General features: G+C 48.1%; 2 protein-coding genes across 7 annotated transcripts; both read right to left on the reverse strand.

The window, feature by feature from the left end:
* Window positions 1-15,029: 15,029 nt before the first annotated feature.
* TOM1 (target of myb1 membrane trafficking protein) lies at window positions 15,030-60,589 on the reverse strand. Of its 2 annotated transcripts, XM_061204905.1 has the most exons (15): window positions 60,334-60,586; window positions 37,447-37,531; window positions 34,300-34,378; window positions 33,187-33,336; window positions 32,726-32,860; window positions 32,463-32,612; window positions 30,020-30,136; window positions 27,257-27,390; window positions 25,574-25,607; window positions 25,076-25,169; window positions 24,216-24,336; window positions 20,241-20,316; window positions 16,356-16,415; window positions 15,365-15,404; window positions 15,030-15,285 (listed from the first exon to the last, which is right to left on the reverse strand). In XM_061204905.1, exons 1-15 carry the CDS (start codon window positions 60,383-60,385, stop codon window positions 15,131-15,133), a joined length of 1,482 nt encoding a protein of 493 aa, XP_061060888.1. In that variant the 5' UTR covers window positions 60,386-60,586; the 3' UTR covers window positions 15,030-15,130. The 2 variants fall into 2 exon arrangements, with proteins under 2 accessions (XP_061060888.1, XP_061060887.1); XM_061204904.1 differs by lacking the exon at window positions 20,241-20,316 and having other exon boundaries at window positions 15,030-15,404; window positions 60,334-60,589.
* A 3,208-nt stretch (window positions 60,590-63,797) lies between these two features.
* Window positions 63,798-94,723, reverse strand: HMGXB4 (HMG-box containing 4). 5 transcript variants are annotated; one of them, XM_061205639.1, is made up of 11 exons: window positions 94,671-94,723; window positions 90,018-90,116; window positions 89,221-89,369; window positions 88,893-88,971; window positions 87,152-88,107; window positions 73,701-73,782; window positions 72,690-72,754; window positions 71,577-71,682; window positions 70,722-70,891; window positions 66,310-66,432; window positions 63,798-65,804 (listed from the first exon to the last, which is right to left on the reverse strand). In XM_061205639.1, the coding sequence occupies exons 2-11, from the start codon at window positions 90,046-90,048 to the stop codon at window positions 65,760-65,762; spliced, it is 1,806 nt and encodes a 601-aa protein (XP_061061622.1). In that variant the 5' UTR covers window positions 90,049-90,116; window positions 94,671-94,723; the 3' UTR covers window positions 63,798-65,759. The 5 variants fall into 5 exon arrangements, with proteins under 5 accessions (XP_061061622.1, XP_061061624.1, XP_061061626.1 ...); XM_061205640.1 differs by having other exon boundaries at window positions 65,724-65,804; window positions 66,310-66,460; XM_061205641.1 differs by lacking the exon at window positions 66,310-66,432.
* Between the last annotated feature and the right edge of the window lie 48,202 nt (window positions 94,724-142,925).

The raw sequence follows: 142,925 nt of genomic DNA on the forward strand, positions 1-142,925 counted from the left end.
TTTTTTTTTTTCAGTTTTAATATTTAAAAAATTGAAGTATAGTTGATTTACAATGTGTTAATTTCTGCTGTACAGCAAAGGGATTCAGTTATACATACATATAGACATTCTTTTTTTAAATATTCTTTTCCATTATGGTTTATCATATGATTTTTAAAAAATATTTATTTATTTTTGGCTGTGTTGGGTCTTAGTTGTGGCGTGCGGGCTCTTTGTCGCATTGCGCGGGCTTCTCTCTAGTTGTGGCTCATGGGCTCCAGAGCGTGTGGGCTCTGTAGTTGTGGTGTGCGGGCTCAGTAGGTGCAGCACGCAGGCTCATTTGCCCCGTGGCATGTGGGATCTTAGTTCCCTGACGAGAGATCGAACCTGTGTCCCCCACATTGGAAGGCGGATTCTTAACCACTGGACCACCAGGGAAGTCCCTATCATAGGATATTGAATATAGTTCCCTGTGCTATACAGTAGGACCTTGTTGTGTATGCATCCTGTATATAAAAGCTTACATCTGCTAACCCCAGCCTCCCACTCCATCCCTCCCCCAACCCCCTCCCCCTTGGCAACCACCGGTCTGTTCTCTATGTCGGTGACTCTGTTTCTGTTTCATAGGTAGGTTCATTTGTGTCATATTTTAGATTCCACATATAAGTGGTATCATATGGTATTTGTCTTTCTCTTTCTGACTTACTTCGCTTAGTATGACAATCTCTAGTTGCATGTGGATATGTTTTTATAATTATGACGATTGAGAAATAAGAGTGCCCTGGTCCTGCCCCCTTCCGCCTTCTCATCTCCCTGAAGTGAGTGAGCAGGAGGGAGGTAGAGGTGGGGAAGAGCTGGAACTTGAGCGAGCCCCGCACAGGAGGAAAGGCATGGCCTGAATCTGGAATGTCACAGGATTCTCTGCAGGGCACAGGACTGAGGACTTGGGGACGCTGGGGCGCAGTCCACGCTGTGGACCATGTGAATGACATCTGAGGAAGTTGCTGCTCTATGCCTGGAGTGATGATCTTCCCCCCGAGCCTCTGGGGGGTGGGCATTCATTGTACACCTGAAACTAATACCAACTTCTATGTCAATTATATCTCAATAAAATTGGGGAAAAAATGAGTAAAAGAGTGGAGTGGCTGAGAGGAGGGATTGTTTCTTACCTCAGCGTCAGCCGGCGCATCCTGACTGGCGCCCCCGTAAACATCACTGCTCTTTCCCAGGTCCCTCTTCTCGTGGCGGCTGCCTCGTCTCTCCTTCCTCTCTGTCCTCCTCAGCCCACTTCCTTCCCACGCTCCTCCCCAAGTGCCTTTCAACTTGCACACCTGCTGTTTCCTACACACGCGGGGGAGGGGACCTCAGTTCTGCCTGCCGCGATGAGGACCCCCACTTCACAGTTGAAGAACCAGGGCTCCCAGAGCTGGAGAGGAGACAGGGAGTCAAGGTTAGACCAGGGGAGACAGGAATTGTGGCGAGGGGTGAGGACCGCGCCCCATTCGTCTGTGTCCCCTTGGAGTGGGGCACGTCTGCAGCTGGACGGGGTGCCTGACTGGCCATCTCCTCAGTTTCCCAATGAGTCACCTGCTCGCCTCACCACACAGGCAAGCCCACTTGGCTGCCCATCAGCAGAGCCACTCCGGAGTCTCTTTGGAGGATTGCGGTGGATGCTGGGTGGGGCCCCTGAGATTCTAGATCTTTCTGGTCCCAGAAGAGTTACTTACTGGGAAAGTCACTTCCCCTCTGGGCTTCATCAGACTCCTCTGTGACATAGAGATGTTGGATTAGATCAGAAATCCTGACCTCAGAGGCCTCCAGGGGGCCCGGCAGGCAATGTGAGTAAGGGAAGTTAAGGCGTAGGGACTGTTGGGGCCTATGGGTCCCGTCCAAAGGGAGCAGTTAGAACTCAGCTCCAGCCAGCTCTTGCCATGAAAGACACCCTCTTTTATTGATTTATTTTAAAAAGAGAAATGAGAAATTTCACAGGTTTTTTTTGGACATTCACAATAAACTCAATCGAAAAAAAAAAATCCCCTTAGAAGACTTGACATGGCCCGCGAGCTGCCAGTGTTTGCCCGCTGGGTTAGCTGGGTCTTCCACTCCCTCCTGTTCTCCATCTGGTCCTCTGATTGTTTGGTGGGTCTGTGATTCCTGTGGGGGGTCAAGTGGGGTTGATCTGGGATGAGAGTTCAGAAATGGCAATTCCTGCCTCCTGTCCTTCCGCACATCCCCACGCTGTCATGTGTCACCCGACATTCCCAGGAGGCCACACATTGCACCAAACAAACATTCCCTGTGCTGAGTGCTCAGGGACCAGTGTCATCCTGTGCCACTGTCATCATTCTACCCAGGTGCGGTCTTCAAGGATGAATCATTGTGGGCCAGGCCAGCAGGTTTCACGGAGACTGGAGCCCTGTAGCTTTTTACTAAAAAAAAGAAAAAAAAATTCTGATTGTTCCCTGTGTGTCTGGGAGGACAAGGGCTCTGACTTATTCCTTGACGCATCCTCAGAGCCTCATAGCAGGGGAGGGTCACGGTGACTATAATCCCTGAGGGGGCAGAGGCAGGACTTGAAGGTGGAAATACTGAGCCCAGATTTCTGAGGCCTGAATGAAAGCAAATCAGGATCAAAGAGCATGGGGCGCACTAAGAGTTTGCCTTAACTATTTTTTTGTTTGTTTTTTTAAAAAATATTTATTTATTTATTTGGCTGCATTGGGTCTTAGTTGCGGCACTTGGGATCTTCGTCTCGGCGCGTGGGCTTCTCTCTTGTTGTGGCACGTGGGCTTAGTTGCCCCGCGGCATGTGGGATCTTAGTTCCCTGACCAGGGATCGAACCTGAGTCCCCTGTGCTGGAAGGCGGATTCTTAACCACTGGACCACCAGGGAAGTCCCTTAACTCTTAATTAGATGTTTTTTAGAGTAACCTTTAAATGGTTATTTTTAAAGTACTCAAAAAATGGTATAGATGATCTTATTTGCAAAGCAGAAATAGAGACACAGACATAGACAACAAATGTATTGATACCAAAGGGGAAAGGGGACCGTGGGATGAATTGGGAGTTGGGGCTGACATATATACACTACTATATATAAAACAGTTAACTAATGAGAACCTACTGTATAGCACAGGGAACTCTACTCAGTGCTCTGTGGTGACCTAAATGGGAAGGAAATCCAAAAAAGAGGGGATATATGTATACGTATAGCTGATTCACCTTGCTGTACAGTAGAAACTAACACAACATTGTAAAGCACTTATACTCCAATAAAATTAATTTAAAAAAATAAAAAATAAATAAAAGTACTCAAAGCCACACAAGCTTGTAAGTTTTGAAGCCCAGAGCACTTTTTTTTAAAATTATGGTAAAAATACATAACATAAAATTTACCATTTTAACCATTTTTAAGTGTACCTTTCAGTGGCACTAAGTACATTCACATTCTTGGGCAACCGTCACCACCATCCATCTCCAGAACTTTTTCATCATCCCAAACTGAAACTCTGTTCCCATTAAACAATATGCCAATTAGATTTTATGGCTTAATGATGGGTCGGTGGTGGGGGTCTGGTCAGGTGAAATGGGCTTCTATGGGAGTTGGTGGGTATCCCATTGCTGGAGGTGAGCGAGCAAAGACCGGTGTCAGATACAGGGATTAGCTGAATGGCACTAGTCTATGACTCTGTACTGGTCTTTACCAGGATTCTGTCGGAGGATGAGACAAAAAGCCTCACTTGTTGCTGAGGTGGGAGGTTTTGCTGTGTGGGTTTTTTGTGTGTCCCAGGGGACATGATTTGACATGCAGTTTACCTGTATTAAAAAAAGCTGTCCAATAATGAGGCTCCATCATACCTCACACAGCCCTCAATCTCATCAAGCCAGTCTGAGTCCAGACCTGAGACATGGCGAGTTCATTCATGCTTCTGCCCATTCCATCACCTTCCAGAATACATGATAGCCCCCCTCCACCCCTGCAAGAGGGTGCAGACACTGTTGGTTGTCTACTTAACAGCCATCCCCCCGCCCCCTCGATGACAGACCTTCACTTTGTTGGGGATTCAGATGTACTCAGGGAAGGTGTGCCCAGTGCCAGGGCATGAATCATGATTGTTCTAAGGTGTGGACTCTGAGCCGTGTTATGGTTACTCCATTCCTCTTTGCCACTGTAATCGCGGCGGTAAATTCCAAGATGGATGGATGACTTAGTCAGGAGCTCAGGAGTGGCTTGTCTGAGCTGAGCCCTGAAGGGTGAGTGAGTTAACCGGGGGTTGGGGTTGGGGTGGGGCAGTTCTAGAGAGAACAGCATGTACAAAGGCCCTGTGGTCAGTAGGGTATGAAACTTCTGAGGTGAGAAAGCCAGCCTATATGTCTAGAGTGCAGAGAATCTGGAGAGTGTGGCAGGGCCCAGACCCCAGAGGTCTTGCAGGCCAGGTCAAGAAGTGGGCCTTTAACTCAAGAACAAGTGAAGGGTTTTAGGTGTGTGTGTTGGGGTTCGGGGGTGCAGGTGTTATAAAACATGGTCAGATTCGCCTTTTGAAATTTATTCTGGCTGTGTGTGAGGAAATCACTGGAGGGAAGGCAGAGTTGATGCTTTAATCCTCTAACTTTATGTCTAGTAAAAGTCCAAAATCCTCCACAGTTTCAGAGATCCCTGGACACTTATGTTTTCACCACTTCCCCTGCCATTCTCGCTTCTTCCTGAGCGATTTCTGCTTGGTACTGTGCTGACTCAGACGTGAAACTTCACCCCTTCTCCATTTCCATAAAACCCTCCTCTTGACAAATACTGGTGAGTGGAACATAGATCTTGGGGTCATAGAGAGGGGTGATATCAGGTCCCACACAGAGGACACTTTACAGGGCATCTTAGATAAGTCTATTCTTCCAGACCTTTTGGGGATACTCTGTTCCCTCCCCTCCCCCAGTCCAGTAGTTCATCTCCAGATCTTCCCCCAACCCTTTGCCTGGTTACCCCGGCTCCTCTCTCCTCCTCCCCTTCGCTTGTCTCTGGGCTCCCCTCCCCTCTCCCAGGGGGCATTGGAACTGTAGGATTCATCTCCCGCTGACACACAGAGCAATTCCGCTCTCCCCAGCTCCCTCTCCAAGCTTGCAGATCCCAAGTCACAGTTCACAAACCTGACCATGACTTCTGTTCATTTTCTCCTACGCCTGCCTTTGATGGAGCCCAGCCTCCCATTTGCAGCCTTTTTGCAGCCTTTTTGACATCTCCGGCAGTTTTGTTAACTTTCTTGTTACTTTCAAGCATGAAAAAGTCCAAAGCTAAATCTCACATCTGATTGAACACCCACCTCCTCAGCTCCCAGGGCCTTACTGGAGGGACTTGGAGGGGGTGGGGTGGCCTGCTCCTTCACCCCCCTTCCCCCTGTCCCTTGGGGCCCTTTCTTCTCTGGTGGGCTATGGTGGGCACAAGAAACACAGAAAGGGCCTCATCTCTTATCAGGTGGTGGTGCCGTGGTCCTTTCTGTGTGATGTCTCTGCTTCTGTGGCCCTCATTGGTGGCTCTTGATGTCCCCTGTGTGGCAGGTGTCTATGCAGTCTGGATAGATGGGTGATGGAAGGAAGGAGGCTGTACTGGCATTTGTGTTGGATGAATGAATCGCGGAATGGTGGATGGATCGGTGGTGCGCAGATGGGGGGAAAGGGACACCGAGAGATGGAGGAGGGAATGGAAGGCATTGGGCATTCTCACCTGGAGGCCTCTGACTGCCCCTGTCTGGTCCTCAAGCTCCATGGCAACATCTAAGAAGGCTCAGCAGTATCTGCTCTTGATCCTCAGTGGGTGGGCAATGGGTAGAGAACCTGGTGGGAGAGTAACTGGGGAAGGGTGAGGGAGAGAGGGGATGGGTCTTCTCAGCGCAAGTCGGGGTCTAAAAGCCAAGATTCCAAGTGCCAGGGAGGGTGGGGCAAATGGGACTCAATTTGAGAGTCTGGGTTTGCAGGTGTCATAAGGAAGAACAAATCTGACTCCATATTGGATCTGTTTCCTTTAACCTGTGTATTCTGTTGCTTTTGCTACAAGTTAATCACTAAAAGAATGTTGCCTATAACCTGAAATATACAGGATAACCCATTCTCAAGGCTCTGACCTTTACAGGTATAACACTTTTCCATTCATATAGAGATAAAAAGTTGCAGAACGGAGAATAACATTTGTCTTGTTGGAGGTTTATAGGAACATCGACCAGATCTACAAGCTGCAAGAATAAAGGATTCTGGCACCAAGAAGTTTACAACAACCAGCCACGCCCCCTCCCCTTTCAGTATAAAAGCCGCCTGAATTCGAACCCGGGTAAGATGGTTCTTTGGGACACTAGTCAGCATCTTCTCGGGCTGCTGCCTTTCAGAATAAAGTCACTATTCTTTGCCCCAACAACTCACTTCTCGATTTACTGGCCTGTTGTGTGGTGAGCAGTATATGCTTGGACTCAGTAACACAGAGTTGAGGTGGGAAGCGGGGAGCAGACTGTGTCCACACGGGAGAGACCAGTGCAGAAGCCAGGGGTCAAGAATGGCCACGTGCGCAGTGGTTGAGAATCCGCCTGCCAATGCAGGGGACACGGGTTCGAGCCCTGGGCCGGGAAGATCCCACATGCTGCGGAGCAACTAAGCCCGTGCGCCACAACTACTGAGCCTGCGTTCTAGAGCCCGCGAGCCACAACTACTGAGCCCGAGTGCCACAACTACTGAAGCCCGCATGCCTAGAGCCCGTGCTCCGCAGCAAGAGAAGTCACCGCAAGGAGAAGCCTGTGCACTGCAACGAAGAGTAGCCCCCGCTCGCCACAACTAGAGAAAGCCCACACGCAGCAACGAAGACCCAACGTAGGCAAAAATAAATTAAAAAAAAAAAAAAAAAAAAAAAGAATGGCCACGTGTGGTGCAGGCAAAGGCCGAGGCCTGTGGGAGCCTGGCAGGTGCCCTGGCCGATGGTGAGCGCAGCTGTCCTCATCCCCTGCCCCTTTGGGTGGTGGGACTGCCCCAAACAGTGGGCAGGCCCAGTGGGGCTGGACAAACAGGCTGTACAGTTAGTTCCCAAGAACGAGCTGCTGGGGCACTTCTGGCTGGAATGAGAAACTGCCTGGGTAGGCGATGCAGTCTGATTATGATGCACAAAAGGTAAAGTATTCACTCCTCATTGCATTGCAAAGTGTTTTGTAGACAAAAAACCAAGACCAACGAAAAACGTGCAAATTCAGGTCCTGGGGAAACTGTGATAAAGGAGGTCCTTGGTGAGAGAAGGTTTATAACCTGCGGACCAGTTGGTCTCTGAGGTTTAACATTCTGGGGGAGCCAGGGGTGCGTACAGGGGGCCAGGAGGTGTTTCCACAGAGGGACTCCCATCTACTGTCCTCTCCCCTCTCCCTGCTGGGCAGGTTCCGTGGGGGACCTGGATTCTAGTCCTGATTCTGCCACAGATTTGCTGTGTGGCTTTGGCCAAGTCTCTACATCACTCTAGGCCTGAGAAGGGACCCTGCCCTGCTTCACCCTGGCAGCCCCCTTCCTGCAGGTGACCGGAAGCTCCTGCAGACTAAAGGGCACGTCCAGCCCACCAGGATTAGGGCCACACACACATCTAGCTGTGCGGGCGTGCACACGCAATGCACAGACACGCACACATGGTGGATTTTCTAGCCCCAAGCAGCCCTAGGCACAGCCCCAGTATCAGAATAAAATGTACCTCATCTGACCCCCACTAGGGCTCTTTATTCCCAGAAAAAGCAGACTCAGTGAGGCCAGTCCACTTCCCAGCTGTGTGACCTTGAGCAACTGACCTTTCTGAGCCTCACTTGTCTCCTCCATAAAATGGGAATTCCGGGTTGCCACCCCAGTGCAGCCCAAGGGCAGGAACACAGGCGTCCTCCTTGCCCTCTTCCTGGACCATCTGCTTCTCCTTCTCAGGTGCTATCCCGGCTGGGCTGGCGACGGGGGTGGGGGGGGTGGGGGGGTGGGGGGGGTGGGGGGGTGGGGGGTGGGGGGGTGGGGGGGTGGGGGGGTGGGGGGGTGGGGGGGGTGGGGGGGCGGGGCCAGGGTGGTTGTGCGGGGAGTGCAAGGACATTCCCAGCTTGGGTTTCACTTCCCTTCTGCCCTTGAGGTTGCCAGCTCCCCAGGGGTCAACCCGTGTGCTAGCAAGGAGGTGGCCCAGGGCCTTCCATGTCTGCTGACCTGGCCAGCAGGCATTTTCCCACTCCTGTGGCTCCTGCAGCGGGAGAAGAACCCTGGAACCCCATGTTGCCACCTCTGTTACTAGGATTTGTAGCCTCACATTTTTTTCCCAGAGGGAGGATTGTGGAATTTGGGGGTTGAGGGAGTGGAAGAGCAGAGTGGGAGGAAGCCTCAGGATCACTTAATCAATCTCCTTGGTTACTTGTTGGGGAAACTGAGGCCCAGGCAGGAAAGGGCTTGTCTCAAGTCAAACTGTAAATCAGTGGTGGTGTGGGCCAGAAGCTGTGTCTGCTGACTCCCCGCCAGGGCTTGGGGCCACACAGCCTCTGCAGGACAGATAAGGCCTCCGCCCTGGCCTCGCTGAGCTCTCAGGGTGGGCTGAGGGCTGCCTCTTCCTGGGCAGGGAGGCCCCTCCCCTCCCTGGGCCACTGTTTCCCTGTCTGTGATACCACAGTGGCCCAGCCTGGACCGTGGGGGGGGGGAAGAGGGGTGCAGGCTGCCCTAGGGCAGGGGCAGGGAGAGGCCACAAGAGTCCTGAGCCAGAGGCAAAGGGAGAAGATGGGGTCATGTGAGGCTGCTCCCCTAGCCTGGTCCTGCTGCCCAGGGCGGGCAGAAGAGAACCCTGCCAGCTCACTGCCTTGGATCTGCTCTAAAACACAGTAGGTGGCAGTGGGGACCAGGACAGCCCCTAGCCCAGGCTCTGGGTGCCTGTGGCCTCCTTGCCTCCACCTCCTTCCTTTTCTGCTCTGCTCCTGGCCCCAGTGGCTGGCCCTTCCTGGGCTCCCAAGGCCAGGTTGGCCCAAGGATGGATCAAACCACCCTCAAATCCCTAACAGGGGTGTGGAGGTGGGTGTTACATGTGGTCACTCCTCTGCAGAGCCAGCGTGGGTCAGGGGTGATGCTGTTCTAGGATGGGGTCCAGAGCAGAGTGGTTATGCCCTGGGAGGATGGCCAGAGGGGCCAGGACTTTGTATATCTGACCAACTGTGGACTGAATTGTGTCTCCCTCAACTTCAGCTGTTGAAGTCCTAACCCCTAAGACCTCTGCATGGGACTGTATTTGGAGATAGGGTCTTTAAAGAGGTAATTAAGGTAAAGTGAGGTCACTAGGATGGGCCCTAATCCAGTATGACTGTGTAAGAAGAGGAGATTAGGACACAGAAACACACAGAGGGAAGACCATGTGAAGACACAGGGAGAAAATGGCCATCTGCAAACCAAGGAGAGAGGTCTCGGGACAAACAGCCTGCTGGCACCGTAACCCCCATGCCCCAGAATTACGAGATAATACACTTCTGTTGTTTAAGCCCTCAGTCTGTGGAACTCTGCTATGGCAGCCCTAGCACACTAATACACTGGCCAAGGACTTTTGTGGTGTTTTCTGATGCAAGAGGTAGGCAAGGGTAGTTTGGAGGTGTCAATACTAGGTTTGCACAAACATTTGGATGGTTTGAGGAGACAGCGGGACTCAGACATCACTTTGGAGTCTCATCATTCTTCTTAAAGTGAAATCTCCTCTTCCTCTTTCACTCCTGTCCTGAATAATTGGTTTAAAGCCATTAGATGGGACCAGGCAAGGCAGGCAGCTGCCTTGAGGCGGGGCTGGGCTGCAGTGGCCCCGAGTGGGGTGTTGGAGCCTGCACTGGGTGAGGAAAAGTCTGAGCAGGGGCTCTGGTGGTCCATCCAGGGATGTCAGGACCCAAACAAGGTGAGGACACCTACAGGGCTGGGGCAGCGGGGGCAGTGGGAGACTGGCTACTGATGGGACTGAGCAAGTAAGTCTGTATACAAAGGGCAGCAGGAACCAGGCTTCTCACTGTTATCGAAGGGGGTCATAGGGAACGGGGAAAACTAGAAGGAATCTGTGATTTTGGGTTGTGATTGGAGTTGTTGGTGTAAACTTGTGCTTTTATGCCTATACAGGTAGAACTAGACATACACAGGGATCTGAACTCGGCGTCCGCTGAGCAGGCCCACAGGAACGAGTGCACCCCGGGCTTCGCAGGAGGCACTCAGAGCTCCCTTTTGCTGGCCCTCCCGGCTTGTCAACTCGGTGGTGCTGGCCCCACTGGCCCTGCTACATGCAGCGCTGCTGCCATCTCGTGGTCGCTCTGCGACACTGTCCTGAGCCAGGGTCACCCCTGGAGAAGGGGTTGGGGGGGCTTCCCAAAGCTCCCCACTATGCGTCAGCAGAGCCCGATCCAGGACCAGCAGGCAGATCCCGCCTCTCTCTCTTTGCTGGGATCAAAACACTACGGCCCCACTCAGGGGCAGCAGCTTAGACCCAAGAGAGGGGCACAAGGGCCCTGTTGTTGGAACTGCTGTCTGGGAGGCAGCGAGCACCCTTGAGAGCTGGGAGAGCAATACCGGAGGCTGAGCTGGGGTCTCTGAAATTACCCAGGAGTTGGCGGGGCAGTGCCCCTGGCTGGGTGTCAGATGCAGAGGCCGTTCTGGATGGAGGGGGTACCATCCATGACAACATGTTTGGAACATTTCCTTGACAGATGTTGTGGTACTGGTCCTCTCAGTTAACCCTCATAACAGCCCTATGAAGGAGCAACTGCTATTAGCCTATTTACAAGTGAGAAAGTTGAGGCACAGAGAGGTTAAGTAATTTGCCTAAGGTCACACAGCTCAGAAGGGTAGTATCATGATTTGCTGTTGTATGACAACTGGAGAGGCTGGATGTTGACACTGGGATTGGGGGGTGGGGTCAGCGTCCAGGCCCAGGGTTGGGTCTGGGGGGTGTCAGGGAAGCCAGGAGGGTGCAAAGGGGGTGGAGACCCTGCTAAGGGGCTTCTAGGCAGGTCTGGTCAGCACTTCCTCCAGGCTCCAGGGACTGCCTCCCAGGTGGCCCCTCCCTACCCACCTGCCTGCCTCCACTAAACCTCCCTACACCCCTGGCCAGGTGCCATTTCCAAGGCAGAGGGCCCTGCAGGAGCCACTGGCACCTGGTCAATCCTGATGCAGGGGCCGCAGCCCAAGGCTCCCGCCTGCATCTGGTCCTCTTTAGTTTTTTTTAAAAAATTTATTTATTTATTTATTTATGGCTGTGTTGGGTCTTCGTTTCTGTGCGAGGGCTTTCTCTAGTTGCGGCAAGCGGGGGCCACTCTTCATCGCGGTGCGCAGGCCTCTCACTATCGCGGCCTCTCTTGTTGCAGAGAATAGGCTCCAGACGCGCAGGCTCAGTAATTGTGGCTCACGGGCCTAGTTGCTCCGCGGCATGTGGGATCTTCCCAGACCAGGGCTCGAACCCTTGTCCCCTGCATTGGCAGGCAGATTCTCAACCACTGCGCCACCACGGAAGCCCAGCTGGTCCTCTTTTACGTGGGGCCACATGACTTTCCGCTGCTGTGATTGGCCCAGGACCTGTGGCCTCAGACACTGCCTGGTGCCAGGAAACCCAGCCTGGCCAGCACCGGTGCCTCCTGCCGGGGCTCCCTCGCCCAGCCCAGCCCAGCCCAGCCCCGGACGCCTTCTCTCTGGAGGGTCCCTCAAGGTGGGGCCGCACAGAGCTGTGCCCTCTGGGGAAGCCTGGACACCTTCACGGCCGGGCTCTTCGGGCAGGCCCCGCCTCACTAGCCTTGGGTCCTGGTCAGAGACCCTCCCTGGCCTCCTAGCCCCCGTCACTTGGCATTAGTCTCCCTTTCCTTCATTTCAGAGCAGGTGGCACGTTTGGAACTTACACCTGTCTATGTTGCCCCCTTCCCTCCACGTGACCCACCGGGCCCATTCACCTCTGTATTCTCAGCACCTAGAACCATGCCTGGTGTGCAGCCGGCGCTCCTACCCACACGCAGGAAAGAACAGGTCACTTGGCATCTTTAGCCATTCACAGGCCATGAGCCCCGGGAGCCACCGAGGGTTCCCTGGCTCGCAGTCGCTCACATGGAGGAGGGGCAAGCAGAGGGGAGAGGCAACGGTGCCGAGAGGAACAGGTCCCGCTCTTCTCTTACTTAGTGTGTGACTGGTCCTGGCGTCCCCCGGCCTCAGTTTCCCACTTGTAAGCAGTGGTCAAAACCATCAACCCCGCGGGACCGTTGTGAGGCATGGAAAGGCCCAGGCCAGGTAGGGCCCACAGCAGGCATGTGGTGGGGATGCAGGGGAGGACCTTGGAGAGCTGGGAGGCTGCAGGGAAAGGGGAGAGGCCCCCAGTCTCCCAGGGGTTCAGGTCAGGCCCCAGGACAGATGGCTGGAATGGCCGTGCGAGCAGGTGGGACACCTGTCTGAGCTCAGCGGCACAGCGCGCCCCACCGCGCGTGTGTGAGCACGAGTGGCAGCCGTCCAGCCTAGCCAGCAGCGGGGGTGGGTAACCCACCGAGTATCCCCCCAGTCCTCTCGTCTGACCGCCAGGTGCTGCCAGCCTCATGATACAGGTGCACACTGTGAAAAAGATGGTCACCAAACCCAGGCGCTTTAGGGACCTTCACAGGCTATGTGGAGTCAAGCACAGACTTCGGCTACCGGCTCCAGACGCTGGTGGTCCGGTGTGTGGTGGCTGGCCGTCGGCCAGAAGCGGCCAGGGAAGGGGCCTCTGGAAGCGACCTGCTGTCATGAGTGCTGACGGGAGGAGGTGGCCGGGCCAGCAAGATAAAGCAGCCTGGGGAGTCGCGCCGCGGTCCCCAGCACCCGGCCACCTCTGCGTGACCTAAAGCAGAAGACGGCGGGGGTGCTGGTGGCCGTGTGACAGCACGGTACACCAAGTTGGGCTTCTTCCCAATTTTGAGTCCCAGCAGCCTGGGCAGGGCTGGCAAGGCTCCACCACCTCGGCACAGGCGTCACCGCCGAGTAACTAGGCAAAGCTGGACCATGTCCAGGAGATGCTTAATACCTCGTTAAAACCACAGCCTTCCGGTTACCTGGGCGAACACAGCTAATTTACGCAGGATGTAGGCGGTAACCTTGAGTTTGGACCAGCTGAGCTTGGTATGACTGACGGGTGAGGGCCCAGGGCGCCTCCATCTCCTGAAAAGCTGCCCGACCAGGCCGATGGCTGGCTACCCAGGGGACAGTGATATGGCTGCTCCCCTTGGGCAGGGGTGGCGAGGAGAGGAAAAAAAGGTGGTTTAGGTTGGGGAAATGGGTCAGATGTCACATTCAGCCGCCTTCCTCCAGGCTGGCTCCTCTGCAAAGCTCTGAATCTCGGCCTAGACGATAAGGCCCCTCCTCCGTGCTTAGGGGATGGACAAGCCTGCCGTCCCGTTGTACCCGCCTCCCAGCTGCTTCCCTTGCCCCAGCTCCACCTGGAGGGCTGGCTGAGCCTGGTCTCCTGTGTGCCCGGCTCCAGGCCACGCCTCAGAACGCACGTTCAGCCCGCCCGCTGCTGATGGGAGCTGGGGGCTGCTCAGAGACCCGGGTGAGCCCCACTCCAGCTGCCTAGGCCCCCTGGACCCAGGCATTGAGACTTCTGCTCTCCTTCATGGGCTGACCTTTCAGGCAGACCAACTGTTTCAGCCCCCTTCCCTCCCACCACCGAGTGCTGGGCCAGGGGGCACCAATGTGCCTCAAGCAGTGACTCCCGGGGAGCCTGGTGTGAAGATCCCAGACCAGAAAAGGTGGTACCCCGAGACCTGGGGCACCTGAACTGCCACGGAGATAAGAACTGACACCCGCGCCAGAGCTGTGTGCCCAGGCATTCACACTGAGCCTCAGTGTTGTCATCTGAAAAATGGGGACGATGCACTGATGCGTGAGGAAGTGCCCGGCACCTGATAAACAGCTGTACCTGGGGCGGCTCACATGACCCACTGAGTCTGTAAAACAAGATGCAACTCTGCTCCGCCCAGGGTTGTCAAGACGATTCCACGAGCCCACGTACAGCCTGGTACAGCGCCTGGCACCTAGGCCTCAGACGGGATGGCCGTGTCCTCCCTGCAGGCTCACTGCCCCACTGTGCCCACACCTGCTCCGTCTCTGTGATCACACTGCTGCTGCTGCTGGGCAGGGGCTGGCCTCAGCGGGGACGGCAGTGTGAGGTGCTGAGGATGCAGGCACGTCACTTGGGAGAGCAACGGGGCCGCTTGGCAGGCAACTCGTGGCTGCAGCCTGTGCTGGTGTGAGCTGCGGCTGGGTGCCCAGTCCTGCTGCTGTACCTGCCTCGTCTGCAGATGCCCATCTCATGGGCGGCCCCCAGCCCAGCCCAAAGGAGTCCCTGCCTCTGGTGAGGCCAAGAAGTCACCTCCTCCTGGAGACTGAACACTGCTAGCAGGATGCTTTTCTACCTTTAATTGGGGGTACAAAAGGCACCTCTCCCAGTACAAGAGGATCAACCGACAGGTGCGGGGGCCCAGTGCCTGGTGGAGCCCTGCGTGGGAGGAACAGAGGAAGGACGGAGGGCAAGGAAGTGGAGGTCGTGGGGGCCACAGGTGCCCCAGGCATCCCTGGAAGCCTCCCCTGGCGGCCCGGGCCTGGTGAGGTCTCCCCCAACCATGTGCAGCTTCATATCTGGACAGTGTGCGCTCAGCAGAGGGCCACACGCCCTGCCCTCAACAGCTGGCCAAAGCTTTAGGGCTCCAAGGCAGGGCCTGGGGAATGGACCTGAGGCTGCGACAGAAACTTCTGTTGTCTCCGGCCCACGGCCAGGCCCCGACTGTCAGTGTGGGCTCGGAAGAGGGCTCCTCTGGGCATGGGTCCAGGGAGGGGCAAGGGGACTCACGCTGGGGCAACCAAGCAGCCGGCCTTGTCTGTTCCGGGGCCTCCGGGTTCTCAGCAAAGTCGTAGTGGTCAGTTGGGGCGGGAGGGGAGGCAGGGGTGTCCAGGGTCCCGAAGTGCAACTGACCTGTTCCCCCAATTCATCCGGCTGCCCCCCACACCCCCAGGCAGCACGGCCCCAACCTCAAGGGGGAGAGAAGGGCATACGTAACAAGCCACCCCCAAAGCAGCCTTAACACTGAAGGAGAGACAGGTCCCCGCCGCAGGGTGTGGGAGCAGCGGGGGCTCGGGCTGCAGGGTGCCAGACCCCACACTCATAAGGCAAACAGCATGTCGTCATCTTTCTCCTGGGTCTTCTTTCGAGGGGCACTGCCAGGCGGGGGACCCGGGGGCCCCTCGGCTGAGGGGCTGGAGAGGCTGGGCAAACGGTCGGCCACTTTGGCTCGTTCTTCCAGGAACTTGTCAAATTCTGGAGGGACGAGAGGGCGGCTGCAGATGGGCTCGGAGGCTGGAGCCGGGGAGGGGTGGGCAGGGCCAAGGTCTACTACCTTCACTGGTGACGCCCTTGGGCTCCTCCGCATCGTTCCCCTGAGAAAGCAGAAGGTGAGGTTAGCTGCGGGCACTGCGGAGCGGGCTGGGGCTCAGGCTGCTGACCCAGAGGGGTCCAGACCTCGGCTCCACCCCTTCCTGAGCCACAGGCCTTGGCCCGAGCCACTGGACTTCTCTGAGCCTTGGTTTTCTGCTTGGTGACACTCACAGGGTTGTCGGGAAGCTGTAACAGACGACTACTCGCAGAGGGCCAGGCGCAGGGTAGGGTGCCCGGTGGGCCCCTGACAATCGCTAGTTCCTTCCTTCCAGTGTCTAGAGGGATGGGCAGACTCGCCCCATGGTGGAAAGGCTGACACCCAAGCCTGAGGCCACGCATGCTCACGCTAGGGGCTGGGGAGCGGATAAGCCTTCACCCACCAGATGAAACGGATGGACCTTCTCCTGACCTTGGGCAGAAACATGGTCTTGGCCACTTGCAGAAGGCGGCCTCTGGGCCTGGAAGTGCCCAGGCACTTGGTCCTTGGCGTCAAGAATGGGGGGTGGGGTGGCAGATGCTGGGGAAGGAGCCCGGAGGGGGGCCAGGGCTGACTGCCCCTGCCGCTCACAGGGGGCAGCGGGGCTCTAGAGACTGCTGCCCCCCACTGCGGGCGTGGCACCCCTCGCAGCTGTCTATCAGCCTCCCGACCTGCACGAGGGGCTGCCGAGCTCAGTGCTCCCATGATCCCGGCTGCCCTCGGCCCACCTGTCCTGCCCACAGTGGGACCTCGATCGGCAGCAGGCTCGGGGAAGGGGAGGCCCCAGAGGCTGCGAGGGGTGCGGGGCCGGGCCCTCCTCTAAAGGGAAGAACCGGCGGGAGCGGCAGGGGAGGGGACACTAACCCCGCCAGCGCTCTCTCCTCACCAGCCGCTCATCCTGACCCCGCCCCCCGCCCCCTCCTCCTGAGACAACGGGAGCCCCGGGTCAGGTGGGCGAGGAGGGGGCCGGACTTACCACGTCCGTGGACAGCCACTGCTCGATGTCCTCCATGAGGCAGGCCTGGGTGACGGGGATCTGGGGGGAAGTGCAGGGGGTGAGGCAGGAGGGCAGTGCACCTCGCCGGTCTGGGGTCCACCGGCTGCGGCCTGGGGCAGTTGCCCACCCCTGAGCCTCCTCACTCATGCGATGGGGCCCGTCGGACCTGCCCTGCACCCCCGTCCCCGGCAGTCCCTCCAGGATGGCTCCTGCCCAGCTGCCTGGGACCCCGAGTTCTGCCCGCTGTGCCAGGCTGTGGGCAAGGGGGAGGCGGGGCCAGCAGGCTGAGCAGCGGATGGGGAAGGGCTCCTGACAGCTGGAGCAGGGAGCAGGGCCACGAGGAGAGAATGGACCCCCGGCTCCCACAGGCCAAGGGTGCGGGCTTGGTGCGCAGGCCCAGGGCCGGGACCAAGCACGGGTGTTCAGGGGCATCTGACACAAGAATATTCACAGCCCAGGGAGCGGCCAGCCAGCAAGGCTGGGGCAGGGGGCACGACTGCAGGCTGTCCCCCTACACCTCCGCAGACTCAGCGTTCGTGATGGAAGGGGGCAGAGGTGGGCTGGGACAGAGGGAGGGGCCGAGACGACCAGACGAGGCCAGGCCGGTGGATCCCGAGGGGCAGCGGCTATGCACGGGGACATGGCACTGTGGCTCCACCACACAGGCTCCTGCACAGAGGCCGGGGGCTGAGGGCCGGACTGGGGCAGGGCTGGGGCCTGGGGGCTTCCCACACGAAATGCGTCTACAGCGGGAGAATCCAGCTGGAGGTTAGGGGCGCAGACTCTGGGATCAGAGAGACCAGAGGCTGGCTGGACCCCTGCGACTCGGCGCAGGTTACTCAGCCCCTCTGACCCTCACTTCGCTCATGGTTAGAGAGGATGACAGGACCTACCGTCCAGGTCCAGATCGCTGTGAGGATTAAACGAGATGAGGGAGCGAAAGAGCTCAGCACAGCGCCCGGCACAGCGGAAGTGCTCGGGAAATGCCGTTACCACTTAGCTACTTCGGGAAACAGAGGGAGAGCGAGTCTCTCTCAACCAAAGCCAGGTCAGTCCCCAAGCTCCATCCTCAGCACCGAGGGCCCCAGGGGGCAGCAGGAGCCCCCAGAGAAGAGGCGGGAGCTGACTTCCCAGCAGCAGCGGCAGCGAATTCTCTGGGCTGCCCACCTCAGCCCCCTCTGCAGGCACTCGGCCCAAACCCAGGAGAGCCCCGGTCGCCTCCTGGCTGCCACAGGGGCTGCCCGGGCCTTGCTTCCAAGGCAGCACCGAGGGGCTGTGGAAGCGAGAGCAGAGGGGGCGGGACCGTGCTGGGTGGGCCCCGGCAGGCGCTCGGCTGCCCATCCTGCTCTCCTCTGGTTCTGACGGCCAGTACCACCTGGGTGGGCCCCCTGCGAGTGTGCCCGGCCCCTCCTCTCCGTGCCTGGTCTCACCATCCAGTCACTGAGGCTCTTCTCACCGCCGCCTCCCATCTGGGTGAGAGAGGGTCACGCTGAGGGTGGCGGGAAGGCCAGGGCCAGGGCCACTGGCGCGCTGGGGGCCTCCTCCAGCAGGGGCCTGCTACCGCCTCAGGAGCCTCTGTGCGCGCGTGTGCGTGCGCGCGCGCCCACGCTTGTGCTGGGCTGGTGGGCGGTAAAAGGGCACAGGAAGCAGCAGAGGGCGTCTCCCTGTGGGCACCCCGGAGTCCTGGACGGGCAGGGCAAAGCTTCTCCCCTAATTTTCACCCCAAGGGTCCCTGGGGGTGGGGAGCTGAGCAATCCTGGGATGGTGGAGTAGGCAGCCATTAGCCCCCCACTGGTTCTCAGGGGATTCTGATGGGCACCCAGGGTTAGGAGCATTGCTCTACCCGGTCCCCTGTTTACTGACGGGCAAAGAGGAGATCCCTAGGGCCCCAGAGCAGACCAACGATGGAGGAAGCCTAGGGTCCTGGCTCCCAGCCCATCACCCTGTGACTGCCTTTCCCGCCTGGACAGACCCAGCCCGGGGCCTGTCACATGCCATCCAGCATCCCCACCTCCCAGGACTCATTAACCCCGGGGGGGCAGCCACTGGCTGCCCACAGAGTTGGCACTTGATTCCATTCTGTACATTGCTGCCTGGGATCACGTGCTGACAACCGAGAGGGAGAAAGCCTTACCCCCAAGCCAGACGTAAGCACCTCGGAGCAGATGTTTATGACCTGGTTTTAAGGAAGTCATACCCTGATTTGGTGGAAGTCACTTAAATCTCTCAAGTCATCAGAGATGAACGAGCAGAACTTAACCAGCGTCTGCTTTTCTGCAGGCAGTGGTGTGTGTGTGTTTCTGCCCCGTGGCCACCTGCCGGGTGGGGCAGCACCTGCCGGGTGGGGCAGCAGTCAGGAGACCTGCATCTAGTGCTCCTCATGCCCTTGAGGTGCTGTGTGCCCCTGGGCAAGTGACACCCGTCCTGGGCTGCAGCGGTCAGCACAGCTGGGCTGTTCGGTCAGCCTCCGCCCATGGGAGGTCAGGTGGCGTGGGAGGGAAGGGCTTCCCGAGTGTCCTGATTCATATGGAGTCCTGGAGCCAGAATGATGGCCCCTGGGAAAGGAAGGGTGAGCAGCAGGGGAGCACCTCTGCTCTTTAGAGCTCCGCAGGCCATCTGGGGTTCTCGTTACCAGCACTGGCTTCCAAGTTGGACAGACCAACAGCTGTGAGATCATGGGCAAATGACCTCAATTCTAAGCCGTGGTGTCCTCCTGAGTGGGAATAACCACACTGCAGTGATGTAAAGGTTAAAAGCTTCACTGCGTGCCAGGCACTGTGCTAAGGACGTGACATCTGTGGTCTCACTTAACCCCCCTCTGTAATTAACCCCTCATCTGTAAAAGGGGATACCTTAAGGGTTTGTGTGATGATTCACTCGGTAAGCTGGGGACGCAGGGTGCTTAGCACAGGGCACAGGCTCAACAAATGACTGCTTACAAAGAAAAATGGTGGGAGGCTCTGAGACTGGGGCGTGAACGCGCTCTGCGTGGCAGCAGGTCCACAACGCACACAGGAGGCATCTGAGTCCTCGCTGGTCCCACCTCCACAGTGTTCCAGGTCTTGCCCTGTCTGACTTGGCAATGACTCCTGGGATGCTGGGGACGCCTCTGGGGAGTCGCTGGGGATCCCTCCTGCACCCCCTGCCCCGCGCCCGACTCCAAAAGACTAGGCAGCTTCCACGGCCTCCTGACCGCTCTCCCAGCTTCCAGGCTGGGTCCTTCTAAAACGGAAGCCAGATAAACGTTCCCCTCTGCTCAGGACTGCTCAGGGCTCCCACCTCACGTGGCATAAACCCAGTCCTCCCAGTTGCCCCTCGGGCTCCGAGCACCCAGTCCCACCTCGGCCTCTGAAGTCCTATGCTGTCACCAACCCTCTCCTCTGCCACGCTGCTCACTGCCCCTGCATCTCCAGCTCCCAGGTCCTGCACTTTCTAACCACCTCCCAAGGAGCTACTCGGCCCACTTACTGGGACAGAAATTCTCTCTTCCCTAAAGGCATCCAGAAACAAATTCAAAGGTGCGAGAACTGTACTTGGAGCTCTTGCAAGGGGGAGGGGTTGCCCACAGAGCCTGCTCAGTGTGGGCATGTGGCTGTCACTCCACAGAGTCCAGAAGTTAAATGGAACAAAAATGGCACCCTTGGATGCCTCCCTGTGGCCTTAGGGTCTGTTCTGCCGTCCACCTCTGTCCACACTCCTGCAGATAACAGGTCTCTGGAGGGGCAGTGAGGCCGAATACTGACTCAGCTCCCATCTGCCCTCTCACGCTGCCTATTATCAACCACCGTGGGCACCGCTGGGCAAGCATCCCCTGGCCCTCCTTCTGGACAGGCCCCAGGGTGGCAGCAGGGCCCCTCTGCTTACCGCTCCGGTGCTCTGCTGCCGGGCATCCAGGGCTCCAGCCAGGCCATCTGTTGCTTGAGGGGCTTCGTATTTTACCCTGAAACAGAGGCCACCGTGGCCATTACGTGTCGCCCTTGCCTTACCAGGCATGGCAGCTGACGTGAGGACAGAGGTGGCTGAGTGGGGATGAGCTGGACTCACAACCCGTGTGGACTTGGGACGTGCCTGGGCAGGGGCGGCTCAGACCCCAGGAAGGGCGCCAGCTCTGCAGGCCTGCCTGAGGATGGTAGGAAGGGTCTCATTTCCTGCCTTTGGGAACCGGGATCAGACGTGTGACCCGCATGACAGGCAGAGCAAGGCTGGAGAGGGGAGGGAAGGGGTTGGGGGCCAAAGACCAAGACCACCAACCTCCTGTGACCAGATCTGGATGAGAAATAGCGTCACTGACCCCACAGTCATAGAGAATTTGTATCTAGACCCTTTTCCGAGCTGCTCCCATTCCATAATTTCAGAAATCAAATTATGCAAGGCTGTTCTGTGCAAGGCTGCATTTGAATGGGGGAATCCCATTCTGCAGCTGAAAACAAACGTGCAGACTGCGGGTGAGGAGGATTCTGAATGTCCTCTGGGGGATGCCGGCCGGCGGGTACTGGGAGGAAATCAGAGCTGACACCACAGCTTCCGGGCAGAGGAGGACGGGGAAGGAGGTGTCTGCGGCGTCTGAGGTGAGGTTCCAGGGGGAGTGAGAGAATAAACCAGGAGTGGGAGGAAAACCTGTGCTAACGAGGGGGCTGGGTGTCTCTCTGACTGCTACAGAGGGGACGTCCAGGGGAGGCTTTGGGGACTCAGCCCTGGCACTGGGAAAGAGCAGGTATCCTCGCCCTGAGCTGCTGGCGGAGAGGAGGTGAGACTGGGTCAGTCACTGAGGCACAGACGAGGGCGCGGAATTCCAGCCTCAATGGGAAAGCCGCTACGGATAGAGATGAGGGCTCTTCTTCCAGGTGGGGCGGGTTGGGGAGCATCTCACCCTCTGCTGGAGCCAGGGCTGGTCCAGCTCGAGGCTTCAGGAGCCGAGACCATAGCACATGGGACTCTCGTAACGCCAATCTGCCCTCCTGGGGACTGGGTAGACTGGCACTTAAACAGGCCTCTCGAGTAAAAGCCCCCAATTCTCAGGCAGCCTCTCTGAAGAGCGGCCGTCTGCTTCTCCCACAGGACCCGGAGGCAGCCAGGAGAGTGCGCTCATCAGCGAGCTCACCCCCCCAACGACCGGCGCCCACGCAAGTGGGCTGCGGCCAAGCTGAAGGCCGGGCGGCGGGCGGGGCGCCAGCCCTTCTGGAGGGCAGCTTAGCACCCCTGGCTAATTGGGGCAACAAGAGCTGGCGAGGAGGAGGAGATGCCAAAGCCTGAGCAGCGCATCCTGACCCAGGGAGGCCCGCTCACTCTGGGGTGGGAGTGGCCGTGCACCTAAGATGCAGTGGGTGCGCTGGGGGGAAGGCAGGGATGAGGCATGTCCAGCCCCATGAACGTACAGAAAACGACGATGCCCTTCATTCAAAAGAACCATGTGTTCCTTCCTAATTACTCCCCACCACCTCGGCTTTTCCGTCTCTCTCCTGCTCTCATACAGCCCCCAAGGCCAAAGCCTGGCCATCCCTGGGGGCCATGCCTGCAGCGGTGGGGCCCACACGACGCACACGGGACTGCCGGCCCTGTGCCCGGCGCAGGAGGGAGGAGGGCCACCCCTCAGGTGGTCCCGGTGAGGCTGGGGGGCAGGGGCTGGACCCAGGGCCACTTGGGGTGACACTTGTCAGTGCTTGAAGAAGACACAGTGGCACTGGGGAGCAAGTGAGTGTGGAAGACGTTGAGGAAGAGAGTACCCTTGGGCTTCCGTGGTGGCGCAGCGGTTAAGAACCTGCCTGCCAATGCAGGGGACATGGGTTCGAGCCCTGGTCCGGGAAGATCCCACATGCCACGGAACGACTAAGCCTGCAAGCCACAACCACTGAGCCTGAGTGCCACAACTACTGAAGCCCACGCGCCTAGAGCCCGTGCTCTGCAACAAGAGAAGTCACCCAATGAGAAGCCTGGGCACTGCAACGAAGAGTAGCCCTCACTCGCCACTTAGCCTGCACACAGCAACAAAGACCCAACGCAGCCAAAAATAAAAATAAATAAATAATTAAAAAAAAAAAAAAAAGAGAGCACCCTTCCTTCAGCCAAACCTGGCTAAGGTGACCCTAACTCTGCTCACCCAGATGTCCCCATGGCTCTACTTGGCATCCTGAGTAGAAGAGCCTGGTCAGCTGGTGAGGCCATGATTGTGCCAGTTGTGGTCGGCACAGGCCAGAGGGAGGCATGGGCCAGACACTCGGTGGGAAGAAGAGGTCTTGGAGGGTTCAAGAGCCCCAGGGTACAGGGCAAGGTGGGGAGTCCAAAGGCCAGCCAGGTGACCAGGGCTAGAAGACCCAGCTGATGCACCAGAGAGGGACGGCCAGGCAGGCTGGCAAAGCAAAGAGGAGGCTCGGGCACACTCCCATCCCACAGGGCGCTTTCTGCTGGGGTGGAAACCCCTCCCCAGGGAGGGCCTGCAGGAGGACCCATGACCTGAGACGGTACGTGCTCCCCTTGCAGTACGTCTTCCCTGGCCCCGGCGTCTCACGTGCTCCCGTCTCTGACCCCTTGCACGTACTGTTCCATGGCCTGAAGTGGCCGCCTTGACCTCCCCACTGCGTGGTCCAGTCCTGAGTGCCCTCCTCCGAGTCCACAGTGCCGGCTACACCCCTCCAGGACGGCACCTGGCACTGCACAGCAGTGGTCCGCGTGCATGTCACTCCCCCCGTGAGGCTGCGGGCCCCAGAGGGCAAGCTCGGGGTGCGCTTTTCTCTGTTCTTCCGGACCCCGCTCCCCAGAGGAGTGACGGTGCAGCAGCAAACCTCAGCCAGGCTGGGGCTCTCAGGTAGGCTGCCCTCCAGGCTGCAAGTCCCACCAGACTCATTAGCCTGCAGCCACACAGCAGCCTCACTGTGCCCCTAACTCCAAGGCGACCGTGAGCCACTGGTCCTGGAGCACCTGGTCCTGCCCCAGACTAGAGGTGCGGCTCACAGCGCAGGGCTGGTTAGGCCGGTGGGCAGGGCTGCGAGCAGCCTGTCAGGTTCCATCTGGATTGGCCAGGGTGGAGAGGGGATCCCTGGGCCCTCTGGAGGCCCATCAACAGTTCCCCAAGACGCCAGAATGACCACTAGGGAGCCGGGGAGTCCGCTGGGAAGGTCCCTTAATCCAGAGCTTTCCTTGGCTGTACATCCTGGTTGCCCTGGGGTTATAAGCAAAGGGCTGACAACAACCCCAAGCAAACTACTTCCAGCCTGTATGGAGCCGGTCCTGGGAAGCTGGCCCCAGTGGACACTCGGCCGCGTGCCTCGGCTGCTGAAAGCATCTCCCTGATGGAGATGGACAGTCCCAGGGAAGGACAGAAGCCCAGCTCCAGTGCAGAGCAGGCAGACTTGGGTGGGGTAACAGGACTTCTCTGGCTGGTTACGGAACAGCAGAAATGACTGGACCAGCCCCCAAGGGCTTGGTACACAGCCTACAGTGCAGTGGAGAGCTGGGTTGGGCTGGAGACACTGTGTTTTGGAACCAGACGGCCCTGGGTTCCCAACCTAGTGCCTCCAAACGTTAGCTGCCTGACCTGGGGCAAATGACCCAGCCCCTCAGTGTCTTGGTTTCCTCATCTGAGCAGATCATGTAAGATCCTGGCACCTAGCTGGTCATCAACCTACGGGCATCCCTCCCCCCATCCATCCCTGCCTGTAGGGCACAGGGTTCCCCGGGCCTCGCAGGACTGGCTCGGGGGAAGGAACTCTGCTATCCTGAGGGCGTGCAGGCAGGGGCTGGTGTGCCCACCAACAAACTGGGCTCAGGGACCTGGAGAGAGGCCCTCCCCTGATAGGGGGTGACCCAAACTGCAGGGGCCCAGGGCGGGGCCCGGCCACTCACTCTTTGCGTTGGTCAGCCAGCGAGCTGCCCCGCGTCAGCGCAAACATGTCAAACTCATCTTCCAAGCGGCCAGAGGCCTCCAGAGACTGCAGGCCAGCCCTCATGCTGCTGGAGCCCAGGTCTGTGGGGACAGAAAGACCACGTGAAGGGTCTGCCCGGCTGCCCTTGGACACTGAGCCGTGGCTGAGCTGCTCCCTGCCAGGCCCAGGTCGGTTCTGGAGAAGCAGCGTGGCCTGGAGTGGCGGCGGGGTCGGGGGGCGTACGGACTGGGCAAGCCACCTGCTGGCTGAGGGACCAGGGGCAAGTCACTTCCTCTCTCTCAATTACTTCCAAGGGCTTGGCATGAAGCAGGCGGCCAATAACGCTAATCACAGCGACGACGGTGGCGATGGCTAACGCGTACCAGGAGTGCACTCTGGGCCTGGCCCTGGTCTAAGCCCGCTCTGTGCAGAAGCTTATCCAGGCCTCACGATGACCTGTGAGCGGGGCCCATTCCTGCCCCTGTTACAGAGGAGGAAAAGGGCCCAGGATGTCCAAGTGACGTGCCCAGGTTCACCAGATGATTCAGGCCGGGGAGAATTCACGGTGTTGATGGGAAATCACACAACAGTGGGATTTCTGAGATCTGAGGGGGCTCAGGAGTTGTGGGACTGCAAGGGGGGGGTCCCCTGTGTTTTGTCCCGGCCGCTCAGCCTTGCAGGAAGATTCAGCACTGGACCCTGGCGAGGAGGGGTCTAGGCCAAGATTCTGCTGTTGGCACTCCAGCTGCAACTGTGTAATGGCACGGCACCCCCAGAGCTGCAGGGGTGCCCGCGGTATGTAAGGTACCCTCAGCCCAGAAACCCGCACGCTGCACTTACTCATTCCCGCCAGCTGGGACGAGAGGCTGCTGGTGGCTGCAGGGTCAGGGCCCATGTCGATCAGGTCAGCAGCTGCCTCGGCCTCGCTTGGGGCCTGGGGGCAGGGGAGAGGCCACCGTCATCCTCCCAACCTGACCTGCAGCCTCATTCCCTTCTGTCCTGAAGCACTGGCGCCTTCATTCTTTGCCTGAGGATCTGTCACCAGCAATATCCCCCCGCCCCCACACCCCGTCCCTGCAGCAGTGATTGGGAGTCAGGGAGTCTTTCTTCCTCCCCTTGGCCTATCTAGCTCAGCTGGAAGCCTGGGAGGTCCGGAAGACCCCGGGGCATCAGCTGGTGGCAGAATGTTATTTACCCTAATGGCACAATGACATAAGAACTTAGAAGGGGCCCTCTTGGAGATTCTGGCTAAGAAGGCACATCCCAATCAGGATACCTGGGGAGGGAAGTGAGCCCAGCCCTCCTTCTTCCCGTTAACACGGAGAAGCAGCCTCTTACCTTGGCGTTCTGGCCTGTTCGGAAGCGTTCAAACCTGCGAGACAGAAAAGACCTGAGTCAAGGAGAAGGACTGGGTGGCCCCTTAGCACAGCCAGGCCAGAGCTCCTCCCACTGCGGGTCTCAAAACCAGCAGAGTGGGTCACCAACAGGGTGATGACACGGCCTGGTTTACCCTGGACGGATCCAGTTTATGCCTGCTGCCCCAGGGAAGTATTAGCAGGGCCCCTTTTTCACTTGCAAGTGTCCCAGTTAGATTATCAATTATCTGGTCACCTTAGTCACCATTAGCATTAAATAAACAATAGGCATAGACTAAAGCAGAAAAGGAAACGGAGGTGCGTGCACACAGCAAAGGTAAGTACTGTTTTTTGGAACTTGTTCGGTAACATACATTTGCGTGTGTGCGTGTGTGTGTGTGTGTGTGTCTCTAAAGCGGTGTAAGGAAGACACACCTCTTACACTGCTTTATGGAGCCACTTAAAACCACCCTAGACAGGTCAAGGGGCTGGTGGGTAGACTGAGGACTTCGGTCTGAGATCTGTTCCTGACCTGGCCCTGTCCCTCACTGTGTGACCTTGGGTAAATCACCTCACTTCTGAACGTCAGTCTCCTGTCTATTAATAAGCGGGTGACAGTGGAACCTGCCTCCCAGGTGTGAGGATCAAGTGAACCACCAAACAAATGTAAGGTCTGATCGACAGGTGTCAGTGGGGTCCCAGTCACCCCTAGATCGGGCCCTTGGGCCACCTCACGGCCCACACGGCAAATGGCGGGGGCTCTTAGTCCCACCAGGTCAGCAAGCAGGAGAGGCCGGGCAGCCGTGGCCTGCCACGGCCCCGCCCCCTCACCTGATTCAGAATCACTCAGCAAGTGTTTGCTGATAGATAAAAACACGAAATGAACCAGGGGCTGGAGGCGGCTGGCATAACTGGTACCCTGTGCCAGACAGCCTGACCACCGAGTGCTTTACAGGCATAACCGCATGGGCCCTCAGTTACCTATAAGGAATCATGAGTTCCGCTTTACAGATTCAGAGGAAGCGTGGGGGACATCGTTTCTGCAGGCCCAGCACCTCTCTCTGCCTTTGTAACAGCACCTAAGTGCTCCTCTGGGGAGCTGCTACCTCCCTTTCCTGTGATCCCGGCGGGACTGTGGTCAAGGGGGCCTGTCCCCTCCCACACCTGCGTCCACAAGGACGCTGAGCCAATCAGAGTTCCTCTTGGGGAGCTGATTCTTGGACAGAATGGTACAAGGTGGGCAAGCGTTTGGAGCCCATGTATTCATGATGACACCCTGGGGTCATGGTCCAGGAGTTTCTGCCCCGGAGGCCCCTGAACTGCCCTGGCATCTGTCCTTCCTGCCCCACTGGGAGGCCTTTTATTCTTCTTTGGATTCTGAAAGCTATCCATTCAATAAAGGCTGTTCTCCTAATGACTTCTTTTTCTGCTTAAGTTAGAAAGCTTAAGCTGTGATCCTGGATGCAGGGGCGCAGGTGGCAGGAAAGGAGGTGTGGGGAGGGCGGGCGCTCCTGCCTATGCTGGATGAAGATGGCTGAGGGCACGTGTGCTGGGCGGCTGACCCGGTGTTTGAGAGGGAGGTGAGAAGTCAGAGGGTGCGAACAGGGGAGATGGGAAGGGAGAAGGCGGGGCGGCTGGCCCGAGGCGGGGCGGCGAGTGGGGCTACCGTTCGTGGCGCAGGAAGACGTTGTTGAGGTCGTCGTTGACGGTGAGCAGCTCCTCGGTCAGCTGCTCACTGGCGACGCGGGGGATGAGCTCCAGGACCCGCTGCTGCATGGCCCGGCACGTCCGGTTGAGCTCCTGCCGGGGGAGGAAGTGAGACAACCACGGCTGCTGGACCCGGAGCGAGGCCGTCTCTACCGGACGCCCGGCCCCGGGCGCACCTTGGAGGTGGAGAGGTTTCCAGACTGGACTTGAGGTTGCACAGAACAGCTTTTGGGGTTCTACGGACGAGCACTGGCGTCTCATTTCTAAGTGTTTAGCACACAGGAGACGACCAACATGGGGGCCGTGCTGTGGGTTTAACCTGCCTGTGCGGACCTCAGGATTAAGCTCCTGCCCGCACCTCTGCTTCGGGGAAAAATCAAGACTGCGAGGTGGCTGGCGGAACACCTGCCACTTCTCTGGGTGCACTGAGGTTTTTTGTGACCAAAGCATAAAAAATAAACTGGATGATCCAACTATTATCCCGACTCTGAATGTCTGCCTCATTACTCTAATTTCTTTTTTTAAAATTTTAAAAATTTTTTAATTTATTTATGTATTTTACTAATTTCTTCTTTAATGCTTTTTATTTTGGAATAATTTTAAATTTACAGAAAAGTTGCCAAGATAAGACAGCACAGGGGTTCTTGTAAACTCTTCACCCAGCCTCTCCTGAGTTTGGCATTTGTCAAAACTATGACATTAATGTGGGTACAATGCTGTTAACTAACTACAGACTTTATTCAGGTTTTACCAGTTTTTCCACTAATGTCCTTTTTTTCTCTGTTCCCACATTGCATTTAGTCACCACGTCGCCAACTGACTTTTAATCAGTTAGTGTTATGTATTTAAACTTGTTTGGGAAAAATAAAAAAAAATTAGAAGCCGAAGCATTTACAGGCTTTTTATTTGTAGGACTGAGTGTTTCCGTCCTCAGGTGCCTGCCATCAGGTGGACGGGGGCCCGGGTCACGGTCCTGAGGTCCCAACAGATGGTCAGGCACTGCTGACTGTGGCCACGCGCCAGCACTTTTCTCCTGGCATCATGAAGACCACTGATTTTGGTTCTTTTCAGACCCTGCTGCCCCCGCCTCCCCCCAGGTCAGACCCTCTCCCGGGATTTCCTCTCTTGCCTGAGCGTGGGGCAGGGCAGGCCCAGGGGACTTCCAACATCCTGCGGGCCTCCCCTCTCCTCCCCCCATGACCAAGCACACCGCAGCTTTGTCCCTACTTCCTTTCCTGCCCCTCTCAAGAGCAGAAGAGCAGCTGGTGGAGCCAGGGTCCTGGGTTCATACCCCAGCTCTAAGGCTGACCAGCCCTGTGACCCTGGGGGCATCCCATGACCTCTCTTTGCCTCAGTTTGCTGCCCTGGGATGCGAGGATAACAAGAGTACCCACCTCATGGGGGGGAGGGTGAGGATTAAGTGAGTGAATGTATATCACGTGTCCACATCAGAGCCTGGCACACAGGACATGCTAAGTGCGCATTAGCTGTCCCTGTGTCACCCCTGCCTGCCAGCCAGCCTTCTGAGTCCCCCAGATCGCTCATACCCGCAAGGCCTTGGCTTGGGACACCCAAAATTAACTGCGCTACAGCAATCCTGCCGCTTCCCAACTCACTCAAGCTTCTGTCGTTTATTCTTTAAAAAAAAAAAAAAATTTTTTTTGTTGTTTATTTATTTTTGGCTGTGTTGGGTCTTCGTTGCTGCACGAGGGCTTTCTCTAGTTGCCGCGAGTGGGGGCTTCTCTTGTTGTGGAACACGGGCTCTAAGCACGCAGGCTTCAGTAGTTGTGGCACTTGGGCTCTAGAGCACAGGCTCAGTAGTTGTGGCGCACGGGCCTAGCTGCTCCGCGGCATGTGGGATCTTCCTGGACCAGGGATTGAACCCTTGTCCCCTTCACTGGCAGGCAGACTCCTATCCACTGCGCCACCAGGGAAGCCCTGTCATTTATTCTTCATATTCGTGTGTTTACTCAACTGTGAGACTCCGACTTCACTCCCCTCCACCCTGCCCCCTGCTCCTACCATAAGGTAAGGACCCCGGAGCAAGAACACTGTGTCAGCTTGGTCAGGCCCAGGGACAGAGAGATGAGTACAACCCAGCCTCGCCCTCCAGGAATGTGAGGCCCAGCAGGAATGACACAAAAGAGACAATCATACCAAGCCCTCTGTCCCCTCACAGGTTCAGGTGACTCCTGGGCCTCGGGGGTCCCTAGCTTTCTTGGCGTGTCTGGAACTGACCTCTGTGGGGAGGGTGCCTTTCCCCACACACAACCCCCTCACTCGAGTGGGGCCCCAGCTGGGGGTGGCACCCTGGGGATATCACGTGACATACGGGAGCCCCAGCCTGCAGATCCCAGCTCCGGCCTGCCTGCTAAGTTTCACATTCTGAAAGGTGGACACCTCACCTTCCAGCTTTTCCTCAAGACCACTGACGGGGAGCTATTTGGAACCAGGCACAGGGAGGGTGTTTCACGTGCAAAGCCTTACTTAATACTCATGTCAAACTTGTACCACAAAAGCAAACTTACCGATGAGGAAACTGAGACAAGAGGGGCTATTTCGTTCAAACCACCAAGTGGTAGAGCCCCGAGTTCCAATCTGATGGAGCCTGAAGTCCCCGGCTTTATCATCTCCCGTCGTGACCAAGGGGCTCAGAGTCCCCCACGGGAACCGCCGTGGCGGTGGCGGGGCAGGGAGGCTGAGCCGGGCGGCTGCTGCTCACCTGCAGCAGCTCCAGGTCTGCCGGCTCCGCCTGCGTGGGCACGAGCTCCGTCAGCATCTCCGACATCACCCTCACGTTCCCGCTCACCATCTCCAGCTCACTGCGCAGCTTCCCGATCTGGAACACACGGTCGGCCCCGCTGAGAGAGGCCGGGGTCTGGAGCCTCTGCCGCTCCTGCGACACAGCCTGGCACTACCAGCCCGACCTGCCGGCACCCTCTCTAGGCTCCCGGGCCACAGCCCTGTGCCAAGAGGCCCATGGTAGGCTTGCCCTCACCCCCGCTGACCCCCTTACAGAGATGTTAGCAACTGTTACAGGGCGCCCAGTGCAGGGAGAGGCCAGGAGGAAAGAAGCTGAGGGCGGAGGCGGCCCGGAGTGTGGCTGGAGGGCTCTGGCATCTCCTGGGTGCTTGGCGCCTAACAAGGCCCTGGAGGGGGGTTCCCCTGAGGGGGAGAGGAGGGAGGCCTCCCTCCTAGGAGGACCGGTTCTGTCTTGCTCCTGGTCCGCTTTGGTGCCCAGACTCTTCCAAGGATGAGCCCCAGTGCCGCCCCCACCCTGCGTATGAGGCTCAGACTGAGCACTCGTGAAAGGGACGTGAGCAGGTTTCAGCGATCCGGGGTCCCAGTCTTGGCTTGGGGAGCAGCTGTAAATCGAGTCGCACAGTCTCTGCACTCAGGTGAGGTGGTGAAAGGCCCCTGCTGCGGCCTCTCGTGCGGCGGGCTCTGCGGGGCGTTTCCCGTCCTCATGGACAACGTGGACACTGTGAACGTCCAGGAAGGGACCAGTGTGGACGTTCCCAAACCTGATCTGGTTGATGAACCCGTTGATCATGGGCTACCTCACGGGTCTAGGATTTAGCAGCCTACATTTTGGGAAATGCTGGTGCATTCTCAGTTGGCTGAACCAGGTGATTTCAGAATCAGTGTCACCATATAAATTCACGGCGCCTGCCTGTGAGGGCAGCTACCATTTTGATCACCTCTAAGGCCCAAGCACTTAATGTATGTTGCTACTTAACCTTGATCATAGTCTCGTGAGGAAGGTATCACTGCCCAACCCTTACAGATGAAGAAGTGGGAGTGCAGACACAGGCCCACTACAGTTTGCCAGCAGCTTCCAGACCCGTAAAACGTTTGGTACATTTGGCCTGTTTAACGAACGCTCCTGGCAGAAGCAAGGGAAAAACAACTGATCACAAACCCAGCATGTCCGGGTCAGATGGGACCTAATTACAAGGAGTCTGGGAGTTACATCAGTGCTGCCTGAAAGCCTTAACGTGTCCCAAGAGACAGAAGGGGACTCTGAAATTAAACAGACTACTCGGTCTTGTTTAGCAAGAACCTTCTTCCACTGGACATAATCAGAGTCTTAATCCACACAGGTGCCAGACTTCAGGCAAATTGGTTAAAATTATAACCAGGTTACATCAGTTTTGGATCACAGGGTGATTTTACCACTTTTATGCACTTTTAATTATTGGGCCTGTTAGGAAAACTTTTCTAGTAATGTTATTTGTAACTCTGGGGGTTGATTTCATAACTTGCCATAAGTACAGAGGTTTCTCTTTAAATAGGTTTGGGTATGAAAGGCTGTTGGTAAGCTTATTTGTTTGTTAAGACCAAACGATACCGTAGAAGTTTGTAAAACACATCAAAAGTGGGCACCCCCAGTGTGCAGGCCTCGAGCAACTCCGCCATGCACAACTAAAATGACCGCGCACCCAGGAATGCCAGTCATGGCTGTGGACGTCCCTCGTAGGGCAGCAGCTAAGGCCGCCACAAACTGCTCGAGGCCAATGAGCAGGGCGCTGGCCTCACTGGCAGGAGGGAGGGGCTGAGGGACAGGCGGCCTGGTCTGAGGAAGGCAGTCCTGCAAAACTACTCACGGGGCCCCAGAAAACGAGGCCCAGGCCCGGCCTCCAGGATCTTACACTATGCCTCAAACCTTCTTCTTGGGGCTTGGTGGGAAGCATCATGGTGCAAGGCAAGGGTTTAAATTCTTTTCTATACAGATGTTTTAGAACCGTTTTTAGCAAGAACCTCTGTCCAAATGAAATCTTACGTGAGACCCTGAGCAAACCCCAGCAAGGAAGTGGAGCTGCTGCGGCCGAAGGGCTGCCTGCTGGGTGCTTCCTCTCCCTGGAGCTGCCCGCAGGGCTACACGGAGGGCACAGTTTGGAGAAGGGCCCAGGTGCAGGACAGAGCCTGCCTGGAGTCAGATTTGCGCTTGAATCCCAGCTCTGTCTCTGCTGAACTGTGTGGCTCTGGGCAAGTGAACTGATCTCTCTGAGCCTCATCTCCCAACAGGAAGGATGACACACGCCCTGTGGGGCTGCCCTGAGGACTGGGCAGAGTAATTTCCACACTGACAGGGGCCCGCCCTGACTTGTGGGGAGGGGCAGGCCTACATCCTGACCTGTGTGGCTAGGCCCAGGCTTGTTTACCTGTTCAGCGGTTGGCATTATGGGTGTGTCACTGGGGAGTAGGGCCAAGGTGGGCAGCGGGGTGGTGTGCTGGCTGGAGTCCCCTTGATGACTGGCATCAGTGCCCACAGAAGAATTCTGTCCTGACGGTGTCTCTGAGTTGAACACGGTCTAGAAGGCAACAAGCTGAAATCAGTAAGGCTGGCAGGTCAGGGGCCACCAGGAAGCAGCCGCAGAACCCCCTCTGGGGATGACTCCCGCCGCCCCTGCCCACTGCTCCTCACCCTCTGGGGCGTGTGGATGGGGGACAGCATGTCCAGGTCGGTCATGGGGAACTCCAGGCCCTTCCTCCGCAGGTCCTCGTAGACAGCGACCACACCTGTCAAGTCGGGCGAGCTGCGGAACGCGTCAGCCCAGGACTGAGAGGGGACAAGGGGACACGGCCGGTAACCACTGCTCACCGGCTCCCCTGCGAGCCTGCCTGCCGGCCCCCAGGGAGCAGAAATTCCCTCCTGGACTCGCTGGTCCTTTGGCGGCATCACCTGGACAGCCCGCTCCTCAGCAAGGCCCTCAGCCAACAAGGCTCCCCCCGACCCCCGGCTCAGAGGTCCCGTCAGCAGAGGAGCAAGACAGGCCCAAGAGAGCAGACGAGAGAGTAGCACTGGCAGGGGGAGCAGCACTGGCAGGGGGAGTAGCACTGGCGGGGGCACCTTCCTCCCGGCCCAGCCCCGCTGCCCGTGCTCACCTGGATGAGGGTGAGCACCTTGTCGTGCACGATGGTGGGCGGGTTGTTCTTGGGCAGGATGGTCCTCACCAGCACGCCCTCCACAAAGTCCTGGCTGGCCACCAGCAAGTGGAAGCGGTGCCCGCAGTTCTTGACGCAGGTTTCCAAGACCTGGAGGCCGTGCGGTGCCCATGAGCACCCAGCAAAGGCGCGGGAGCGCCCGGGACCCCACCCTCACACCCCACCCATGTCCCAGTGGGGAGGCCCAGCAGAGGATGCGGCTTCCTGAAGTGAGACCCAGAACACGGAGGAGCGGGATGACACCAGATTTGGCAGCTGGTTGGCTGGGGTGGGGAGCGGGACTTGGGCGGGCAGAGGGCTGCGTGCTGGCTGGAGGCCCCTGGCTGAGTGGCTCTGGTGCCCACAGAACCCTGTCCTGAGGCCGTCTCTGAGCTGAACACAGTCTAGAGGGGAGGTGGCTCTCCAGGTGTAAACCAGAGAACTTTCAATCAAATGGTGACTTCGCGTGCTGGGAAGAAGGCGCCCAACCTCCCTCCCCACTCCTGTCCCCGCTCCTGTCTCTCTACTCCCGGGCAGGAGCTGCCTCTGATCTTCAGTTGAGTAGGTGGATCCAGATGTAAGTGCTGCCACGGGGGAGGCGGAGACAGAGCGCCCCCGTCCCCACTCCCCAGCCAAGCCCACCCTGACTGCCAGGCTGCCCGCTCATGCCTGTCCCGCCCTGCTGTGAGCAAGGACTGTCCTCAGCCTCTGGCATTTGCTTTACGTTCGTTTTTCAGGGCCAATTAGGCCAAGTGCCAACTGGAACCCAACTTGGGTACCGCCCCCCAGAGGCCTGGGTGCACTGAGCTTCTGTGTCACCGGCAGGTCCTCTGCCCACGCGTCCCATGACGGGCCCTTGAGGGATGTGGGCCTCAGTGTGTCTGCTCCCTGCACCGGTAGGTTAGAGAGAACTTTTCCAAATAGCCTCTCTTGCCACTCCTCGTTGGCCAGCCGTGTAGACAGGACAGTGCTTTGCCCACAGCCCTTGAAAGAGGAGCCCCAGGGTGGCTGGGAGTCCTGCTGGGCCCCCAGGGGACTGTGGTCCCGCCGTGGATGGAGGGACGGGGCACTCACCGTGAGAGCCAACATCACCTCGTGGAAGTTCTTATTCCCCACGATTCTCTTCTTCACTGCTCGGAAGGCATCTTTGGGACTGGGCAGAAGGACAGAGGAAGGATGGGCTGAGGCATGGAACCTCCTTGTCCAACAGAGGAGGCTGCGTGCCTAAGATCAGGAGGCACTGGAAGACGGACCGGCTCTTATTTACCAGTCTCCCTTGGTCCCGCCCTGTTTTGTGTGCCCAGGTTCTAATCACATCAGAATCTTCCTGTCCCACAAAAGTCCTCAGTAGATGACGACTGCTTGGCAGGGATTCTCAGTGTGCAGTCTCTGGACACCCTGCACTAGAATCCCTTAGTGGGGAGCTGTGAGCGCTTGTTAAACATGCGGAACCCCAGACCCGACCCTAGACCCCCTGAACCAAGCTCTCAGGGAATCTGCATGCCCACCGTGCCCCTGGGGCTTTATATGCCTAAGTGAAGGTCAAGCACCAACAAGCTGCAGGCACAGAGTTCTTGTGCCCCATCCTGGCCAGCTCCTCTACTCACCCCTGTTTCCACCCAGGCCTTATCAGGCACCAGATGTGCCCACACCAGGCTGGGTGCTGGGACGCACTGGTGAATAAGACCCCTCGGCCCTGCTTCAAGGATCACATGTTCCAGGGAGACCCACCTAAGGCAGGGAAGCAAACAGGTCCCGAGGTAAGAGCGAGTGTGAGTGTGTGAGTGTGTGAGTGTGGGGGGGTGGGTGGGTGCCGGAGGTCAGGGAAGTCTTCTCCGAGGAGGTGGCGCCACAGCTGAGCGTGAAGGATGGGATGCAGCCAGCTGCGGGGAGCAGGGGACGCGGTTCGGTGGAGGCAGGAGCCTGGACCAGGGCCCGGGTGGGGAGGAGATGAAAGGAGGCCGCGAGCGTTGGGGGAAGGTGGAGGGAGGGGCTGGGGAGGCCGCGTGGTCATGGCAGGGAGGGGAGCCGGCGGCAGCCTGCTCTCCCCGCCCCATCGGTAACTCCACTGCCGCCCCCAGGCCTGCCGCCTGCACCCTTGCCGCTCAGCCCTGTACAGGGGAAATCCTCGTTGCCCGGACTGCCCTGGCCTAGAAGTCTTCGCGGCCCCCCCCAACTTCCACATCTACTGGGTAGAAGCCCAACTAAAATCTGCCTCGCCCATGGCGCTTTCCCAGCCCTCCATCTCCTGGGTGCACTGACCCCGGGACTGCCCGGCTAGAGAGGATGCTCCCTAGAGGCCAGGAGTGGCGTCCTCTTCTGACACTTTGCCTCCCCAGAGCCCAGCGCGCCACAGGAGCTCAAGCAACGCTTCTTAGGCCGGGGAGGGCCTGTCCTGCTGTCTGCTGGGCATCTGTCAGACTGTCAGTGCCAAATCCATCAAGGGCAAGTCGACAGAGTCGGGAACCCTGACATGACATGGGCCCCCCGACAGGATTGAAGGCAGCAGGCAAGGCTTTCTGGAAGAGACCTGCATGGGGGTGGCTGTGACGGAGATGACACGAGGGGTGAAGGGCCATGGTCCCGGACGGGGTGGGATCCTGCCCCTGAAGTGTGAGGGCACTTTTCAACCCAATGCCCTGGGGCAGTTCCTCGCCCTCGGGGCTCCATCTCAGGGGAAGCTGGCTTCTGCTCCTGGCTTGGCCACTCCCCTGTGGCCACGTCAGCTCTCTAAAGGGACTTGTTTCCACTCCTTACAGAGTGACCCAGAAGTTCTGGCCTGTGTGCCACTACTGTGGGCCTACCGTGGGTCCAGTACTCTGCCAGGAGCACAGCACAAAGTGGGTGGCACGAGGCCACACACAACCCAAGGCGGGAGTGGACAAGAGACTAAAGATTAGATGACAAGCTCCGTGAGGTCAAGGGTCACGTCTGCCTTGCTCACTGCTGGGTCCCCTGGGCCTCGTGCAGAGCCTGGAACCCACGAGGTGCTCAAATCAATAGCACCTGAACAAGTCTGACCCCAGTTCTGCCGACGTTTACAAGGGAGATGGGGACTTGCTTCTCCAAGGACACAGCACTGACTTTCAGCCCCGACATTCAAGACGAGGCTCCGTGAGGTTTTCTGCCTCACTCTTCTCTCTTGGTGGCCCTGCCGCCTGCCCACCACTCTCACCCCCAACACTTATGAGTCCAGACGCGTGTCCCCTCCCAGCGCCTCGGCAAGCCCATGGCACACGGCTGGGGAGCTGGAAGGTTCTGGCAGCCCCCGTGCAGTCCTAATCGGCCTTGACCGTGTGCTGCAGACTCCCACAGCCTCCTCAGGCTCGGAGCTGGGTGCTCCCTGTCTGCTCCCTCCACACGCAAAGCACCACGTGGTCAGAGGACCCCTCGTAGGGCGAATGGACCGCCCCAGTGAAAAACGGGGAGAGAACTGAGATCCTGCTCCAACTCCTGAGCCTGCTTTTCTGGAACGGAGGCCTCACCTGGCGCCTCCTGCTGGCTGTGGTCATCACACCCCTCCCAACCCTTCCCTGGTTTCTCCTGAGAAGGACAGTGACCCTGCATCCATCCCCTCTCTGCTCCCCTCAGGGCCTTGGGCAGATTGCTGGAAGGATCGAAGAGCTCTGTCTCTGAGACAAAGACCCAGAGAGGTTAAGCGATTTGCCCAAGGTCACACTGCTGGTCAGTGATGCCGGTCAGAGCCCAGGAGCCAGGACCACGGTGCTGGCCCCACACCACGTCTTTGGCGGGGCTCCGTGACCCCAAGCAGGGTGCCGGGACCCGAGCACCAGAAATGCTCGGCCAGGGCTAACTTTGACCAGCCTCTCGGTTCCACTGAACGTTTACTCCCTTCCCTGTGACCACAACCCTCCCTGCTGGTCTCAGACCTTAAAGGAAACAAAAGTCTGTTCTTGCTCACTGGGGAAGCTAGGAGTCCCTGCTGCACAGTCTAGCCCACGGCATGCAGATGGGGCTTGGGGCTTCCTCCTAATTCTAAGAGCTGCCAGCTGGCCTTGTCCTAGGAAGATGCCATCCAGGTGACGTCCTAGGAAGGGCCAGTCGACTGCACTGCTGCTGCTGGGTGGGCCGCACACCCGATATCTCTGGGCTCCTCATCCATTTGATGAGACAGTCAGACTAGATCGTGGTTCTGAAACGTTTAAGACGCGCTGTTGTGGCCGCCCCGCCGGCGTCCCGCCTCTCCCCGGGGGTCCTCACCCTTCCTCGGTCTCATTGATGATGTCGCAGATCTCCATGTTGAGTGCCCAGTTCTCGCTCTGCAGGGAGCCATCTGTAGCTTTCTCTGAGGACAAGAAACCACAGGTCACACAGGTGTGTGGGGTTCCCAGACAAACTCAGCGGGAGTGGGGAGGACAATGGGTGCTTTCTGGGCACCGAGATGGGCCAGGCACCATGTAGACGGTGTCACCTTCATTGCCACATTTCGTTAGTTAATTCTTATAGTCGCCATGGGAGGCTGGGGAGGAAGCCATGGCTGAGTCTACCAGCTGGGTGAGCGGGACAGGGATTCAGGGGGCCTGGCCTCAGAGTGCTTGTTTTTGACATGACAATATAGAGACAGGGTTTTGTTTTAGATGTGTAAATAAATGTTCCCTCTTGACCCTTTTATTATCTTTTGACTTGGAAACCATTCACATGGTTCAAAATGTAAAAAGCTCCGAAGAGGCATCGAATGGAGAGTAAATCTACAGGCCTCCCCTGCCCCCAGCTCCCTCTTCCTGGAGGTCCCCAGTTTCCTCTCAAATCTCCCAGAGATATTCTTTACCTCCAAAGCCAAGGCCACGGGGTTTTAAATCCCGACTCTGTTACCAACAGGAGGCCTGGCCGTGGTCTTCCTCTACAAGCTAGCTTGTCTGTAGATGGGTAGAAGCGCCCTGGGGTGTCTGATGATGCAAACCAGGCATATGCATGGTACTTGGTGCAAAACAGGTACTCAGTGGGCGGTGGGTCTTTTTTTTTTTTTTTCAATTGAGGTGAAAGTCACACAACATAAAATTGACCATTTTAAAGTGAACAGTTCAGTGGCATTTAGTACATTCACAATGCTGTGCAACCATCCTGTCTTTCTGGCTCTTGGGGTGAGGTCTCCAGGCCAGGAGTCACTACGAGATTCTCCAGGCCTGTCGAGCCCACAGTCGGTGGCCCTTTGCTGTAAGACCTGCTCAGTGCTGGGACCCGGCCGCCTTTTGTGTGCTCTAGTGTGAGAGGAGGTGGGTGAACAGTGAACACGGGAACAGAACATACTATAGGACTTTCAAAAACGTTCTTTAAAATCGAAGTGCTGGGGCTTCCCTGGTGGCGCAGTGGTTAAGAATCCGTCTGTCAATGCAGGGGACACGGGTTCGAGCCCTGGTCCGGGAAGATCCCACATGCCGCGGAGCAACTAAGCCTGTGCACCACAACTACTGAGCCTGCGCTCCACAGCCCGCAAGCCACAACTCCTGAAGCCCGGGTGCCTTGTTGCTTTGCAACAAGAGAAGCCACTGCAATGAGAAGCCCGAGCACTGCAACAAAGAGTAGCCCCCGCTCGCTGCAACTAGAGAAAGCCCGCGCACAGCAACAAAGACCCAACGCAGCCAAAAAAAACCAAAAAACAAAAACCGAAGTGCTGTCCTTGCGTTCACATCACCCACTTTCCCTGCCCTCTCCATCTTCTAGATTCCATCCTCATGCAGACCTGACTTTAAAACGAGTTCCAATTGGACATAAGATGGCGTACGAGGAGGACGCAGAATCCCTGTCTCCTCACAACTAGGGCACTTACCAGGCACTGGTGGGGGACCACAGACACCTAAGGGGATGGGAAGAACCCCCAGTGACCGGCTTGCGGGATCTTGGTTCCCAGGCCGGAGGTTGGGCCCGAGCTCCTGTGGTGGGAGCTCCGAGTCCAAACCACTGGACTAACAGAGAACCTCAGACCCCAGGGAATATCTACTGGAGTAAGGCCTCCCAGAGGTCCTCATCTCAGCACCAAGACCTGGCTCTATCTAACTGCCTGCAAACTCCAGTGCTGGACGTCTCAGGCCAAACAACCAGTAAGACAGGAATACAGCACCACCTATCAAAAACGAAAAAAATGAAACGACAAAAAAATCTTTACAGACGAAGGAGCAAGGTAAAAACCTACAAGACCAAATAAATGAAGATGAAATAGGCAACATACCTGAAAAAGAATTCACAGTAATGATAGTAATAAGATGATCCAAAATCTCGGAAACAGAACGGAGAAAATACAAGAAACGTTTAACAAGGATCTAGAAGAACTAAAGAGCAAACAAATAGTGATGAACAACACAATTACTGAAATTAAAAATACTCTAGAAGGAATCAATAACAGAATAACTGAGACAGAAGAACGGATAAGTGAGCTGGAAGGTAAAAGGGTGGAAATAACTGCCAGCGAGCAGAATAAAGAAAAAAGAATGAAAAGAATTGAGGACAGACTCAGAGACCTCTGGGACAAACATTAAACACACCAACATTCGAATTATAGGGGTCCCAGAAGAAGAAGAGAAAAAGAAAGGGCCTGAGAAAATATTCAAAGAGATTATAGTCGAAAACTTCCCTAACTTGGGAAAGGAAATGGTCAATCAAGTCCAGGAAGCACAGAGAGTACCACACAGGATAAACCCAAAGAGAAACATGCTGAGACACATATTAATCAAACTATCAAAAATTAAATACAAAGAAAAAATATTAAAAGCAGCAAGGGAAAAATAACAAATAACATACAAAGGAATCCCCATAAGGTTAACAGCTGATCTTTCAGCAGAAACTCTGCAAGCCAGAAGGGAGTGGCAGGACATATTTAAAGTGATGAAAGGGAAAAACCTACAACCAAGATTACTCTACCCAGCATGGATCTCATTCAGATTCGACGGAGAAATTAAAACCTTTACAGACAAGCAAAAGCTAAGAGAATTCAGCACCACCAAACCAGCTCTACAACAAATGCTAAAGGAACTTCTCTAGGCAGGAAACACAAGAGAAGGAAAAGACCTACAAAAACAAACCCAAAACAATTAAGAAAATGGTAATAGGAACATACATATCGATAATTACCTTAAATGTAAATGGATTAAATGCTCCAACCAAAACACACAGACTGGCTGAATGGATACAAAAACAAGACCTGTACATATGCTGTCTACAAGAGACCCACTTCAGACCTAGGGACACCTACAGACTGAAAGTGAGGGGATGGAAAAAGATATTCCATGCAAATGTAAATCAAAAGAAAGCTGGAGTAGCAATTCTCATATCATACAAAATAGACTTTAAAATAAAGACTATTACAAGAGACAAAGAAGGACACTACATAATGATCAAGGGATCAATCCAAGAAGAAGATATAACAATTGTAAATATTCATGCACCCAACATAGGAGCACCTCAATACATAAGGCAAATGCTAACAGCCATAAAAGGGGAAATTGACAGTAACACAATCATAGTAGGGGACTTTAACACCCCACTTTCACCAATGGACAGATCATCCAAAATGAAAATAAATAAGGAAACACAAGCTTTAAATGATACATTAAACAAGATGGACTTAACTGATATTTATAGGACTTTCCATGCAAAAACAACAGAATACACTTTCTTCTTAAGTGCTCATGGAACATTCTCCAGGATAGATCATACCTTGGGTCACAAATCAAGCCTTGGTAAATTTAAAAAATTGAAATCGTATCAAGTACCTTTTCTGACCACAACCCTATGAGACTAGATATCAATTACAGGAAAAAAACTGTAAAAAATACAAACACATGGAGGCTAAACAATATGCTACTAAATAACCAATAGATCACTGAAGAAATCAAAGAGGACATCAAAAAATACCTAGAAACAAATGGCAATGAAAACATGACGACCCAAAACCTATGGGATGCAGCAAAATCAGTTCTAAGAGGGATGGCTACAGCACTACAATTCTACCTCAAGAAACAAGAAACAACTCAAATAAACAACCTAACCTTACACCTAAAGCAATTAGAGAAAGAAGAACAAAAAAACCCCAAAGTTAGCAGAAGGAAATAAATCATAAAGATCAGAGCAGAAATAAATGAAAAAGAAATGAAGGAAACAATAGCAAAGATCAATAAAACTAAAAGCCGGTTCTTTGAGAAGATAAACACAATTGATAAATCATTAGCCAGACTCATCAAGAAAAAAAGGGAGAAGACTCAAATCAATAGAATTAGAAATGAAAAAGGAGAAGTAACAACTGACACTGCAGAAATACAAAGGATCATGAGAGATTACTACAAGCAACCATATGCCAATGAAACGGACAACCTGGAAGAAACGGACAAATTCTTAGAAAAGCACAACCTTCCCGAGACTGAACCAGGAAGAAATAGAAAATATAAACAGACCGATCACAAGCACTGAAATTGAGACTGTGATTAAAAATCTTCCAAGAAACAAAAGCCTAGGACCAGATGGCTTCACAGGGGAGTTCTATCAAACATTTACAGAAGAGCTAACATTTGAGAAGAGTTTCCTTCTCAAACTCTTCCAAAATATAGCAGAGAAGGAACATTCCCAAACTCATTCTACAAGGCCACCACCACCCTGATACCAAAACCAGACAAAGATGTCACAAAAAAAGAAAACTACAGGCCAATATCTCTGATGAACATAGGTGCAAAAATCCTCAACAAAATACTAGCAAACAGAATCCAACAGCACATTAAAAGGATCATACACCATGATCAAGTGGGGTTTACCCCAGGAATGCAAGGATTCTTCAATATATGCAAATCAATCAATGTGATACACCATATTAACAAATTGAAGGATAAAAACCATAGGATAATCTCAATAGATGCAGAAAAAGCTTTGACAAAATTCAACACCCATTTATGATAAAAACCCTCCAGAAAGTAGGCATAGAGGGAATCTATCTCAACATAATAAAGGCCATATATGACAAACCCACAGCCAATGACATTCTCAATGGTGAAAAACTGAAACTATTTCCTCTAAGATCAGGAACAAGACGAGGTTGCCCACTCTCACCACTATTATTCAACATAGTTTTGGAAGTTTTAGCCACAGCAGTCAGAGAAGAAAAAGAAATAAAAGGTATCCAAATCGGAAAAGAAGAAGTAAAACTGTCACTGTTTGCAGATGACATGATACTATACATAGAGAATCCTAAAGATGCTACCAGAAAACTACTAGAGCTAATCAATGAATTTGGTAGAGTAGCAGGATACAAAATTAATGCACAGAAATCTCTTGCATTCCTATACACTAATGATGAAAAATCTGAAAGAGAAATTAAGGAAACACTTCCATTTACCACTGCAACAAAAAGAATAAAATACCTAGGAATAAACCTACCTAAGGAGACAAAAGACCTGTATGCAGAAAACTATAAGACACTGGTGAAAGAAACTAAAGATGATACAAACAGATGGAGAGATATACTATGTTCTTGGATTGGAAGAATCAACATTGTGAAAATGACTATACTACCCAAAGCAATCTACAGATTCAGTGCAATCCCTATGAAACTACCAATGGCATTTTTCACAGAACTAGAACAAAAAGTTGCACAATTTGTATGGAAACACAAAAGATCCCGAATAGCTAAAACAATCTTGAGAAAGAAAAATGGAGCTGGAGGAAACAGGCTCCCGGACTTCAAACTATAGTACAAAGCAGTAATCAGTAATCAAGACAGTATGGTACTGGCACAAAAACAGAAATATAGATCAATGGAACAGGATAGAAAGCCCAGAGATAAACCCACGCACATATGGTCACCTTATCTTTGAGAAAGGAGGCAAGAATATACAATGGAGAAAAGACAGCCTCTTCAATAAGTGGTGCTGGGAAAACTGGACAGCTACATGTAAACGAATGAAATTAGAACACTTCTAACACCATACACAAAAATAAACTCAAAATGGATTAAAGACCTAAATAGAAGGCCAGACACTATAAAACTCTTAGAGGAAAACATAGGCAGAACACTCTATGACATAAATCATAGCAAGGTCCTTTTACACCCACCTCCTAGAGGAATGGAAATAAAAACAAAAATAAACAAATGGGACCTAATGAAACTTAAAAGCTTTTGCACAGCAAAGGAAACCATAAACAAGACCAAAAGACAACCCTCAGAATGGGAGAAAATATTTGCAAATGAAGCAACTGACAAAGGATAAACCTCCAAAATATACAAGCAGCTCATGCAGCTCAGTATCAAAAAAACAAACAACCCAATCCAAAAATGGGCAGAAGACCTAAATAGACATTTCTCCAAAGAAGATATACAGATTGCCAACAAACACATGAAAAGATGCTCAACATCACTAATCATTGGAGAAATGCAAATCAAAACTACAATGAGGTATCACCTCACACCAGTCAGAATGGCCATCATCAAAATATCTACAAACAATAAATGCTGGAGAGGGTGCAGAGAAAAGGGAACCCTCTTGCACTGTTGGTGGGAATGTAAATTGATACAGCCACTATGGAGAACAGTATGGAGGGTCCTTAAAAAACTAAAAATAGAACTACCATATGACCCAGCAATCCCACTACTGGGCATATACCCTGAGAAAACCGTAATTCAAAAAGAGTCATATACCACAGTGTTCACTGCAGCACTATTTACAATAGCCAGGACATGGAAGCAACCTAAGTGTCCATCGACAGATGAATGGATAAAGAAGATGTGGCACATATATACAATGGAATATTACTCAGCCATAAAAAGAAAGGTAATTGAATTACTTGTAGTGAGGTGGATGGACCTAGAGTCTGTCATACAGAGTAAAGTAAGTCAGAAAGAGAAAAACAAATACCATATGCTAACACATATATATGGAATCTAAAAAAAAAAAAAAAAATTGGTTCTGATGAACCTAGGGGCAGGACAGGAATAAAGACACAGACATAGAGAATGGACTTGAGGACATGGAGAGAGGGGAAGCGTAAGCTGGGATGAAGTGAGAGAGTGACATGGACATATATCCACTACCAAATGTAAGATAAATGGCTAGTGGGAAGCAGCCGCAGAGCACAGGGAGATCAGCTCGGTGCTTTGTAGACCACCTAGAGGGGTGGGATAGGGAGGGTGGGAGGGAGACGCAAGAGGGAGGGGATATGAGGATATACGTATGCATATAGCTGATTCACTCTGTTATACAGCAGAAACTAACACAACACTGTAAAGCAAGTATACTCCAATAAAGATGTTAAAAAAAAAAAAAAAGAAAAAGACCAAGTTCCAGCAGCGTGTGCAGAGACAACTCCGTACTCTGCTTGTCTCAGGCAAGATTCTGCCCCGCACGTTACTCCTGCGGGTCTGTCAGGCCCACGCACGAGTTTTTAACCATCGGTTGGATCAGCGTTTAGGGCAGTAGCCAAGTTCCCCCATTACGGCTGTGTCTTTGGCTTCAGAGCCTGGCTCCAGGCTCAGAGCCCTCACACCCGCGGCCTCAGTGCACCCGCGAGCATAGCTCTGTGGGCTGTCTCCCAGGAGCCCCGATGGACCGGGCACACGGAGCTCTTATTCCATGCGATGGTGCAAGGGAGGCTCTCTCACCACCCTGCTCTTGGGTGAGACCCCTCACGCATCGCACAGCTACTGACGTGACAGGCCTGCTCTAGGCACTGGGGATGCAATGTGGACAGATGGACACGGTCCCTGCCCTGTGGTGCCCAGAGAAGCCGCACTCCGAGCCAGCCTCGTCAGGATAGACGGGGCAGACTCCGTGTGACTGGGCAGGGCCCTCTTCCAGCTGGGCAGGCAGTCCCATCCTGTGGGCAGAGCCTGGGCTGGGCTGGCACAGTCAGCTCCCTAGAACGGTGGCTTCCATGATCTTGGTTTTGAAATTGGCCTGACTTCAGTTCCACCCTGGGTCCCCCTTGGGTCCTGCGGGCTGGATGGATGCCGGGGTGGCCCAGGACACATGCCAGGCAGCTGAGGCATCCAGGTATGGACCCAGCAGCAGGGTGGGCTGCTTTGCTCCTGGGTTAGGGCTGCGAGAGGGGGTGAGAAAGGGTGCCCTTTAAACAGGTGAAGATGGACTCGCTCATCCCACAACTATGTCCTGGGTGTGGCTCCTTTGGGCCACACTCCCACCCCTGGGACTCACACACATACTGAACCACATAAGAAGAACCAAAGAGAGCTGGACAAGTGCCTCCTGAGCGGGGGGGCTGGGCCCTACTTTGGAGGGTCTGGGGGATGGTGGCTGATCAACCACGCACAACTGCTCCTCCTCCGGAAGCCACGTCTCAGTGACCTCCTGGCCCGTGGGATTCGCCAACCTGACGCCCGACCGCCTCTAATGGGCCCCTGAGTCCTGCCAGTTCCAGCCCCTGAGGCTCTCTCCATCCCGGCCGTTCCCTTCCCGCCCTGCCCTCGGCCACTGCCCCAGCTGGGCCACCTCCCCGCCCTCGTCAGCCACGGCCTCGGCTCCCCCTGCCTCCCTGCCCCCATCCGTTCTCCATGCTGACCCAGAGTGAACCTTCTGGAGCTTGAAAGTGACCGTGTCCCTCCCATGCCCCTTCAAAGGCTCCCTTGCCCCCGGCTGGGCCCTTCCACAACGGGAATATTTTAACTTCCCAAGTTAGATGCTAGGTAACACCAAGCACTGTTAGCTGTTTACGTAAAGAAGGTGATTCAACCCTCACACCTATAAGGTATACACTATTGCCCTTGTCTAACTAATGAGGAACCTGAGCCCTGGAGAGGTCACACATGGTGGAAAGAGAGGATGGCTGTTGATGCCACTGCCCCCGCCTCCCATCAGAAGTCAGGGAGCTCTGCTTTTCCAGAAGGCTCCGCCTGGACCACTCAGGCCATCTGCCCCCTCCTCCACTAGCAGCCCTCTCAGTGTTTCCTCCATTGGATCCCCTATGACCTCTCTCAGGGACCGCTGAAAACGATGGGCACCTCCCTTCTCCTGCGGGAGAGAAGGGCAAGGTTTCAGAAGGGATTATGATCATTTTGGAATGGCAAGCGGGCTGCTAAGGGGGCAGCTGGGACATTTATGAGTAAGAGGCAAGCCATCCCAAGGAACCAAGGTGGATGCATCAGGACCCCTGGAGCACCGTCTGATGCTAACCTGAGCACAGGTGCCAAGTTCTTTAGTCCTGAGTGCCAGTCGTGGGTAGAGCCATTAAGAGGATGGAGTTTTTTGGAGGGAGTGGGGGGAAAGGGGGAGCTTCAGTCAGTCTAAATAGGTTGGGGGGGTTGGAGAGGAAGAGGAGGAAGAGGCAGAAGAGAGACAAGAGCCATCTGAGCAATTCCAGAAGAGAGGTGTGCCCAGACCCCTCCCCTCAGATCTGGGGAGAGGTCTAAGACTTCCTTAATAAACATGTCCAAGGGGCAGGCATGCTCCATTAAGGGCAGAAATTTAAACCCACAGGAATCTGGGGATATGTGTTTTAGTTTTGGTTTTAACCGCAAAAGTAACTCAGCTGGCTATTTTAAGAAGGGGGGATAAAAACACTGACAATGGTTACCAGTTCTAAAAGACAGCCCGCTGACTTGCCCAGCTCTGGGCTGTTGGCAGTGACCTTCGGAGGCCCTGCCCTTGTCCCCAGCTCCTGAGGAAGCTGGGCCCTGCAAACCACCTGCTGTTGTCGGGGGCTGGCAGGCGGTGGATGGGATCCACTGGGCGTCTTTCTGTCTGCTCTGTCCTCTCCACGTGGGGCTGGTGCCTGCACAGCCGGGCTGGGCGGTGGCACAGCTTTGGAGTGGGACGAGCCTGGCCCCACCTCTGAACTCGGAGAGCACGGGCAAGGATCCGAGCCTCGGAGTCTCGGTTTCCTCATCTGTGAAACCGGGAGAAGACTGACTGCCTCCCTCACAGGTGCTGGGACTCTTCAGCCAGACAATGTACGTATGGTGTCAGCTAAAGGGCAGCGATGGGTCACTGCTAAGTCCCATGACTGTGACTTGGACCGAGAGCAACAGAGAGTGGCCACCAGACACTCTCCAGCTCCGGGGCCCTGGTGTCAGCCTGCGCGTCCTCGGGGGCACCCTGGCTATCTGGCGAGCCTGCCCTCTCAGCCATGGGGGAAGCCCTGCTTTGCAGGAAGCCATTTCTGCGGCGATCAGGGGACCCGTGGTCAGCACTGTGGATGTGAGTCACGCTGACCACCTCCTGCCAGGTCAGCCCGAGGGCAACAGCCTAGAGCCTTCTCCCCACCACCCTGCATGTTCACTCACCGGGGTTCTGGCTGAGGGTTCCAGCTGCTCAACGCCTCCATCATCACGGCCACGGCCCTGGCTCAGGCACTGTCTCCCACCCAGACCTGGACCGTCACCTCCACACTCTCCTCTTCCAACATAAATCCAACCAGTGCTTTTCTCTGTCCAAATGTCATCCATGACCCCCCACTGCCTGAGGGTCAAAAACCAGACCTTTTCAGGGGCTGAGCTCGCCCCGATCCACTGTGTTGTTCTCCCTCCCTTGGCAGGCCTTGTTATTTCAGGCGCTGGGGCTTTTGCCGGGGATGCCCGGCTCCCCTTCAGGCCGGCACTGGTTCACAGGTGATGACGAGACCACCCCCCCGCCAGCCCACCACACTGACTCGCTGGGCTGTCACCACACACCAAACACGGGGCTCTGCACTTCACCCCAGCTCCGCCAGCCCTCACCACAGCCCCTAAGGCAGAGGATGGGTACGCTGAGGGCACAGAGAGGCCAGTGGCTTGCCCATGGTCACACAGCTTGTATGTTGCAGAGCAGAGGTTTGAACCCAAAGAGGTCTGGTTCCCAAATCCGTACACTTAACCACCAGGTTACGTGGCTCTCGAACATACTCAGCACGTGTCACGCAGGCCTCGGGAGACATCAGAGAGCAAAATCAACGAGGTCCTGCCCTTGGGAAGTCTACAGTATGGCGGGCGGCCACAAGTGACATTACAGATGGCAAAAATGCCCCGACGGAAAAGAGCAGGCGCCGAGACAGTAGAGGGGCTGAGATTCAGACGTGCCGACGGGGACGGCTTTTAAGGCCCTACCCCAGTGTCGGCCCCGCAGTGTTGCCTCCAACTGGGCAAACCGTGCCAGGCCTCGTCCCGCACTGCGGCATAACACTGTGGACAACAGTGACCAAATGACCGGCCTTCGTTGCATGTCAGCCTGTGCAGGACGCGGCGCGGACCTCTTGTCACTGCCCTACAGCCCCCACCACGTGTGGGCACAGCTGATGCCCACACCCGGAAGTGGAGGACGGGGATGCAGAGCCGGGCCCGGGGGCCTCTGGACCCGTGTGCCCTCCCTCTGCTCTGCCCCCGCCTGCCTCGGCTGGACCCTGAGCTCCGGGGACATCTCTGTCTCACCGGGGCCTACCCTCTGGTGGGAAGGAGGGTAGAGGTTCGGCCAACGTCTGCGGAAGGAGCGGCCGAGCCTCCAGACCACCTCGCCGCCCCAGTTCAGTGCTGAGCACCCGTCCCACCCCCGTCCCGGGGAACATTCCTCATGTTTCACTGACCCTAAGCTCCCTTGTCCACTCTTTTTTTTTTGGCCACGCCACACGGCTTGCGTGATCTTAGTTCCCTGACCAGGGATCGAACCCGGGCCCCGGCAGTGAAAGTGCGGAGTCCTAACCACTGGACTGCCCCCCTCGTCCACTCTTGAGCCCCTCTGATATTGGGATGTTTCTTACAAACAGTGACCTGTCAGAGCTCAGTTGGTAGATTTTTCTTTCTAGATTCAATGAAATATGGTTTGTAAATAGTAAGGAACTGTCTTAAAGGCCAAGGCCGATAGCATCCCTAGTCCCACCTTGACTATGACCAGGTCTAGGGCAGGGCTCACACACCCGGGGGATAGGGAGAGAATGGGAGTTAGCTGACCGTGATCAAGCAAGCAGTGACACGGTGCGTCAGCTCTACCCAGAGCTCCCATGGGGGCCCTCTTTCGAGATCCTCCTCCTATGACCAGCACCCCTGCAAAGGTGCCCAAAGCCGTTTTGTTTTTAGTCCACATTCATGGAATGTCATCTTTACAGTGTAACGGGCACCTACTAACGTCACTCAAAGGAACCATGGTGAACCTCTGAGGAGATTTCCTTCTAGTCTTTACGGTTTTCAGGCTTTAAAAAACACATCTGCATAATTTTTTTTTAAAGTGTGTGATGGTATTGTGATTATGGCTTGTTTGTTGGTTTCTAAATGGGAATCCTATTCCATACTCTTAAGAGACACGCTGAAATATTTATGAACGAAATGATATGCTGTTTGGAATCTGCTGTAAGTAGTACCCACCCCTTTGTTCCCCTCCGCTCCCCCCACCCACCAGCTGCCTCCATCCCTTGCCCAGTGCCCCTTTATCCCATCTGCCCCCCAGCTGCCTTCTAGATGCCCTCTGCCCGCCCATCTATTCTCCGTCCTACGACACGCTCTGAGCAGCTACTGTTTGTCCGGCCCTGTGCCAGGTGCTAGAGAGGCAAAGATGGAGAAGAGAATCCCTGCCCTTAGGGAGGCCCTACAGCGGTCAGTGAGAACAGCGGGACAGGCGTGTTCAGTGCAAAATGACAGGTGATGTGACTGAGGTCAGTCTGGGGCGCTGGGGGAGCCGGGGGCAGGGGGTCAGCGTCTCAGGGGAACCGGGAAGGCTCCAGTGAGGAGGTGCCGACTGAGCTGAGCACAGAGCACAAGCTGCCAGGCTGGGGAAGGTGAGGAGGGACGCTCCTGGTAGAGGAAGAGCACGTGCTGAATGAATGAATCCGTGATGAAACCTCACGGATAACGGGAAGAAGAGCAGAGACGAGGGGTTTGAGGGTCAGTCTGAAGGACCTGAGGGAGGGAGAAAAGGCCGTGCTGAGACCGGGAAAGATCGAGGAGCCCAAGGGAGGCTGAGGGTCCAGGAGGGAGCAAGGCAGCCGGAGGAGAAAGGCAATGATGCCAATGGCTTGGCAGACCAGTCCTCAAAGCCAGACAGAGGGAATCAGGCACAGACACCCCCCAGCCTGCCCCACAGCCGTTCCTTCCTCTTCCCTGCCCAAAGCAGCAACCCCTCCCCCCTTCGCCAGAGCCCGGTCCAGGAGTGGGTGAGCCACCCAATCCCGATCCCTGCGGAGTACAGGGTGTCGGCGGGGCCTCGTCGGGGAGGGGAGAGCCTTGTCTACCCCCTCCCACTCCCCGGTCTCCTTCTGTCCTCTCTTCTGGGAGCCAGCATGGGAGCACGGCGCCTGGAGCTTGGGCCGAGGAGGTGACACGCTCAGGACACAAAGCCAACGTATTCAGGACAGAGAAAGAAAGAGCCTGGGCGTTGCAATACATCACGGATCTGTCAGACCAACCCTGGAACTGCCGACCTTCCGACTTCTTGCCAGGTAAGCCCAGCGCGTGGGGCCTGCTCCGCTGTGTCTCCTGTCATTGCAGCCAAGGTACCCCGAAGCCTGATGGCAGGCTGCGGCGTGCAGACCGGTCTTCTCCCCTCTTCGTCCTCCCATCGCCTGGGCCTTCTGCCCGCGCCTGCTCCCTGCGGGGCCTGCCCTGACCCCCAGAGGGCCTTCCCCTCCATGCTGGGCCAACGGCACCCTACGCACACAACTACAAGCTCTGCTTAGTGTTACAATAACCCTATAGCATTTACTTCTTTGTTTCTACGTCTCTCTCATTAGGCTGTGAGCTCAAGGATGGAGGTTACAGCTTGTGAGTCATTGAATTCTCTACACCACACAGGATGACAAGGCCTGTGAAAAACCTGCAGGATGTGTTTGATGAATGACTGAATGAAGGATGAGGCTATATTCACCACGACCATAAGCCCTTAGAGCACTTTAATTTAAATGAAGTACTCCTACCCTTTGGCCCTCATTGATCCCTGAGTAGCGGTTGTGCAGAAATCCTAATCTTTCTTCAGCTCAGCAGTCCTGTGAATATTTTTAAAAAGCACCATGTCCCTCCTTCATCTGACCTCCACGTTACCATCCTCAGTTCCTGTGACCACTCCACTCTGGAAGTGACTTCTAGAGCCTTCACCATTCCCACTGATCCCCCTGGGACACCGCCCAGCTGTGCTGTCCTCCTGGAAACAGTGTGGGAACCCACGTGGGATATGGTATTTGTGTTAATTCACCCTGTGACTACAGTGGATGTTTATCAACTCTACTGCATGGAACTGACTCCTGCAGAGCTTGTTGCTGTGAAAGACCCTCTCCACTGGCCCACATTCTTTAGCTTTTCTAGTCTCCCTTGCAGCCAGAAGAGGCCCTGTGTTCTGGCCACTGAGATGTAAGTGGAATTTTCTTCCCAGTGGCTCCTGGGGAAGGTTTTCCTCTCCTGATAACAGAGGCAGCGCCAGAGGGTGCCTTCACCTGTGCTCTCTGTTACGCGGGGACTAGCAGGAGGAGGAAACCAATATGCTAAAGGTTGGGGTGGTGGGTGGAGAAATACAGAAAGAACCATTAGGAACAAACTCATCCTAGATGGACCCTGAACCCAGACATTTGCACTCTAAAGGAAACCCACCAGGTCCCTTTCAATTCTAAGGGGAAGCAATGAGGTGGGAAAGTTAGGAGAGTGGGATCTGGACACAGACAAATCCCAGTGCAAGTCCTGACTGGAGCACTCACTAGCTGTGTGTCCCTGAGTGAATTCCTTAACCTCTCTGTGCCCTCGTTCCTCCCCTGCAAAATAGGGATAACTAAAGCACTCACCTTCCAGGGTTATGTGAGGAGGAAATGAGAGAATGCACTTCATGTGCTTTGCATCCCACCTAGCACAACAGCCAACACCAAAATAAACGTTGCCAACTACAAAAATATCAACCTAAAAATCATTGTTTGAAACTTTCAAGCATTCCCATAAAATAGATTTTTAAATCACATACATGCAGAAGCCATTCTTTTTTCCCCAGCCAGCAAACTGTCCTGAAGCCTATTTTCCAAACGAATAGCTCTTTCCAGACCTAGCATGGAAAGTTCCATCAGTCTCCTAAGTTGCTGAGCCATCCTTCCTCAAAGCCCTGGCTGCCTCTCCCCTGCCATTTTGTAACCACAGGCCACAAGAGGAACTCTAAAATACTTTACAGAGGCATAACTTTGGCAACCCACAATTTTAAAGTTGATATAACTAACTATAGTACCTAACTGAAGAAAATTTCAGTTAGATGAAGGACGGCTTTTAAAAAACTATCTAGGTAAGAAGGAGCAAGGCCATGAAAGTAGAGAGGCTTGAAGTGGCTGGCCAAGATGTATATGACATTCTTTTCTTGTTCCCCCAACTCACGAATGTAAAAGATGTTACTGACAAATGTATGTATGTAGGTATGTATGTACCTATCAAGAGATTTAAGGAATTGCTCGTGCTATTGTGGAGGCTTGGCAAGTTCAAAATCTGCCGGGTAGACCAGCAGGCTGAAGACCCAGAGGACAGATGCAGCTTAAGTCCAAAGGTCGTCTGCTGGCAGAATTCCCTCTTCTTGGGAAGCCAGTCTTTCTTCTATTCAACGGATTGGATGAGGCACACACACACTACAGAGAGTAATCTGCTTTTCTCAAAGTCTGACTTAAGTGTTAATTTCATCTAAAAAATACCTTCACATAAACATCTAGATTAACGTTTGGCTAAATATCTGGGTACCATGGCCTGGCCAAGTGGATACATGAAGTTAACCACCCCAGGGGTTCATCCTGCATCAATACAAACAAGTTCCACTGGAACAGGGGACACCTCTGTCTGTCCTTCAATTCTCCGGGTCCCAGCCTATGTGGCCTCGCTGGCTCCTCCCTCCCCTCCTCCCCGGCTCCCTCCTTCCTTTCTCTACCTTCCCTGTAGGAGCAAAGCCCAGTTCCTCCCCATGGGTCCTGCACAGCTGCTTGGCTCTCTGTGGCACTTTTTGGTGCTTTATCAATTGTCAAGTTTCCCACCTCCGTGGGGGAACAAGCCCCTCGGAGGTTTTGTCACTTGCCTGCGGGATACGACTGGGAAGGGCAGGAGCTGGCACTTGAACCCAGATCTTCTGATGCAGGGTCTAAGCTCTGACCCTATTCAGACTGCTTACGTCCGAGTGGTCAAAACGTGCCACCCGGGAACATGCTAGGTGGGCTCATGGGCAAACATAAAGACATTTTTAGAGTTACCTATTTACTTTAATGTCAAGTAGAAGGGAAAAAACACAAACTAGCTTATCAAAGTCATGATTTCAGGATATAATTACACAGGATAAGGTCAAATTTAAAAAGGTGAGTGAACAAAAGGAAAACACTCTGAAAATAAAACTAAAGGTGGTACATGAAGGGCAGACACATATCATAAAGGTGGTTCACGAAGGGCAGAAGTCTGGAGAGTGCTAGCCTAGACTGAGGCCTCCTTGGTAAGAAGGTAAAGAGTTAACTTGTCCTGAATCCTCCTGCTTCTCATGGGGTGATGGTCCCAAGCTAATTAGAAGACACTGAGGGTTTTTGTTTTTTTCTAAAACCAGAAGGACGGAACTCCAGGACTTTACTCTTGTTTCTTTGAGCTCAGGGAGGGAACAAAACCTATTCACCAGTTCCATCTGTAGGGTCAGGCAAAGGCTTTAATTCCCAAGTGAGAACCGGCTCCACCCCACAGCCTGAAACCTGACCTGTCTGTGACAGTGGCTGCCACCCAGCCTGCGACTGCTCATTCCCAGTGACACCAAGACCAGACAGAGGCTGTGCTGGAGCCAGGGCCCTGGGTGGGCACCTGGGCTCTGCCTCGAACTTAGACTACATCCCAGCAGTGATGATAAGACCGGGTAAAAAATCACAACAGCTAACAATTATGGACGATTACTGTCTGGCGGGCACCAGGCCAAGTGCTTCACAACGTGACAATACTACAATCTCCCAACACAGCAATGCAGCAATCCCAACTGATACGTGCTATTATTATCCTTATTTTTAGACAGGAAATTGGAGAACAGAGAAGTTAAGTAACTTGCTCCAGGTAACAAAGCAGGTGAAGGATAAACCAGGACTCAGACCACCTGGCCTGACTCAGGAGCACATCCTGGATGCCCTACTATGTACCATGCGGCTAGCTGACACAAAGCCCTTTCTAGACATTAGTCCCTGTTATCCTTAAGACAGAAATCTGGGGTTCTAACCTGGTGCCAGCACTTATGGATCAAGGAGTCGGAGCTTCAAGATGCAAGGGCTCCCCACGGCACAGAGTGGGAAGCGGTAGAGATTCTGACTCAGGGGGTCCAGGGCTGGAGCATCCTCAAACATCTCTGACGGGGGTGCTCTGGGACCCCAGTTTGAAGAACAAAGAACTTAACCATTCTGCCTCTGGCTAAGAGGTCAGCAAACTATAAACCCACGTGCCAAATGCAGTCTGCTTTTGCATGGCCCACAAGCTAAGGATGGTCTTTACATTTTTAAATGGTTGAAAAAAATCCAAAGAAGAATGAAATTTCATAACACGTGAAAATTACATGAAACTCACATTTCAGTGTCCATAAATAAAGTTTGACTGGATCACAGTCATGCCCTTTCATTGACTTATTGTCTGTCTGCTGTCGTGCTCTGATAGCAGAGTTGAGCAGTTTGCAGCAGAGGCCATATGGACCATAAAATCGAAAATATTTAGTATCTGGCCCTTTACAGAAAAAGTCTGCAAATCCTGGTCTAGTCTACCCTGCCAGCCATGCAGCATCCTCCTTACAGCCTCCCTCCCCTCCAACCTCTGCCTTCATACCTCCAGGGTTGGGAAGCTCACTACCAAACAAGGCAGCCAGGCCCACTGTGAAAGGTGCTGGCACTGAGCTCCTCTGGTAACCGGACACTCTACCCTCTAAGCCTGTGCAGTCGGTTCTATCGCCCCTCCGCAATGGCCATCCGTGTGCTTCTTCCCTCTAGCATCAATCCTTCCCTGTCCTCATCGTCCCCTCAGTTGTTCAATCCTCTGGGAAACAGAGGGAGAACGGTGGCACCTCTATGTTACAGGTAAGGGGAGGTGGTGGAGAAGGAGTGTGACATAGTCAGCAGTGGAGCTGCAGCTGGACCCAGGTCTCCTGCTGCCCAGCCTGGTGTCCCCTTGACAACCTTGCTTGAGTGTCCAGTTTGGTTTCCACTCATCACTCCCAAAATGGCAGCCCCGAGGGCCCGAGGTGTTCTCTTCCTGCCAATGCCTATGGTCTCTTACCTATGATGCCTTCTGGTGGTCCCCCTGGCTTGGCCTTTGTGGAGCTAAGGGTGGCTCTCCCCGACCTTTCACCTCTCCCGTCCACCCCAGGACTCAGTCTTAGGCTCTGGGCTCTCCGCCTGGTCCATCTTGCTCTCCCCACCCGCTACCAGGGGCTGGTCCCCAGGCACTGCCCATGTTTATAGTCTCTGCTGTTAGCAGCTTGCTCTCCTGAGTCACCTGCATCTCAAGTTCAAAGTGCCAGGGGTGAGTTGACAGCCTGAAGTGGAATATGGGGTTCTTGGGTTGCCTTCTGACGTCTCTCTATAAGACACAGCCAGTAAGGGCTGTCCTCAGCGAATACCTGGGACGGGTTTTTAAATCCTTGGAAGAAGAGGGCTGTGTCAACACCAGCTAGTACTCAACTATCTGGGATCCTTCAGCCCCAGGCTGCTGCCCACGGGAAATGGGAAGCTCTCCTGATAGATAAGGGTGTGTGGACAAAAAACGTCACCCGCCATTTCAGTAAACAAAGGCAGCTGTGGCCATTAAGCTGCTGGCCACTGCAGCACCCTCCCCTCACCAAAGGTGCACCTGAGTGGAATTCAGGATGGAGAAAAACAGGATATTGGCACTAGATACTGAAGATGCATGTCAAAGGACTGTTTTCAATAAGCCCAGACTCTTGCATCTCCCCACACAGAGGAAAAAGCCCTAAAATCATTAACTTGAGATGTCTGTATTTTGTGATTAGCAGTCATCTTTTGATGTTTGACTACTTTTTTTTTTTTCTTCCAGCAAAAACTCCTGTATATCCTGGCTCCTCCCTCACCTCTTTGGAACAGTCCCTCCGAGCTACCCGAGAGGCTGCCTCCCGGGCTGTAATCCTCAGTAAGGTCTCCAGATAAAACATAATTCTCAACTTTTAGGTGGTGCATATTTTTCTTTAGTGGACAGGTGAGTGACCTGGAAATGTGCACAGGTCCAGGTGTGCGTCGCAATCAGAAAAGCTAGTCTGTGGGTCAAACAATAACTGTATGTTGGAGGGCTGGGATGCTGCATATTCCAAACAGGTGTTGATCAGCCAGAGGCAGTGTGGTGAGGGTGCGAGAGAGGACCTGGGCTTTGCAGCCAGAGACTCTACTGAGCTGTGAAACCTTGGGGAGTGACACCTGCCTTCAGACTTACCTTTAGTGACATGAGAAAAAATAGCAAAACCCTGCAGGGGTGAAACTGAGTCCCCCTAAAACTGACTTCCTCTGCCGAGTTTCTGATTAACCTCTCCATCCAAAACTATTCCCTTTCTCGTCCCACACCTGTTCCCCTCAAGATTGATGAATATCAAAGAAAAGGGGGCTTTGAAACTGAGTGGGACCCTGTGGGGCCCTATCGGGCACAAAAGCTTTTCCGTGTCCCCCATTTCTTGTTTGTGGGAAAAAGGCTTCAGCCTCCTAAATCTTCCCAAGAGCCAAAGGGCAGATTCAAACAGTTACTAATTAGGGAAGGGAGGGAAGGCAGAAACAAAGGAAAAGCAGTCAAGAAACAATGGTGCAGTGATAAAGCAGAGTCCCAGCTCCTCCTCAAGGGATTTACTTAACAATCTGATACAAATCTCTGAGTTCTTCTGCGGCACCTGGGGGTCCCACCCAGGGGGAGGATGGTGACTTCAGGTCTGCACAAGGAGACCCCAGACTGGAGGGAACCAGAAGGCTGATGCCTGACATTCCTGGAGCACCATCGTGTTACCTCCCCACCAACCAATCAGAGGAAAGTTACAAACCCTGCACTCCCCCCCACCCCGCAACCAATTTTGCCTTTAAAAACTCCTCCCTGAAAACCATCAGGGAGTTTGGGTCTTTTGAGCACAAGCAGCCCATTCTCCTTGTTTGGCCCCTGCAATAAACCTTTCACTGCTCCAAACTGTTTGGTTTGTTTAGCCTCACTGTGCACTGGGCACACGAACTTGGGTTCGACAACAGGGTCGTGATACCAGCGTGGCACCTGGCATTTGCTCACAAACTGTTCTTTCCTTTTCTCCTTTCCTCCCTCCTACTATGTGCCAGGCCCCATGCTAAGAGCCAAGGGTCTGGATCAGTAAGGTACAGCACCTGCCCTCAGGAAGCCCAGGCTAGCCAGGGAGACACATGCACAACTACTAAGAGAATGGGACAGCGCTTTATTAGTGTGACGACGGTGAAAATAATAAAAATGATGATGATGTTTCCCCAGCACTGACAATGTGCCAGGCCCTCTCCACGGAGCATCTCACTTCACTCTCACAACCATCCTGAGAGGTGGATGCTGGTATAACCACCATTCCACCCAGGAAGAAGCAGAGGCTCAGAGCCCAAAGGCAGACAGTGAGGGAGCCTGCAGAGCTAGGGTGATGGGAGGGCACAAAAGCAATGGCTGGATCTGAAGGGGTGAGAGAAAGCCTCAGGGAGGAGGTGACGACGCCCGGGGCTTTGAAGGGTGCACCGGGAGCAGGCAGAGGGAGCGGCAGGCACAAAGGGGTGCGGGTGGGTGGCTGGGGACTTTGTGAGTTGAGAGACACTCACCCCTGATTAACACCATCAGGACCCCTGTGCTCAGGGCTGCCAACTGGACAGGGCTCTACTCTCAACAGAGAGATGGAGTTGGCAGGCTTGAGAAGAGATTATTTCACCCCTGCAGTTTACAGAAACGCAAGCAGCTAATACTAGGTCATTAGTAATAGTAATCACAGCCGATCAGGGCTGTTGCCGTCTCTTTATCAAAAAAAGAAAAGAAAAAAGAAAAGAAAAGAAAAAAGGAATACTGAGGGTATTAACTCAAATGGCAGACATTCTTCATTCAATCTTACTTTTAGAGCTTCTTCAGCTTTGGTTCAGGTATCAGGGGCTCAGGGCAGTTCATCTCAGCTTTCCTATCACTTCACTGGGGTCCCTGGGTGAGTCCTAGTCTCCACCTCCCCTCTCTGGGCCTCAGTCTCCTGTATAAAATGAAGGGGATGGGCTAGAACAGAGGGTTTTAATGTGTGGTTTCCAATCCAGTGGCCACCTCAGACCTACAGGGTCACAAACTCTGGGGATGGGGCCCAGCCTTCGATGCTTTAACAAGTCTTCCAGGGGATTCTGATGAGAGCCCTGGGTCACAAGAGCCCCAGGGTAAGGACCGTTCCTGCAGTAAAACTTGCTCTGTGCTCTAAGGTATTAAGGGTTAGTAACTCTTTGGACTGAGTTATCTCTTGCCCACGACAGGCAACCTTTCAGGGTAAGAAAAGAAACTGTTTTCTTTGACCATCTAAAGCCCAGAGTCCAGATGAGCTTTTCCAGAGAGGCTCAGGCACATGTGGCTGACTGTGAAGGCCAGAATTTTTTGGGCGGGGAGGGGTAGGAAGTCTCAAACTTGGCATGTGATGAAAGCAGTGGTATCTGCAGCTAGAGAAATAAAGATGAGAGACAAGCTGCCTTCTCTTTTCAGCTCCAAAACAATGACTCACCTGTGCATGTGTGTGTGTGTGTGTGTGTGTATGTGTGTGTGTAGTAGGTGGGGCAGGGTGGTGGTCCTGAGAGGTGCAGCTTCCCCTCTCTCGTCCAGGAGCTTCCTGGTGTGTAAATTCTCTACTGACAGCCTCCTCTTGAAGACATTTCATTACAAAACCTCAGAAGAGCCACAAACGGCCACGAGGGCGATTTCAACAGAGCTGGGTCAACAGACTTAAGTGAGGTTTGGTTTCTAAGACAGTAAGAATGGAAAGAATATCTTGTCTAAAAGATCCAATTTTCCCAGTTTGAACTTCAGGCTAAAAACCATCAAAAAGTTGGAGAGAGTTTCACAGTACTGCCCTGGGTTTCTTCATGCAAGGAGGCACACCCAGACTGCCCTGGAGAAGTGTTAGCTGTTTGGGCCATGGCCTGTGGGTCCTCTCTGCGTTGGTGGGCAGAAATGAGTGCCTATGAGACCAACTGTCCAAGCCATTTTCAGGAATTCCGGACCCTCACTTGGCGGTGTCTCAGTAACAAAAATAAATATTACCACTTTCTTTTATATAGCATCGGCCACGTGCCAGGCGCTAAGTCCTTTACATTTATTAACGAGTTTAACCTACACAACAACCCCACGGAGGTAGGGATCATTATTATCCCCTCATCACAGGTGAGGAATCCTCCCTACAGAGGCAATGTCACAGAACCAATAAGTCTCCCGTCAATATGGGGCGAGAGATTCAGGAGACCTGGGCTCTGAGTGAGCCTGTGTCTCGGCCACAAGGCTTGGCCGTCCCCTCTACTGAGAAATGAGGGAGACTGAATCAGGTGGTTTCTAAGATCACTTCCAGCTCAGAGTCTGCGACTCCATGCGGTCCATCTGATGCCGGTTGGTGAGGGCGGCCAAGGCCGGCACGTCCTGAGGCTTTGGCCTGGCTTCCTCATGGAGCGGGTTCCTCAGCGTCTAGCCCCGGCCCGGGGGAGGCAGGGCTCCCTGTCCCCCTCCCCGCAAGACGCCCACCCAGCCGCCAAGCCCTTGTCTCCTGGTCCTGGAGAATGGGCTTCCAGCCCTTCTCAGGTATCCGTGTCCGCAGCGCCGAGTGAGCGAGGAATGAGGCGGCAAGGGCCCAGGAGGCGCGACCCGCGCTGGGGAGGCGACGAGAGAAACATTCGAGGGGCCCACGGACTGCAAAACCACGCAGTCCCTTTAACCCCCCAAACTTTCTCGCTGGATTAGCGACCCTAGCAGCCGCACATTGGCTGAATCGCGGCCGCCCGGACCCGCCTTCTCTCTTTACCTATTGGTTGCTGTGGACATCCATCACAAGCCGAGGCTTCTTAGTGGACCTCGGTTTTTGTCAATCAAAGCAGGCGGGAGGCTGGGCGGGGCCAGGTCAGGGAGAGACACTCCAGCCTCGTTCCTCTCCTTGCCTCCCTCAGGTGTGTAACTGGGGACCTGGAGGCGCGCCTGGGGGCCGGAGCCGGGCGCGGAACCCTGCGCTGGGGCTGGGCCGAGCCCCGGGGACTTACCGATGCGCTGTCCCACTGGAGAGCTGAACGGGTTCCCCAGGAGAAAGTCCATCGCCACGGCTGCCGCTGCCACTGCCACCAAGCCGGGGAATCAGCTGACAGCAACCGCCAGCGCCGGACCCGTCACGTGACGCGCCGGACGGTCCTCGAGGAGGCGCGGCTGGGGCGGGGCGGAGGGAGTCTGGAGCCGGCCGCAGGCCCCGCCCCTGACGTGGAGGGTCGGCGCCTCGAGGCGGAGGGCGATGACCTCACTGCGGTTTACTCTGCGTCGGGGGACGTCACGCACGATGCCTGGCGTTCCTGGGGCGCTTGGGTCTAAGCCACGCCCTCCACGTCTTTTTAAGGATTTAGGGGCGTTGTCTTTGATCTGTACACACCCAGAAAACCCAGTCTCAGACCAGGGAAATGACTTGGGTAAGGTTACCCAGCAAGCTGAGACTCCAGCTCTCGCTCTTAGTTTTAGCCTCTAGGACCTCACAATGACTACACACCCACTGCTGGGTTTGACAGCCTCCCTGGCCTGTTGTCTCCTTGCCCAGAGAAGACTCTTCCTATTTGAGATCGAGGTCTCCCGGCTGCAAAATGTATCCTGTTTGCAGCCCAGATTCCCTTACCTCAAAATAGGAGGGAAGGGCCAAGGGTTTTGCGACACCTTGACACTGAGAGCCAACTCAGTGAATTGCAGCTAGGGACGGGCTAGAGCCCAGGGTGGGAAAAAGCACACAGATGTCACGAGTGGGTCCTGGGACCCATCTCAGCCATTCATTTACTGTGGGATTCAAACAGCGGGCTTCCATTTTCTCTGGATTCTGGAATTAGGTCAAGGACCTTTCTTTTTTTTAGGTCACTGGCTCCTTTGAGAAAGTGTAGAAAGCAGCGGAGCCTTTCTGAAGAAAAAAGGCAGAGATACAATTTGACCTCAGGGAGTTTCTGGGGTCCCTGAGGTGCAGCAGTGGACCCCAAGCTAAGAATTAGGAATCTCAAAGGCTCTTCCCAGCTTTGTAATTCTAATATCTTCTTCGGCCTTCCCGTGTGCTGTGTTTCAGCTATGTCATCTACTCATTAGATACCAATATTAGATCTATTGGTTATGTTTTTTTGCTTCTAATGACATGCACTCCAAAAGATACAATAACCACTGCTTTGGTAGTTTGGGTTACTGCAGGATGCTTTAGTATTTTTTGGGCATGATATTTGTGAATTTTAAATTTGAAAGGCTAGTAAACTGCAGAAATTTAGGACGATAGAAAACCTGAATTAGAACTTAATCACTTCCGTTAATCTGAGCATAGGGGCTGACATCTTTACCGTACGACATAAAAGCTTTATGGAAGTCATGTACTTCTGTGCTTTGAACTGTTTTAGTAATGCTCATGAGACCTGTTGATACATGCCCATACCCCCCAGTAGTCTAGGTGCTCCTTGAGGGCTGGGATGCTATGTCCATTTCTCTCACTGTTGTCCAGCACAATGACTAACGCATGAAAATCTAAATCAATCTACCTTTCTGTAACGGTATTTGGACTATAAGGGGGGATGTACACTTAAGATGATCTTCATGTCAGGTACCTTCCATGTTTTTCTTCATTTGAACATATTGCTTGGTTGTATGGAATATATTTAGCATGTTTTTCCATTGGATTCTTCCATTAACAACCTTTAACATCCCCATGTTGGGTGGTGATTTAACCAGAAGTTCTTGCCTTCTTGCACCACTCTGGTTTAAAGTGATTATGGGCAGATCTTGGCTTTCTGCCAAGAATAAAACAGCCATAAGTTTTATCCTTCATGGTAAGAAACCATATACCCCCAAACAGGGAGTGAAATCATAGCTCTATGTAAACAGAAAGCTATTATATTAGAAATGGAAGTGTGTGGATTTTGTCAATACAATATATAGGAATGTAAATTGCAAACATTAAGTGTAGTACAGAACTAATTAAAACTATGTGTTCAAAGTGTTTCCTAACAGGAACAAACTCATTTAGTAAAAAGTCTGTTTAATTTTTCCTTTTAAGTGTTTTAGCAATATCAATATCAAAATGCCAGACGCAAGAGGGAGGAGATATGGGGATACATGTATATGTATAGCTGATTCCCTTTGTTATAAAGCAGAAACTAACACACCATTGAAAAGCAATTATACTCCAATAAAGATGTTAAAAATAAAAAAAAGAAAAAAAAATCAAATGCCTTCCTAAGGATAAAAATGTTTAAGTCCTTCAAAATTGACATATTGCATAAATGTAACAATAACTATATCCTTTAAGTACTTTTAGACAAAAAAATCAAGATACTTTGCCTCCAAAGCTTAAAGATAACAGGATGACAAGAAAAGTGAGGTCTGTATAGTAAAATCCAGCTAGGACAAACGGACATTTGAACAATGAAAAGGTCTGACAGTTTTCCTACAATCACATTTGCTCAGGACTGCAGATAATGGAGAAGGATTCGGATGAATTACATACACAATTTAACTTTGAAAGTGGCTTGGGGTTGAAGAGAGCCTCAGCTTTGGGGTCAGCTGTACCAGTGTGTTTATTCTGGCTTTGCCATTTACGTAGCTGTATAAACTCAGGAAAAGTACTTTTCTGCATCTGTCTCCTCATTTGTAAAGGGGGATAATATTCATAAGGCCTTGGGGAGGATTAAGTGCGATAAAATATGCCAATCACTCTAGTCATTCAGTAATATAGCGGTCTCTTTTTTGCTGCCTCTCCATAAGAAGTGAGCCTTTCAACCAATCACAGTATTTTGCTATTTATGACTATTAACAACCTTGTGTGTGAATTGAAATTTTTACTTTGAAAGGTCTGATCTCATATATTGAATGTTCACAATACTACTAAACTTCATGTCAGGCTGGCTGGCTTCAAGGCTTGGAGACAGGGAAGTGACATTAACACTATTTTACAGATGAGACTGCAGATGCCTATAAAGATTAAGTGACCTATCCAATCCAATATCACTCAGTAAGGACAGTACTGAAACACATGGTTTAGCACAAGATTTGGATGTGATTCTTATACAAGACTGATAGGTATTTCTTGAGTTAGGCCAACAATGTAACGTACAGACAATTTCATTTGCCAATGAATAGAGCTACGCTTATCAGAGCCACTGGCTTTGCAGTTTGCAAGAGAGAAGATGAGAGTCCGCAATGTAAAAGTTACTGGAAACAGAGCAAGATGTTTGTTAGGAAGATGGCTATGATCAGAAACTTGACCTCTATTCCAAATGGATTTTTTTTTTTAAAGAAAATTATGGTAGGATATAGTGTGAAAGGTTTAAAATTTCATAGCAACTTTCGTTAGCAACAGGGAAAAGATAGCTGACACTGGACTACAAATATTAAAAATGTGATTTTTAATAATATAAGTACAAAATTTTATTTCTTTATACAACTGTAATGGGATTTGGATCAAACAGCTAGAATTTATTTAAAAAACAAAATAAAACAATGATATAAAAACTGCAAGAAGGTCTGAATCCAAAGTTTTTCCTCTAATAGTACCAAATACCACAAGGAACCGATTATTATACAAATGTGTACAAATTTTAAATACAAATACAATAGGTTTGGATTTTAAAGGAAAACAAACAAACAAAAAGCAGGTCCTCGTCAGGACTTCATTAATGTGTACAAATGACAATGGTAGGATTGACTTCTTTCTGTACTAATCCACGTCTCCAAGGCCCTTCCTTGATACCCTGTGTCAAACAGAAAACTGACATGGGTACAGAGAGGCGTGGGATAGGTGCTAACACACAAAATTAAACCAGGATTTCTGCTCTTCGTGATTTTTGGTTCCCAAGCATTCCTGTTTCCTTCTGTTTCCCAGTTAAATTTCAAGACTGCTCTGAGGTGAGAAAGGCATTCAGCAGCCAGGATACCTTTAAGAAACACAGCCCTGTGACCACACTGGTGGGAAAAAAGGAAAGAATTAAATAGGATGCAGCAGAATTAAATAGGCTGGTGGCACTGTCCTCAAAGATCTACTTTGATGCTGCAGTGCTCTGTCCAGGCCAAGGGAGGAAAGCAGTCACCTCAGAGCTTGGTTTTGACATGGACTCTCAAACCGAATTTAAAAACAACGCTGAAGTGCTCAACTGTTTTCTTTGGAACTGGGAAGCAAAAGCCTGGTTCTTTGGAAATAAGGGCAGCTGGGAATGGTAACATTCCTTTTTATTTACTTTCTTGACATTATTCATTTGTAAAGAACTAGAATCCCAACATAATGATTCCTTTTTGAGGCACGATACCTTAAAGTGTAGATGATTTGGAGTTTGCAGAGGAGACCAGAGGAAGGAAGGGAGGCAGAAATGACAAATCTGTATCTTCCACATGCTGTTGCTGGTGGAGGCTCTTGTTTTTAAATTATATATACAGAAATTTACAGGATAAATTAAAATCTAAGAGAGTTTAAAGAGTTAAATACACATAATTAAAACACACATTCACACACGCACATAAATAACCCTACATGAGAACAGAGTACTTTTTTCGCAATTCGCTTACGTGTGGAATGCAGAACCCTGTGTATCTGCCCAGCAGGGGAGCCAATGAGATGAACCCAGGAATCAGCCTGGGCAAAGCTCACCTTCCACACCCGCCAAGCAGCTAAGCAGCGGAACTGTGAGCTAAGCTGACGCTGCCAATGGAAGGTACCAGCTCTTAGCTCTGCAGACCAAATGCTCTGGGTCAGCTCACAATATAGGCCATTCAACTGGTGGCACTGACAGCTTTACCCTCTCCAGGGCTCACAAATCTCCTTGGCTCCGGCTGAGGCTGCCAATGGTACCAATGATTACAGTAAGTTTTGAGACATGGACACTGGTAGAGCAGGAATTGGAATGAACCCCCTACTAAGTTCACTTACGCCATCGCAATAACTTTCAGATGGGAACGATGTTATTATCACTTCCCACCTAGGTCACTTCAAGTTGAAAAGCTTTGTACTTTCAGTTAACTGACATCTTCCCATAATCTTTCCCATTACATTTCAGACTGTAAGACAGGTAAGGCAAATGGTCAGTGATGGGTCTGGAGGTACAACTGAGTTTGGAAAAAAATCACATTTTAGCTGACCTTAAAGCGATGCACTTGGCATCCAGAACAAGCCCCCAGCCCCCAAGTTACACTGATTTTTAAGGCAGATTTATCCACCACAGTAGAAGAAAGAATCCCAAGCCCATATTCATGCCAAGGTTTCCTCTTGGCTAAACCTTTGCCATTTCATAAAATTATTAAAAGCAAAGTAGTTACAGTCCTATGTATATATTATACATTAGATATATATATATATATGCATATATATAAACATTTAACAGCTACACCCCGAGGCCAGTGAAGGGGTCTGGAACAGTCGCGTACACACAAGCCAGCAGCAGGCGGGATAAGCGTTCTGTCCCAGGAGTCTCTGCTGTCACAGTCCAGGCATGATGTAAGCAATGTTGTCTAGTGTGTTTGACTGCAAAACAAAGGAAAAAGGTTCAGCTGAAGAGTATTTTACCTTAGTTCCCAGAGACATATTTCTTTGTTCAAGGGAGAGAGATGAGAAAGAAAATCTAGAGTTAGAGAAAACAGGGAGAGAGAAGATGTCACGCCGTTGTCTGTTATGCTGGGAGCTTTTCTGCTGACTTCTCCCATTAATCCTAGTAAAATAGAGGCAGGAGACTCCTGTACTTTCTTTGTCTCTGGAAGAGCAAATAGGCAACACAGGAGTTGCAGTACCTTAAGGGCTACAACGCTTCTCTCCAAAGGAGAGAAATCTTAGGAAATGGCGTGTTTGCTATTTCACTGAAAGCCTGGCATGCATTCAACACTCAGTGTCAGGTTCCATGGGCCGACAGCCTATGGCAACACTATATCCAGGAAGCTTTATGGGCTTGTGCTTGATAGGGCTCATTAAGGCAGGGCCTCTCTGGCTCCCAAGGGGTCTGGCCCCCAAAATCCCAGGAAACAAGGAAACTCACCAAGACCTGTTTGGGACAGCCATTCAACTCAGGTAGTTGTGTGGTCAGACACGCCAAGGGGCCAAGCGCACAGATGATGGAATCCAGAAGCACTGACAAACTGCCGGACACAGCCACCATGCCCTGAAAAGGAGAGCGTGACAGGAGAGGACTGCAGCTTGAATCACACTCCTGAGGCTCCCTCCAGGTTCTGGGTGAGTTCCTTGCATGGTTCTTTAAGTCTTGGGCGGTTCTATGAAACTTGTGGCAGAAATGGAAGGTCTCTGCTTTGATAAGAATACATTCCCAGGTTTCCTTTCTATATTCCTAATCCACTGTACCCTCTGTGAGACCTTAGGTTAGTCACTTAGGAACAGTAGGAAAAAACCCCAAAAAACCTATACTGAAAAATCCTAAAAAATGCGTCATCTATTCTGGAGACCTGCTGGGAAGATTTGTGGAGATCATGTATGCAAAAGTATTTTTCTTATGAACTCCACAAATATAGCTCAAATGTGATAACCATGAGAATTCTACATGTTAACATATAACACAAACACACACACTCTTCTCCACATATGTGGCTGTTTTGATAGTGGATGATACCACTTTTCTGTTCTTTTTAAAACTTAACTTCTTATAAAATGCATATTGTTTATATCTCTGTGATTCAAAGAGGTAACAAATAAGATTGCTTGCTACAAATAATGCTGCCCAGCTCTTGTATAATCTGCTTCAACCAGAAGTACTGTGAGGATATGTCACCTAGGAAGGCAGCACAGAAGCGTCCTTCAGAGAATGAGCTCTGGGCTCGAGATGGCGGGGTCGAGAACCTGGCTATCCCGCTCACCGAGAGGCGCAAGCGGCTTTCTATGCTGTGCCTGAAAAACACAGTACTGACAGCGTCTGTAGCACGGAGCGGATTAAGTGAGACAACAGACATATAGTACCTGGGGTGGTGCCTGGCACCTGGGAAGTGCTCAGAGAGTATCAATAATGATTACTACTATTACCAACATCTTCATCTCCAAAACTGCCTTTCTGGCTGCCTGCTAGGGCTTTCATTTTGGATATTTCTCAATCTCAACATACGGTAAAGAGAAATAACCTACTCTTCCTCCTAGCATCCCTTCCTCTGCTAAAATCACCACCATTCACACACCTGCCCAGTCTCAAGGCCTTGCCACCGTTGACTTTTCTTTCCCTTCATTCTCCTTGTCCAATGTCTGCCCCCACTTCCAAGGCAGGCAGCAAAGGGTTACAAGCATGGACCCTGAGGTCATGCCACCAAACTCAAGGCTCTGTTTCAGCACTTATGGGCTAAACTCCAGAGAAAGTTCCTTAACCTAAGTCTGTTTTTCCTTCTCTAAAATAAGGGAACACAAATTTTGTTTCACAAAGTTGCAGTGTGCATTAAAGGAAAGGATCCATGTACAGCACTCTGAACCAAAGCTGCCTGAGTGAGCATTCAACGGAAGACAGCAATTAGTAACACTATTCCATACTTTTGCCCTACAGTTAATGATAGCTAATATTTTATGTCCGACTCTCCCAATAAGCAACCTGAGAGCAGGAACCAAGTCATACTCATTTTTATACCCTTCCAATAACTACTGGGGTTCTGCACAGAGTAAGCTCTCAATAAATATTTGCTAAATTAAATTCAAATCTTTGTCATGTCTAGTCTAGATTATTGTTATAACTTTTCCCTAATTCTGGTCTCTTTTCACTCCCAATCTAAAATAGAAGATAAAAAAAAATTAAAAAAAATAAAATAGAAGATATTCTCAGTGAAAACCAAATGAGAGCTCTGATCATTCCTCCCTACTCAAAAAATTCCGGTAGTTCCTGAGCAGTCATTTCCCTCTGTAGTTTGGACTATGCCCTTAATATTCAGCCTTCCTCTACCTTATGCATTGGCTGTTCTAGTTTTTCATCATTTTAGCAATAAACCCCTTTGGAAATAAAACATGAAGTGGAACCCCAATATATAAAACAGCTAAAAGATCTGGTTAAAGTGAGAATGGGGGGTCTAGAGCCCCACTGGGTCTCTTTTGACCCATCTCTGCAGAAAATCCCAGGGCTGAGAAGCAGATGTTCTCTTGGTTTACGATGTCTCTCTCCAACATCTCCGTGATACCAAGTCCTGCTTATCCTTCCAGGTCCTGCTGGAACCCCACCTCCCCTTCACAGAGCCTCTCCTGACCCCCTAACTCTCTGCTCTCGAGCGCTGCTGTAACTGCTTCAGGTGGCACAAAGCCGCAGAATGAGAGCAGGCTGAGAAGTGGGGCAAGCTGCGCTCAGTCACAGCGAGTTGCGTAAACTTGTAATAACGGTCACTTAATTTCATTAGGTTTCAGGTATTCAATCTTTAAATGAGCAAACTGTATAAGTCAGTGTTCCTTAAAGTGTAGTACGTTTACTAATTTCAGGTGGCGTAGAGGTGAACATTAATTATTTGATATACATCCATTTTGAGGTACATTAGAAAAAAGATTAGAGTATCTCACTTGTGATATCGAGGACATCATTGTGAAAGCATGGATAAATTTATTTAAATAAAAATATAAATAAATCAGGAGCTTGGGATGAACACACACACACACACACACACACACACACACACACTACTATATATGACAGATAACCAACAAGGACCTACTGTATAGCACAGGGAACTCTACTCAATATTCTGGGATAACCTATATGAGAAAAGAATCTAAAAAAGAATGAATATACGTATATGTGTAACTGAAGCACTTTGCTGTGCACCTGAAACTAACACAACATTGTAAATCAACTCTACCCCAATAAAATTAAAATTAAAAAAATACAAAGTAAATAACAGTATAAAGTGGTATGTGGAAATGGCAGAATTGTGAAGATACACACAAATGATTAAAGTCTGGGAAAAAGTGGAGTATGGGGGAATGGGGAATTACTACTGATGTATATGGGGTCTCTTTCGGGGGTAATGAAAATGATCTGGAATAGACAGTAGTAATGGAGCCACAAATCTGTGAATATACTAAAAGCCACTAAATTCTACATTTTAAAAGGGTAAACTTTATGGTATGTGAATTATATCGTAATAAGACTGTTCCTTATGTTAAAAAAAAAGGGGACTAGAGATTCTGCAACATTCTTTCCCTTTTCTGGTCAATATGTACATGTAACTCTCCCACAGCAACTGCTCACAGAAGCTGGCTTGTTTTATTTGCTAATTATTAATCTATTCTATCTTTCCAATTAGACTGTAAGTTTCCTGAGGATACGAAATCATCATAATTTCTACTCCCCCCAGTTTTTGGAATAATGCCTAAGTACTCAACAAGTATTTGCTAAACTCAATGGAAACGTCAGGGAAAATCTGGAATATGGAAGGTGAAAAAAACAAATCATTTAAAATTTTAACTTTTTAGGAAACGTAAGAATGTCTAAATATGAAAAATAAATAAGGATCCCAGAATATTTTATTCTGGAAATATCTATATCCATTCAAATATCTGGGCCTACAAGAAAGTAGCTGTTTTGACACCTACTAAATTTTGAGAAACTAGCCAAAGAACTTAGACAAAGCTTCATCTCTTGAGGCCTTTGGCATTTTATTTGTTGAATAATAATTCAACTTCCACATAAAAGCAAGTGAGGAGCTTTATATCCCTACACCGATTTCTCAGCTTAAAGATGGCTTTAGTAATTCAGACTGATTTCTTTGCTGAAATGTCCTATTAGGACCCAGTGGAAAACTGAAATACTACACTACTTACTGAGTTAGCCAGGGAGAAATATGATTAGAAATTGAATATGGTAATAGAAATGGAACATGACAGCTTTGCAGGTTAAGTGATTTTGAAATTGAAGCTTAAAAGGACACAGATCACCTTAGGGTACACAGCACTGTATGATTCAAGTGCAGAGTAATGAAGAGCTTGAGAGCCTCAATCTCCCAGTTGCCACCTACTTTCAAAGCAGTAGAGGAACACTTAATCCCCTGTACAATCTAATCTGTCTATTGAAAACCTTGCTGGAAATGCATAGAAAAATCCAAACTCTCTTAGAAATAAAAATGATCAAAGCTTCCATGGGATTTGTACTCATTTTTCCCATTGCATTTTTAAAAAATAAAAATGAGTTACAGGATTATATGTCAATTGTACCTCTGTAAAACTGGGGAAAAAAAAGTTACAGGGTAGTCTAATTTCCTTTTGTGCCATTGTTTCAATAGGATGGTATTAGTGTAAACTTTGAGAGCCAGCAGGTAGATTGCACATCTCTAGACGTTTCTATCACCATCTCTCTTCTTCATCACTGTATCCGGAGCGCCTGGCATGACCCAGCATACAGCAGTTGCTCAGCGAATGTATGTGGAACGAGCAAGTGGATTCAAATGACATAAGCAACTGGAGTCAGGCTGCTGGCGGGGCCCTCACCTCGGTTTCCTGCAGGCGGTGTCCAATGAGGCTCAGGGACTCTCCCAACAGCTGGAGATGAGCAGCCACGTCGATGGGCTCTGTCTCAGGGGCTTTGGCTGGCGAGGCGGGTAGCAGCATGGTGGTGGGTGGGGATTTCTTTTGGGGTGACAGTACTCCTGCAGGGGAAGCTGAGAACAGAGGCAAAATAGAGAGAGAAAGCTTGCCAATGTTCTTCCAGATTTTCCGTTTTTATGAGCTCTACCAGGCATTAACAAAATTATGGACTGTGGGCCAAATCTGGCTCATGACTTGTTTTTGTATTGGCCTGTGAGCTAAGAATGATTTTAGATTTTTAAATGGCTGTTGTAGAAAAAACAAAGAGGAATACATGACAGAGAATGCATATGGCCCTCAGACTTAAAATATTTACTCTCAGGGACTTCCCTGGTGGCACAGCAGTTAAGACTCCAAGCTCATGCAGGGGGCCCAGGTTCGATCCCTGGTCAGGGAACTAGATCCCACATGCATGCCACAACTAAGAGTTCGCATGCTGCAACTAAGGAGCCCAAGAGCTGCGACTAAGACCCAGCGCAACCGAATAAATAAATAAATAAATAAATAAATAAATAAATAAAATATTAAATAAAAAACAAAAAATAAAATATTTACTCTCTGGCCCTTTACAGGAAAGCTTGCTGACTTATGACTTAACATTTTCTAAATTTTTTTGGCAACCCTTAATATTCAGTAATAATATCTGGATATCAAGATCTGCTTCTAATATAGGCTATTCTCCCCACTTCTTAGTGAGGAAGCAAAATTCACAGTGCTCTAGGGAAAAGAATGAAAAGAGGAGAGGGATGTGGTCACTACCTTTCACCTTCATGGAACCTTCTGAGCTGGATGCTTTTCTTTTCACAGTTGTAGCTTCTGCTTTGTTCTGTTTATGTTGCAGATACTGAGCTTTTTGCTTCCAAATCTGCAATCAGATCAAGGCAAACAAATTTAAAAGGGCAAAAAAGTAAAAGGGAAAGCAGTCATGGAAGAGGAGAATGAAGAAAAGAAAGGGAACAGTGGAGGGGAGCAGACAGAGGGTTAATGTTAACTTTTAAGCGGACGGTCAGTGAACAGGCTTCAGATAGCGGTGACAATAGTATCTTAGGAGAGGACCACGAACACCCCCCAGTGCTAATGGTCACATCACAGCACTGATTCTGCGATCACTCTAAAATTGAAATGTAAAATCACAGAGGAAACATCTGGCTCATCCTAACGTCCATGTGGTTTAAACATTTCTTCTAACCTGCTGGTTGGAAACACCAATACTAGGATAACAACGACACGGAAAACAGAACTGAAGATAATTGACCTGGGTGAAAAATATATGTTGTTTCACCCAGATGAGCTGTACCTTAAGAAAGCAAGATGGTAATTCTAATGCCTAGACTACCTTCATCTCATCTAACTGGAAAGTGACTGTGATTCAAATATGACTATTTATCATTATCTTATTAGCTTTTTGACAGGAAGGTTTATTATTTGGTAATGGTTGATGAGGATGATGACCTGGAACCTACTTACCTAGTAAACATTGTCCCATGTTTTTATTATTTGCTGTGACTATCAGGTGCACCACTTTCCTCAGTTCTCAGACCACAGCTGACTAGTAGGTGTTTGTGGTCAAGGCCTCTGACTTTAGATTCTCTTTTAACACGACTCATTGCCCAAGTTAGGTCATCTTTTGGCTCAAATGTCAGGTTGTTGGGAAAAAATTAGATGAGGTTAGAAGACAGCCTCCCTGCAGCTAAATCCTCATGTCGAGTGAACTGGCACCAACTACTTTATTGCCCTCTGCTAAACCATTTTCCACTGATTTGTAATTTTTTTTTTCTATGTTCAGTGTTGTTTGGGATGGTGTATAGGAGGATTACACATTTTGGAAGGCATAAAGCAATGAAAAATGTGTCCGTAATAAACTGTACTTACCAGTTTGTCTTTCTCTGGCAATTGCTTCCACACCTCAGCCAGTTTTTTGCTCAGTTCCCCAAAATCTAGCATAAAAGAGTAAAAAAAAAATAAAAAACAAAAACAACCCAAAACAATAAAGGTTTAACCATAAACAAAAGAGATGACTGATAGGAGCAAAAACTAGGAAAAGGGTCTTGAAGATCAGATTTAAATAGCACAAGAGTCTTTCAGAAAACCAAACCAAACCCCATCACTTTCCTTGATTCTTTTCTGGAAGGAAGGGGCTGTTTTGGTGGCCGTGAGACAGGCTCAAATTCTCACATGTCTACTCTCTATGGATTTATTCCTTAAGCATCTTTCTGGTGTCTTTTAATTTGATCCCACGGAACAGGGCTTATCTACTTAAGTTAGAGAAAATATGTTATGGAGAATTTGACTGATTAAGAGATGTTAGAGTTTTACTGAATTTCTGAGAGCTCAGAGACAAACTTCCCTAGAGCAGCTCGGAAGCGATCTTCCAGACGTGTAATGCTGTGCTTCCACATGTAGAGCGAGGTCATGCTTTATAAAGCACATCTGTGTCTTTCACGGTGCTTCAGCGTGCCTCACAACAAGCCTGGTGAGCAGGTTGGGAAGCTAGTTCACACACTGGGCAAATGAGATGTGCAGAGGGTACGTGACTTGTCTAAGGCCTGAGGTGTAGTGTGCTTCTCACCTCCCTAACTTCCATATAGAGACAAATATGAACAATATAATAGGTCATCTCACTCCGACTCTATACTGAGGGTAGCTTAAGGAAAAGGTCAACTGTAGAATCTTGGAAAGAAACAACTGCGTATTTATGTACTGTGCTTTATGGACGGGGTGAACTAAGACAAAATCTACAGTGACTTGCACAACTGAGGAAAGAAATGAGATTTGTGTTCTTTTCATACTATGGGAATAAGTTTGCCTGCTGACTGGATTAACTGCACTGCTTCAGGGACACAAATGGAAAGTAAAATCACTAAAGTTGAGAAATGTTCTTACCTATGCCTGGATGGTCAGCCACAATGGTTACACGATACTCCTTACAGAACACCTGGTAGGCCGACATGTTCTTCTTTTTTGGCTAGTACATAAAAATAGAACAGGGTAAGACTTAATTAGAACACAGGTTGAGCAACCTTGCATCTATGGGAACAAAACAAAAAAGATACCTGCACTTTTTCATCAAGAGTTCTAAATTACTAACCAGCTTTCCTAAACACGATAATTAATTTTTAATCCATGTTACTTATGACTCAGAGTATCAGTTTTATTTTAGAAGGTAAAAATCACATGCTAAATTAATTTTAGATTTTTCAGGTTGTTGCAGCTACTTGATAATTACTTGTAAAGCTCTTCATCCTTCCTACAAATGTTACATATTTCAGTTCGAATTAAGTGCTAAGAAAATCTTTACCTCTCCTGGGGTGTCTAGTTTTCATCTTCTTTGAAAATAAGAACCACATAATTTCCCTTTGCTTTGGGGCCAGAAAATCAAGAGCTAAATTTGTGTTCATATTGTTCCTCTGGTTTTGATTTCTAATCTTAAAATTTTCCTGATCCTGCTTTGACTGTCACTTGTAGTTTATCGTTATTTTATTATTCACATTCTTGTGGTCCAAGGTGAGAAGTAAATAAATAACTGAAGACAATTCTTTGGTACTTAACGTAAGACGAACCTCTTTCACTTCAACAAACTGCTTTGTACTACCTGAAATATGTTTATTGTTCACTTATGACAATTCCAAAAGCAATGCATGATTTTTGAGAAACAAAAACAAAATGAGCTTTTAAAACCAGTTCAATGAGGGATATATAAAACAAAAGATATTATATATTACTATGCATCCCATTTTACAATTATCCATAGACTCAGGAGAAAAAAGTTTTCCTACCTGAAAAGGTGCATTAGATAGCACCTGCTCAAACCTCTCATTCTGAGGATGAGAAAGGAAACTTAGAAAAATAGTGACTTTCCTGGGTCCTGCAGCTATGCCAGTTATAACACGAGAATGGCTACAACCTAGCCTGACCTCCAAGGCTATGCATTATGGGACAAAGAAAAAAAATATGTTGTAACAGAAAAAATTACTTTTCGAAAGAAAAGATTATCCCTTTATAACCGTTATCTAATAAACTGAGATGTCTTCAGTCTGGCTTTCCTTACAACCTCATCTGTAAGTATCAAAACATGATGATCGGTCCTCCACCGCCTCCCAAGATAGTCCTTTCTGGTCCTGCAGTTATAATGACATGAACAGTTGGCTGGTGCTTTAAAAGCTACCGGAAATTTCTGTTTGCCTCAAGAATCTGATTTTACAACCAAAACCAACCAACAAACAACACAGTCCTGTCTCGTGACTTCAGAGTTGCACCTTGTTTTTTTTTTTATTTTTTAAATAAATTTATTTATTTATTTCTTTTGGCTGCATTGGGTCTATGTTGCTGCGCATGGGCTTTCTCTGGTTGTGGCGAGCGGGGGCTACTCTTCGTTGTGGTGCGCCGGCTTCTTGTTGCGGTGGCTTCTCTTGTTGTGGAGCACGGGCTCTAGGCGCACGGGCTTCAGTAGTTGCAGCACGTGGGCTCAGTAGTTGTGGCTCGCGGGCTCTAGAGCGCAGGCTCAGTAGTTGTGGCGCACGGGTTTAGTTGCTCCGCGGCATGTGGGATCTTCCTGGACCAGGGCATGAACCTGTGTCCCCTGTGTTGGCAGGCGGATTCTTAACCACTGCGCCACCAGGGAAGCCCCTGCACCTTGTTTTTAAACGAAGCCTGATCACACACTTTATTCACCTTCTCTTTTTTTTTTTTTAAACTTATTTATTTTATTTATTTATTTTTGGCTGCATTGGGTCTTCGTTGCTGTGCGCGGGCTTTCTCTAGTTGTGGTGAGCGGGGGCTACTCTTCACTGCGGTGCGCGGGCTTCTCATTGCGGTGGCTTCTCTTGCTGCAGAGCACGGGCTCAAGGCGCGCGGGCTTCAGTAGTTGTGGCACGTGGGCTCAGTAGTTGTGGCTCGCGGGCTCTAGAGCGCGGGCTCAGTAGTTGTGGCGCATGGGCTTAGCTGCTCCACGCCATGTGGGATCTTCTTGGAACAGGGCTTGAACCCGTGTCCCCTGAACTGGCAGGCGGATTCTTAACCACTGCACCAACAGGGAAGCCCTCACCTTAGTTCTTAATGTTGTTTTCATAAAACAACTATCCTCAAAGGCCAAAGACTAGCCAAAACTTATGACAATAAAAAAGCTGTGTGATGGCTCAGACTTTAATTCCAAAAGGAATTCTGAAACCATTTTTGAAGAATGGAAACAACCCTGAAACGTCTTCCAAAGTAACTGCTTTGAATGAGATAGCACTTCTTTGGCTACGAAAATTATGCCATGTTTGTTATAAATTTAGCTTCAAAAATTTTAGACTAATCTTTTAAAAACAGCTTATTCATAGGCCTGACGTTTGGCCATAAAATAAAACTTGCAAGGAGTTTTAACAATGTTTTCTCAAACATGATATAAGACTACGAAAAGTCAATGCTCTCTATTCCACAAGGCTATCTACAGCTATAACATAAAATTGAAACTACCTTTACAAAATTAATCACAACTCTTACCCAATATGTTAGATCCAAATCCACATAGTGAAGAAAGGGGTTCGTCTCATAGCTCTTATACAGGACTTTATTCAATTATGTAGAAAATATACCGGCATTTATTGAGTATTTGTACTGGGTACAGTGAGTAGTTAAGAGGATGAGCTTTTGAAGCCCAGATCTTATTCTAAGGCAGTCAAGCAGCATAAAACAGTGGAAAACATATGAAATGTAAAGTTTAAAGGCCCACCATTTTTTCTCACCATTTTAGCTTCACCTTATACTAATTATTTGATCCTGAATAAAACACATGAGAAGTGGATTGCTCTCTGACATGTGATATTTAAAAGAAAAATACTGTATTTGTTATTTATTTATTTACTTATTTGGCTGCGTCGGGTCTTAGTTGCAGCACGCGGGATCTTCACTGCCATGTGCGGGATCTTCATTGCGGCATGCGGGATCTTTTAGTGGTGGCATGCAGGATCTTTAGCTGCGGCATGTGGGGATCTAGTTCCCTGACCAGGGGTCAAACCCGGACCCCCTGCATTGGGAATGTGGAGTCTTAGCCACTGGACCACCAAGGAAGTCCCCTGACATGTGATATTAAAAGTATTTCAGTGGCAAAGAAGGAAAAACAGAGACTAAAAAGGAGACTGCAAAGGAAAGAGAAAAAAAGTAACCCACCAAAGTATTCTGCCATTCATTTCTTAATAAATATTTACTGAGCATCCACTATGTGCCAGACATTGGGAATACAGCCAAGAACCAGACACATAACCTAACAGAAAAGACAGATAAATATGTCATAATAAAATGCGACAATATTATAGGGAAACTACTGGGTATTACAGGAACATGTAATAGGAGCACCTCACAAATTAGACAATCGAAGAAAGCCTCTGGAGGAAGTGACGTCAAATGTACATTGGAAAGCTGGGTGGAATTAGCCAGGTGAAGCGTGGTTACGGGTGTTCTAGGCTCTTAGAGTGGTAACACTCATCAGAGAGAGAAGTAGGAGATGATCTCAGAGAAGCAGGGAGTGCTTAGAGATGGATGCCTTGTAACCTGTATTAAAGAGTATGGACTCCACTGGAGAGAAGTGATGCAAGTATTTTAAGCAGGAAGTCACGTGGTGAGGTTGCACGTTAGGACCATGGAGAATGGACTGGAGCAGAGCAACAGCGGAGGCAGGAAGCCCGATGGGGGTTGGGGGGCTGCTGCAGGAGTGCCCGAGAGGGATGATGAAGGCTTACAGCCAAGACACTGGGGTTGGAGAAAGGCAGATAAATTGAAAGGGAGGGAGAAGTGACAGGATTTATCAGAGATAATGTGAAAAAGTGGAAAGAGCATGGGCTTTGGAGGCCGACAGAGCTACGTTAGAATCCTGACCATACTATTTACTAGTTACACGAACTGCTTCATTTCCCTGAGCTTTAGTTTCCCTGTCAGTAAAACTTGGGTAATACCATTCCCAGAGGTGGGAATTAATCAGCGTTTGGCACTTCAGTAGGTACTCACTCATGCTGTTTCTGTGGTAGGCAGAATTCCGAGATGGTGCCCAGGATTTTGGCCTCCTGGTGGACACACCCTGTAAAATGTCCTCCCCTTGACTGTGGGCAGGACTGGTGAATATGATGGGGCATCAATCCCATGATCATGTTATGCTATATGGCAAAAGGGAATTTGCAGATGTAATTAAGGTCCCTAAGTGAGCTGAATCTGAGTGAATCCACAGGGAGATTATCCTGAGTGGGCCTGACCTTATCCAGTGAGTCCTTAAAAGAGGTGAGACTCAACAGGAGACACTCTCCTGCTGTTGGCCTTGAACTTGAAGACAACAAGTTGCCATGAGTTTTACAACTGCAAGGACCTGAATGCTGCCAACAACCTGGAAGAGGACCTCTAGCCTCAGCTAAGAACCCAGTTCTAGCCAACACCTGGATTCAGTCTTGTGAGAGACGGAGCAGAGAACCCAGTGGAGCCCTATCTGGACTTCTGATCTACAGAATTGTGAGCTAATAGATGGATATTGTTTTGAACTGCTAAATTTGTGGTAATTTGTTATGCTACAATAGGAAAGTACCTTTCTATTCCCTCTGTATTTTTCAAAATAGAAGTTGTAGCATCCAAAAAGCTAATACAAGATTTTTTAAAAGTAGAAATTCTGGTGAGGGAGGAGAGAGTGAAATCTTCTGACCTAAATCAGACAAAGAAAATGGCAGCAAGGCCTTTACTTTAAACTTTCATTTCAGTAGTAAAAGTCCCATTTTTAGTATTCTTCTGGTGAAGTCAGTCATGTTCAGAGATGCTACACAAGTGAGTTCTGGATGCTGCATCTCCTTTATTAATTTAGTAGCAGCCTCATATCCCCAAATGCTCTAAGTGATCTAATCCTTTCAAATCCCCCTTTACTGGGCCCAAGATAAAATGAGGTTGCATTACAAAGAAAGGCATGAGTTCATATAAGTTCTGTTTGGCCATGAGAGAGAGACGGAGAGAGGGAGATACGGATTGATTAGTCTGTGTGATTCTGCTCTAAGAACCCATTCCTTGGAGTGTGTGTGACAGCATGAGATCTGCTTTCCCCAGATAGTTCCTGTATGTCTCCCTCAGTGTGTGTAACTCGCTACCCAAGTGTAATTCTGATGTTTGGAGCTGACATAGTTTAAAAAATAAAATTATGGCTCTTTAACATATACCAATGACTTCACCTGGTGAAGAGAGTAAAATCCAGGTGCACTGGGCTGACATTCTGTTGGACTGAGCAACTGCTGGCCTTCATCGTGGAGCCTTCCTAAGGGATTTTCAAGGGAAACTCTGACAATTTTCACCTTATGTGCTGACCTTAGAACCTAACCATTGTGCTCTAAGATGCAACTCAGGCCTGTGGATCCAAAGTTTGGAATTCGAACTTAAGGGTTAAATTTTTTCCAGGGAACAGACATTTTTCTACATTAATAGTTAGAAATAACACAAATAATGGATGGTCTCGAGACATCAAAATATTTCCAAGTGACTCTAAATGCAAGGCTAGTAACTGCACCCTAGACTTTCTAGTGCAAGAGAACAGTATGGCAAGTAAATCACAGTAGTTACATCTGAAATAACATGGGCTCTCCTTTAACAAAATGTTAATATTTTAAAAACTTGGATACTTTATTACTAGCAGCAAATGACTAGCAACAAATCCACTTAAGTGTGACTCACAAAGTTGTAATTTTTACAGCCAGAACCTCTTTTTAAATGTTTGAGGATATGTGTCACAATATCAAGACCTTCTAAGAGCAACTTCTTAATGCCCTGTTTAAAGCAGTCACGCTGAATTCTTTGAGATCATAGAACTCTTTGAGAAACTCTGATGGAAATCCCTCTTCAAGCCCATCTATGAACCTATAGCTTAGGTTTAAGAACCTATTTTAGTTTAAGAACCTATTTTAAAGGATAAAACATCTGGGAGTTAAGGCAAAACATCATTTATGAATCTGCAAAATAAAACTTGGCTTTCTTCTGCTGATGACAGGAACCCAATCTCTTCATTGATGTTAATACTGTGTAGGAGACACTGTTACCAAGGCTTTACCTATAGAAACTCATTTAACCAGCCCAGCAACCCTACGAGGTAAGTTCCATCATTCCTGCCATTTTAAAGATGAGAAACAGATCCAGAGTCATTTACCCAGGGAGTGGCAGGGCCACCATCTGATGCTCTCCTGAACTAACTTGACTCAGATCCCTAAATGCCATCTGGCTAAAGGAAAGGGTGACAGAGAAGTAAAGTTTTCACACCAAAGCTTCTATTTTAACCATTCTGAATGGGAATCTATTTCTGCTCTCTCTCATAATACACCACTGAATATAATTTAAACATTCTTTCTGGGTCCTGTAATCAGAAAAATCTGGGTTCAAATTCCTGTGCTGCCACTAAACAGGTGTGCATCCTGGGGCAGGTTATTTCACTTTGAGCTTATTTCTGTGAAATGGACAGGATAATACCTACATCTCATTGGGTTCCTGTGAAAATTCACCAATATACCATAGATAAAAAACTTGGTGCAGTGCTTAGAACATATGAACAACTCAGTAGGTATAGCTCTTATTATTATTGTAATTTACTAAAGCCCCCTTCCTGCCTTCCACATGGTTACTTTTAAGCTTCTGCTGGTTGGACCTCCTGTGGTTCTCTGAACATCCTATGCCCTCTTGGGCCTTCACATGCATTTCCACTCCCTGACTGGAATACCTATTTGGCCTTAAGTTTCGGTTCAGGGCTGCCTCTCCCTGAAAGCTTCTTGGACACCCACAGGCTCTCCCTGGCACTCTGCACCCACCTCTGCTGAGGTTCAACACTCTGAATGCTTTCCAACCCCTTACTACACCCGGAGCTCTTTGAGAGCTAACACTGTACCTGATTCAGTGCCTGGCACAATGTAAGTGCAGAATAAATATGTACTGAATGCATAACAAAGTCTCAGAATTGTGTGTGCAAAAGCCAGTACGCACATTCATTTGTGTTACCTTGTCTGCTTTCCACAACACCCTCGTAGGTGAAGTTCTACGAAGAAAACAACAGGGTCAGAGTGGTCCCCTGACCCCTCTCCAGCTGATGTTCCTTTCCCCAGGGCCCACGACGTGCTCCAAGGAGCTGTAGGAAACTTGCTCTATAACATCTGCTTTTGGTCCTTAGAGACCCTGTTTTCTTTCTGGTTCTTAACTGCTTTCCAAATAGGTGATAGCTACAGAGTTTGCTTCCTAAAAGGTGGATGTTAATATTAAAAAGCAAAAGAAAACATAAAACCATAAAAGCAGAGCCCCTTTGCTTAGTGGAATATGTGAAATGAGTGGTTGAAAAAAAAACTTTTAAATAGGTGTTTTCAAGTATATTTTATGCTTCCAAAGAACATGGGATGAAAGCAACAGTCGTTGTAACAGCAGCTACTGACTGAGCCCTGCCCTGTGCCAAGCGTGCTACATGTACACCTAATTTAATCTAAGTAACCCTATTTCACAAGTGAGCAGAGAAGTGAGGAAGCAATCTCAAGAGAACAAGGCTAGTAAGTAGCAACAAGAACAAGAACCAAATCTGCTGAACTTGAGTCCAAGCTTTCAGCCCCTTCATTTCCACATCTGTATGCCTCCATAGGACAAATCTCAGACACCAGCGCACCATGTCTCCCTTACCCTAGAACCTACTTTTAGCTTTGTCAAAGATTGGTTGTGGCACCGGGTAACCGTCTCTTAAGTTTTAGAAAGGCATGTGCTACAGTGGAAAGAGTACAGCCTTGGGGTTAAAGAACCTCTATTAAAATTCTGGCTCCATGTCTTTTCTTCTCAGCTTCCTCCTCTGTGAAAGGGGGCTAACAATACCTATCAGTCAAGACCCCTACATGTGCAAAAATGCCTCAGAGAGCCTGGCACATAGCAGGCTCTCAGAGATGGTACCTCCTGATTTGTACCACTTATCGCTACTGTTACTCAGCTTCAGTCTTACCAGAGGGAGAATTTATGTAACACCATGACAAGTCTAGTTATCTCTCAGAATTCAGTTTATTAGTAGATCAACAGCAATGCCTGAGTGTGCCAGGCCCTAGGCCACTGGGCCAGGCTTCGTTTGCTTAGAGGAAATGAGAACATTCTGGAAACATACAGATAAGTGAAGGCATTCCTCTGAAGTGCCAACATCACAGATTTTAGTTTGAGTGGTAGTGAATGGGCTTTTACTGATTTAGTAAAACCAAAAGTAAGGTATTTCTGAAATGTTACCATATCCTGCTCCTCCAATATAAACCAAAAGATCCCCACTCCAACGGAATGGTCTTTAAGGGGAAACGATGCATCAAGGTATCACCATATGATTTCTCTCTCCTCCTGGAAAGCAGGATTCAACAACAAAGAAACAAACAGGCAAACAGAAAAGCTAAAAACACACTCCCTAAATGAAACTCCACACTGAAAGTGTCACCGTTCACAAGGGAGATAGTCCAATCTCCCTTCTTCGTATCAGTCAAAATTCTCCAGGAAGAGTCCCCCCTGCTGCCTTCGCTTCTCACTCTCGTGTGAACTCTGCCAACCTGGCTTCCATTCTTCCCACTACACCTGTACTCCTGTCTTCTCAAGCAAGAGACCAATCTGTTCTTGAAACTGTCTTCCTCTCTCTGTGATGCTAAGCCCTCTCGGTGTCTCCTCCAGCACCATGGCCCCTCTTCCCCGTCCACTGCCCTCGTGTGTGTGCTACACGATTCCGCTCTGGGCTGTATGACCTCCAATCCACTCACACGTGTCATTTACTGCCTGCGAACACCCAACTTCTAACCCTGGTTTCAGGTGGTCCACTGAACTCTAGGTCTCACATTTCCACTGCTCCCTGGAAAGTCTACTGAGATGGTGACTGTAACAACTAACACGTATTGAATGTTATTTAGCTAACGTGCCGAACACCGTGCAAAGCCAAGCTTCCCAAACTTTGTTGGTTCATGGTTCCTGTGTGGGTCTTCACGTGGTACGTGCTTTTTATCACAGCGATCACTGAAAGGAATGGAACATAAAAAGACGCTGAAACTGTGAATTACTTTGCGCTAGTTCATAAGGTACCTGACAGATGGCAAGTATGACTGTTTCTCCTGAAATTTTAATGTTGAAAAAATCTAGTGGTGCCACTGTGAGTTTGCTGTGGCGCCCCAGAGGGCCTTGGCACACTGAGGCCCTGAACACCTTTCCATGTATTACCTCACTGAACCCTTAACAACCCTACCAGATAGGTCTATCATCATCCCCACTTGTAGATGGAGAAGTCATGCAACTTGTCCAACATCGCATAGCTTCTAAGTGGTAGAGCCAGGAATGGAGCCCAAGGGGTCTGGCTCCATTGCCACGCTCTTAACCACTTAGCTATGCTGAATCTCTAGATGCTTGTATCTTGGAATCTAAACCTAACTTTTCTTCTTCTCCCAAACCAGCCATTCTCTTGCTTCTCTATTTTCACTGCAGTCTTGGTCACAGATTCTAGGGTAGAAAGGGCACACAGAGGCCTCCTGCATTTCCACCAGTGGGCTCCCTGTGTGTGCTCACTGCAGGCCGAGGGAACGCTATTCCTGAAACCTTCCTTTCTATCTCTAGGTGGACTTTCAGATACTATTTTTTTGGCTGCACTGCTCGGATTGCAGGATCTTAGTTCCCCAGCCAGGGACTGAACCCGTGCCTGTTGCAGTGGAAGCGCAGAGTCCTAACCACTGGACTGCCAGGGAATTCCCTCAGATAGTTCTTTTTTTACACTGAAACAAAACCCAGGATTTAAAAAATTTTTCTTTCTTTATTTTTTTGGAAAGGATTTTTTTTAAAGCTCCATGGAAATTTTCATGCACAGGTCAGGTTTAAAAAACATGGTGTATGTCCCATAAATAATCTGTTGGCTAAATAAATGATTACATTCAAAGTATCAGGTTTCAGATTTGGACAGTCACAATCAAATACTGATTCATAGTAAGATTTTTTGCTATAAACTGAAATTCACTTTTCACTAGCAACTGCTAGCTGCATGGGGGAATTATAAATAAGTCCCTACCCTTGAGGAGATTATAATTTTATCTTGCAAGGCACCCAGGTTCAAAACCTTAAGGGACATCTATATACTCATTTATGTTTCTGGCTCCCCAGAGCCAAGCCCAGCTGCCAGATCTTGTCAGTTTTTTCTTCAGAGTCTTCCTTGAATCTGTCTCTTCAATTTTATTTCTATCAGGCTTTCATTACTGACCTCCGACTATAATAACCTCCTGGGTGATCTGCCACAAGTCTCTCCTTGGTCTAAGTCACCAGGTATAGCTTTATCATTTTATTCTTAAATTATCATTTACAGCATATTTAAACTCTGCTCATAACCCCAAAGTGCCCATGGCCAAATCCCTTACTTTGGCACTCAAGATTCTTTACCATTTGCTTACAACCTACCTTTTCGATGCTATGTTTTCATCCACATATTCATTCATGTGTCACAAAATGCTTATCAAGGACATTGAGGAGTTGAAGGTAATAACGTTAAGGTGGCTAAGAGTCCCTAAGGAGCTAAAATGCCCTCAAGGAGTCTTCAGTAGGGGAAATCGAATATACACAAAGACAAATCCAATATAAGGAAGAAAACAAGTGCAGTAACTTCCCATAGCAAGGGTGTTATGGGAATTCAGAAGTTAATTATAACTGGAGAGTCAGGATGTCTTAGAGGAGGTGGCATTTGATTGCATTTTGAAGGGAAGGCAGGGCTTCAATATGTGAAGGAGAAAAAACAAGGGGAAGAAGGTCACTGCAAAATACCATCCAAGGAGTGGAGCTAAGACTGTAAGGAACAAGTCTGGTTTCCACACAGTACATGCAAAGCAGACTAACAGGAGGTAAAGCTGAAAAGGGAAGTTTCGGGCTAAATCACAATTATGAATGCTTGGTCAAGGGTTTGGACTTTGATATTTATTCATTCAAGAAGTATTTACTGACTTTCTACGATGGGCCAGACTGTGGGTTATGTACCAGGGACAGAGTAGACAGCAAGACAGACATGATCCCAGTCCTCCTGGAGCTTATGGGTCTAACATAAAGGCAGTAAGGATCCACTGAGGATGTTGAACAGACAACTGTCATCATCAAAGTGGTCCTTAAGTTCATTCCGGCATCAGAGTAAGATGAATTGCATGGGGGAAGAAATGGAAAGGGGGCCATTTATTACTACATTAAGTACTGGGAGGGATGAGGCAGTGGTGATAGAGGGCATAAAGCTGTGGAAGTTATTAAAGAGGAAGAGTATCAGGCTCAACAGTTGAGTGGAAATAGTGGATGGTGTGGGCAGGGAAGAGGGAAATGTAAAAGTGAACCATAAGGTTGGAAAAAAATCAGAACAGTGGTTGGTTTTGGGGGTGGGGCTTGACTGAGAAAGGGTATGAGAAACACCACTGGGTATCTGTGATGAGGGTAATATCTGTATCTTGACAGAGGTTTGGTCACACAGGTGTGTGAACTTATCAAAACTCATCAGGTGCTATACTTAACATCTGTGCATTTTACCATATGTGAATTTTACCTAAAAAAAGCCCAGAAAACAAATATTGAGCTTAAGTTAATGATATGCAAGCTGAAGTGTTTAGGGGTGTGTATATGATACCTACAACTTACTTTAAGATACATTAACAAAGATAAGATGGATTGATGGATGGATGATAAAGCAAACAGCAAAATGTTAACTGAAGAATCTCAATGGGTGGCATATGGTATTCACTGTACAATTCTTTCAATGCTTTTTGTTTGAAAAATTTCATCATGAAGTACTGAGAAAAATAATCAGCATATAGTTTTTAGTTTGGATTGACTGGTAGGACACGCGGACTACAGAAGGAGATGGAGGAGGAGATGCATGTTTAAGGGTCTGGACGATGAGCTCCATTAGTGACACATGGCTCTGAGGTAGCCAAGGCATCCAGGAAGAAATATTTATCAGACAGTTGGAAACACAGGACTAGAGTTCAGCTGTTTTGCTATGTTGCTTCCTAAACATCTCTCTGCCTCCATGTGTTCCCTTCTGCTGATAACATTTTCTTCTTTAGAGCTTTCTCTGACCACCCTGCCCTCCTCACATTTAGCACTGTAAGATTAGTTTATGGCATCATCATGTATCACTAGAATGGAAATTCTTGGAATAAACAGACTCTTACACAGGATATGTACTATTTCATGAAACAATTTTGGAATAAACAATGAATAAAGCCCACCCTAGTACTGGGCTGTTCAGTTCTTGATGCTCACACTGATTCTTAGCTCAGAAGGTACAGTTAAAAAAAAAAAAAGATACAGCTTTTTCTCTCTGATCTGTATACTTGCTTAAAAGGCACTCCTACTAGTGGAGAAAATCACTTGTGCCTCAATTATAGACTGAAATGAAATCGCCAATCCCATATTCTTAATATATTTGCTTTTCTCTTTCTTAGCTGCCTTTCTTTCAGATTTTACCTGACATTTAACTTTGCAGAGCAAAGGAAGAAAGTGGTTGTCCTTCGGTGGCAAAACTATGATTTTTTTTCTTTCTACTATTCAGAATTTCTAAATTTCTAGAAAAATAATATATTACTTTGGTAATCTGGGGAAAGAGTTTATCTTTTAAAGGAAACCTGTAATGACACAGTCATCAGCCCCTGTACTGTAGTACAACTGCTAGAAAGTTTCTTGAGTTGTGAGAAAGAAATCAAACCAAGGTGGCTGATTTCTCATTCCTGTCTCCTCAACAAACAGTGAGATCACTGAGGCCGAGAGCTGCGTCCTCCTGCTCCTTTCCACCTCTCAACTCCTATGGCAGCACTGGGCTCGGCACACAGGAAGCGCTCAAATGGTGAGAGCACACACCTTTGACACTAAAAAGAATACCAGAAAGTAGCCAACACCAGTTAGTCGGAAGCCATTAGCTTACTTTGTTAATCGGTCATCATTCTAATTTCTTTTTTTTAATCATTCTAATTTTGAAAATCTGTTTTTCACAATGAACTCACAGAATGAATACGTTTTTGTATCTCTCAACTGCCTCAGCCAGACAGCGCTGCTGAGTGAAAGAAATTGGGTTTGGTTCCTTCTGTGAATTTTAAGGGTCAGTTAGAATAAGCTCTGTATTTCTAAACCTCTGCTTGGCACGGTGGGAGAACAACTCTATCAAGAAAACCCATGAATAATTAAGGTCGCTGCTATTTCTGTACCATTGGTAATATTTTCTACTTTGTATCATTCCAGCAGGTTTACCTGGCTACATTCCCAGTGGTTCATCTGCTAAATTCCAAGTCCACTTACTACTGTCAAGGAAAAACCTGCTTCACCTCTTACCCCGCATCATACTTTAAAAAATGCCTTACCTTTTCTCCTCTGTCCCTCTCTTTGTCCTTCTCCTCTCTCTTCTTTTTTTTTTCACCGTGCCCATCTGCGTGGAGGCCAGGAAGCGGTGGAGGAGGGGCGGCTGCTCCAGTGTACGGGACGCTGGGAGGAGGGCCGGGCGGCGCTGGGACCTCTCCCACTGCTGCAGCGGGAAGTCCCGAACTTCTCTTGGACTTGGAGTGTCGCTTCTCTTTATGCTTCTCCTTGTCCTTCTTCTTCTTGCTCTTCTTTGACTTCTTTTTCTTCTTGATTTCCCGGTAAGAATCATCGATCACTAACTCCCCAGCCTCCAGCTCCCCGCCAGAGGAGGAGTCTGATTCCACTAGAATAGGTTCAAGCCCTGAAAGATCAAGGTTAGCACTGTGGGATTCTGGGAACTGGGAGGCATCAGACCCACAGCCTTCAGGGCCAGGAGACGAGCGTGAGTCTGAGGATGACTTGTGCTTCTTCCGGGCTGTTTTCAGAAAGCTCTGTAACTCATGTCCTAGGAGTAAAGCACCTTGCTCATCCCGAGCTGACTTCTTAGAGGATTTTTTCACAGTCGCTTGTTGAGAGGGGTACTGAAAAGACTCCTCATCAACTGAGCTGCTTCCCTTCTCCTTTGGTGAGAGAATAAGTTTCATCTTTAACCCATCAGGCTCACGAAGAGTCAGTGTCTCTGTGTTCACATAGAGCGGTTTCATTTTTTTGGATTTGTGGGAACCACCATCCTCCAGGGACAGCTCCCCACTGCTTCCGCTGACTTTCTTCCTGTGGTGTTCCTTTTTACTCTCTGAATGGCTTGAAGAACTGGAGGACTTTTCTCCTGTCTTTTTGGAAGGCTTGGTGCCTGTTGCCAGAGGGGAAGTGATCGCTTTCAACAGGTCCATAGCTGTATCAGCAGATTGCGGGCTAGACTTTTTCTTTTTCTTCTGTGACGACTCCAAAGACGAAATATCTAGAAATAATCAAGAGAAGTAATTGTCCATTTGACAAAGCAACTTCCAGCAAGTTTCCTCTCTCACCAAAAACACCCAACTAAGATGAGGAAGAGGCTAACAGGAATGATTGGAGGGGAGGCCCTTCAACTGATTCCGAACATTCAGAGATGATGCCCACGTGCTTCTTGGCTTGGTAGATTCTGCCTCTGACCCTGGAGACAGTTCTTGCCACTCAAGTTGTTTTTCTTCACTGAGTCTTCACAAGCAATCAAAGAGAGCATACCCAGAAGACTGGACCATAGCTGCAGGATTACGAGTAGTTACAATTTAGATTACGCTGAAGACAAAGCATCATTTGTTCTTGTGTTCAGGACAAATCCATTCTAGGAAAGAGTTAGTCTTGTCAGCTACGTGCATAATATAGCTAAGAAAAACTGGTCTTGTGAGTGGATACGTGCTGGACTGAGAAGTAACCCACAGGTGCAGGCCAGAGGGCCCAGGACTACATATGGCAAAAGGGATGCTAGACAGCAATGGGCACAAGATAAGTGGATGATTGAGGGGAGAAGGAACCTGGTACCTGGTGTATCACAAATGAAGACTGTTCTTCTATGCTGAATCCTCCAAAATACCAGCCCTCCACCTCTCTCCTCCTTCACACTGGTTTATCGGCACTCAGAACAAGAACCACTGTCCTGTTAAATAGGCCACTGAGTCAGCAACATCTGGATCCCTTTCCCCTACCCCGACTCCAAGAACCAGTGATGTGTTTCTCCCGCCTGTTGCCCCTTCCCATCCTTACCTCCATAGTAGTAATCATCAGAGGAGTGCTTCCTCTTTTTCTTGTGCGTGTCCGTCCCCAAGAAGTAAAGTTCACTATCCTAGAATTAAAGAGGAAGAATTGAGCAATGGATAAGATGATGAGGCAAAGGCAGTTTGGAACCAATGTTGTTTTCTGATGATTTCTGACTTTGGAAAATAAAGTAAAACACAGAAAATAGTGAAAATAGATGTGAATGATGTTTATTTTTCTTTTTAAATGTTTTGAAAAGAAACCTCTTTCTTCAAATACTAGGAAACATGATACGAAATAGTTTAAAACTTTCCTAATTCAAATGTTTAGAATTTACCTTTAACTTCTTCTTGGAAGAATTCCTGACCTGAGCAGCGATTTCTTCCTCTTCCCTTAAAAAATCTTTGTAAGAACGTTTCTTTTCTCGTTGGCTTCGGCCAGCAGCTAGCCCTATGTCCTCAAAGCTGTGATCACCATCAAAGCAATCTGAGAAGCACAGGTTCATTTGGGAAAGGAAATGAGAAAGTCAAGTAAGTCACAACCAAATCGCCACATATGAAATGCAACAGTCCCTTCACTTCCAAATTAGAATCATGTTATTTGGTAAGTCCACTGGAACACAGGGCTAGATCCAAGGGGACAAGAATATGTCTTGATGACTTGGCTGCAAATACAGGAATCAAACATGAAGAAACAATGCTTCCACGCTATGCAAAGGCCCAAGGTGCATCCTTAGACATGGTTTCTTAGTTGTGATTTGGCAGGTGGACACAGACTTGCAGAGGTAAGGCTGAAAAGAATAAGGATTCATGTGCTGTGCTGCTCTGTGGGTGTCCACTGTGTGACTCCTATCCTCAGACTCCTGCACACTGGAGCTGGCAAGGACCACGAGTGCTGCAGGGGATCACCCCAATAGACTACAGAGACTTATGGTTCGGACTCTTGTGTTGGAACCCTGTCCTGGTTTTCGTTTCCATGGGCCCAGTCTGGGGATGACGTGGAGTTTTACTAGTGCTCTGGATCATCACTTGGGAGTCCAGGCTCTGATGGCCAGTCCTGGTCTCTATGTCCATGGGCTGCAAGGATTGAAGAGGACACCCCCTTTGGAATGCTTCTCAGGTTAAGGGGTCATACCTTCTTTCTTCACGGAGTCATCATAAGCCATGGCGGTCCTGCCGGGCCTTTGAGAATGGGTCCCTGTGTCCAGGCTCCTTCCCGTCTACAGGACCAGGTCTGAGAAACAAAGAAGGAAAACCCTCCTGTAATGCGAAATCACTGTGGAGAAGCAACCTTCCAGATGGAAATGCGTAGTGATCCAAGGGCAGACTGGAAGGGCAGCAAGGAATAAAGGAGTGTCTTGTCACCTCGTCTTTCTGTTTGTAAACATACTAGGGATGAAGCTGTAGGAAGTGCACTAGGCTTAATTTGATTTGATTCATGAATTAAAGCTGTTGTTTGGGGAAGTATATAAAACACCTCCCATATAAAAAAATACTTCAAGATTAATGAGAACTTCTGACATGCCAACAGGTCTGACAACACTGAGACAGGGTGAAAACCGACATTAAGTCAGAGGGATAGGTTCAATCACGGTTACAAAATGCACAGATAAAGCAGGATGCAGAGGAAGACAGGTTATACCATGCATTCGGGACCACAAAATCCTACCATTTGTATCGGTGAAAGTCTAAAATCTATTGTATTGCAATTTAAACAGAACTGATGAGAACATGATAGTGATATTAAAGATCTTGAGAGCATAATTTTTTGGTATGCATTTTGTTGGGCTCTCTGAATTTGCTCAAAACCAGAGAAGTGTAAAAGTAGGCACACTTCTTATATTAGTTGCCCACAGAACAGCTTTCAGCGCTATCAAGCCTTTCTTAAAGGCTATAGGTGAAAATAAGGAGGAATTGTCATTTGTCCACTGGTGATGAAATTTTTATCATTATTAAGATTTTCACTGATTTGAAGAACTACTAAAATTTAAATGTTCTAAATATTGTCTTAAATTTGTCAAAATTACTTTTTTGGCATTCAAGTTTATACGTCCATTTTGACTTTGAAGATGACAAGCCATAAACTGCACTCAAAGGTAAAGTTCTTCAAATATTTTTAGGACAGGCAATGTCACAATTCCCGCAGGAAAAGTTTTTGCAGGAAATTTAAAAATTATATGCTAAATATATTGAAAATGTCCTCATTCAGTTAGTGAAATGCTTAAAAGTTGATCTGACTGGTTATTTACTTAAATTTTATTTTACCTTCATCACTATAGTGGGGTTTAGAAATGCTGAAGGACACTTCAATGAGACATTGCCAGTCCCTTCAGGAAGGTATGGATAATAGTGAAGTACGTAACTTTTGGGAAAGAAAAAGATGAATTAACAAAGGAAACTTTCATAAGAGTTACATTTAAAATAAACCAAAAGAAAAAAGACCTACTTGCACAAGTCAGATAATACAATGCACAGATAATGCCTAAGTTGAAAACAGAAAGAGAAGTATTACCAAGAATGATTTACAAGCGAGATTCAGAAACATAAAAAAGCATTTCTCCACCTCCCTAAGAAGTGGAATGAAGAATGAACTTGGTCAAGGTAAGAGTGAAGAAATGAACTGGGTTATTTTACAGGTAATCGGAGAACTATTTACTCAAAGGGCTTTTCACAGGAAATGAAGGGGATATGAGGTCAGGTCTCATGTAGAAACTACGAGGAGGCAAGATACTTAATACAGCCAGTTTTTCATGTTCCAGCATCAGGCACTCAACTTTCTCAAATAGAAATTACTGTCATCCCCTGTCCACCCAAGTGGTGTAACTCCACAAGGGGTTAGGGGAGGGGGATCATCAAAGGGAATTATATCCATTCATTTAAAAATAGTATATCCACTCACTGGCACTAAAGTAGTGAGCTTATTAGAAGAGTATATGGATCCCATTAATCTTCATAGGCCGATAATGCCAAGAAATACATCTTGAGACCTCAGCTTAAATGTTTTCCATGACAAATGGAGTTTGGCAAAGAACGTTTGAGAAATAATGGGCAAAAAATCTTAAATATTCAACATCATCAATGTGTCCACCAATCTGTTGTCAACAACAAAATGCTCTTCTGTATGAAGCAAAGGCAGGTCCTGAGACTTATAACCAGGCCTTCCCTTTGGTAACATCAAAACTAACATAAAACAGAGCTGAACAACGAACCGTCAGAATAGGAGTTAAGTACCTCTGAAGACAGTATGAGAAGGAAAACAATGATGTCACTGGACTGTGAAAAAGTGCTCATGGTCTCATAACTGACTGCTTTGAAAAACAACCAGTGGATGAAAAAATTGTAAAAGGGAACAGAAAATTAGGAGCTGATCCTCAGAGGCACAGAGCAGCACAGAAAACATGTGCTGGTTGTTAGCATTATGTATTAGAATCAGGCCTGCTACTATTTAATTTTTACAAAGACATGGAAGAGCACTTTATAAATTACATGATTAAACAACCGATAGTAAAAAATGAACAGGGCCTGAAGGCAAGTCTAATTCAATAAAGAACTGGGACAGCCAAGAGCTTAAAAAACTAAATTTAGATGCAATGGACTATCTCACTCACAGCCTGGGCAGACTGATGGACCCTGAACTTCTGGGTTCTTTAAAATCAGGATATTATTGCAGCCCAGAGGTTAGTTTTGGTTGCTGACTCATAGAAGAAAGATGAAACCAGATAAAAAAGTCTCAAGCAACAGTGTGGAAGAAAGGCAGAGTTAGGGCAACATTTATATAAGATCAGACGACTCCTGTGATATTCTTTCCAGGTCTTGAATATTATCCACGATAAATTCAGAGTCCAGGGTTAGGCAGCAGATTCAGGATCAATGAAAATGAAAAATATTAGGTTTGATATTCACATTAGAAAACAGAAGCCATAATTACATTAAACGTTGGCAAATGTAAAACAGGTGTTAAAGCTCATTCTCCCGAATTCCACAAATTTTGGAGTTTACAGAATCCAATGTTGTCAACTTCAAGAGGCAGTGATAATTTTACAATTATGTTCCTCTCAGTGGGCTAACAAATGACAACAGAAGTAAAAGTTCATTACTTAAAGCTGTTTATGGAAGTAAGAAATATGCCATCATAAAAAATGTGTACTTTTGAAAGGTGCAAATTATCAAATGGCTCTTGTGGGACTTTTCTTCAGGAGATGAAAAAGGAGAGGCAGAGCTGCTCTTCCACTTGTAGATAAGTACATGCGTGATGTTCAGGCTTTGCTTTTAGAATTATCAAAGGAATCAGGGGAAAACTGAAAATCACCAGACACAGTACTTTGTTATTTTGAAGGTCCAAATTACAAATACTGAAAAAAAAAAAAGTTTCAGAAGGTGATTTTTTGAGGTCATCTGAGCCCCAGCAATCACTAACAAGCCTCTTCATCCCAAAATGTAAGTGTGTATTGAAAAAGACAAAGCCTCGGAAACGGGGCACTAAGCAAAATCCTGAGACCCAGGTCCAGTCCAGGAGGACAGCCTTGCTCAAGATTCCGTGTTGTCTTCTTCCAGCACTTCTTTCAGGAACTCAAATTGCCAGTCAGTGCAGGAAAAGGAAGATGCACATCCAGCTGTTGCCAGTTTCTGAATTGTTGTCGTTGTTGTTACTTCTAGGATAGGAGCAGGGGATGTCTTCTCATTTTCGTCGAGATCTCCTCCAATCTCAGAACCCAGCGACTCCGAATTCTTGCCACTCCCTTCTCCACGAACCTACCTATGCAGCACTCACAGCCCCTGCCAGCTCTGGGAACTGCAGAGATACCGACAGCCTGGGATGGGGACTGAATCCTCTCACTGTAGTGCAATTGAGCGGAACCACGACGACCTCACAGAGCGGCTGACAACACACATTCCCAAAAAACCAGCGGTACAAATTTTGACAAGCCTTGTCCAACCAACGGGCTCTACTTTGGATTCAGTTTTTTATTTATTCTGCTATGGGGGAATATAGTCAGCCACCAGCTTAGCCATCAGGAAGCAGGGAGATAGACGGTTCTCCTCTTCTGCCCGATAGAAAAATAAAGTGAAATCTACAAGTACCAGCTTTGGGGGGAAATGGGCCTGGATGGAGAAGAGCCCACTCGGAAGATACGTTCACACTGGGTCGCACGCAAAGAGTACACACCACACCGGGTTATTGCTACAAAGAGTCCCGAGGACCACCGTCTTTGTGGTCCCCACGGCAAACCAACAGGATTCTCCCGGCACTTCTGCAGCAACAGCTAGTTCAATAAAGCTGTGCGAAGAGGAAAAGAAGAAAGCTCCTTGCATCCTCTCCTGCCAGCCGCGGTCCCGGCCCTCCCGTCACCCCGGCCCCCTCTCCCCTTGACAGCCCAGGGACCCTGCGTCCCGGGTCCTGAGCCAGGCGGCCCCGACTCGGGTTCCCGCGTCCCGGCGGCTCCCGGCGCCCCCGAGGGCGGAGACTGCTGGGCAGGGGGAGGGGCGGCCTCGGCCCGCGGGCCCCCGGGGCGGCCGCACGCCCCCTCCCGGCCCGCACTTTCCCGCCTTCCCCATTTGAACAGCTCCCGCCCGCCTTCCTCCTTCGACCCGCTCCAGCCCCTTCCCGGGGGCGGACTGCGGCCGCTACTCCAGTCCCCGGCTCGGCCCCTGGGCTAGGCCGCAACTGGCCCCGGGCGCCCTCAGGGCGGTGTCGCGGCCCGAGGCGGCGGGTGGTGGCGGGGCGGGGCCACTGCCGCCTGGGGGTGGGGGCCCAGCTCGGCCTCGTGGGGGCTCCGCTCGCCGCTACCTTCACTAGGCTCGCTCGGATCCCGCCTCAGCGCCGCCGACCGCCGCCATCTTGGAGAAGAAGAGAAAAGCGCGAGCGGCCAGGGAGCCTCAGTCGAGCCCAGAGCGCAGACTCCGCTTGGGAAGGGGAATCCCGTTGGTGCAAGAGCGCCGAGCGCATCGAATGAGACGCCGGGCTTGCTGAGCTCGGGAGCTAACCTGTAGTGAGAATTTGCTCTGTGCCGGGCTTGGGCTAGAAGCTTTACGAACGCGATAGCATTTGATTCTTACTGCATCCCTGTGAGGTAGGTTTTGTCACATTTTACAAATGAGAAACAGGCTCAGAGGGAGGGGTTAAATGATTTGCCCAAGGATACACAGGTAGTTGGAGTGGGAGATAGATACTACTTCCAAGTCTTCTGATTCTTAATGAAGTGCTCTTTCCAAAAGACTTTGGTGTTTCCTTCAAGATATTTTTATACAGTAATTCCTGTCTTTGCAAAACCTAGACCATGCAGATTAATAGCAGTGGTGCCTGTCTGGAATTTAGCGTGTACATTTGGGTGTTTGGCATATTTAGGGTGAGGTGGCAGAATATATCTTTATAACAATGCACTGTAAAATAATTTGCATGGCACATCATCTGCATTTCTCCCCATAAATTATTTGCATTTAAAAGTTAGAAACAGCCTTCAGAGAAATGAAGAGATGTTACACACAGGAGAGAAAATTTTTTTCTGTTTTGCTCTGGAAAATTTAGACCAATGGGTAGAAGTTACAGTGTGCAGATCTTGGTTCAATATGAAGACGAATTAATTTTTCTAGTGCAGTTCAATTACGTTGGGCTACTTTTTAAGGTAGTGAGCTCCCTGTCACCAGAGGAGTCCAAGCAGAAGCTAGTGTCCTAGTTTCTGCAGAGCAGAGAGGTTACAGATATAGAATGGCTTCTAGAGTTGTGAAACCCATGAGACTCTATGCAAAATTATGTGTTTGTGCACATGTGTATTTTTCTGGGGTTTTGATCCCATCAAAGATTAAGAACATCTTTCCTAGTGGGCTTTCCATTCCAGAATTGGACAGGTGCTTGAAGATGATATAGTTATTCTGCTCACTTTACATACTTACAAATTGAGACCAAGAGGAACAAGGTGATTTGTCTCAGCCCACACTGTCAGTTAGTGATCAGATTAGGATTAGAAACCAGGTTATTGGACTCTTTGTTCAGTGATATTTTCACCATAGTATGCTCTCTTGAGACAGAGTTGTTGAATAAATTCCCTAAAGGTAAACGCAAATAATAAAAAACTAGCATCGTGACCTTCTCAGCCCCTATCCTGCTCACCAAAAAGACTGGCAATGAGTTTCACCAAAAGGTATGGGATGGCCCTTCTGGGACACGTTGCCTGACGTTAGGCTTCTCAGCTAGGTATTTAAGAGCCTCAAGAATGTATTTCCCTCCTGTTCTTTAGTACTGGTCAGGATGTTCTTAGTTGTACGTGACAGAAACCCAATTCAAAATAGTTTACCAGAAAAGGAGAATTTGTTGGCTGGCATTATTGAAATGTCCAGTACCTTCAGGTGTGGCTGGATCCAGGGAGGGACTCAAGTTTGTCTCTTGACATCTCTCTTTGATGCTTTCTTCTGAGTTGGCTTTATTCTTAGGCTCCAGGTGGTGACTCTGACAGCCCCAGGCTTTATCGTCTTTGTTGCTAGCAATGTCCCTGGAGAGGAAGTTTCTTTTTCCCATTTGTTTTGGTAGATATCATGGGATTGACTCTTCTTTCCTGAATTGGATCATGTGTCCAAACAGAAAGCAATTGGTATGAGCAAAGGTGTGGGGTATGCTGATTGGCTAAATTAGGTCACATCCTCACCCCAAAAGTAGGTCAGGCAGAACCTCAAAGAAAGTCAGAGGTTATTGTCAGAAGGGTAAATGGGTGCTAGGTAGGCAAAAACCATAGCTGTTCGCCTAACTGTACTACTAGCTTGGACCTGAATGCCTCATGAGTCCCATTTGTCCCATTCCTTCTTTTATCCCACCTGAGGATGGGCATAGCAAGTTATTGCTCATCTTCACCTCCTGTAGACTGGAAGTTGGATCGCTCCTGTCTGCTCTCTCTGTTAACTTGGTCTTAGTCTTACATCACTGCATGTGCATTCATTCATTCATTCAACAAATATTTATTGAAAACAGCATGCATCAGGCACTGTCCTAGATGTTGGGCATAGAACAGGGAACAAAACTGAGAGTCTTTGACCCCTTAGAGCTTACATTCTAGTTGGCTTGGAGGGCAGAACATAAAAAAATAGGTACCATGTTAGATGATGATTAAAGGTAGAGAAAAGTACTTGGAAGAGATACCAGGATGGGGTGGAGGTGGTAAGGATTGTTATTTAAAACAGTGATCAGGTGAAGCTTCTCTGATGAGTTGTACACTGGAGGCCTGATGAGTTGTACACTGGAGGCCATCTCAACCAGAAGTAGGTCAGTGTGGGAGCCCGGAGGTCATAGATCCTGGAATGGATGCTGATGGAAAAAGATTCTCTATTGAATATCCTATCATGGCTCTTTCGTTTCTGAAACTTGGAGAGAGAGAAAGGAGGACCTGCTTGGTAGCCTGAGTTGGAGAGGGACTTGGTCATGGTGGGCTTTGTGAGTGATAATGCTTTGTCCCATGATGAGTGGAGGATGGCATTTAAGATATGTGAAGATTGGGCACTCCCTGGGGCTGGGGCTGTTCTCTGGTCCACCTGACCCAAGTAAAACTGCCCAGTGCATGGCAGTAGCAGGTGGTGGCCCAACAAGTTGTGCTTCATTTGGACATTTTCTTCTTCAGACCATTTTTCTGTGCTTTGCCCTTTTCAGCTGGGTTTTAATCGGCTTCTTTGTGCTAGGCCTGACGGGTGATGCAGTGATGGGTTGTACATTAGTCAGGGCCCTTTTGGGAGTGACTTCTGGGAGTGATGGGACCTAATTAAAACTACCTTACGAGGCAACAGTTTTTTGGATATGACACCAAAAGCACAAACAACAAAAGGAAAAAATGGTAAGTGGGACTACATCAAGTGAAAAAGTCTCTGCACAGAAAAAGAAATAGTCAACAAAATGAAAAGGCAATCAATGGAATGGGTGAAAATATTTGCAAATCATATATCTGATAAGGGGTTAATATCCAAAATATATAAAGAGCCCATGCAACTCAATAGCAAAAACCCAAACAATCCAATTAAAAACTAGGCAGAGGAACTGCATAGACATTTTCCTAAAGAAGACATACAGATGGCCAAAGGGTACACAAAAAGGTGCTCAACATCAGTACTTATTATGGAAATGGAAATCAAAACCACAATGAGAAACCGTATTCTGTTAGAATGGCTATCATTGAAATGACAAGAAATAACAAGTGTTGGTGAGGATGTAGAGAAAAGGGAACCCTTGTGCACTGTTGGTGGGAATGTAAATTAGTACAGTCATGGGGGAAAACAGTATGAAGTTTCTTAAAAAAATTAAAAATAGAACTACCATATATGATCCAGGAATCTCTCTTCTGGATATTTATCCAAAGAAAGTGAAAAAGGATCTCGAAGAGGTAGTTGTACTGCCATGCTTATTGCAACATTATTCATAATAGCCAAGACATAGAGACAACCTAAGTGTCCATCAATGGATGAGTGGATAAAGAAGTTGTGGTACATGTATACAATGGAATATTATTCAGCCATGAGAAAGAAGGAAATTCTGTCATTTGTGACAGCATGGATGGACCTTAAGGATATTATACTAAATGAAATGTCAGACAGAGAAAGACAAATACTGTATGATATCACTTATATGTGGAATCTGAAAAAGCCAAACTTACAGAAAAAGAGAGTAGAGTGGTGTTTACCAGAGGCTGTGGGGTATGGGAAAAGGGAAGGTATTGATCAAAGGGTATAAACTTTCAGTTGTAAGATGAATAAATTTTGGAGAACTAGTGTACAGAATGGTGACTATAGTTAATAATAATGTACTGTGTACTTGAAATTTGCTAACAGAGTAGATTTCAAGTATACTCACTGCACATACATACAAATGATAACTATGGGAGGTGATGGATATATTAATTAGTTTGATTATTTCACAATATATACATATACCAAAACATCATGTTGTACACCTTAAATTATAAAATTTTTTATTTGTCAAAAACAAAAGAGTCACAAACCTACAACTGTATATAGAGTTGTTCATCGTATTTCCTTATTATTGTTTTGGTGTCTGCAGGGTCTGTAGTGATATCTCCTGTTTCAGTCCTGATAATGGTAATCTCTGTTCTCTTTCTCTCCCTCTCTACCCCCTTGTGCTCTCTCTCTGTAAATTTATTGATTTTTGTCTCATTGATTTTCTCTGTTGTTTTCCTGTTTTCAATTTTGTTGGTTTCTGCCCTTAACTTTATTATTTCCTTCTTTCTGTTGCTTTGGGCTTAATTTTCTCTTCCTTTCTAGGATCATTAGGTGGAAGCTTCAATTATCAGTTTGAGATATTCCTCTTTTTTTTTTTTCTTTAGTTTTTAAAAAATTTATTTAAAAATGAAGTAACATTGATTTATAACATTATATAAGTTTGATGTGTACAGCATTTATATTTCTACTTCTGTATACCCTACAACATGCTCACCACCAAAAATTTATTTTCCATTCATCACAATACAGTTGATCCACTTTATGCATTTCACCCTCCCCCCACCCCTTCCTCTTTGGTAACCACTACTCTGTTCCCTGTATCTATGTGCTTGTTTTTGTTTGGCTTGGTTTGCTCATTTATTTATTTTTTGTTTGTTTATTAGTTTTTTATATTCCAGTATGAGTGAAATCATGGTATTTATCTTTCTCTGTCTGGCTTATTTCACTTAGTGTAATACCCTCAAGGTTCATGCATGTGTTGTCCCAAATGGCAAGATTTCATATTTTTTATGGCTGCGTATTATTCCATTGTGTATATATATGCCACATCTTCTTTATCCATTCATCTGTTGATGGGCACTTTGGTTGTTTCCATATCTTGGCTATTGTAAATAATGCCATGATGAACATGGGGGTGCAGATATCTTTTTGGATTAGTGTTTTTGTATTCTTTGCATAAATACCCAGAAGTGGGATTGCTGGATCATTATGGTAGTTCTATTCCTAATTTTTTAAGGGACCTCCATACTGTTCTCCATAGTGGCTGTACCAATTTATATCCCACCAACAGTGTAAGAGGGTTCCCTTTTCTCCACATCCTTGCCAACACTTGTTATTTCTTGCCTTTTTGATAACAGCCATCCTAACAGGTGTGAGGTGATATCTCACTGTGGTTTTGACTTTCATTTCTCTGATGATTAGTGATGTTGAACATCTTTTAATGTACCTGTTGGCAGTCTGTATGTCTTCTTTGGAAAGATGCCTATTCAGCTCCTCTGCCCACTTTTAAACTGGGTTGTATGTTTTTTTTTTTGCTGTTGAGTTGTATGAGTTCTTTATGTATTTGAGATATTAACCTCTTATTGGATATATCATTTGCAAATATCTTCTCCCATTTGGTTGGTTGTCTTTTCATTTTATTGATGGTTTCCTTTGCTGTACAGAAGCTTTTTAGTTTGATGTAATGTCAGTTGTTTATTTTTGCCTTTGTTTTCCTTGCCTGAGGAGACATATCTAGAAGATACTGCTGAGACCAATGTCAAAGAGCATACTGCCTATGTTTTCTTCTCAGAGATTTATGGTTTCAGGTCTCATATTCAAGTCTTTAACCCATTTTGAAATAATTTGTGTATGGTGTGAGATAGTGGTCTAGTTTCATTTTTTTGCACATGGCCGTCCAGTTTTTGCAGCACCATTTATTTATTTATTTATGTAAATTTATTTATTTATTTATTTTTGGCTGCGTTGGGTCTTTGTTGCTGCTCGTGGGCTTTCCCTAGTTGTGGTGAGCGGGGGCTACTCTTCGTTGTGGTGCGTGGGCTTCTCATTGTGGTGGCTTCTCTTGTTGCAGAGCATGGGCTCTAGGCATGCGGGCTTCAGTAGTTGTGGCACACAGGCTCATTAGTTGTGGTGCACGGGCTTAGTTGCTCAGCGGCATGTGGGATCTTCCTGGACCAGGGATCGAACGCGTGTCCCCTGCATTGGCAGGTGGATTCTTAACCACTGCACCACCAGGGAAGTCCCCCAGCACCATTTATTGAAGAGACTATCCTTTCTCCATTGTATGTTCTTTGCTCCTTTGCTGTAAATTAATTGTCCATATGTATGTGGGTTTATTTCTGGGCTCTCAGTTCGTTTCCATTGATCTATACATCTATTTGTCTGGCAATACCATGCAGTTTTAATTACTATGTCTTTGTAATATAGTCTGCAATCGGGAAGTGTGATACCTCCAGTTTTGTTCTTTTTTTCCTCAAGATTAATTTGGCTATTTGGGGTCTTTTGTAGTTCCATATAAACTATATATCTTTTGTTCTTTTTCTGTGAAAAATGTCCTTGGGATTTTGATAGGGATTGCATTGAATCTGTAGATTGCTTTAGATAATAAGGACATTTTGACAACATTAATTCTTCCATTCCATGAGCACAGAATATCTTTCCATTTATTTGTGTCTTCAGTTTCTTTCAACAATGTCTTATACAGTAAGTCTCCTACATACAAACCTTCAAGTTTCGAACTTTCAAAGATATGAATGTGTGTCACATGTCCAATCATGTAAGTTAGTTCACACGTCTGGCATACATTGTCATGTGCATGCATCCTCTACAAGTGGTTGCGCTTTTGTGTGCTTTACAGTACTGTGTAGAGTACAGTAGTACAGTATCTTTTATTTCAAGCCCAGCATGTCTGGAAGCAAACGTAAAAGCAGCAGCGATGTAGCTGGTACTGCTGTACTTTTCAAGGTTTGTTTTTTTATGTGTTATTTGTGTGAAAAGTATTATAAACCTATTACAGTGCAGTACTATATAGCCAATTGTGTTAGTTGGGTACCTAGGCTAACTTTGAACAAATTGGACTTACAAACGTACTCTCAGAATGGAACTCGTTTGTACATAGGGGACTTACTGTAGTTTCCAATGTACAAGTCTTTCATCTCCTTGGTTAAATTTATTCCTAGGTATTTTATTCTTCTTTATGGCAATTGTAAATGAGATTATTTTCTTAATTTCTATTTCTGCTAACTCATTGTTAGCGTATAGAAATGCAACAGGTTTTTGTATATTGATTTTGTATCCTGCAACTTCACTGTGTTCGTTTATTATTTCTAATAGTTTTTTGGTGGAATCTGTAGGGTTTTCTATATATAAAAATCATGTCATCTGCAAATAATGACAGTTTTACTTCTTCCTTTCCAATTTGGATGCATTTTATTTCTTTTTCTTGCCTAATTGCTCTTGCTAGGACTTCTAATACTATGTTGAAGAAGAGTGGTGAGAGTGGGCGTCCTTGTCTTGTTACTGATTTTAGAGGGATAGCTTTCAATTTTCACTATTGAGTATGATGTTAGCTGTGGGTTTGTCTTATATGGCTTTTATTATGTTGAGGTATGTCCCTTCTGTTCCTTTAGGTGTAAGGTTAGATTATTTACTTGAGATTTTTGTTTCTTGAGGTAGGCCTGTATTACTATAAACTTCCCTCTTAGTACCGCTTTTGCTGTATCCCATAGATTTTGGTATGTTGTATTTTCATTTTCATTTGTCTTCAGGTACTTTTTGATTTCTTCATTGACCCAATAGTTGTTCAGTAGCATGTTGTTCAGTCTCCACATATTTGTGATTTTTGCAGTTTTCTTCTAGTTTCATTTGATTGTGATTGGAGAATATGCTTGATACAATTTCAGCCTTCTTAAATTTCAGTCTTTAATTTCAATCTTCTTAACTTTACTGAAACTTGTTTTGTGTCCCAACATATGGTCTATTCTTGAGAAAGTTCCATTTGCACGCAGTTTCAAAGTTTCCATTTGAGAAGAATATGTATGTTGCATTTGGATGGAATATTCTGTACAAATCTATCAAATCCATCTGGTCTAATGTTTCATTTAAGGCCTCTGTTTCCTTGTTGATTTTCTGTCTGGATGATCTATCCACTGATGTAAGCAGGGTGTTAAAATCTCCTACTATTATTGTGTTGCTGTCAATTTCCCCTTCAGGTCTGTTAATAATTGTTTTATATATTTTGGTGCTCCTATGTTTGGTGTATAGGTATTAATCACTATTATGTCTTCTTGATGAATCGTCCCCTTTGTTATTATATACTGTCCATTTTTATCTCTTGTTACCTTTTTGGCTTGAAGTCTATTGTGTCTGATATGAGCATGGCCACACCTGCTTTCTTTTGGCTTGAAGTATCGGCTTGAAGTATGATTTTCCATCCCGTCATTTTTAGCCTATGTGCGTCTTTAGAGCTGAGGTATGTTTCCTGGAGGCAACTTATAGTTGGGTCTTGTTTTTTAATCCCTCCAGTCACTCTGTGTCTTTTAAAAATTTTATTTATTTATTTATTTATTTTGGCTGCATTGGGGTCTTCACTGCCGCGCGTGGGCTTTCTCTAGTTGTGGCAAGCAGGGGCTACTCTTCACTGTGGTGCATGGGCTTCTCATTGTGGTGGCTTCTCTTGTTGCAGAGCACGGGCTCTAGGCTCGTGGGCTTCAGTAGTTGCGGCACACGGGCTCAGTAGTTGCAACATGCAGGACCTAGAGCACGCGGGCTTCAGTAGTTGTGGCACATGAGCTCAGTAGTTGTTGTGCGAGGGCTTACTAGTTGTGGTTCGCGGGCTCTAGAGTGCAGGCTCAGTAGTTGTGGTGCATGGGCTTAGTTGCTCCGTGGCATGTGGGATCTTCCTGGACCAGGGATCGAACCCATGTCCCCAGCATTGGCAAATGGATTCTTAACCACTGGGCCACCAGGGAGGTCCCACTCTGTGTCTTTTGACTGATGAATTCAATCCATTTACATTTAAGGTGATTATGGATATATTAGGATTTGGTACTGCATTTTTAAAAATTAATTAATTAATTTTATTTTTATTTTTGGCTGCGTTAGGTCTTTGTTGTGGTGTGCAGGCTTCTCATTGCAGTGGCTTCTTTTGTTGTGGAGCACGGGCTCTAGGAGCACAGGCTTCAGTAGTTGTGGCTCGCGGGCTCTAGAGCACAGGCTCGGTAGTTGTGGTGCATGGACTTAGTTGCTCTGTGGCATGTGGGATCTTCCCGGACCAGAGATTGAACCTGTGTCCCCTGCATTGGCAGGCGGATTCTTAACCACTGCGCCACCAGGGAAGTCCCGATACTGCCATTTTATTTTTTGTTTTCTGATTGCTCTATATCTCTATTGTTTCTTTTCCTTGTATTTCTGGCTGCCATTTTGGTTTGGTGATTTTCTATATTTTTCTGAATTTCCTTTTTAAAAAATATTGTGTTTCTATGCTCCATGTTTATGTTTTGTGGTTACCCGGAGGCTTGTATAAAATGCCTCAAAGATAAAGTAGTCCTTTTTCTGTTGCTTGCATCTTGTCTTCATTTAGTTTTATGTATTCTATCCTTTACCTCTTACCCTTTTATGTTTCTTTTGTCTTAAATTATCCCTTTTTATGTTGTGAGTTTGTTACCAAACTGAGATAGCTGTAGTTATTTTTCTGCCTTCTTTTTTCTCCGTTTAACCTTTATACTATAATAGAGCATGTAAAAACCTATAAATTCTGATAGAGAGTTGCAGTTTTCTGGTTCTGTCTGCTTATCACCTTGTTCAAAGTTTTGTGTATTTTGACTGCTTTTTTTCTGGTAGAAAGCTCCTTTCAACATCTCTTATAAGGCAGGTCTAGTGTTGATGAACTCCCTCAGCTTTTGTTTGTCTGAGAAGGTCTTTATTTCTTGTTCATATATGAATGATTACTTTGCTGTGTAGACTTTTAAAAAAGATTTTGGCCACACTGCACAGCTTGTGGGATCTCAGTTCTCTGACCAGGGATTGAACCTAGGCCACGGCAGTGAAAGTGCTGAATCCTAACCACTAGACCACCAGGCAACTCCCCTAGAATATTCTTGGGTGACAATTTTTAATCTTTCAGTATTTTGAGAATGTCATTTTACTCCCTCTTGGCCTGTAGGGTTTCTGTTAAGAAATCTGCTGATAGCTTAATTGGAGTTCCTTTGTAGATTACCATCCTTTTTCCCCTAGCTGGAAATTCTTTAAAATTCTTCCTTTGTCATTGACTCTTGGCAATTTTAATATTATGTGTCTTGGAGAAGGTCTTTTTGCATTAAGCTAATTAGGTGTTCTCTTAGCTTCATGGACTTATATATCCAGTTCCTTCCCCAGGTTTGCGAAGTTCTCAGCTATTATTTCTTTAAATAATCTGCTCCCTTTTCCTTCTCTTTTCCTTCTGGGATACTCATTATTCTAATGCTGCCCTTCCTAAAAGAGTTGAATAGCTCTTGTAGGAGTTCCTCATTTTATTTTATTTTTTTTAATAAATTTATTTATTTATTTGTTTATTTTTGGCTGTGTTGGATCTTCGTTTCTGTGTGCAGGCTTTCTCTAGTTGTGGCGAGCGGGGGCCACTCTTCATTGCGGTGCGCGGGCTTCTCGTTGTCGTGGCTTCTCTTGTTGTGGAGCACGGGCTCTAGACGCGCAGGCTCAGTAGTTGTGGCTCACGGGCTTAGTTGCTCCGCGGCATGTGGGATCTTCCCAGACCAGGGCTCGAACCTGTGTCCCCTGCATTGGCAGGCAGATTCTCAACCACTGCGCCACCAGGGAAGCCCCAGGAGTTCCTCATTTTAAAAATGTCTTGTTTACCTTTTCTCTTGTATCATTTTTAGATTTCTGTCTTTGAGCTCACTAATTATTTTTGCCATATAGTCTGCTGTATTTCCAATGCTTTTTAATGCATTCTTTATCTCGTTTATTGTGTCCATCAGCTCCAGAATTTGTTTGGTTCTTTTTTAGAATTTCAATCTCTTTGGTAAAATATCCTTTCTGTTCATTAATTTTATTCGTGAGCTCATTAAACTGCCTTCCTGTGTTTTCTTGCATCTTGTTGAGTTTCTCCATGACAGCTGTTTTGAATTCTCTATCCATTAGATTGCAATATTTTGTGACTTTAAGTTTGGCTTTTGGAGAATTGTCGTTTTCTTTTTGTGTAGTGTTACTGTGGCTCTTCATGTTGTTTGATGAATTATTCCTCTGCTGATATTAAAAGACAGGTTAGGTGTTTGATTCCTTTCTTTTGTTTTCTGGTAGGTGGCACTGTCATACACATTTTTGGTTTCTCTTGCCTGAGCTACCCCTGGTAAAATTTGAGCGTGGCACTTTCCAGCCTCCACTGGCTCTGTAAGAGGTGTGGCTCTGTGCCTTTGTTGTTGCTTCTTGTGCCACCTGGGTGTTTGCTGCCTTGCTTCTGCCAGAGCCTCTGTCATCACCAGGATGGTGGGCTCTTCCCTTGCATCTGGGACCCCCTGAGTCACAGGCTCTGCTGCTGTGGAGGGAGGGGTCAATGCAGGGGGAGAAGCCAGGGTCGTGCAGGTGCCTCTACCTTGTCCATTGTTGTTGGGTTCCTGAATTCTGCCACAGTGAATGGAGGGAGGCGGGGGCTGGGATCATGGGTGCCTCAGCAGCTGGAGGGATGGGGTCCCAGGCCTCACTGCTGCTGCTGCCCAGTTAGCAGTGGCTGTGGGCACTGGTGTGGTTGGGTGACTGGAGTCATGTGTGCTGCCTGCCTTCCTTGCTGTCACTGGGTTCTCTGAAGCTGTGGGCTCTGCTGCCTGGTCAGAGGGCTAGGATTGCAGGAACCATGGCTGCTGTTCCCTCCTCTGTGTGTTACAGCCCACCCACCTTTAGATGTGCAAATGTGTGAAATTCTTCGGTGACCTGTTATGTTGGGCAGAGGCGCCTTTGTTGAGTTGTGGATTTTTTTTTACTGGCTGTAGATTGACGGGGAGAGACAAGGGTAGATTTTTCACTCTGCCATGTTTCTGATGTCACCCACATTCCTCTTTTCTAATGTGTGCATTTAATGCTATACATTTCCCTCTTGTCCCTGCTAAAGCTGTGTCCCATGATTTTCATATGTTTTATATTCATTCAGTGTTATTTGTCTATTTCTTTGAAACTTCCTCTTTAACTTAAGGATTATTAAAAGTGTGTTGCTTAGTTTTCAAGCACGTGGAGATTTTTCTGTATCTTTGTTTCTAGTTTGATTCGACTGTGGTCCGTGGATGCACTCTATATTATTTTATTACCTTGATTGTGGCGATTGTCTCATTGGTGTTTATATATGTCAAAACTTCATCTAATATCATACTTTAAATATGTGCAGTTTAATACATGTCAATTATATTTCAATAAAGATGTCAAAAATATCAGAAAATAAGAGACGTAGATAAAATTTCTAGAGATGAAAGCTACAACATCTGAGATGGAAAATATACTAAATGGGATTTATGGTCAATTAGGCACTGAAGAAGAAAAGTTTAATGAACTTTAAGATATAGCTAGAGAGACTATACAAAATGAAACAGAGAGAAAATACCCCTCCACGCCAAAATGAAGAGTATCAGTGAGCTGTAGGAAAAGATTAAGTTTAATGTAAGTGTAATTTGAGTCCCTGAAAGAGGAGAGAGAGGAGAGAGAGTGGATACAAAAAAACTATTTGAAGAAATATTGGTATAAAATTTTCCAAATTTTCCAAAATCACAAACATAAAGAAAATGACACCAAGGCACATCATTATCTAATTGCTTAAAAGCAGTGATAGAGAGAAAATCTTAAAGGCATAAATAGAAAAAGAAGACATTTTGTGCAGAAAAGACTTAACATTGCAGGCCTAAGACTACTCTCCTTAGAAAATTTGGCCCTTGGCTGGTGTCTATGAAGTTGGATTTTGGGGGGGTGTTTCCACCCTTTCCTAACTGGTAGGAGTGGTGCACTGTGCCTGCTGTTTGTGCAAACAATGTGATTTATGATGAACACCTGCTTTCTCTGTGGAAGTCTGGACTTTTAGTACATGCTAGGCAGAGTTGGCATGACTGACCCCCCAATATAAGCTTTGAGTATCCAATGGGCTTCTCTGGGCAGGAATATCACACATGTTCCTTCAGTTTTACTGCAGGGGAAGAGTGCACTGTGTGACGACTTATGGGAGAGAGAGCATAAGGAAGTCTGTACATGGGTTCCTCCAGGCTGTTCCTTTGTCTTTTCCCCTTATGTATACTCACTGTGTACCCCTACTGTGTATCCTTACTATACTGTATCCTTACGGTGTATCCTTATATGTTGCTATAATTAATCTTAGCCATGAGTACAGCTATATGGTGAATCCTATGAGTCCTTCTAACAGATTTCTGAATATGTGGGTGATCTTTGGCACCCCACACATATTACACAAAAAAGAGCACAGATAAGGATGACATCAGACTTCTTGTTCAAAACAGTGTAAACCAGAAGACAGTGGAGCACCATCTGTAATGTCCTGAAAAAGAAGTCAACCTCGGACTCTATACCCAGCAAAAGTATCTTTCAAATGAAGCTATAACTGATATAAAAATGTAAAAAAGAAATAATTTCAGAAGCTAAAAATTTCATTACCAGCAGACCTTCACAAGAATGTGAAAGGAATTCCTTTAGGTGGAAGGAATATGATCCCAGATGGAAATCTGGATCTGCATAAAGGAATAAACAGCACTGGGAGTGGTAACTATGTGTGTAAATGTGAAAGCTTTTTTTCTTTGAAATCTCTTTAAGTGAAAATTGGCTCTTCAAAGCAAAAATAGTCACAACGAATTGTGGGTTTTTAAAAACATATGTAAAATAAGATGAATGACAACAACATCACAAAGTCAAGAGTGGTAAAAAAGGAAGTAAACTGTTGAAAGATCCTTGTAATATATATGAAGTGGTAAATATCACTTGAAGACAGACTGAGATAAGTTAAAGATGTATAGTGTAAATCTTGAAGCAATCACAGAAACACTCAAAAGAGTTATAGCTCATAAGCCAAAGAAAGAGATAGAAGGAAATCATAAAAATACTTAATTAGTCCAAAAGAAGGCAGAAAAAGAGAGAAAAGGGAACAAAGTAAAGATGGGAGAAACAGAAAACAAGTAGCAAGATGGTAGGCTGAAACCAACCATGTTAATAATTGCATTAAATGGAAATGGCCTAAGCAATACAAAAATAAAAGAAATTGACAGGTTGGGGAAAAAACCTCCCAACTATATGCTGCTTATAAGAAACCCACCTTAAATACAAAGCACAAATAAATTAAAAGTAAAATATGGAAAAAAATATGGTGCTATAGACTGAAAGTCCCCCCGCCCCCCAAATTCATATGTTGAAACCTAATCCCCAATGTGATGGTGTTTGGAGGTAGGACCTTTGTGAGTTAATAGGGTCATGAGGATGTAGCCTTTACAAATGGGATTAGTGCCCTTGTAAAAAGAGATGTAGGAGAGCTTTCTTCCTCTCTCGTTCTGCTCTCTGCCATGTGAGGATACAATGAGGAAAAGACCATCTGCAAACCAGAAAGTGGGTTCTCACCAGACACTGGATCTGCCAGCAGCTTGATCTTGGACTTCCAGCCTCCACAACTATGAGAAATAAATGTTTGTTGTTTCAGCCACCCAGTCTGTGGTATTTTGTTACAGCAGCCTAAGACATTGTAAAGAAAGCTGGAGTAACTTTTTATATTAGACAAAGTAGATTTCAGAGTAAAGAATATTACCAGAGAGAAAGAGGGGGTTTATTCACAATGATAAGTAGGTCAATTTTTTAAGAGGACATAACAATCTTAAATGTTTATGGTCCAATAACAGAGCTTCAAAATACATGAAGCAAAAGCTGATAGAACTGTAAGGAGAAATAGACAAATACACAATTATATCAGAGATTTCGACAACCGTCTCTCAATAACCGATAGAATAAGTAAGCAGAAAATCAGGAATGCCACTAAAGACTTGAGCAGCATGTTAATTGGCCTAATTGACATTAACAGAACATTCCACCCAACAACAATACATGCTTTGTAAGGGCACATGGAACATTTACCAAGATAGATAGACTGTACAGTGAGCCCTAAAGAAAGTCTTAATAAATTTTAAAAGGATTCAAGTCATATAAAATATGTTCTCTAACAACAATGGAATTAAATTAGAAATTAATAACATAAAGATACTTGGAAAATTCTCAAATATCTGGAGGTGAAATAATATACTTCTAAATCATGCATAGGTCCAAAAATAAAAGGGAAATTAGAAAGTATTTTGAACTGAATTAGAATGAAAATAATACATATCCAAATTTGTGAGATGCAGCTAAAGTAGTGCTTAGGGGAAAATTTATAGCACTAAATACATCTATCAGCAAAAGACAGTTCTCAAAGTTTTAAATCAAGGACATCAAGTTTCATCTTAAGAAATGAGGGAAAAAAAGAGCAAATTAAACTCAAAATAAACAGAAGAGAGGAAGTAATAAAGGGAAGGGCAGAAATCAGTAAAGTGGAAAGCAGAAGAACAATAGAGAAATGAAATGAGACTGAAAAATGGATTCTAGGCTGGGGAAGAGAAAATACAAATGAGCCTGGAGCAGCCCGTAGTACCAGAAAGTAAGGAGAGTTCTTAACAAAGAGAGAAGGGGGCGAGGGTATTTCAAAGGGACAGATGAATCAACCTGAAAGCACTCCCAATGGTCAAAGCTGGAGCAATTCAAGCAACAAACTAAATGATATATTGGATCATAACACAGATTATAAAATAAATATACATGAGTCTGTAATGGTATAAATAAATGAATAAATAAATAAATAAGGGGGAAGAGACAAATATGCGTTGTAGAAGAATCCCAAATAGTATATGCAGACACCCCTAGCCCCCACCAGGAGGTTGAGCTTAATTCCCACCTCTCCATTTGAGAGTTGGCTAGACTTAGTGACTCAATTCCGAAGAGTAAATTATGGAAAGAGAAGATAGTAAGTGTTGATGTAGAATCCTGACAAATGCTACCTTAACCAAATGATACTAGTCACCTCTGATATGCCAGATGAGAAGGACACTTCACCTTGAGGTATTCTTCCCCTAAATCCATTACTCCAGCCAAATCACGAGAAAATGCATCAGACACACCCAAATTGAGCGACCTTCTCCAAAATACCTGACCAGTACTCCTCAAGACTGTCAAGGTCATGAAAAACCAGGGAAGGCTGAAAAATAGTCACAGACCAGAAGACACTAACACAACAAAACACAAAGTGGTATTCCAGAATGGATCCTGGAACAGAAAAAGGACATTAATAGAAAACCTGGAAAATCCAAAGTCTAGAGTTTTGTTAATAGTAATGTATCAGTGTTGGTTTCTTAGATTTGACAAATATACAACAGTAATGTGAGATAGTAATATAAAGGGAACCTGAAACTGGGTGGGTGGGGGGTGTATGAGAACTTTCTGGACTATCATCGCAAGTGTTCTGTAAGTCTAAAATTACTCCAATTATTTTATTTTCAAAAGGTCATCCTTTGAGAAGATCAATAAAATGGATAAATCTCTAGCTGGACTGATCAGGGAGAAAAAAGGAGAGAAGGCATCAGAAACCAAGCTGCAAAATGCACACACACACAATTTTGCCTTTGCTATCCATCTGTGTTGACACATATACATCCAGGTAATTTATTTTCATAACTGTATAGTATTCTATGGTGGCAGTGTACCAATTTTATTTATTCATTTTCATCACTAGGGGCATTTATTTATTAATTTATTTTTGGCTGCATTGTGTGGCTTGCAGGATCTTCGTTCCCTGACCAGGGATCGAACCTGGGCCACCTGGCGGTAGAAGTGCAGGGAAGGCAGTGGACCACCAGGGAAGTCCCACTAGGGCCATTTATTTATTTATTTATTTATTAATTATTTATTTATTTTTGGCTGCGTTGGGTCTTTGTTGCTGCGCGCAGGCTCCCTCTAGTTGTGGCGAGTGGGGGCTACTCTTTGTTGTGGTGCACGGGTTTCTCATTGCTGTGGCTTCTCTTGTTGTGGAGCACGGGCTTTAGGCGTGCGGGCTTCAGTAGTTGTGGCATGCGGGCTCAGTAGTTGTGGCTCGCGGGCTCTAGAGCGCAGGCTCAGCAGTTGTGGCGCATGGGCTTAGTTGCTCTGCGGCATGTGGAATCTTCCTGGACCAGGGCTCAAACCCGTGTCCCCTGCATCGGCAGCCGGATTCTTAACCACTGTGCCACCAGGGAAGTCCCTAGGGCCATTTAAATTGTATCCATTAAGGACTTCCCTGCGGTGAGCAGGGACTACTCTTTGTTGCGGTGTGCAGTTTTCTTATTGCCGTGGCTTCTCTTGTTGCGGAGCACGGGCTCTAGGTGCACGGGCTTCAGTAGTTGCAGCACACAGGCTCAGTAGTTGTGGCTCGCGGGCTCTAGAGCGCAGGCTCAGTAGTTGTGGCACACGGGCTTAGTTGCTCTGCGGCATGTGGCATCTTCCTAGACCAGGGCTCAAACCCGTGTCCTCTGCATTGGCAGGCGGATTTCTTAACCACTGCGCCACCAGGGAGGTCCCTCCCAAAAAAGTCTTAAAAAAAGTCTGTGTGGGGACTTCCCTGGTGGCGCAGTGGTTAAGAATCCACCTGCCAATGCAGGGGACACGGGTTTGATCCCTGGTCCGGGAAGATCCCACATGCTGCAGAGCAACTAAGCCTGTGCGCCCTGGAGCCCAGGTGCTGCAACTACTGAGCCCGCTTGCTGCAACTACCAAAGCCTGTGCACCGCAACTACTGAAGCCCGCACGTCTAGAGGCCGTGCTCCGCAACAAGAGAAGCCACCGCAATGAGAAGCCCGCGCACCGCAATGAAGAGTAGCCTCCACTCGCTGCAACTAGAGAAAGCCCGCGCGCAGCAACGAGGACCCAGCGCAGCCAAAAGAAAATACTCCCCCCCCAAAAAAAGTCAGTGTGGTGAAGCATGCACACACATGCATGCACAAGGGCACAAGACTGAGGAACTGGCCCAAATTCACGAGGACTAAAAAGATAAAACAATTGAATGTCATGCATGATCCTGGATTTTCTTTTGTATAGATGACATGATTGGGACAGTTGGTGAAATCAAAATAAGGTTCTTGGAGTAGATAATAGTATTGCGTTTATGTTAATTGCCTGATTTTGATAATTGAACTGTGATTCTATAAGAGCCTGTCCTTGTTATTTTTGGAAATACGCACTGAAGATTTAGGAGCAAAGGAGCCTCATGTCTGCCATTTACTCCAGATGCTTCAGAAGACAATGCACATACACTCACATCTATCGAGAGAGGATACAGCACACGTGGTACAGGTGCATGCATGGGGAATTTGGGTGGAGGGAACATGAGAATTCTTTGTGCTATTCTTGCAACTTTTTTTCTAAATCTGAAATTATGTCAAAATATACTTAGAATGAAAAGACAGTGCTCACTTAGGTTCAACCATCTCACACCCTGTCCAATCACTCATCCACACAGTGGCTTTTTCTAAAGCCTGTGATTATCCGTAAGACATGGAAATGCTGGGGGTGCTCCGGAGATGAATAAACTCCCACCTGACTCTCCTGGGGGCTGCAGAGTGGTGCATGAGGTAGACACACACCCCCTTTCCATCCTGCACAGTGTAACTGGGGCCCTGCATGGTCCTTCTTGGGGGCATAGTAAAGGTGATTTCTTCAGAAGAGTTGATTCAGAAGCAGAAACATAGGTCAATGTCAGTACATTTTCCTTAAAAAATAACATACACATCAAACTGCCCTTTGTATAAAGCACTTACATGTGAGTCATCTTATTTAACCCTTAGAACCACCCTCCAAATAGACAGTTAATTTAATCGTATACAGATACATCTTATTTATGGGAAAGGAAACTGAAGTTCAGAAGGGTAAAGTTACTTGCCTCAAATCCAACTACAGGTAACTGTACATGCTGATCTCTGAACCTCTAATAATAATGACACAACTCTGGGGTTGGAAGGTGGGGCTGATGAGAAACTTCAGGGAAGCCGATGGCCAAATTGGCCTGCCTGGCTTTGTGCTGTGCGGACAGCTGTGTCCGTGCTTTGGGGCTCTCTGAGGCTTTCCTCCGCATTTCCACTAGAGGGCACTGTTGGCCCAGTTTAGAAGTACTTACTTTCCCTACAACTTATATGTGGTCAGAGCAGGAATTGCTATAAAAGCCAAAAAACCTTAAGCTTCAGGGTCTCTCACTTGCACAGACCCCTTCTACTTTTGTACCCAATTTTGAATTTATAATTTTGAATTATTTTTCCACAAGAGGCGTCTCCGAATAAGCTTCAGACCCCCCAAATCTGTATTGACCCCGGCTCACGCAAATGCTTTGAGAACTAAGGGCTGGGAGCTTTGAGACACTGACACTCGTGAGCAGCACAGAGAGTGACTTTCCACGGGACGTGGCTGTCCCCTCTTTTGGACTGTGGACCCCCAGAGAGCCGGACTCTGCCCTTTTTGACCTTGATTCCTGGTCTGTAGCACACAGTAAGCTGTCTACACATGTCTGTTGAGTGAATAAATGAGGCGCAAACATCGGCCAGTGTCACTGCTTTTATCTTTTCCTCTTTCTCCTCTTTTGTCTCAGTTGCTCAATTTCCAGGGTGGGGGGAGGTGGTCTAGAATTCATCTGAGGCCCCTCCCGGCCAGAGATTTTCTCTAGATTCTCTCCCTATCCTCTCTCCTTTTTTCTCCTCTGCTGCCTCTCATCTGACTTTTAATTTCTCTGTTTCTGCCCCCTCCCACCCCTGCCCCCAGCCTGTGCCTTAACATGGCCAGAGCCCCCCTTGGTTCTGCTAACACCCTTGGGGGAGGTCTGGAGTCCTCAGCAGGGTGTGGTTTTCTGGGTTTCCGTGTCTGAGGAACCAAGGATGACGCTGGGTGGGTAGCGTGGGCAGGGGGATGGGGAGAGGGTCAGCCACCCTTTTCTCAGCACCCACTCAAGCACCAGGAAGGGCTTTGCTCCCTTCCTGCCTGGTCCTCCTCTGCTGCCCCCATTAGCTTCACTTTTCCTCCCACTCTGCCATCCTGGTTTCCAGAGCCACATCAGCCAGGGAAGAGCCAGGGGCTTACATAACAGCCCTCTGGTCACTTCTTGGACACCATTTCTGATTTTCCTTCCACTGCTCTGATGGTTCTTTTGCAGTCTCCTTCCTGAGCTTGCCCCTTCAATTTTGGGGTTTTGCAGGGTTGCACGCTCCTTTTTCTGCCTTCCTCGCTCTGCATATTCTCTCTCGGTAAGCTCCTCCACTCCCCAGGTGTCTATCGTGGATACCCCGATGACTCACAAACTCTGCAGCCAAGCACGTCCTCTGAACTCCAGACCCATCTCTGCCATGATATTTCCATTGGCACTTCCAACTCAGGCATCCAAGGTTTTTATCAGCTTTATTGAGGTATAATTTGTATACAATGCGATTGACCATTTCAAGCGGCCATCTGTCAGTTTTGACAAAGGCACAGAAGAGCATAAGCTCTACCATGCTCACGATATAGAACACTTCTGTCACCCCCCCCCCCAATTTCCTCATGGCCCCCTTGCCTCCCGCATCTCTGGCCCCTGGCGACTGCTGATCTGTTTCCTGTCCCTGTATTTTGCCTTTTCTGGAATTTCACAGAAACGGCGTCCCACAGAATATGGTCTTTAGTGCCTGGCTCCTTTCACGTATGGTAATGTCTTTGAGATTCACCCACGTTCTGTCTTGCAGCAGTAGTTTGTTCCTTTTCATGACTGAGTAGTATTCTATTGTATGGATACACCATGATTTGTTTATCCACCTACCAGTCAATGAACGAGGCATCTAAAATTAACCTAAAAGTCAGGCAGAGCTGCCTGGGTTTGAATTTAGACTCTGCTACACATCAGCTGTACGATTCTCAGCAAACTGTGGCTTTTATGAGCTTCACGTTTCTCAGCTGTACAATCAGGACAGTAATGCCTTCCTCGTAAGGTTGCTGAGCGGATTAACCGAGCTCACCGATGCCAAGCACGGGGCTGTGTGTCTGGCACTCAGTAGCATTGCCATATGGATGTATTGGACCTTCTTGACCACGTGGGGGCGCAATACACGCTACTGTCTCCCTCTCATACTGCTGCAGGCGGATCCCACAGCTCTCTGGTTATTTGCAGCTGAGAACTTCAATTCCACATTCCAGTTCGTGCCCTCTTCCCTCCCTCCAGCGCACACATGACCCGGGGCACCAGGGACCTGCACGGGCCGGGGGTTGGTAAGGTTGAGAGCCAAGGGGCCCCCGTGTGGGTTTCTCTGAGGGCCCTGTGGAGACCTCTGCACAGTCCTGCCCTCTGGCCATCCTCACCACCCGCCCCCGCGCCGTTGCTGACGGTGGAGCTCACAACTTCTTCCTTCATCCTCTCTCTCCAATTCTTTTCTTCCCCGTTGAGTTAGACTTAGAGGGAAGATTGGAAAGCCTGCGACATTAACACAGACTCAGCCTCCTTCCTTTCAGGCCACCTGGAGCAGGTGCTGGGGTGCCCCCCCCGAAGTGCTCACTCGCTGACTTCTGGGGCAGCCCCTGCATCTCTTTGCCCCAGAGCTTTCTACGGGGGCCTTGGCAGGAGTGGCAGACAGAAGTGCAGGGAATCAACAGCCCAGCAGCAGCCCCCAGCTGATGGCTAATGAGTGTTGGTGAATTGACCCCCATTGTTCCCTTGTCCCTTGATGGGGGATAGATCTGGGGCTCCTGCTCATCCCTGAACCCAGCGCTCCCCAGCGGTATTCATCTCCGTTGTTCAAGGGGTCCCTTGCTCAATAACCAAACCCTTTTCACTGCCCTCATTTCCCCTGCTCTCTCCTCACTCCCCTCCTGGTGTTTCCTGGGATCATCTCTCAAGTGAACCACTTGTCCTTCAACCCTTGTGTCAAGTTCTCCTTCTGGGGGAACCCAAACGGAGACTGAGCCCTAATCTTTGTAAGTGGTTTTCTTGAGGTTGGCTGGGGGAGGGGAGGGGTATGTGGCAGGAAAGGAAAAGTTGCAGCCCTCTCCCCCTAGTTCAAGGCTCCCTTCTCTAATGCATCCCCTTAAATTTAGATATTAGCTCTTCTGCTAATAGAGGCTGGAGGGGCTCTGGGAGGGGGTATGACTGGGGGGCAGAGGTGCTTCTGTCTTCTCTTAGCTCCTCCTCTGTGGCTGTGTCACAGCTGTTCAGACATGAGAGTATTTGGTGCCCATTGTCTTAAGTTTGGGGGTTTATGTACAACTTTGGGACAATAGGAGAAAAAACTCATTCATTAGCACAACGCACAGTACTTAGGTATTAGTTTGCTCGGGCTGCCACACAAAATACCATAGACTGGGTGGCTTAAGGAACAGATATTTATTTCGCGGTATTCTGGAGGCTGGAAGTCCAAGGTCAAGGTGCTGGCCGATTGGGTTCCTGGTGAGAACCCTCTCTCTGGCTGGCAGCCTTCTCGTTGTGTCCTCATGTGGTAGGGGGACAGCTCTGGTGTCCCTTCCTCTTCTTATAAGCTCACTAGTCCCATCACGAGGGTGCTGCCCTCATGACCTCATGTAAACTTAATTACCTCCCAAAGGCCCCAGCTCCAAATGCCATCACATTAGGGTTCAACATATCAATTTTAGGGGGACACAATTCAGTTCTTAGCAACTTGTTAAAATGATGAGGATTTACCTCTGTCCACTAAAATCTACTTCTACTCCTCTATTGCTTATCTAGGGCAAGACACTCACTCTTTTCATCCTTGATTCCCTCCTCCTCTCATGTCCAATCAGGTGTCAAGTCTTATCAATTATATCTCCGAAGCATCACCCACATTCCCCCTTCTGTCCCTCTACAGCTTCTCTAGGTCAAGCCCTCATCATTCAGATCAGCTAGGACTGAGTACCAAGAAACTCTGCTGTAGTGGCTTAAAAAGGTAAAGAGTGTATTGATATATGCAAAAAGAAGTTTGGGGCAGGCAGTTCAGGATTGGAACGGAAGCCCAAGGATGTCGTCAGAGACTCTGGCTCCTCCTACTTTTTCTCTTCCGCCATCCTCAGCGTTGGCATTGCTTCTCACAGTCACGAGATAGCTGCTGCTTCTCTGAGCATCACTTCCACATTCTAGGCCATCACTCCTTTTAATTGAGAGCCTTCGTCTTTTTATTTGGGAAGGGGACCCTTCTCTAGAGTCTTCCATCTACGTCTCAAGAACCATGTCACATGACTCCCACGGGTCTCAGGGGAATCTGGGGAGGTGAGTATTTCACTTTCCAGGCTCTATAGGAGAGGGAGGCAGCGGAAAGGGGAATGCAAATGGCTTTAGGTAGCCAATCCTGGCATTTGCTACATCATCCCTCATCCCAGCAGCCTCCTAACTGATCTTTCTGTCTGTATTCTCACCAGTGTTCCCATTGACAACGTGTCTGTCTTAGGGTCGTAAGAAACCATTATATGCAGCAAATCAATTACAGTACAGACGGTAATAATAATACCCATGGCAAATGTCTATTATATGTGTACTGGTGTGTTGAACATTCAGGACTTGTGAGGTGTAATTCTAAAAGTCACTTTATTATTGTCTCTCCCTGTCCCTCTAACCCTGGCTTTAGAAGAGTTGTCCCCTCCCTGGCCCTGGAGGAAAATTCTGGTGTCCTCGTGGCTCTGCAGGTCAGCTGAGGCAAGAGAAACCCCTGTGGTCACTTTAAGATACAAAACAGAACCTTTGTTTGGAAATTGGAATGTACAGTCCAATCTATTAGTCAGCACTTCAGTGTGTTTCCAAGGTAAGATGCCTCCCTCCCCCATCCAGCTGGGCCGACTGCAGATAGGGCTCTGGCCTTGGGAAGGGGATGGTCCTTCTCTTTTTCCCACTGAGAGCTGCTATTTCTGGCTCCTCTGGGGTTGTGGAGCACTGGGTAGGGGCATGTGGAGGGTAGGAGGAAAAGGGGTCAGGAAAGTTCTTATTTGCCTGGTAGTGTCATCACATGCCTTCCAGATCTTTGGAGTGGTCAGTGGAGCTGACCTTCTCTTTCGGGCGCCAGATGGATTTTCTGGGGATCCCACTGCTGCCCTCAACTCCCATTCAATTCCCCTGGACACTTCTGCCTCATCAGCTCCTGGATTTCCCACAATCCACTCCCACAGACCCTTGCAGTTGTTAGAAGTCTCCTGACTTGCAAACCCTGGGTCCTTTCCCAGAGGCAGATCCTGAGACCAACCTTTGTGTCCACGTGGTTTATTAAGGAGATGCTCCCCAAAGAAATCTGTAAGCAAGTTGGGAAAGGAGGACAGGGAAGGGGAAGAAGCCTAGCAACCGCGCGACCTTAGGCGAAGCCCCAGCATCAGTCTGGTTCCATGGGAAGCTCTGGAGTGGATATTAAACCTCAGAACACTTCCCCACTCGGAACTCTGGGCTCTGGGCTTTCGTACTGTCACACCAGACAGTCACTGGCTGAGAGCTGTCTTGAGGGTGGGGGGACGGGGTTGGAGATTGGAGGTGGGAGGTGGACTGCAGAGTTGCAAAGTCACTCCAGTAGCCCAAGGGCAGGCTTCCAAAGAGAGTTTGCAGGTGTAGCCTTGAGAATCAAAGCACCTAGAAGCTGGGTGATGGGCACACAGGACAGGTAAGAGCCATCTAAGGGAATATGAGCAGGACACCAGCAATGTCCCCAGTACCATCCCTACTAGGCTGATTTTATTTTATTTCCCAAGCTGGTTTTTCCAGCGATCAGCCCCCTTGTTTATCCTCGTAGCTGAAATCTTCTTGGCGTTTCACCTCCCAAACCCCCTTCCTAGAGGCTGAACCCCGTTGCAGGAGGAAAAGCATGTTGTGAGCATCTCTCTGCCTGAGGCCACCCCCCACCCCTTCCCTTCTCCCGACATCCCTCACAACTCATCACCATCCGTGTAAACTTGGACATACACTTTGTGTATTTCCATAATGTTGTCAGCTGCCCATAGAGCATCTAGAATATTTTCGCCCATTTTGGAGTGCTGGTGACTCAACTTATAGCAATTTATTCCACAAAAGCAGACAATAACTCAACTGGCGAGAGGGGGAAAAATAACCCTACCAACCCACCACCATCTCTCCGCACTGGAAATCAAAATGGTAATGCATGGAATAGATTACTGCAAGTAATAGGCTTGGTTGGCAGACGTGCGAGCTGAGTTAAATGCCTTTTAAGTAAATCTCAGCGTGAGTTATCTGTTCACTCAGACGTGTGTGCATGGAGACAGAGGGAGGCCGTGTGGACAGACGGCACACGCTGTAACTTTCATTATCCCACACTGAGGTTCTTTGTTAATAACCACAGTCAAAGGCACTGCAGATTTTCTGATCTCCGTCACAGGTGGCTACCAGTGTGAGGTTGAGGCATTCATTCATTCATTTGTTCATTCATTCCCCAAGCCATTGTGAGGCCCAGGATGCACCAGGCGTTGTGCTGGGCATTGGAGGAATAGAGGTGCAGAGATGGGTCGACAAGGTCCCAGCCCCTGCCGAGCTCTCAGTCTGGTGGGAGGAGACAAAGTGATAAACAGGGCAGGTGATCAGGTGTTCACGTGCTATGAGATTGGGCAAGGTCTGGAGCTTGCTCTGGAGAGTCACAAGCTCTGGAGTCAGACTGCCAGGGTTCGAATCTGGGCCCTGCCACTTACTTGGGCAAGGTGCCTACCCTCAGTTTCCTCATCTGCAAAGTGGATAGAAATAGTGCCTATTTGATAAAGTGGATAGAAATAGTGGATGGGAGGAGTAAATGACACATACATGGCAGAGTGCCTGGTTACACTTAGTGCTTAATAAATGCTTTTTGTTGCTGTCCTGATTACTGACATCCGTACAGGGCCAGCGTAAGGAGGGTTGGGAACGTTTTGTTGGAGAGGGTGATGCTTGTTCAGAGATTTGAGTGGTGCTGGCGCACCTGAGCCAGGAAAGGGACCTAAGTGCAGGGAAGTAGGATGAGCAAAGTTCAGAGTGAGGGGCAGGTGACAGGGGCACATTAAGAAGTTGCTGGTGTCTGTCTTAGTCTGCTTGGGCTGCCAGAGCAATGAACCACAGACTGGTGGCTTGAACAACAATTATTTTCACACAGGCCTGGAAGCTAGAAGTCAATGATCAAGGTTCTGGCTGATTTGGTTTCTTAATGAGGTCTCTCTTGCTGGCTTGCAGATGGCTGCATTCTTGCTATATCCTCACATGGGCTTTTCTCTGTGCAGGTGCGGGGAGGGGAGAGAGAGAGAGAGGTAGAGAGAGAGAGAGGGAGAGGAAGGGAGGGAGGGAGAGAGAGAGAGAGAGAGAAAGAGAGAGAGGGGGAGATCCTTGGTGTCTCTTCCTCTTCTTATAAAGGACACTAGTCCTATAGGATTAAGACCCCACCCTTATGACCTAATTTAACCTTAATTACCCCCCTAAAGGCCCCATCTCCAAATACAGTCACACTGGGGGTTAGGGCTTCAACATATGAATTTTGGAGAACACAAACATTCAGTCCATAACAGAGTCGTTGGAAAACTGGATCTGAGAATCATGTTTCTCTGTTTACTAGCGGTGTGACCCTGGGATCTATAAAATTAGGCCAATTATAGCTAACTCTTGGGACTTTTGCATGAATTAATTCAGGTAATATTTTGTATTGAAGTGGAAGAAAATGTTGAAGGCTGTGGTTCCTTAGTGGAATGATGGAGCAGGAGACGGCTCCCAGCGGCATCTGGCTCCCAGAACAATGCAAGGGCAAGAGTGTTTTCCATGCCCACCAGTGGAGAGGTCATCCAATCCAGTGGCCCACTGACCCGCTGGGAAGTCAGAGTGAATCTAACTTCTGCTGCAAATACATCCGAGAGTGCCTCTCCTGCTGCTTTGGACAACCCATGCTGCATGAGCTACTGGGGCCTTTTGTATCTCAAGGTGCTGGACCTGTCACTGCCAGTTAAAACCACACACACCAAATCTTCTCATTGGTCCTTTCTCCACTCCTGCCTTCTTCCTTAGCTAGGGCATGAAAAAAACACAAAAAGGAAATTTGGACAATCTAACAAGACCAGACAACAAGTTGACTGTAGATCAGTGAACCTCAGGAGTGACTTTTAAGTTTGCTGTATGTCGAGCTAATTCTGTGGCGTTCTCATTTTGCGTAAGACCGGCGTCTCAAAGATATCATTGCCGATTGACTAATGCTGTGGTCTCCTATCATGTTAAAAACATCATCACGCATATAAATTGTAGGCCACTTTTTAAAAAAAAATTAATTAATTTATTTTTGGCTGTGTTGGGTCTTCGTTTCTGTGCGAGGGCTTTCTCTAGTTGCGGCGAGTGGGGGCCACTCTTCATCGCGGTGCGCGGGCCTCTCACTGTCACGGCCTCTCTTGTTGCGGAGCACAAGCTCCAGACGCGCAGGCTCAGTAGTTGTGGCTCACGGGCCTAGTTGCTCTGCGGCATGTGGGATCTTCCCAGACCAGGGCTCGAACCCGTGTCCCCTGCATTGGCAGGCAGATTCTCAACCACTGCGCCACCAGGGAAGCCCTGTAGGCCACTTTTTATCTGTTTTCAACAGGAATCTCATGCAAAGAATGATCAGTCCAGAATCCAAAAGTAGTTGAACAGGCAACTTAATTTTTTATTGCAATCCTCTTGAGAAAATGACAAAGAGAATTGGCATTAAAAGGCATAACAAGGGCTTCCCTGGTGGCGCAGTGGTTGACAGTCTGCCTGCCAATGCAGGGGATGCGGGTTCGAGCCCTGGTCTGGGAAGATCCCACATGCCGCGGAGCAACTCGGCCCGTGAGCCACAATTACTGAGCCTGTGCTCCGCAACAAGAGAGGCCGAGATAGTGAGAGGCCCGCGCACCGCGATGAAGAGTGGCCCCTGCACCGCGATGAAGAGTGGCCCCCGCTTGCCACAACTAGAGAAAGCCCTCGCACAGAAACGAAGACCCAACACAGCCATACATACATACATACATACATACATAAAAAGAATGTAAGCAGACAAGAATAGCATTAAAAAAAAAAAAAAGGCATAACAAAACTTCTTAATACTCATTTCTCCTTATTTCTTGTACTCTTCATATCTCTCACATACATGAAGCTCCCCTCACCCCAATCATCCCAACTATAATGGCCCTCTTGCTTTTGTCCCCTCCCACCCACTTCCATTACTATATATTTATTCAATTTTGTGTTCTCTCTTATGTGCCAAGTTCTGAATGTAATGGCAAACCAGGGGCACGTGGTTCTTGCTTTCTCAAGTTTACATTTTCCCCCCAGCTTTTCCCAGGTCTGTGTCCACCACTCTTATTGTCATCTCTCACCTGGATGACACCGGTGCCCTTAATTTCTGTCCCTCTTCCACCCTTGCCCTGTGGATCTGCTCAGCCTACCTGTCTGGGTTCTTGTCCCTGAGGTTCTCACTTCTTTCCCTTCCTCCCTTCGTCACCCCTCCCTCCCTCCCTCTATCTCCCTTTGTTGAGATACGATTCAGTTTACATTCTTTGATAGAAGATATTTAGTATCTTCTCCAGTTTCCCTAGAAGATCCCTAGAAGCCACTATGTGAAATTTATAACTGGGAAAGGAGGATTAGGGCAAGAAAAACAGCTCTGATATTTGGAAGGAACTGTAGAGATTATCTGGTCCAATGTCTGGGGGTCTAGATTGAAAGGACCCCCTCTGCAATATCCTTGGAATCACCCAGACTTTGCCTTGGCTTATCCAGCATGTCATTTCCAAGGGTAGTTACCTTTCTATGCTGTTCCTGGGAGTAACCCAACACCTGGAACCATAGGTGCTTGGTAAGTAACTGTTCACTTTTGGGTAAATGGGGAACTTCTTCAGAAAATGGGGATCTTGCCTCAAGAAAGTTCTTCTCGATATTGAGCCCAAATCTGCCTTCCTATCCCATGGCCCTGTTGTTCTGAGCGCTACCCGCACAGAATGGTAGCTGCCAACAAAGCTATCCTTTCCAAGATCAATTTGAAGACAATTTCTGCAGCTCCTCTTTAAAAATGGTTTTTGGTGCCTGTTTCTGAGCCATATAAAGGAATTGTGCTTGGTGCTTTGTCTTAATATCAGCGTCCTGGAGTCTTTTCTGTATTGGGATTTGCAACGATCCCGTATTTAGACCAAGGGAGACTCAGATGGTGAGGGAGGCCTGGCTGGGTTGCAGAAATCACTTAGTGAGCTGACGCTCTTCCAGGACTCATCTCTACCCGATCAATACATTGCAATTGGATGTATAGATTTTTTCATTCATTTATTTATTCATTCGATCTCTCATTTATTTGTTCAACAAACATTTGTTTAGCACTTGCCGTGTGCTTCTGGGGACATGAAGGATCGTGGTCTGTTTGGGGAACTAGGTTGTTTTCGGTTGGCAGGGTGAGAGCATATGTGTAGGAAAGCAGCAGGATGGAGAGGGAGGCAGGGACAGACCTTGGAGGACATCAGCTCAAGAGCCACTCGTGTATTCTCAGCACAAGTTTGCTCAATCTTCTGTGTTTAATGTGGAGTTCTTAGCTTTATGGAGGTCATAAAAGGATAGCCAGATTTAAAATAATTATTATAGAAAACTTGAACATACTCAAAAATTGAGATATAGTACAATGACTTCTCATATATTCATCAATAATTACCGTGTTTTTGTTACATTTGCTCTATCCATTTTCTTTTCCTTTTTCCCTGCTGAAATACTTGAAAGTAAACTTCAGACACTATGTCATTTCATCCCAACATACTTTATTATGTATTTCTAAAAAATGGTCATTTTTCAGGAATTCCCTGGTGGTCCAGAGGTTAGGACTCTGAGCTTTCACTGCCGGGGCAGGGTTCAATCCCTGGTTGGCGAACTAAGATCCCGCAAGCCGCGCACCATGGCGATAAGAGGAAAAAAAAAAGGTCATTTTCTTATATAGAATCACAGTGCTATTAGCACACCTAATAAAATTAACACTATTTTCTTCATATCATCTAATATATAGTTTATATTCAAAATTTCCCAAGTGCCTTAAAAGTATTTTATAGGAGTTGGGTTGTTTCACTTAGAATCCAGGTGAGGTGAGAGGGGAGGATTTTAATCTGAATTCCATCAATAGATGTATCAATAAGGATGGTGGGCAGGCTGAAGGATGGCTCCAGTAATGCCCACCCCCTGGCAGTCCTGCCATGTCTAAATCCTTCTATGTGAGTGGGCAGGACCTGTGACTTTCTTCTACCCAGTGGAATATGGCAAAGGTGCAGACTTCTGTGACTGAATTATGGAAGATGCTGGCTTCTGTTATATTTGTGGAATCTCTCTCCTGCTGGCTTTGATGAAGCCAGGGGCTACGTTGTGAGCTGCCCTCTGGGGAAGCCCAGATGGCAGGGAACTGAGGGTGACTTCCAGCCAACAGCCAGCAGGGAACCAAATCCTTTCACAACCAGAGTCCTTTCAGATGAGACCCCAGGCCCAGCAGACACCCTGCCTGCAGCCTCTTAAGGGGCCCGGAAGCATAAGACCCAACTATGCTGGCTGTGCCCAGATTCCGGGCCTCCGGAAACTGAGATCATACATACGTGTTGTTTTCAATGGCTAAGTTTGTGGTAATTTTATGCAGCAATAGATAACTAATATAGATGTGTTTGGTTGCTAGTAATAGAAAACCCAACTACCAGTGGCTTAAAGCACAAGGAGATTAATTGTTTGCCTAACAGGAAATTAGGTAGTTACAGGGTTGTTTCAGCAACTGAATGGTGTCATCAGGGACCCAGATCTTCCTATCTTTCTGCTCTGTCAAGTATTCTTGTGTGTTGTGTAATGTCTTTTATCATGAGGGCAGTATGGTTGCCTCAGCTTTGAGGATCATGCCCTCACTGCTGTGACCAAACAGTAAGGGAGAGGATGTCTCTCTCTTACTAGATAGAAATAGCTTTCCCAGAAGCGCCTGGTTGTCTCCTCTGAGTATCTTTTTTTTCCAGAACTGGATCGAATGCCCATTCTCGGACCTAATACCTGGCAAAGGGAAATAAGATTGTACAACTAGTTTGGACCAATCAGTCATGGTTTATCTCCTGAGCTGGGCACTTTGTCACCTGAATGAAACGGACGTTTTATTAGCAAGGGAGAAGGGAAGAAAGATGCCTAGGCAGGCGATGGTCAGTATCTGCCGAAGCAATACTGCACGCCAACAGAGGGATGCATATGACCTTTTTCACACGTTGAACCTGCACATCAAGCCTCTTCCCTCAGCCTGGCAGGAGCTAGAAGGAACTTTCTCTCCCTGTGGCTGACAGCTGCAGCCAGCACTGTATTGTCTCGTCGTGGATCCGAGGATAACAGGCATCCAATGATCAGGGCTGGGACCTTTTGGAACATGTTTTTTCTAACTCAAATGAAAAAAAGAATACACATGCATTATAAGACTGTGCATCACAATGTAATGAGTCACTAGGTCTCAAAATATGGTTCTGTCATTATCTGTGATGTAAAATTGGGAAATAACCTCGTGACCTTCAGTTGCTTTATCTGCAGTGCCCATTTGATTTTTTTCTTTCAACATTTCTACTTCTAAAGCTGGGGTTTACTAAAGGGCTATATGCAAATTTTTTTTTTTTAACATCTTTATTGGAGTATAATTGCTTTACAATGGTGTGTTAGTTTCTGCTTTATAACAAAGTGAATCAGTTATACATATACATATATCCCCATATCTCTTCCCTCTTGCGTCTCCCTCCCTCCCACCCTCCCTATCCCACCCCTCTAGGTGGTCACAAAGCACCGAGCTGATCTCCCTGTGCTATATGCAAATATTTTAACCAGGGGACTCCTAAGGACTTTAATTGGAGCCCATTGCCTAGGGCTTGTATACACTACCTTTGGAAAGGGAGGCCTGAAAACTGCCCTCCTGTTACCAGTAATTCTCTCTCTTTTCCTTATTTCCAGGAAGGACAATTCACATGTTTTGAGGAGCACATCTGGTGTGTGGCTTCATGCCATGGCTCAATCCAGACAACGGCGACTCTCTCGGTAGGATGGGGGCAGGATGGACTTTTTTTTTTTGCATATTGAATGAAATTTAGCTGGGAAGGGGTGGGAATGTCCATTTATTTATTGCAAACGAGCGTGCAAAACCTGACGTATCGGAAGGAGCAGAAACTCCTCCAAAATTCTCCCCTGGGGAGGGGCACGGCTCAGGACCTAGCTGGCTGTCGTGTTTAACTAAAGCAGCTGATAAAAGCAGAAGCCTAGTTCTTCTGGAAGCAGATTCCAGCTAAAGTGAAGGATGTAAGGACTGGCACAGCTGCAGGGCTGAGGGTGTGTCCGGGAGACCTGCGTTTCTCAAATGCACAGTAGAATCATTTGGGAAGTTTATAGAAATCTGGAGGCCCAGACTGAACCCCCATGCCAATTACGTTAGAATCTCTGGGAATAGGATCAGTAGCTTTTTTTTTTTTTTTTTTTTTTTTAAAATTATTTATTTATTTATTTATTTATGGCTGTGTTGGGTCTTCGTTTCTGTGCGAGGGCTTTCTCCAGTTGTGGCAAGCGGGGGCCACTCTTCATCGCAGTGCGCGGGCCTCTCACCATCGCGGCCTCTCCTGTTGCGGAGCACAGGCTCCAGACGCGCAGGCTCAGCAATTGTGGCTCACGGGCCCAGCCGCTCCGCGGCATGTGGGATCCTCCGGGACCAGGGCTCGAACCCATGTCCCCTGCATCGGCAGACGGACTCTCAACCACTGCGCCACCAGGGAAGCCCGATCAGTAGCTTTTATAACTCCAAAGCTGATTCCAATGTACAGCCAACTTTGAGAACCAGTTATCGTTATAGACCAGGGGTCTGCAAACTTTTCTGGTAAAGGACCAGATAGTAAATATTTTTGGCTTTGCTGCCCATGTGTTCTCTATTGCAACCACTCAGCTCTGCCACCGTTGCAAAAACAGCCATAGCCAATGTGTAAATAAATGAGTAAGGTGGTGTTCTAATAAAACTTTATTTACAAAAACAGGCAGTGGGCTGGGTTTGGCCCATGGGCCCTAGTTTGCTGATCCCTGTTCTAGACCCTGCAATGCAGTTTGGGCTGCAAGCATCACCTGGGATCTTGTTGGAAGTACAGACTCCCGGGCCCCATTCCAGACCTACTGGATCTTCATCTACATTTAAACAAGATTCTCCAAGTGATTGCTATGCACATTGAAGTTTAAAAAGCAGTAATCTAGACCATTGGTTCTCAAAGTGTGGTCCCTGGATCAGTGCCATTGGCATCCCCTGGGAACTTGTAGAAATGCAAACCCTCAGGCTCCACTCAAGACCTGCTCAGTCAGAAACTCTGATGCGCCTTAATGGTTGAGAACCACTGGAACCGACAAGTGGTTCTCAAACATTAGCTTATTCTAGGAGATTTAAATAATCTCCAGGCTCAGGCCTCACCTTGGACCAATTAATATCAGAATCTCTGGGATGGAGACCCAGGCATCGGTACTTAAAAAATAATTCTCCAAGAGATTCCAAGATGCAAGTGAGTTTGAGAACCAGTGCCGTAGGCAGAATGGGCACATTGAGAGCGTGGCCATCGGCTTGGGTGGCGCTTTACTGCAGCAGGCAGTGGAGGGAAGGCCCACCCTGGGAAGCAGGTGGGTAGCAGATACTGTTGGTTGATGAGCCAATAGCTTCCCCTACCTTATTTCCCTGCTCAGAGGAACTATGTGCTTCATTAGATGCTGGGCCCTTACTCAGCCCCAGGGAGGAGATCATGAGTGGTCAAACTGATGAATAGTTCAGGCATGGGTGTATAAGCCATTCTTGGCCCAGGGAACTGAGAGGAGGCCTGTTGTCTGTTGTTCTGAAAAGATTTTAAAAAGTACATGATAGGAAACTTCTTTTTTGCTGGATGTGATGCCTGAAAATGCTGTAGCCTTCTTGGGCCCATAAGGCATGATGAAGATTGTAGAGCAGAGAGCAAGCAAGCACTTGGGTCCTTCAAGGTGTTGAATCACTGAATTTATCAATCCTGGACTTCTTTGGATTTCTTGTTATGTGAGATAATAAATTCCTTATCATCTAAGTCACTTTCAGTTGGGTCTTCTATTACCTGTAGCCCAGAGCATCCTAACAAATTTAGGGGAGTAATTACAGATTCACAATGTCAGGACCACAGAGGTTCCTCTGCAGGTTTAACAAAGCCATCTATGGCAGAGGCAGGGAAACAGAACTAACATTTATTGAGTGCCTGTCTTGGGCCAATGGCTTTTTCTTCTGTGATCCATGAAATACTCATAAAAATCCTGCAGTGGAGGTTTCTGCCTTCATTTCATAGGTAGGACTTAGAGAGTTTGCAGTATACTTCAGATTAAATAGTGGATCCAGGATTCAAATACAGGTTTTTCTAATTTCAGAGTCTATCCATGATCTATAGACATACGGGAACATGCTTTACCTTGTACTAAGACTGCGAGATTTTCAACTGGGGCTCTCAGCCTTAGAGAGCAGGGCTGGTAAGCAGGGGCCCTCCCCAAAACATTCATTTACTGGGAACAATGAAGGGACATAGTTATCATAAGTGGAATGTAGGCAGGGATCTCTCTTGGAAACAAGGCAAAGCTCTCCTTGCAGAAGTGAGGCACAAGGGAAGGGTCAGGCCAAGAGCATGGTGCTGTACGCTAAAAGAAGACTTGAGGCTGCTGTCACCCCTGTGAGTCTCCTGGGCGTCTTGTTAAAACGCAGATTTGTATTCAGGCGATCTAAGGTGGGGCCTGGGATTCTGCATTTCTGACAAACTCCCAGGTGATGCTGATGCTGCTGGGCTGGGGACCCCACTTAGAGTGTCAAGTGGTTAAATCCATCCTGCTGAGGCTCAGTCCTCACTCTGTCTGACTTGAGTGGGTCTGAACCCACAGCCAGGGCAGGGTTGCTAAATGGCCTTGGTGGTGGGGAGAGGAGGGCTCTAGGGATGGGGGCCCAGGTGGGACCTGATGTAGGGCTACAGGGTGAATCTAGTGCCACTGTCAAAATGGTCTCTGGACTTCCTGAGAAGAAAATTCAGAGGAGAGATCTTTGGGGAAGCTTCCAGAAGCAGCATTTGTCTTGGGGTCAGTGTGATGTGATGAAACATATATGGGTTTTGAAGTTGTTCATTCATCCCTCTGCCCATCCATCCACCCATGCATTCAAGTTGGCGTTCATTTATGCAGTAGCCATGTGCCAGAACTGTTCTAGGTCTCCTTCTGGCTCTGTCCTTTGGCAAACCACTCTATTTCTCTGATTCTTCATTTCCTCATTTGTAAAATGGGGATGAGCATAACAGTCACCTCACAGGCTTGTTGTAAAGATTGGGTGAGACAATTGGAAGGGAAACTGCTTTTTAGAGCATGAAAAGGCACCATGAATAGGGAGGAAGGTTGTTTTTTCGTTCACCGTGTCTTTCTTCATCAGGTGCTCCTAGAGGCAGTGCTGGTGTGAGAAGCTCTTTGAACTTCTGACTTGTGACTGGGATGGGGGAGAATGTTACCATGTGATACGGCACATCCTCCTCCCTCCCCAGGCTGCCGAGGGGATTCTGTCTGTGTCGGGTTGATTCCTGGGACCTTGTGTAGGGCTGAGATAATGGGTCAGGGCAGAAACAGTCACTCAGGCTGGCTGGAGTGATTAATGTGGGTGGAGAAGGAAATGCAGAGAGATACAGCTCAAAGCCAGAAGAATACACATGAAAGGTGTGAGAAGATGGAAGAAAGATAAGATGGACTGATTGGGGGAAGAGTTTAGGGAAGTTTGGAGAAAGGGAGAAGAGGATTTTGGGGGGTGGTTCATGGGAGATATTGAGAGAGTTGAGGAAAGAGGAGTTGTGAGATGTTTGTTGTGCGTTATAAATAGACTTTCCTTCTTTAGAAGTTTTGTGAGGCTCTTCAAGTGAGGATTTACCTTGCTTTTCAAAAGATAAAAACCAGAGCATAGAGACTGTTGGTTTGGAATACAATACTGGGTCACATGCAATATTGGGTCTAGGTAGAACCCTAAGGCCACTTGTTTGTTTTTTTTTTTGTAAAATATTTATTTATTTATTTGGTTGCACCAGGTCTTAGTTGCGGCAGGCGGGCTCCTTAGTTGCAGCTCGCGGGCTCCTTAGTTGCGGCTCACCAGCTCCTTAGTTGTGGCATTCGAACTCTTAGTTGCGGCATGCATGTGGGATCTAGTTCCCTGACCAGGGATCGAACCCCGGGCCCCCTGCATTGGGAGCGCGGAGTCTAATCCACTGCGCCACCAGGGAAGTCCCGCCACTTGGTTTTATAGGGGTTACATGGAATGAAAGTAATGATGTTATACATATACTTATACGGAAGGGGGAGAGAGAGAGAGAGAGAGAGATTGATTGATTGATTTGAGGTTCTCGCAAGGAAAGGAGATTTCTATATAAAGTAATCTTCATCAGGAAGACACTCTGACACCATGGAAAGAGCATTCTCGACTTGGGTGTCAGACACACGTGGTAATCACTTCCCGTTTTGCCACCACTTGGAGATGTTTGTTTCTTTAGTTCTCAGTTTCCTCCTCTGTGAATTGGCAACACTATCTGCCATCCCTACGTCGTGAGGGATAAAGTAGAATAAGAGGCAGTAAAGCATTGGGGAACAGTGAAGTGTTCTGCCCACGTGAAAAGCATAATGAAGGAGGAGACTGCATTTAAAATTAAGGCGTCCATGGGAGATGCCCAGCACAGCCTCCGTGATAGTCGTTTCCTTCCCATCTCCTTTCTTCTTAGAGCGTCCAGGCTTTGTTCAGGTAGTGAGTGCCCAGGTACTCCATGGGCCCCTCCCTAGTTGGGGGGTGGAAACTGAATGCTGATTGGTGTAAGCTGAAGACAGTAATCCCATTCTCCTGGCCAATGGTAGGTTGAGGCATAAACATGTGATGCAGATTGTCCCATGAGGCTGCTGGGGACTTGTGGGAAAATTTCCCTTCATCCTTAAAAAGGGGCAGAGGGTGGACACCTGCTCCTTCCTGACTTCGGACATTGTCACATCAAGATGTGATGCTTTGAGCTGGGACAACTATCTTGCAAGCATGATGGAAAAGCCAGGAAAACCACAGAGAAACCAGCTGGATCCCTTATGTCATGGAGCTGCCGATTTATCCACCCCGGAAGCAATTTGCCTCTGCACTTCTTGTGATGTAAAATACATTTCTGCAAGCCGCTTTTAGTTAGGCATCCTTTTCTGCACTCATTCTTCATTATTCATTTGTTTGACAACTATCTGTAGATGTCTGACTGTGTATCAGGACCTTCAAGATACTGGGGCTAAGGTGGTGATATCCCTGCCCTCACGGAACTTACTTTCAGATGTGGGAGGTGGAAAATGGACAAATCAGTAAGTAAAACATAGAGAATTTCAGATGGGGATGAAGGCTGTGGGGAAAAATAAAGTAGGGAAGGGGGCTCAGGACTATGGTTGGCCTCACCACCTGTAGAACCGAATGAGGATGTGTCCAGGATGAGAGTGCCGGGGGTCCTGGGCTTCTCCTGGGGACTGACGCAAATGGACATAAAGGGCATGATGAGAATAGACCTGGGGGGGTCTCCAGACATTTGGCAGTCGTGAGTATTGGGCCAGGGGAGAGGCAGGCAGGGGGGTCTTACTAGGTTCCCACCTTGTTTGGGGGCCCCCTCTTTTTTTTAAATATATGTATTTTCTTGGCCGCACTGTGCGGCATGTGGGATCCTAGTTCCATTACTAGAGATGGAACCCGTGCCTCTTGCATTGGCAGCTCGGAGTCTTAACCACTGGACCACCAGGGAAGTCCCTGGGGGCCCCCTCTTTACTTGGCTGTAGTAAAGGGGATGTGTGGACTGAAGGAAGCGGGGGTGTTGACATGACATGATCTTCTGAGCTTCCTTTTGACTCCTGAAGGCATCCTGATGCTGCATCCTCAAAAGTAGTGCCCCCTCCCCCTTCCGCCTTGGAACTGAGTATGGCTGGGACGTGGGTCCGCTGTGGGATTTCAGGGGAGGCTGGCAGGACCACCATGTTCGTGGCAGGGGGATCTGCACACTGCACAGCTGTAAATTGTGGTCCGACGGGTCAGGCTTCCAGAATCCCTCAGACCAGCGTTTTATCTTCCTGGAAGGCACGGCTGTCATGTGATTTGCCTTCTGCTCCTGTAGGGACTGAGGGTCAGAGACGGGGGGCTGAGGGGCTCAGTCTCCCCTCCCGCACCCCATCACTGGCCACCCTGAGCCCCAGGACAGCCGGCTGAGGCAGAGGTTGAGCTGTGGTGTTTGTCAATCTCCTGTCATGACTCAGCTCTTCCAACACCCCCGGCTGCCACAGAAACCCCCAAAGGAGCAGCACAGCTAAGGATGCCCCTCCCCAGGCTATTACTAATAATGCAAATTCCAGAATTAGCAGGAATTAGCAAATTCCAGGCCAAGCAGGGCCAGCACTGATTGGCTTTCTGGCAGGGCTTACAAAGGACAGATCCAAAGGCGAGGAGCCTCCCAGGGCCTCTTGCCCGGACACACTCCCATACAACGGGGCACCGTGGCAAGGGCGCGGCTCAGGCTCAGGGCAAGCGCTGTGTTCCCATTCACCCTCCAGCACTTACCAGCTGGTCACTTTAGGTCAATCATGTAATGTCTTGGAGACTCGCTTTTTTCATCTGTAGAAGACGAGGACAATGCATCCCCCATAGGGTTGCCATGGGAATGAGGATAAGCAGGATAACGGATGGGTAGAGGATAAATGTTAGGTTGTGTTAAGAACCTGGGCTGCTCTTTCGAGCTAATAGAACAGCACTTGGAGTGACACAGGCTCTGTAAATGAGTGACATGTGTTTTTTTTCCAATAAATTGTCAGAACCACAAAAAAAAAAAAAAAAAAAGAACATGGGCTGTAGGTACAAGTCCCTGGGTCTGAACCCAAACTCCTCCACCTCATAGCTGTGTGAAGTTGGGCAAGGGCATGACTTGGGACCTCAGTTTACTCATCTATCGAATAGGTGTGTTAATAACACCTACATTATGGGATTGTTAGGACATGATGAGATAATGCAGGTGAAGGTCTTAGCATAGTGTCTGGTGCCTAGTAAAGTTTCATTCAATGTTTGACATTATTAATTTACTATTATTTCAGGTTACATGACTTTTGATTGGAAGACTCTATACTGAGCACACTCAAACCCTTGGGCAGTTAGCAGTTTGAACAAGGAAATGGAACTCAAGTGTCTTGACTCTCCAGTTCCTTTGATTTCCCCATGACTGTAATTCCTTTCCTCCTAGACTAGGCTCCAGCACTTAGGGCTACAATTTCAGGGTAGAGTAAGGAGCAGGGGATTACAGCCTTTTGGCTCTTTTTATGTCAGCCCCAGGTGTTTCTGTAGAAGTCATAAACTGACTCAGTGTCAGAGCTATAGATCATCTGGTTCAATACTTCCCATTTTACAGGCAAGGAAACTGAGACCATAGTCCCAGATGGTAGAAGAGCCTGATCATCTGACTCCTGGGTCAGTGCTCTTTCCACTACCTTACACTGCTAGCTGATTAACCCGGCACTCATTCCCAACATTTTCTCCCTTGATTAGTCAATCTAGAGTACAGCTAGGTGTTTTAATGTGGTCCTATTTTAGCCAATGAGATATAAGTAGAAATTTGTTGCAGGTGAAGTGAGGCTTCCAAGAAAGCTTTTGCTTTACTGGTAAAAGGGATAGGTAGAGTTGTCTTTGCTCTCCTCTGCCTTTCATCCTGCCTGGAATGTGGGCGTGATGCCTGGAGCTGTAGCAGCCATTTTATAACCATGAAGGAAAGGACGAGATAATTGCAGAGACACTGCCCTGACATCATTGAGCTAATGAGTGGATTCTGGCAGCCCCTTGTTTGTTTGTGTTGGTCAGATGTTCTGTTACCAGCAGCAGAAAGCATCTCTAACTGCCTTTCCCCTTGTTGAGCTCATCTTAGAGGTGAAGCACTGAGATCTTCAGACAGGAGGAAGGGCCTGCATGGAGGGTGGGGGCCAAGGAAATGCTGGCTGCTCTTACAGAGCACTAGCCCTTGGATCTAGCCATTTTTAGACGTAGCTTTTGGTTCTCACTAGCCTGTGGGGTCTCATTCCAGCCTATGACTTAGGGCTGAGAGCCCAGTTACCAGTTAATAATACGGGCTGCTGCAGGATGATGTTTGCAGGCACTCCCTGCCGCACAGCGGTCTATGAATACAGAGTATTATTATTATTAACCCTCCCCTGGCCTCCAGGAGCCAATGGAAGTGAACCGTCTTACTTGTTTGAGAGACAGCGAGAGAAGTGTAATTTTGATTTAATGCTTGGCTTCTCTGAAATGTGCCTGTACGCTGCTCAGAGGTGGGAGGGGGAGAGACAGGAAAAAGAGAACACTTCTCACGGGTGGAGGGAGAAAAATGGCAGCGTGAAGGAGCATCGGTCTCCATTTAAAGGACCATTTTCTATGTGACATTTTATAAATTATTTCAAATATAATCTTGAATATAATCAACAGTCACTCTTCTGCCTACCTCCCTGCACTCCACATCTTCCTCCACCAATCTTCGAAGGAAAAGATCTCAGGTAAGCCTGCCCTTCCATTGAATCCTCCAGAATTGCAAAAAGCTGAAATTACGGCTTAAAATGACCTCTTAGCTTAAATGAAGATAAATCTGTGAAGGTAAATCTCACGGAAAAGAGACAGTAAGTTTGGCTTCTGTGGCTCATAGTGGCTCCCCTCCTCACAAATGCGATGAATTACTAATTAATTAATTAATTAAACAGTTGTGTGGTGGGCACTCTATTTTATGTATCTGGCCCACTCTCTGGGAGCAGAGATTCTGTCTTACTTATTTCCACAAGATACAAGCTGTTTAATTAGTGATGATGTGATGGATGCTGGCGCCAGACTTCCTGGGTTCCAACCCTGGCTCTGCCACTTAGCTGTGTGATCTTGGGCACATTACTTTACCTCTCTGTGCCTCAGTTTCTTATCTGTAAACTGGGGATGATAATAATACCTACCTCCTGGGGTGGTTGTGAAGCTAAGGGAAAGAGTACGTGTAAAGCTCTTAGCTATAGCTCTAATGTGTTAGCAGTCTCACTGTGCCTGGGACATGGCCAGGTGTGGTTAACATGCTGGAAGAATAACTCCAGTAGAATTGGTGGTAGAAAGAACAGCTAACGATTATTGAACCTTTATCCTTACCAAGGCACTTTGTTAAGCTTGTTGCATCCATTATCTTATCTAATTCCCAGGCCAGTGCTGTTCGTTCACTCACTCACTCACTGACCCTGGTTATTGGATGCTGCACTGTGCCAGGCATTGTGTATACAATGGAGAACCCAAGAAACAAGGTCCCTGCTCCAAGCCAGTTACATTAATTTACATTCTCATGGGGAGACAGACAAGAAGCTAACAAAAATGTCACCTACAGTAAAAAGTTATAAAGGGACAGGAGAGATGCTCTGAAGAGACGCCACATAGCCTGGGAAGTAGGGCATCGTGGGAGGAACTATTTTAGGCAGGGTGGTCGAGGAAGGTCTCTTCATGGAGGTTACCTTTGTGGAGACTCCAATGATGGGAGGAGTGGGCCATGTTCATCAATGGATTGGGAGGATTTAGGCAGGCATCAAGCTCTCATGAGACTTTTGTTTTGGTGGGAGAGTCAGATGTGATGTCTGGACCTACAAGCAAGGGTGACAAGAGCTGCCACAGGAAAAATGCAGGGCACTCTGAGGGCACCACCTATTCATGTGTCTCTCCTCTGCAAGTGACAGAAACCCCACTCGACTGGATTAATGAAAAGAGGGCCCTGCTGGTTCAGGTAATTTACAAGGTGGGTTAGGTTGGCTTCAGGCATGGCTGAATCCAGGTGTTCTAATGGTGGCTTTAGAACGAAGTCGCTGCTTCACTTCTCAGCTCAGCTTGCCTCTGTGTGGGCTTTGTTCTCCACAGGCTCTCAAAGTGGTGCCCTCAGTCCCTATCCTGATTACCGTGGTCAGGAGGATGGTCAGAGGCCAAGTCATGTGCCCACCCTGCTCACTCCCTGAGGACTGACAGTAGGCTTCTAGAAGGAAACTCAGGCTAGTTTTACAGGAGAAGGTCTGCCAGGCAGGTGGAACTAACTGGCCCCCACCTAGTCTGGGGGCACAGGGCGGGGCTTCTTGTGGAAGTGATGTTCAAACAAGTCCTGCAGCTGAAGAGCGGGGAGAGAGGCAACAGGGTAGGGAAGAGAATCAGACTCTCAGGGTTGAAAGGGGTCTTAAAGTTAGGGGTCCACTCTGGGACACTTTTGGGGAGTAAAAGAGCACTGTTAACAATTGCACTGGGACAACCGTGGTAACAGGGACTGCTGTGGGCACACTGCGACATAGGGCCACCCTACTTAAAGTCATCTTTTTTGAACTTCTTCTGATACTCAGCTCCCCTCCATATCCCTGCTCAGTGCTCCCCAGCCTTGGCTTTCATGCCTTCAGGGCCGGGACTCTCACTGCTTCCTGTATAAGCCTGTTTTCTTTTGGTTCAGGTCTGCTTGTTTGTTTTTCCGTCTTTTGCACCCAAATTTATTTCTCTGAAGCGCCCGTCCATTGGTCCAGGTCCCAGATTCAACAGTTTGGAGTGCAACACATTTTTTTAAAATTGAAGAGGAGTTGATTTACAACATTGTGTTAGTTTTAGGTGTACAGCAAAGAGATTTGGTTGTGTTGTACATATCTATAATATATGTATATGTCTATATTATTATTTTTTTGATTCTTTTTTCCATTATAGTTTGTTACAAGATATTGAACATAGTTCCCTGTGCTATACAGTAAATCCTTTTTGTTTATCTATTTTATATATAGTAGTGTGCATCAGCTAATCCCATTTTATCCCTCTCCCCACTTCCCCTTGGGTAACCATAAGTTTGATTTCTATGTCTGTGAGTCTGTTTCTGTTTGGTAAATAAGTTCATTTGTGTCATACTTTATTTTTTTTGGCTTTTTTTTAACATCTTTATTGGAGTATAATTGCTTTACAGTGGTGTGTTCGTTTCTGCTTTATAACAAAGTGAATCAGCTATACATATACATATATCCCCATATCTCCTCCCTCTTGCGTCTCCCTCCCATCCTCCCTATCCCACCCCTCTAGGTGGTCACAAAGCACCGAGCTGATCTCCCTGTGCTATGCGGCTGCTTCCCACTAGCTATCTATTTTACATTTGGTAGTGTATATATGTCAGTGCCACTCTCTCACGTCATCCTGTGTCATATTTTAGATTTACATATAAGTGATACCGTATGATATTTGTATTTCTCTCTCTGACTTACTTCACTTAGTATGATAATCTCTAGGTCCATCCATGTTGCTGCAAATGGCATTATTTTGTTCTTTTATATGGCTGAGTAATATTCCATTGTGTGTATGTACCATATCTTCTTTATCCATTCATCCGTCGATGGACACTTAGGTTGCTTCCATGTCTTAGCTATTGTAAATAGTGCTGCTATGAACATTGGGATGCATGTATCTTTTTTTTTAAAATTAATTAATTTATTTTATTTATCTTTGGCTTCGTTGGGTCTTTGTTGCTGCATGCGGGCTTTCTCTAGTTGCGGCGAGCGGGGGCTACTCTTCATTGCAGTGCGCGGGCTTCTCATTCTGGTGACTTCTCATTGTGGAGCACAGGCTCTAGGCACACGGGCTTCGGTAGGTGTGCCACGCAGACTCAGTAGTTGTGGCTCACGGGCTCTAGAGTGCAGGCTCAGTAGTTGTGGCGCCTGGGCTTAGTTGCTCCACAGCGTGTGGGATCTTCCCGGACCAGGGCTCAAACCCGTGTCCCCTGCATTGGCAGGCGGGTTCTTAACCACTGCGCCACCAGGGAAGCCCGCATGTATCTTTTTGAATTAGAGTTTTCTCTGGAAGACAGCCTAACTGTTGAAGTACAGAGCCAGTGTTTGAACTCGCTGCCTGACCCCACGACGCAGCACAGCCTCCCAGGCTTTGAATCAGAAGATGTGCATTTGCGTCCCAGCTTTGCACGTGCCCGCTGTGTACTTGGGCATATTGTTTCACCTCTCCAAGCCTCAGTCCTCCCACCTGTTAAAATGGGTTAACAGCTACAACCTCCAGGAGGATGGCTGTGAGTATCATGGGTGAAGAGGCTGTTTGCAAAGTTCTCTAAAAATCTTCAACTTCCACCGCTGCCTTCGTGTTAGGCCTCAAATGGCTGAGATAGTTGAGAAATCTGTCCCAGTGCCAAGCCTCAACGTCTTCACATTGACCGTTGCACGTAATGGACTGATTGGTTCCTGTTGCGCTGAAGAAAGAAACCAGCTCCAGAGGGGACTGGCCCCCGGGAGGGTGGGAGCCGGGTCTGGGTGTGTGTCTGAGTCCGAAGGGAAGTGTTTCCCAGAAGTTTTTTCTTAACAACCTGCACACAGACTAGCCATTTCCCTCACCGGCTCTGTGGTCGGAAGGAAATATCAATAACATGACTAATTATGGAAATTGCATAATGCACCATTAGTTAGTAATTATGACTTTGTCAAGCGCCTGTTAATTTTTATGTAAGAACCACTCAGTGTGTGACATGGAAATATTAGCTTGTCATCCAGCTTTCCTTTCTGGTGGGGGAGAGTGATCTTGAAAGTTTAGGTTAATGATGTGTCAGGGTGAAGGAAGAGGAAGAGGGGGAGGAGGAGGAGGGGAAGAGGGGGAGAAGGATCGGGGAGGAAGAGGATGGAAAGGAGGAGGGCAGCAGAGGAGCGTGTGGCAGGACAGGTGATGTCACGCTTGGAGAGGTGTAGATGCTCCCATCTGCGTGAGACCCAGGAGCCGGCCTCAGAAGGTGACTCATGTCAGATGGGCCTCCCACTTCTATCCTAGAGCCAAAGAGTTTGCATGGGGTGTTGACACATTTTCCTAGTAAGACGGCTTTATCATTTTACAGCCTCCCCGGAGATTCTTGGCATGTCTCATTTTGCTTGAATAAATTATTAATTTGATTTAATTAGGCTCATCCAGCTGCTGGGAGGCAGGTTGAGCTAATTCGGGATTCCTGTGTGGGTCTGCATGCATGCTTGGCTCCATGGAGATGGGGGTTGTGGTGGAAAGCTCTTGGAAGGAAGGGGGAGGTAAGGTTTTCTGCAACCCCATCCACTCGTGACTATTTCTTCTTGGGCACCTGCCAACTGAGAGACAAGTGCTAAGAACCTTTGTCTTTCTTGGGACACTTGGATCCTTAATTTTGGTGGCAGAGTTGCCTAGGTCAGGAGAGGGCATGGTTTAAAAGAGTGGATTCTGTCAAGGTGTCTTCCAGCCTGATGTTCAAGGAGCTTCACAGTCAGGCGTGCATCTACCAAGTTCATTTCCTTGGAGTTACAGACCCTCAAAGACCGCTTCAGCTGACAGGCTTTAAAGCAACACAGCTCTGGGTTCAGAATGTAGCTTTACCCCACATAGCCCTTTGAACTCCGGAAGTTATGTCAACTCTCTGTGGCCTCTGTCATACTGAGATAATAATGACCTGCCCTTGCACCATCACTGTCAAGATGAATGGAAATGATAAATGCATGGAAACTTCCTAGGATGGTGTCTGGCCCATTGTATGTGTTCAGTAAATAGTAGCCGTGAAGTTCATGGGAGAAGCAGGGCAGAAACGGTTACAGCTACTTTATACATGGGGAAATGAAAATCCACGGATTTGCTTAGGACAGATGAGACGAAATCCCTATCCATTGTTCTTCCAGCCCCATCAGGCCACCTGTCAAGGTTGACATTGGCTATTTAGCTATTTATGTTTTTCGACAAAAGTTTGTGTTTTCACAGGCTATGAAAACAATGTGCTTAAGAGCCCTGATTATATTTTAATGGTATTCAAATCCCTCTGACACTTCTCCCCATGTAATAAGCTTTCACGATTTAACTTGTTTTGGGGAGAACAAAATCATCTTCATGGGTTTTGTGATTAATAACCTGTTTCTAAGCGGCAGCACAGGAATCCATCTCGCCCTCCTCTGAGCCCCAGAGCCCGGGTGTGAGCTCAGACAGCACATCTGTGTTGGGTCTTCAGTGGTTCTTTCTGTGTTTGTCTCCCAGGCTAGGCTTCAAGCATCTGGAGGAGATGCTTCTTCCCCCGGGTTGGGGGCTGCAGACAGCACGCTCTTCCAGGCTAGGAGCTATGTCTTATCTCAGGGACCTAGCTCCCTAGCTCAGTGTATGGCACCTGGTGGCCTTTCTAAAATGTCTTGATGGATAAAGACAAGACACTTAACAACAGAGCTGCAGTGGCTGTCATTTAATCATTCCTCGGTGTTCGGAAGGCTCCATAACATCTCAAGGCCATCCATTTAAATCAATCAGCATGCATAATAAATATCACCACTGTTGCACTGCTTCTGTGCCCACGTGCCAGCTCACATAATCAGAGGATCAGAGACTCCCTTGTTTACAGAGAGGAGACCAAGGGCAGAGGAAGAAAGCAACTCATGCAAGGTCACCTATATTTAACTCTTCCCTCTCCATGGCCCCTTTCATTAATTGGTCCGACATTGTTGACTCTTCTGATAATATATATAATATATATGATATATACCATATATATATATTTAATCCTTTCTACACCACTTTATGCCAAGATTGCTGCAACCCCTCCTCACTGATCTTCCTGCCTGGGTCTCTTCCATCTCAGGTTGTTTAGCTTCACAGAAAGACAGATTCTCCTGAAAGAGGGTTTTTTTGTCTTATTCTACTTCTTAAAAGAACCTACTGTGGCTTTTTCATGCCTACTGCTTGTCTAAGGAAAGAAAGTCTATACAAGCTTGCTCAAGAAAAGTGTGTGTGCATGCGGGTTGGGAGGGGTTACAAAATTTGTCCAAGTGCTTAAAAAAGTGCTTGAGACATGGTACTGTATAAGCATTGGTGCTGCTGGTGATATTATTGCTTATTATTGTAGTTGCTGTTATTTTTATTATTAATCTCTAGTAGAATCCAAGGGTAACAAATCAGTGCAGCAGGACCTCGTGGGAATTAGAATTGAGACTCAGCAAATATGTTACTTCTTTCAGGAAATGTTCTTGACACCGCTATGCTTTAATTCGATTATCCGAGTGGCCCCAAAACAGTCAAGAACCATTATCCCAGTTCTTATCAATATTGTCTTTGGATCAAGCCAGACATCAGGGAGCTGTGTATTTGGACTTTACTGTCTTGGCCCTTGTAGAACTGCTTTCATATAGGCCTTCATTGAAGGGCATTATAAAAAACTAGGGCAAAAACCATGTTCTTGGATTTGTTAAAGAAATATCTAGAAAGTGGTATCCATTACCTTGCATACTTTCCCCTGTATTGGGGACCAGGGAAAGCTGTCATTCTTCTTTTAGTTTGTATTTGATGCTTTGGACATTGGGAATGTTACAATAATGTTCACGTTTCCCTCTTTGCTTTTGCTGCTGGGAATCTCAGAGTTAACTCTCCAGCTGACCTCCAGCAAGGCTTTATGGATGCATTTTATGTGCTAATCTGACTTCATCTTATATTATTTTCAACCTATTTTCCTTTTTCTTTGATTTCATCATAAAAATTATGTTTTACTATATGCATCTCTGTAAGCCACATTGATTCCTTTTGGATATCAAGTAGTATATCAGCGAACAAATGTTCATCCATATCCTTGTTCTACCCCATCCTGACCCCAGAGGGTGCATCAGAACAGAAAACCCCTATAGGCTGCCAGGCAGAACCCATTCCCAGATCCCATATAGTTGAATTTTTAACCCAGTGTTAAAATCTGAGTCTTTTAACTGGAGAATTTAGTCCATTTATATTGATTATGATTTATATATTTAGATTCATTTCTGCTCTCCAATTTTGACTTTTTATGCATCTCACTTTTTCTAGCTTTTTTCCCTTTCCTTTCCTATTTTCTTTTGCCTTGATTGAGATATTTTAATCCTTATTTCAGTTTTACCTCTGTTTGTCTGGAAGTTGTACTAAACCTATGTTTCTATTTTTTGTGTTTTCCCTAGAAATATATATGATAATAATATATAATATTATTATATATTATAATATATTACAACATATATATTATAATTAAATAAAATATACTGAAGTATAATAGGTAATACTATATATTCTTATATATATAAGAATATAACATGCACAAATGTAATATAAATTATATGTAGCATATACATATATATGACAATGTTCTAAAATTAATTAACATCTTTACCTTCCTCCTGAACAAAGCAAGGCTCTGAGAATACTTTATTATTATCTGCCTCCAGGCTTATTTGTCATTGTTCAGTATTTTAATTCTTGGTTTTTTTGAACCTCATATATTGGACATTATTGTGAATATT

This window comes from Eubalaena glacialis, chromosome 11, assembly GCF_028564815.1.
Source record: "Eubalaena glacialis isolate mEubGla1 chromosome 11, mEubGla1.1.hap2.+ XY, whole genome shotgun sequence".
NCBI lineage: Eukaryota > Metazoa > Chordata > Mammalia > Artiodactyla > Balaenidae > Eubalaena > Eubalaena glacialis.

Excerpts from the sequence above, each read along its gene's own strand:
- TOM1 (XM_061204904.1), bottom strand. The coding sequence starts at position 60,385 with ATGGACTTTCTCCTGGGGAACCCGTTCAGCTCTCCAGTGGGACAGCGC. Across the intron at positions 32,613-32,725 it reads CCATCCACACGCCCCAGAGG|ACCGTGTTCAACTCAGAGAC; the intron begins GTGAGGAGCAGT and ends GTTGCCTTCTAG. Across the intron at positions 27,391-30,019 it reads CAGACCTGGAGCTGCTGCAG|GAGCTCAACCGGACGTGCCG; the intron begins GTGAGCAGCAGC and ends CTCCCCCGGCAG.
- HMGXB4 (XM_061205639.1), bottom strand. The coding sequence starts at position 90,048 with ATGGCTTATGATGACTCCGTGAAGAAAGAAG. Across the intron at positions 89,370-90,017 it reads TGACTCCGTGAAGAAAGAAG|ATTGCTTTGATGGTGATCAC; the intron begins GTATGACCCCTT and ends TGTGCTTCTCAG. Across the intron at positions 66,433-70,721 it reads ACCGCCTGCAGGAAACCGAG|GGCATGGTGGCTGTGTCCGG; the intron begins GTGAGGGCCCCG and ends TCTCCTTTTCAG.